This window comes from Palaemon carinicauda, chromosome 32, assembly GCF_036898095.1.
Source record: "Palaemon carinicauda isolate YSFRI2023 chromosome 32, ASM3689809v2, whole genome shotgun sequence".
Classification (NCBI taxonomy): domain Eukaryota; kingdom Metazoa; phylum Arthropoda; class Malacostraca; order Decapoda; family Palaemonidae; genus Palaemon; species Palaemon carinicauda.
The window spans coordinates 79,735,677-79,871,466 of record NC_090756.1 but is presented as its reverse complement, the minus strand read 5'-3'; the positions used below and the strand labels follow the sequence as shown (position 1 = coordinate 79,871,466).

Below are 135,790 nucleotides of genomic sequence, written 5' to 3'. Positions count from 1 at the left end.
ATAGATATTAATGAAGCAGATATTGTCACGGCTATAAACGAAATTAAAAATGGATCGGCAGCCGGACCAGATGGAGTTCCAGCGATTTTGTTAAAAAAAACTGCAAACACTATTGCGAAGCCGCTTGCAATACTGCTAAGACAGAGTGTAGATATGAGCGAGATATATGTTAAACATAAACTAGCTTATATAACCCCTATCTTCAAAAGTGGATCAAGACTAGAGGCAAGCAATTATAGACCTGTTAGTCTAACATCACATATTATGAAAGTGTATGAGAGGGTAATAAAAAGAAAATAATGAACCATTTGGTCAAAAATAATTTGTTTAATATGGGTCAACACGGTTTCGTACCTGGAAAAAGTACACAGACCCAACTGATAGCACACTATGAAACATATACAATAATATGATAAATGAAAAAGACACAGATGTGATCTATCTAGATTTTGCAAAAGCCTTTGACAAGGTAGACCATAACATATTGGAGAAAAAAATGAGAAAGCATAATATTGTGGGAAAGATAGGAAAATGGGTAAAAGAATTCCTGCAAAACAGAAAACAGATAGTGGTTGCAAATGACGAGAAATCAGATGAAGCCCAGGTAATATCTGGTGTGCCCCAAGGTACGGTATTAGCTGCACTGCTATTTGTTATTATGATCTCAGACATAGACTGTGATGTTGAAAACTCCGTAGTGAGAAGTTTCGCCGATGACACAAGAATAAGTAGAGAAATTACTTGTGATGAAGATAGGAACGCTCTACAAAGAGATCTAAACAAAATATATGAATGGGCGGAGATAAATAGGATGGTATTTAACTCCGATAAATTCGAATCAATAAATTATGGAAACAGAGAAGGAATGGTGCATGCATACAAGGGACCTAATAATGAGACAATCACAAACAAGGAAGCAATTAAAGACCTTGGTGTAATTTTAAATAGGAATATGTTATGCAACGACCAAATAGCAACACTGTTGGCTAAATGTAAAGCAAAAATGGGAATGTTATTCAGACACTTTAAAACAAGAAAAGCTGAACACATGATTATGCTTTACAAAACTTATGTGCGTAGTACACTCGAGTACTGCAATGTGATATGGTACCCACACTACCAAAAGGATATTGCGCAAATAGAGAGTGTACAAAGGTACTATACTGCTAGAATAGAAGAAGTTAAGGACCTTGACTACTGGGAAAGACTGCAATTTTTAAAACTATACAGTCTAGAAAGGAGAAGAGAACGCTACATGATAATACAAGCATGGAAGCAAATAGAAGGAATTGCTGAAAACATCATGGAGCTTAAAATATCAGAAAGAGCAAGCCGAGGTTGATTAATAGTGCCAAAAAGCATTCCAGGTAAACTGAGAAAGGCGCACAGGACATTAATCCACTACGCACCAGCATCGATAATGCAGCGACTATTTAATGTGCTGCCAGCTCATCTAAGAAACATATCAGGAGTGAGCGTAGATGTGTTTAAAAATAAGCTCGATAAATACCTAAGATGCATCCCAGACCATCCAAGACTGGAAGATGCAAAATACACCGGAAGATGCATTAGCAACTCTCTGGTGGATATACGAGGTGCCTCACACTGAGGGACCTGGGGGAACCCAAACAAAAAATAAGGCAATAAGGTAAGGTAAGGCCGTCAACGGATCTCCCATACGGTGCTATGGGATTAGGACCCTCAAGATATCTATCATGGGCCGTTCGTGTTCTTGGCCCTTCGCCATCGCCGACGTCAATCGCCCCCTCCTCGGTGCGGATTTCCTCGCCCACCACGGACTCCTCGTCGATGTCGCTAACAAGCGTCTCATCGACACGGGAACCTGACAGTCACGCGCCCTAGAACACGGCCCTGCAACAATGTCCGTATCCGCCGTAACGACGCACCCCTACGCCGACCTCCTACAACTATTTCCCGAGGTTTTCAAGCCCGAGCTCCGACACTCGCCAGATTCCTCCGTCCAAGCACGGGATCTACCACCATATCACAACGACAGGACCTCCTACTCACGCCAAATTCCGCCGCCTACCGCCCCAGAAACTGAAGGATGCCAAACGTGCCTTTGAGGACATGGAACGCATGGGTATCTGTAAGAAAGCATCGAGCCCCTGGGCATCGCCCCTACACATGGTAAAAAAGCCGGACGGGTCCTGGAGACCTTGCGGCGACTACAGGCGCCTCAACCTCATCACAACGCCCGATCACTACCCGCTGCCCAACATGCAGGACCTAACGAACACGTTGCACGGCGTGAAGTATTTTACCAAGATGGACCTCCTCAAGTCTTACTTCCAGGTCCCCGTATTTCCGGAAGACATCCCGAAAACTGCCATTGTAACGCCGTTTGGATCCTACACCTTCGCATACTCAACCTTCGGTCTACGCAACGCCGGGGCGACCTTCCAACGACTAATGGATAGCATTCTGGGTGACCTACCTTTCTGCGTCTGCTACGTCGACGACATCCTGATATTCTCGAAAACCAAGGAGGAACACCGGAGGCACGTCCGCACCGTCCTCAAACGCCTACAGGAGAACGGCCTGGTCGTACGTTTCGACAAATGCACGTTCGGCGCGAAAGGAGTGGATTTCCTTGGTCACCGTGTATCCTCGTGTGGGGTAAAACCCATGACAACGAAGGTCGACGCCATCAGAAAGTTCCCGATACCTACGACCATCCGCCAACTTCAGGAGTTCCTGGGGATGGTCAATTACTACAGGAGCTTCATCCCCAACATCGCACAAACCCTGTCACCCCTCGACAACGTCCTGAAAGGAAAAGCGAAAAAACTCAAGTGGGGTTTGCCCCAGCAACAGGCATTCGCCCAGACGAAGGATGCCCTTGCGAATGCCACCACCCTGGCTCATTTCGACGACAACGCGCCCCTGCGACTAACGACCGACGCCAGCAATGTCGCCTGTGGGGCTGTGCTGGAGCAACTCGTCGATGGGTCTCCTCGACCGCTGGCATTCTTCAGCAAGAAATTGAAACCCGCCGAAACAAGATACAGCACCTTAGATAGGGAACTCCTCGCCGTCTACCTCGCCGTCCGCCACTTCAGGCACATCTTGGAGGGCACTCCCTTCACAATCGTGACGGACCATCAACACCTCGTACACACTTTTACGAAATCGACTGACGCATGGTCCTCCCGACAACAACGTCATCTCGCAACAATCGCCGAATTTGGGTGCACCATACGTTACGTCCCAGGAAAGAAAAATCCAGTCGCGGACGCCCTTTCAAGGATTGAAATTGACGCAATCCACCTGGGAATCGACTACGCCAATCTCGCAACCGAACAACGCACCGACCTAGAAGCACAGGATCACCTGACGGGGCCATCCGCGCTTAAGATAACTGCGATTCCCCTCGGACCAGCAGGAGTAACTATTCTTTGCGACACCAGCACCGGCCGCCCACGTCCCTGGATACCAGCCTCCTGCAGAAGGAAAATATTCGATATCATCCATGGACTTTCACACCCCTCAGGACGCACCACCGTTCGCCTTCTGTCTGAAAAGTTCGTCTGGCCAGGGATAAAAAAGGACGCCCAGGAATGGGCGAAGTCATGCATCAACTGCCAGTCAAGCAAAGTCAGCCGTCACACCGAATCGGGGGTAGGCGATTCCCCCCAGCTAAAAAGACGTTTCGGTCACATACACATCGACGTCGTGGGACCATTGCCCCCTTCTGGATCTGCACGCTGCCTGCTTACGATCATCGATCTCTCCACAAGGTGGTTGGAGGCATCGCCGATGACCGAAGCTACGACTCAAGTATGCGCCGAAGCCCTCCTGTCAAGCTGGGTGAGCAGGTTTGGCGTTCCTGACGACATCACGACAGACAGAGGCCCCGTTTTCCTCTCAGAAATATGGCTCGCTTTGGCGAACCTGATGGGGACGACGCTCCACAGCACCACGGCATAAAACCCCGCGGCAAACGGCAAGGTCGAAAGAACTTACCGCGCCCTCAAGGCGTCCCTGATGGCGAGCTGCACCGACGGGGACTGGAAATCACGACTTCCTTGGGTACTCCTTGGCCTTCGCACCGCCCCTCGCGCAGACGGCGAACCTTCGCCCGCCGAAAAGGTTTACGGGGAGGCGCTCGCAGTTCCTGGCGAATTCTTTCCCTCATCGACCGACGACACGCAGCTGGATCACCTAAGGGACATCGCCAGGAAGTTCAGGCCATGTCTCAAAACTTACCAGGACAGAACCAAGCACTTCAAGCCAAAAAACCTGGATGACTGCGGGTACGTTTTCGTCCGTGTCGACGCTCATCGAAAACCACTAACTAGACCTTATCGAGGCCCCTACCGGGTAATTAAGAGGACAAAAAAAGCCTTCCTTCTTGACGTCCATGGCCAAGAGGACTGGGTCTCAATAGACCGCTGAAACCAGCATTTCTCGAAGGAAGCGACACCGCCTCCGCCGGACCTGGAAGATCCAGAGTTCCACCTCAAAACAAGGCGCCCAACGAAAGAAAAATCATCAAACGATGACAAGAGGAAGAGATCCTTACGCCGACCGCCGGCGCGCCCCTCCAAGAGGAACCCTCCGACGCCCGAAAAGATACGAAGATTGATCATCAGCCCTCTACGCCGCCCGATGTCTTGGGGGGGGGGAGTACTTGTAAGGACACCGCTCCCTTCGTCGTCCAGAAAATCAACAAACTGCTCATTTATTTGAATTCTCCTTTCGCCACACCGTGGTTTCCCATGTATACGTATTCCGCTCTATCAGAGCTACATTTTGACATATGTATCATTTCATTACATGTTTCTGTTAACTCATAATTCGTATATTTGTAAGTGTAAGAAAACACATATATTTTGGCGGGCAATTCATTCTGACTTGGCGCCAGCGCCATCCTACCTTTCCGTCCGCACCTTGTAATATACTCCCATGCACATTTGAATAAAGTATCAGTTGATCTTGGTGACGCTTGTCTCACTGTCCTTACAATACATCTTCTTAAATACCAGTTGATTAAGGTAATTAATTAATCAATTAATTAATTAATTAATTAATGTTTTTTTTCTTAAAGGGATTTTAAAGTCTGAGACAAGAGAGCGTGTCAGAGTCACAGAGACAATCGAAGGATTTCGAAAACTCATTAAGAGGAAAATATTTTGATACCGAATTTTATGATAAACAACAATAACTAGAAGGGCACTCAGTAGAGCGCAGACCTCCGCCGCTGCAGCTTATATCTCGACCATTTGCTCAACCTTGACCTTTGACCTTAACATATATTAATTAGCGTGGATTCTCATAGACTCAAATATGAACCCAGTTTGAAGTCTGTGTGACAACAATGTCCAAACTTATGGCTGATGACGTGAATTGGAGATTTTGCTTGACCTTTGACCTTTGACCTTGACCTTCCAAAATCTAACCCTTTCCAGCTTTTACATATAAGTTAGTCCCTGCGAGTTTCCTTACTCTATGATTAAAATTGTGGCCAGGAAGATATTCACAAACAAAGTCTCACACACAAAAACAGAGGGTAAAACATAACCTCCTTCCAACTTCGTTGGCGGATGTAAAACTTAATTACGATATAGTGACATTGCAAAAAAAAGTTCAAACATATTAATAAAACAAACTGAAAAATGATTCTATCCCAAGCACAGGGAATTGCAATATAGTTATTTCTTTCACTATGCAACAATAACAATTAGCAATGAAATAAAGGTTTTATCTCACGAAGAGAGGATCAATTAATACCAGGGAGTCAGTGACGTCATCCAATTCTTTTTTCACAATGAAATTTCCAACTGAGCAATTACTGTCATTCAGAGGGAAGGTTTAATTACTCTATTCATTGTATCATGTCAATTACCACATGTCAGTTATCTTCATCTATAAATATCTGCAAAAAATAAAATAAAAATTACTGCAAAAAAAACTCTCAAATAAAAGAAGTCTCAAACAAAAGACGTCTTAAACAAAAATCGTCTCAAATTAAAGACGTCTCAAACAAAAGACAACTCGAACAAAAGACATCTTAAACAAAAAACAAGACGCATCAAATAAAAGATGTCTCATACAAAAGACATCTCAATTAAAAAATGTCTAAAGCAAAAGACGTCTTAAATAGAAAAAGTCTAGAACAAAAGACGTTCTCAAACAAAAGACGTTCTCAAACAAAAGACGTTCTCAAATAATAAATGTTTCAAACAAAAGACGACTCAAACAAAAGACGTTTCGAATGGAAGATGTCTTTAATAAAATACATCTCAAATAGAAGACGTCTCAAATAACTCATGTCTCAAACACAAGACGTCTCAAAAAAAAACGTTTCAAATAAAAGACGTCTCAAACAAAAGACGTCTCTAATAAAACACGTCTCAAATGACGTCACAAATCAAAAGACGTCTCAAATGACGTCACAAAACAAAAGACATCTCAAATAAAAGTCGTCTTAAACAAAAGACGTTTCAAAACAAAAGACGTCTCTAATAAGACGTCTCAAACAAAAGTCGTTTCTAATAAAAGACTTCTCAAATAAGACTTCTCAAACAAGATGTCGCAAATGAAAGACGTCTCAAATAAAAGAATTCTCCAACAAAAGACGTCTCAAGTAAAAGACGTTGCGAAAAAAATACATCTCTAACAAAAAACATCTCAAATAAAAGATGTCTCAAATAAAAAATCTCTCAAACAAAGGATATCCCAAACGAAAGACGTCTCAAGCAAAAGATGTTAGAAATAAAAGATGTCGTAAATAAAAGACATCTCAAATATATCCCGTCTCAAAGAAAAGTTTCATATAAAATGCGTCTCAAATAAAAGATGTCTCAAACAAATGACATCTCAAATAAAAGACGTCTCAAACAAAAGACCTCTACAATAAATGACGTCTCAAATAAAAGATGTCTCAAACAAATGACATCTCAAATAAAAGACGTCTCAAACAAAAGACCTTTACAATAAATGACGTCTCAAATAAAAGATGTCTCAAACAAGTGACATCTCAAATAAAAGACGTGTCAAACAAAAGACCTTTACAATAAATGACGTCTCAAATAAAAGATGTCTCAAACAAGTGACATCTCAAATAAATGACGTCTCAAACAAAAGACCTCTACAATAAATTATGTCTCAAATAAAAGATGTCTCAAACAAAAGACGTCACAAATGAAAAAGTCTCAAAAAAAAGACATCTCAAACAAAAGACGACACAAATGAAAAACGTCTCAAACAAAAGACTTCTCAAACAAAAGACGTCTCAAATAAAAGGTGAACTAAATGAAAGATTAAATCTCAATATAGACGAAGTCATGATATATTTGGGAATGTTCCTTTGAAGTTTAAAAGACGCTCATGAATGGCAGAGGCAAGGACAATGCCATTGCCCTACCAAGCAGGACAATGCCCTAGAGACTGGCCATATATCAGTATGATCAGCGCCCAAGCCCCTCTCCACCCAAGCTAGGAGAAAGGAGGCCCAGGCAATGGCTGCTGATGACCCAGAAATAGACCTTTAGGCTCCCACAAACTCCCCATCCTTAGCTCACAAGGATGGTGAGGTTACAACGACCAAAGGAACTAACTCGAACTCCATTCTGGCAATCATAAGTCAGGGACGTAACAGATGCCACAACCACAAGGATATAATTTATTGTTTAGAGAAATATAAACTTTTTCATACACACTCGTAAACTGTAACGATTTTTTATCCTTTATCTTATCACTCGCTGTTTCCTGCACTGTTCATAGGTCAACCGGTGTAAGCCTGCTAGCTCATGTTTAACTAAAGGGGCACTCAGTGGAGGGCAGACCTCTGCCGCGGGAGCTTATTTTTCATCCTTGACCTTGATCTTTGACCTTAACGTGTAGTAATTGGCGTGGATTTTCATACAATCAAATATGAACCCAGTTTGAAGTCTCTGTGACAACGATGTCAAAACCTATGGCTCATTACGTGAATTGCACATTTTGCTTGACAGAGACCGTGACCTTTGACCTTGACCTTAAAAATTTATATCCTATCCAGCTTTTTACATAACAGTTAAACCCTACAAGTTTCATTACTCTATGATTAAAATTGTGTCCAGGAAGCTATTCACAAACAAACACACAAACACTGGTTAAAACATAACCTCCTTCCACATTCTCCTACGCTAAATTCTTAATCTTATTTTGTTAAAACAAAGGAGAAATTTCCTCAGTGATTAAAGTTTTAAGAATATTATCCTGATGCCTTTAAATTTCCATTAAGAGCTGCGGAAGAAAATGGATTCATCTGGAGTGACTTAGAGAGATGCGTAAAATGGAAAAAAAAAAAAAGATTTTTGAAGGATAAATATTCATGAAAGGAAATATTCAATATAGATGAAATGAATAAAAGAAAATACTTAGGTAATGATGATTGGGTAATGAGACTAGATTTGATAAAAACAAATATATTATTATTATTATTATTATTATTATTATTATTATTATTATTATCACCAGCTAACCTACAACCCTACTTAGAAAAGCAAGATGCTATAAAGCCAATGGCTCCAACAAGGAAAAAGATCCCAGTGAGGAAAGGAAATAAGGAAATAAACTATATTTGAAAAGTTATGAATAATGTAAATAAAAAAAAAAAATAATCTTAAGATCTATAAAAACTTTAAAATAGATCTGTCATATATTTGTAATCTATGGCCAATGTCATAACGTCCCTGACTAGTTTCTTTGGTCGCTGCAACCTCACCATCCTTGAGAGCTAAGGATGGGGGGGGGGGGGGTTTGAGGGAGCCTATAGGTCTATTTGCTGAGTCATCAACATCTATAGCCTGGCCCTCCTTGGTTCTAGCTTGGATGGAGAGAGGGGCTTGGGCGCTGTTCATATGAGTATATGGTCAATCTCTATTTCTTGAACTTGCAGTTGATGCTTGACACGATAATTCCAACCAATCAGCTGGTAGGAAACTTTTCCGAGGTAAAAGGGCACCCCTGTGAGTCCGTGTGCCATTTTAGCTCGGAAAAGTTTCCTGCTAGCTGATTGGTTGGACAGGATAACTCCAACCAATCAGCTGGTAGGAAACTTTTCCGAGCTACAAGGGCACTCCTGTGAGTCAGTACAAATGCGGCTCATAAAAATGAGTTGTACCAACCGTGTGTCACACGATCGTACATAAATTATTTTGTATATATTATGCTTGTATTTGCGCTCTTCCCTCGCACTAAAGAGAACCAGAATAAGCATGTCTGCGTTTTTCCTCTGTAACATTGTCTATTTCTCAAACATGAAAATTCCTGTTGCCTTAAGGTTTTGTATATAAAGGAGAGTGTTCTTTAATAAAGTTACTCAGTTGATTGCTTCCTGCCTTTGAGTCATAACCTTCTCTCGGCCCGTCACAGAGTATAGTGGGACTTTATAAAATCATATTACACCACTGAAAAATCATAATATTTTATCTGAAATCTAAGGTACTGTTCTCTTCTGAAGACTGATTACACAATTATAATATTAAGATAATTATTTAGTTATTAGTGTACGCAACCCGACAAAAGGGACGGCTATATGTTTAGATGAACATGCACACACACACACACACACACACACACACTACATATTTATATATGATAAATTTTTGCACATTTAAACGTGTTTTTCATATTTCAAATAAGCCATATATATCAATACATTAAATTCTGGATTCTCTTAACGACCTCGGGATCAGAGCCCCAGGCGGAATCCCCCAAAGACTATAGTATCAGACCGGCCGGGATTTGAACCCTGGTCCAGGATACCTGTATACCAGTGACCATACCACTCAGCCATGAAGAATTCAGTCGCCTTTGGCAAGGATGATGAAATTGAGAAGAGAGGTGACACAAAATCCAAAAAATCAAGGTCTGTGGAACAGAGGCGAGGAACCAGGCAGATGAATTCTTTCAGAGAAGGAAACCTAAAAAGAGAAGGCAAAGGTAAGTGTGACCTTACGAGGCAGTTGGAAACTAGAGAAAAGGTCGCAGATGAGCCGAATAGTACAAGAGAGAAGCTTAGACAAGATCTTCATCGGAAGGACCAGAAGCTGGTGTCAATGAAGAGTGGAAGAGGTGATATGATTGTGCCGGCACCTGAGCATGGACCTCTGCGACCAGGGGAGGCTGGAAGCAATGACGAAGAGAGTTTTAAGGATGAAATAAGAAGAGATGGTCCCGATTCCATTTTGGTACTCTTCAGTCCATCCAAATGGAAAGAACCAGCAGATCCTGAGAAGATAAGGAAATGGCTTGAAAGTTGCAAAAAAAAAGAATTTTCTTACAGAGCGAGAATTGAAAATAGAAGGAAAGAAATTGAAGGAGGCACAGAAGATTTACAAAAAATGGAGAAAAGAAATGAAGAAAAAACCAGGATGGATCCTCAATGAGAGAATTCAGGAAGGGTGGGAAGGCATTGAATGGGAACATTTAACAGAGTCACAAAGGAAGTTAAGAAGAAAGTTTCTAAAAAACTTAAAATTGGAGAAAAAGAAGGCTGTGAAAGAGAGAAAGAAGAGAGAAAGGAGAAAAAAGAGGAGACAAGCCATACGTTAAAGGTTCAATATAGAGAGTCTCATAATGTATCTGTACTGGAATGATGTGAAAACATGGAAAATATATTTATTGGTACTGTGGAAGATGTTTTCCCCAATTCCTCTTCCTCTTCGCTTCTTTGACAAATCATTAAGAAGGTGGTTTAGAGCAGGCAAACGTGGATTTCCATCCAAGAAAAATAGTAAGATAAGTAATAGCAGTAAATTCTATGAAAATTAATTATGTGAACTTAGAAATCCTCCAAAATATAATAGCTAGAAAATAAAAAAGAAATAGAAAATAATGTAAAAAAATATAGCAAAAATATATCCAAAAGAAGAAGACAGCAAAGAAAAAGATAGTGACTGTACGCAATCTTTTCTGGATACATGGATATTCTTCAAATGGAGTCAGCAGAGAGAAGAAGTCTGACTTGCTCTAGTATGCTTTGTTCCTTGATGAAGATTCACCTGTACTGTTTCTTTATCAGGTAGATAATGCAGAGGGAACAAGTCTGACTTCTAGAAAGCACCAGCAGCTTCATTAATCTATTTTGGATACCTGGGGGATTTCTACAAATGGAGTCAGCAGAGGGAAGAAGTCTGAAGAGGGAAGCGATGATCAGCATATTGGGAGGATAGAGATGGATAGGAGGTACAGGGAACGAGAAGGAGAAGGAGACCAAAGTGAAGATGGGTGGACTGTATCAAAGATGATCTTCGATCAAAGGGATTAACCGGTGATGAAGTGTAGGACAGAGGTATATGGAGAAAGCTGACCAGAAACATCGACACCACATAGAAGTGGGAAAAGATGCAGACAAAGAAGAAGAAGTAGAGGAGTCAGCAGAGGGAAGAAGTTTAACTTGCTCTAGTATGCTTAGTTCCTTGATAAAGATTCACTCGTACTGTTTCTTTATCAGGTGGACAATGCATGAGTAGTAGGTCTGACTTCTAGTAAAAAGCAGTAGATGCATTAATATACTTTGGATACTTAGAGATATTCTTCAAATGGAGTCAGCAGAGGGAAGAAGTCTTACTTGCTCTAGTATGCTTTGTTCCTTCATAAAGATTCACTTGTACTGATTCCTTATAAGGTGGACAGTGCACAAAGAGCAGGTCTGATTTCATCTAGCAAGCAGTAACAGATGCATTAATCTACTTTAGACACTTAGAGATATTCAAGATTATATATATATATATATATATATATATATATATATATATATATATATATATATATATATATATATATATATATATATATATATATATATATAGATATATGTGTGTGTATGGTCAGTTTCTAGGACAGTGTCTTGCTAGCTAAGGCAATGTCCCTGTCCCTTGACTCTGCTATTCATGAGTGGCTTTTAAAACCTCCAAAGTTCAAGAAAAAGTCTATTCGAATCTTATGTAATAACATTTCTTTTTTTTGCCGATCTCCAGTGATGTTTTTCCTGCGATAATTTTGGAATTTATAACAATATATTTGATCTCTGAAATGCATAATTATGTAATGTATACATTAATAAACCCATGACCCAAGGGATCATTGGTGAATTAGGAGTGTGACAACAGCCATAACAGGATGTGAAACTAGACCATGCTAAAGCAATGCTTGGAAAGCATTGCATGAGTAAAGATTTATTTATGTCTTGTAAACATGTCAAAACGCCTCCCGTGGGAAGCAGATGACCTATTGAGCCCTACCGGAATCACATGACTTCCGGCCATAAGGCTACGTGATCATTTCACTTGTATTTATGTGAAAAGCTGAGATAGCTAGTGTTACGTTATCGATGCGAGCTTATTGTAAATCAGTTCTATTCATCTTTTCATACGGAATGGTCATCCGACCAAACCATCCATACTCCAGTGATGGAGCTATCAATAAATTGTTTAAAGTTAACCTAAAACTTTGACTTATTCTAAGAAGAAACCTACAAGTCTAATATTTCTATATCACATTGAAGAGACATGAGGATGGAACCACGGTGTGTGCGAATAATATTCTCACACTAACATTTACATATAAAACGTTATATCATGATAAGAGGTAGTGTTACGTCCATGAAACAAAGCCTCGCCTTTACATAAACACAGGGAGGATCAATTAATATGCATGATTGGCAAGCAAGATTTTTTTTCTTTAGTAATAGTAGTAGTAGTAGTAGTAGTAGTACCAGTAGTAGTAGTAGTACTACTACTACTACTAGTAGTAGTAGTACTTCTTGTGAATCCAGTCGATATTCATTTAATACCTGGAATGAAAATTCTCTGACTGTCCTCAAATTTTTCACTAGCTACAGTATATGGGCACTGCCTGGGAAACCTCTTAAATAGAAAACTACAAATATTAATATCCTTCACGTTCCATAACGCAATTCTATTCAGCAAATCCTTAAGTCCTTAAAATCCTTAGGGCTGGTGTTTCCAAAAAGACGATTGCGTAAATGCATGCAAAGTTTTAGAAAAAAAAAAAAGGTGCTACTATTGCGTGAGGTCTACCGCCATATGTCGCCTACCCAGGTGGAGGATGAGGTCTACCACGCGACCAGCTTGGACCTTCCAGGGCAGCCAGACACGTGTTAAGGATTAAGATTTTAAGAGAATGCGAGGTGTTGGTCGTCAGCTGTTCCAGTCTCATCTTGATTATTTTAGCTGGAAGGTGATGAGAAAAAATTCCAATGATCTATTTGTGTCAATCTTAGATGATGTACGAAGTGTGTACCGCTAGGATAAATGTATGGAAATATATGATAACATGTTTATTTTTACCATTATTCCTTTTTTTTTAATGAAATTAGAAATCCAATTATCTATTTAAGTCATTTCTAAGATATGTTTAAATGTGTTTATTGCTTAAACAAATGTATGAAATGTGTTTTATCTATGAGGGACGAATAATTTAGCAGTTGATCGATAACATGTTTATTTTTACCTTTATTCCTAATTTTTTTAATGTAATTAGAAATCCAATTATCTAAGTCATTTCTAAGATATGTTTGAATCAAGTGTTTATTGTTTTTATCGCTAGAATACATGTATGGAAATATATGATAACATGTTTATTTTTACCTTTATTCATTTTTTTTCAATATAATTAAAAATCCAATTATCAATTTAAGTCATTTCTAAAATATGTTTAAATTAAGTGTTTATTGCTTAAACAAATGTATGAAATGTGTTTTATCTATGAGGAACGAATAATTCAGCGGTAGACCTCACGCTATAGAGCTAACGGAAGGTAGACCTCACGCTATAGTGTGGTAGACCTCACGCTATAGTAGCACCAAAAAAAATATATAGAAAAATACAATGTTCTATTATGACTATCACTGATGCTGTGAATTCCATATCTATATTTTCTTTATTTTATTTTTATTTTTACTTTTTATCACGATTAAATTGTAAGTGTTTTCTACCATTTGCGAACTCATTTGAGCACAAAGGGAGAAGTTTCTTATAGAACGTGTCAATTTTAGTAGTCTGTATCTACTCATTAACAAAATAAATTGATTTTAAATGATATAAAGATTATAAAAGTAAAATATAAAATTATTTTAGAACTGTTGGTTTTCAAACATACAAATAATTCAAGTAAATGATAAAAGCAAATAGGTATATGATAAAAACGAACGCATCCAGATGTTTGTTTACGAAATGTCGTAGTTGAGCCGATCGAGGTTAACGATATAATCCTTTGGCCAACGCTGCTACGTAAACTCTTTTTACAAAGCTCATAGTTAATGTAAGTATCCATCCAGTGTTTTATCTGTTAAAAATGCTGATAGGGATTTTGTTGAGAGTTTGTAGAGGTGATAAATTCAAGTAAATTCTTTCCTAAGTGACATCCAGCCCACAACGCTTCCCTTATCTAAGATACTCTCTCCAATTAACGAACACTTATATTACTTAAACTTATAAGTGGGCACCTCTTATGGAGATGTAAAGTATCTCAGAAACCTTGGATTGCTATATAGGCTCCACTTATACCGATATATATATATATATATATATATATATATATATATATATATATATATATATATATACATATAAATATCCAAACCCTTAACCTAAATTGCTGTGGCCTAACTTACCTTGGCCTGCAACTCCCCTCCCCCCTTAACTTTGCACGCTAATATTAGGTTCCATTATTTTCGGGAATATTTAGTAAAATATTTTTTTTTCTTTACAGAACAACAAAGCCTTTCTTGGAAGAGTTGCCCGGATGACATTCGATTGGTAAGTATAAGATTACGAAAATACCTGAGCTCTTTATTGCGCCATCCAATGACACGCTGATGTAGGTACATTTTGCACGCAGTTGGTCATCTTATTTTAATAGATATATCTTCAATATAGGAAATTGGTGTCTGAAATAGCCTCTGTCCACCGATCTACAAACGTCCCACATTCTCTACTTGTTAGTAGCGTCATCAGATGACACGCTGATGTAGGTATAATTTGCACGCAGGTGGCCATCTTATTTTAACAGATATATCTTTGATAGAGGAAATTGGTGCCCAAGATAGCCTTTGTCCACCGATCTACAAACCATCCACATCCTCTAATCATTATTATTATTATCACAACTAGGCTAAAACCTTAGTTGGAAAAGCAAGATGCTATAAGGCCAAGGGCTCCAACAGGGAAAAATAGCGGTATCTATTAGAATATTTAGAAGCATTAATGAGATAGTAACATCCTTCATTTGAATGGCGAGTCACAATGGTAACGTTAAAATTTGATGACTGTGGGTGTATGTATGATAGTGGTAACCTGTAAGTATGATTACAGCTAACTTAGAATACGTTAGTGTAAGGGGGTCACAGGGGGCCGTTACCCCCCCCCCTCCCCGTTAGGTAAGTGGGTAAGGACACGGTCTGTAGGTTAGGTTAGTGGGGAAAGTTTAGGTTAGTTGATGCCCATTTTTAATCCACACGGAAGGAATTGGCCGCTGATATACAAAGGCTCTGATGACTGGAAGCATCAACTAGTAAATGTTTACAACGGATGTGTGGGCAGAATGAGTTTAACTTCTCACCTTTGCAAAAACTGTTGTGCGGCAAATATTATTCATCAAAAAAATAAATATATGCTTAGGTATTTTCGTGTATATATACCCATGCACCGCTCAAAGTTACCATGATGTTTTCTGATTAAGAAGAAGGTATCCTAGGTTAGGTTAAGTAAGGTTAGGGCTTCAGTTGGATTATGGTGGTTTCGTAACGTCACCATATCATAACCGTTTATGTTTGGTCGTTTTGTGACAGCTCAGAACTAGCAAAAGAGTTCGACAGTAGTCACTTCGTATCTGAGAATTTGGTAATTTTGTTACGGTTTTTTGGTTGCTTCGTAACCTCTAAGATATGTGATTTTTTTATTGTTTTGTCCTATTGTTCTTTATTATCTGTAAACTGCATTGAGGTAATCAATTACTATATGTAATTTTCATCAAAGTATGTGTTTCTCTGTTTCATCTGTGGGATGCAAATATTTCCTTTATATGATATATAAGGGTAGAAGCAATTCTTTAACTATGGTAAACAGCTCTTCTAGGAGAAGGCTACTCCAAAATCAAACCATTGTTCTCTAGTCTTGGGTAGTGCCATATCCTCTGTACCATGGTCTTCCACTGTCTTGGGTTAGAGTTCTCTTGCCTGAGGGTACACTCGGGCACACTTATTCTATTCTATTTCTCTTCCTCTTGTTTTGTTAAAGTTTTTATAGTTTCTATATGATATATTTATATTAAAGTTACTGTTTTAAAGTATTTTATATTTCCTTGTTTCCTCTCCTTATTGAACTATTTTCCCTGTTGGAGCACCTGGCCTTATAGCGTTCTGCTTTTCCAACTAGGGTTGTAGCTTAGCAATTGATAATAATAATAATAATTGTGTAGTGTACACAGGCTTATGTCACTTATAAGAACACAAGAATTTAAGTAGTTAATTTAGTACAGTATATGTATGTTACAGCACATATTTCCTAATCGTTTTCCCGTCAAAATTGTCAGTTCAAGACTAAATGTATACACTGTATGGTTTACGTAAGAAGAGAAAACATCACAGCCGCAACCTATCGTATCTTTATTACATACATAAAGGTAAAAATAAGAAATTAATATAGTGTATGGAGAGTGCATAAGGTTAAAACATGATAAAAAAAGTAAATTGAAAAAAATCACAACTGTATTACATGTCTTGTGAGTCCATCTTTCACATAAATCCCACAAGATGGCCTGCTGTTTGGGGCATACAATGTTGTTACACATAACACAAACATCTCTGATTTTTATTCTAACAATGTGACAATTCTGTTAGAATGAGGTTTACTTAAGTTAATAAGTATTTCTATGCAAACTGTTGTTGATTATTGCCTCAACCAAAGTACAATATTAGAAAAAAAATTGTTGATAATTGCTTTGGAGGTCTCTAATTACTATTAGTCAGCCCTTTATTGATAATAAACTTGATTTATTGTTTGTAATAACTTGCAAACACAAACTTTTTTTAATAATTAACTAATTAAAATCCTTATTATTGACAAAATTGGCCAGCTTCCGTAATTTAATGTGTCGATGATTTATGTTACGAAATAAGTTATCGTAACCTTGCCATATTGTAACCGCATGTTTGGTTGTTTTGTAACAGATCAAAACTAGCAATTAAGTTTTCATAACAGTTTGCCTTACTACCACAAACATTGACACCGACAAGAAAGAACAATAGAACAAACCAATAAAAAGAATTGCAGATCTCTTTAGGTTAAAAAACAACCAAAACTTGGTTATGAAATGACCAAATTCTTGGCTATGAAAAGGCACGGGTATGAAATGACTAGATCCCCTTCAGTCCCCCACAAGTAAGGACTGTATTCTAGGATAGATTAGGTGGTGGAAGTTTAAAAGTTTAAACAGTTCCTACACGAGTACAAAGGATTGTTCTTTAATAGTAGTATGACTTCAGTGAAGCTGGAACAGTCATTAAAGATTTGACAAAGTAGTCACTGCATAACTAAAGGCGTGTGGCGTGTAAGCCCCACTCACCTGTACATCATTAAGACTACCACTTTTTACTTTGGCTGCAAGCAGTACACTCATATCTAACCGTCTCTCAAATTTGGCATTGCTCCTACACGAAATACAAACAAGGGACCTTTAGGAGGAGCATGACGTCAGCGAAGTCGACACGGCCTTTAGACTTTCAACAAAGTAAACATAATTGGTTGATAGGTGGCAGTATAGCCTCGCTCACCTGAGAGGTATAGCAACCTTCACTTAGACCTCAGTTTTTGGAGAGTAGAAATATACTGGGCTCCCTTATCTGGCTCTGTTTTAATCTTTGCTTTTCTTTTAGTTTGTACATTTGGTCTTGCAGTCGTGTCTGAGGGATATAACAATTGGTTTGTTTCGACACTATTCGCTATTTATAAGGATTATACTTTCGGCGAAGCTGGAAGACTAGCCATAAGGCTTTTAGCTAGGCATAACTATCCCACCGCTACTTAACTGGGGTCAGGGGGTAGTTGGCTACTCCGCTCACACATACCTGTGTTGTCTTGTCACTTTTTACATTTGGGTCGGTGAAAGTAGACGTTTGTCTCTACCTCTGCCCAACTCTTTCAACTGCCCTTTGAGTTTTTTCTTGTGTTTTTATACGTATTTCAACATTACTGGGAAGTTGCTTCTCCTACCCAGTCACCGCCTTCTTCGCCTGCACCTGCGGCAGTTCCTGATTATTTCGCTGACGATGGCGTTTCCCGTACGCCATGAGGCAAGCTCCTCCTTCAGCAATATGTTGAAAGGCTTCCTGTAATGGCCAAGATACTGTGTGAGAAAGGTTGGGTACTATCCCTGTCAAACCTTTCAAGAGAGGAGGGCACAGGCAAGTTATTCCTCCCCAGGTGATACCCATCACCCAAGGATCAGCAGGGGCTCGAGGAGACTTCGTTCACAGATGATTATCTGCGGTCCCCAGTACAGTTTATGATGACTGAACCGGCTGCTCCTCTCCCGGATCCTCCGTAAATCCCGAAGGTTCCTTCTCAGGCTTCATTGCCCATGGTAGTTCCTCAGAAGCAGGGCCCATCTCTCCTTGCCATCTTCTTGACTAACCCCGGAAGGGGAAGCACTTAAAGACCCTTGTGGAGAACTGTACCTTGAGAAATCTTGAGGTTTCAGGTTAACAGAAGGGTTTTATCAGGTCATTCTCGGCCTCGGTATTATCGGAAGTGGGGAACCTTCCCTCTAGGTCTCAGGCCCCTGCAAGGGACTCAGTTGGCCAGCCTGACCCAGCCTGGGCTCCCATGGGTGTGAGTTCAGCTCTGGATGAGTCGCAAGATGATGTATTAGATCATGCAGACGGAGTGCTTCCAATGGCTGCTAGGCCTAAGACTACAGCCTCAGAGCAGAAGGAATCCAACTATTCCTTAAAGCAGGTATTAGGCTGAATTATAAAAATTAGTACTCTTTGCGATCCTTTCTATTCCCCCCTTGACCTTTTCTGCCAAGCCCCCAGAACTTGAATGACCAGGATCGAGTTACCCTGACCCAGGATGGTGAAGGGTGCCAGAAAGAAGGTCTTTTCCCAAGTAGCCAGTGCACAGAACTCCTAACAAGTGGGACAGTTATTTTATTTACATTCTCCACCCTTCGTTCGGCAGAGGAAGTATTACGAGATTCTGGGTGATGATCCCTCTCCTTTGCCTTTAGATCTAGCAATTATGTCTCTGACGAGTCACATCACTCACGGCAAGTTGGCAGCACAACCTGGGACTTTCTCGGTGGCGAAGTTCGTGAACATGGAGTGAGTTGCAAGGCCTCTTTGCAAGCCACTTCATAAATCGACTTCTGGTCTGGGTCGGTTGGTTGTCTAATTGCCAATGAACACCTTCTTGCTTTCCGTAGCGAAAGTTGTTGAGTTTCTCGCTCATAACGTAGCTAACTAATGGACGAACTGGAATTTGAGCGTGGCTCTATTTCTTCAAAACTCAGTTGGAAGGTACTGAGGAGAGAAGTATTCAAGTTACGAAAGTCATTGATGGAGGGTCCTCCTCTGTTTGGCTCAGAAGACATCGACGCAGTGGCGGACCTCTGGAGGAAGGAGAGTCATGAATTCCTCCTCCTTACGGCAATGACATCTTATTCTTGCTGCTCGGCACCGAGATTGTTTCCCGTTAACCAACAAGGACATAAGAAAGGATCAACAGCTTCGAAGCAGTCCACCGTTAAGAAGCTAGCTCGAAAGCAGCCCTTTGATGGCAAGGGGCAGAGGAAGTAGAGGTGGAAGGTGTGGTCATTTCTTTACTCAATCAACCTCTACATTGTTTACAACACATCTAGAAGTTTGATTTCACTAGCTATAACACCACATACACTCAATGCTAAGCCTTGAGTCACTCGCACTGTTAGGGGCATTCCTCCCGTTTGTCCACTGGTGGGAGGATGCCTGAAGCACAGGTGGCAAAGATAGGAATTCCCTGGAGCCGAACCTTGGATGGTGTCCCTCGTCCTGTTCATTCTCTCTTCCTAAGTTGACTCATCATATAGTGATGTGTTCCTTCACGAAGGGATCAGCGGAAGACTTCATCTTTCAGGTCGAAGTCCAAACCATGATGGATAAGGGTGCTCTCCAAGAGGCCTTAGATGGGTCCCCATGCTTGTAAGTTGACTCTTTCTTTCTTGTAAAGGTATCTGGAAGTTGGAGACCAGTCATCGACTCTCCGCTTTGAACAATTTGTTCAACATACATCGTTCAAATTGGAGACGACAGACATAGTAAGACAGGCTGTCAGACCAAAGGACTTCATGAGGAGACTGGCTCTAAAAGATATATACTACCAGATCCAAATCCACCCATCGTCAGGATAGTACCTAAGAATCATCCTTTACGACAAGATATACCTATTCGAGGAACAGTGATACCTCACAACACAAAATTAATTGGTTCCTTAGTGGCTCTCGTACCATGATTTTTTTGTGTTGTGAGTCGCCTTTTACATGTAAATAGCCTAATTTGTTCCAGGCCTTACAAAAACATCACATTAGTTGCTTATAAGAAGGCTTCACTCCACAAAACTCTATGAAATACAGCACTGCACAATCATTTGGATTATTCAATAATGAATTAACCTTTGGTAACTTGTAAAAGAAATGTATAATTACAGTAAAGATACAGTAAGAAAACTGTGGAACCTTACCTTTGGTGTGAGGCGATGTCCGAGAGCGAAGTGGCGAGGCGGAATGGAGTATGACAAATGGCAGAAAACATTAACACTTAATTTTAGGAAACTCATTAACAAATGGCAGGAAATATTAACAGTTTAACTTTACGATAAACTTAAAATTATATATCTTTTTAAATTTTTTGTAATTTTGCCTTTTTCTAATTTTGTTTTTTTTATGTTTCGTATTTTCTAAGTTTAATTACACTACATACTTTCTTCATCACTGCCACTTTTCTTTCGGTTTTTATCACTTTTCTCTTCCTCTTGGTGTGCTAGTACCAAAGGCCTCTTTTTAAAATAACTATCCAAGGAAACTTGTTTCTGCCTGCCTCTTAAAATGTTCCTGAATGACCAGGCAAACGTCATTTGCATATTCAAGCACGCGACCTGTGACAATTTTTTCTAGATGTCTCTTTTTTTTTGACAAATGCCGCAATTTTATGGTAGCAAGATGGAACCTCCTCAATTTCTGTCGTGGTCATAGGGTCATCCTCCGCCCCATCGCTGCTAGAGAACTGTTTCTAAACTTTGTTCAGTTGCATGGCCTCCAACTCCTTCAGGTCTTCCGTCGTAAGATCCTCTTGCTGCTCCTCAAGAAGCTCATCGATGTCGGCCTCATCAGCTTCCAGACCCTTGGAAGTCCCGAGTGTACTTATCACGGCAACCTCAGATTGAGCGACAGGTTCAGGATCGTCAACGTCTTTGGAATCGGCTTTGATTTCAGCTTGGTCTACGTGGAAGCCCTCAAAATCTCATGCGGCAGCAGACAACAGCTTAATCCACGCAGAGTTTAAGATGCACCTCAAAGCCTCTTGCTAAGATGTATAGATGATTTTGAGGTACAGTGAGCCCTCGTTTATCACGGTAGATAGATTCCAGACCCGACCGCGACAGGTGAAAATCCGCGAAGTAGTGACACCATATTTACGTATTTATTTAACATGTATATTCAGACTTTTAAAACCTTCCCTTGTACGTAGTACTGTTAACAAACTACCCTTTAATGTACAGAACACTTAATGCATGTATTACAGTACCCTAAACTAAAACAGGCACAAATATTAAAGGCGATTTTATATCATGCGTTTCCTAAACACGCTAAAAAGCACGATAAAAAATGGCAATCAATGTTTTGTTTACGTTTATCTCTGATCATAATGAAGAAACAAACGCATTTACACATCTGTGTATAGGTTAGTTTTTGCATCGATTATATTGATTATTCAGTACAGTATGTTGATTTTGTTATTTACCAATGTTTTACTTAATTTTTCTTAGGACTTCCAAATGAAATTTGTTCCGTAACCGAAATGCAAACCACGCTATTTACATTGGGTTTACCTTTTGGCGCAGCTGAAATGGCGAGCCATTAGAATTTAACGAGGGTGTATTACCCCCGCACTAGTTAGCGGGGGAGTAGGGGAGTGGTAGCTAGCTACCCCCCCCCCCCCCCCTCACACACAGGTGAATGCTCACTTTCACTTTTGGCTCGGACTGGGACAGACGTCTCTGTCTTTGTCCTCGCTTGGCAGCCGTTGTTTGTTTTGTCTTTACTTAATCACTTACTTTTCTTTTCCTCAATATACTGTATATGTAAACAGTTTTTCATGTTTGTATATATATTTGAGTATAGAAATTTGTAAGTTTCCTTTGCAGTGTTGTGTGTGTAGTGTACGATATCTCCGTGGAGCCCTCGGCAGTTTAGACGGTGTAATTTTATGGGTTGCGGTCGAGTTTGACTTCGGTCTTTCTCTCTCTCTCTCTTGAGGTCGTTCACCCTTTTACTACGTTTACTACGCCCCTTGTAGCTTCCTTCCCGTGTGGGGGGGTTGCTACGCCGTACGTTTTGTCTCAATTAGTTTATGAATCTAATTGTATTTGTTAATTTTTCAGCTTTGTAGAACGATTCCTTTCGGGGTTTTCGTTCTTTCTTTAGTGTTCATTCATTTTTAAATTACATAATTACATAGTTTCATAATTATAATTGTTATAATTCTGTTTTGGTTACAGCTCTCCTTCTGTGAGTGTAAGTGGTTGTGAGGGCACGTGCCTGTTGTGTAATTCTTGTTCCTTTCCATCGGTATTCCTCTTCGGAGCCCTCCCGGGGGAATGAATGTGTACTAATGATTTTTGTTTTATTTTTTTACAGTTACCGATCTAGTTCGTTTCTGTAATATGGCAACGGAGTGAGCTGTCTTGTTGAGGCCTGGGGATTCGGCTGTTGCTGCCTCCCCTATAGATCTTCGTCAGGGGCGTGTCTCCTTCTCCTGGAAGTACTCCCGTGACGATTGACAGCTCTCCAGTTCATTTTAGAACACTCAGGAGGCTCGCCTCCTTGGGTGGGGAACTTTCCTTCCGAGGGAAGTTTTTCCTGTCCAGGCTTGAGTTTTTCCCCTTTTGGTGCTGAGCGGTCGCACCTGGAGTTACGCTCAAGGGGCTGGGCAACTGCAGGAGCCCCTCTTCGGAGGATTGCTCCTTTTAGGACACTGGCTAACCAGTCTTTTCTACGAAGTGTTTCTCTTTCGTTCGCGAGAGAGTACACTCCTAGAGACTCCTCTTCGGAGGATTCTTCTGCTGCTGTTGCTGTTGGCCTCCTTCACCGTAAGGCTCACCGTCCGCCTCGTCGTAAGGGGCTCTCTTCTCCCTATAAGGGTGCTAAGAGGCGCCTTTTTGAATCTCCGTATGCAATCTACAACTCCTTCTTCTTGATCTTCCGCCCCTGGTGCAGATGGACAGCAGTCTGACCTCGTCTTCCGACGGGCAACGGTCTTCCCGACGGACAACGGTCTTCCGACGGACAGCAGTCTTCCGGCGGACAGACAACGGTCTTCCGACGGACATCAGTCTCCCGACGGACAACGATCCCTTCGGGGCAAAGGGTTGCCTCCCACGGGGGTTCTTCCCTTGCGTGTCAGGGTTCCCCTGCGCGCCCTTCTGCTCTCCTGCTCCTGCTCAGTGTTAGCGCACAGGCGCTCTCCTGCTCATCAGCGCTTTCCTGATCGCTAGCGCTCTCCTGTTCGCCAGCGCTCTCCTGTTCGTCAGCGCTCTCCTGTTCGCCAGCGCTCTCCTGTTCGTCAGAGCTCTCATGATGATCATCTCTGCTGTTCCTGTTGGTTCCTGTTACGCGCCCTGTGTGCCCACGTAGCCCTCGCGATCTATAACTTCGGTTCAGGTCTGGGTCAAGGACTCTTCTTCTACGCGCAGGCTTCCATGCGTTGCCTTCTGCTCGTCAGTGATCACCAGCTCGCCAGCGACCTTAGACGCGTCAACGTTCACCTGCTCGTCAGCGATCTCCTACGCATCAACGATCGCCATCGATCTGCCACGCGTGTCAGTTCCCCTGACCACCATCAGTAGCGATCTAGCGCTCGCCTGCCGTGGACCACGATCTCCGGTAGCTGAGTCTTGCCGTAGATCTTCCTCCTGCTCGCCAGCGCTCACCTTTACTTCTGTCCTTCTGTGCGCCAGCTTTCTTCATTTGCCAGCGCACATCTGCGCGCCCTTCTTTGCCACGCACCAATGGGCGCCAACGGTTTTCTGACCGTCTTGGATCGCCTGATTAACAGCTTGCTTCAGCGCTCACCTTCCTGATGCACCTGCGCGCCTTCTGTTAGCGCGATGCGCGCTAACCATCACTAGTCTCACTCGCGTTGACAATCGCCTACGCGCCCGCGCGATTCTTCACCTGCGCGCTAGCATTTTGTTAATGCACCACCGCTCGCCAACGCGCTAGCGTTTTGTTAACGCACCACCGCTCGCCAACGCGCCGTTGCTTGCCGACGCGCCATCGCTTGCCAACGCGCCTTCACTCTCCTACGGGCTATCGCTCGCCAGAACGCGCCATCGCCCGCCTACGCGTCATCGGTCTCCCGATCGCCTGTGCTCACCCGACGTGCCCGCGCGAACCAACGGTATTCCATCGCGCGGACGGACGGTGTTCCGTCGCGCGAACCTACGGTGTTCCGTCGCGCGAACCGGCGGTGTTCCGTCGCGCGAACCTACGGTGTTCCGTCGCGCGAACCTACGGTGTTCCGTCGCGCGAACCTACGGTGTTCCGTCGCGCGAACCGACGGTGTTCCGTCGCGCGAACCTACGGTGTTCCGTCGCGCGAACCGACGGTGTTCCGTCGCGCGAACCGACGGTGTTCCTTCGCGCGAGCCTACGGTGTTTCTTCGCACGAACGTCGGCTTAATTCTTGCAGTATCCATTGATCGCCTATGGGTTATCGCTTGCCGACCACCACTCTCGCCCTTCCTACCACGCTCGCCCTCCTTCTGCTCTCCTTCGCTCACCTTCGTTTGCGTTCCTGCGTGACCGCGCATGGGCGCTTCCATGTTTGCCCACGTGCAAATCATTGATTTACCATCGCGCGAGCTCCAGGGCGATTGCGACCGCGATTCCCTTTGGGGTTTTCGCAGCATGGCCAGCCTGGCGAGTCTTCTGGAGCGTATTTCCAGAACACGGCCTCACCCCGTAAACGCAGAGCATGGCACATGCAAGAATAAGAAGAATCTTCAGGGAGGTCTGAGCAACATTCTTCTTTCCAGAACCTGGGTTAGTCCTTCCCCGTCATTCCCTGGAAGGATTTTTGGCGGGGGGGCTTTCCGTTCGAGATTTCTCCATCGACCAAGGGGTGACTATTTACCCCTTCCTCTTCTCCATCTCGTGAAAGGGGCTTACCAGGTCCTTTCCCTCCTCGGTTACGACCCGAGGTTTGGTTCAAGGAAGCTACAGGAAGGTCATGGGTACTTTCCTCCTCTCGGGCTCAAGCACCTTGGCGTTTCGTCATCAAGTATCGAACTTGCGGGCAAGCTCGATGTTGGACCATCTGGACGCAATGACCGGGGGCTTCCTTTTGGGTGTCTCATCCGTAGATGTCGACAACCTCAGACACCCTTCCATCCTTGAGGAGAGTTTGTTTGTGCCCAAGGACAGAGACATAGACAGCGGCTGTGCGGAGGAAGTCGACTTCCGTTTTCACTCCTCCAAGGCGCTTTCTTCCAGACCCTGGAGCGGTAGAGTTCACGAACTCTAGGATTGGCACCTTCCCCTTGCAGGTTTCACGCTGGGAGGATGCCTAAGGTTACTCATCCGGATGACAGCTTCCCGATGCCCATTCCTGCATGATCTCTGTGATCAGCCAAGGGTATCGCGCCTGCCGTCTCTGTCAGCGAATTCAGTGTCTCTGAACGTCTATGCCATAGGGTCGGCAAGAGTTTGCCCGTTTGGGCAGAATGATCCATACCTTAGGAGAAGGTCCTCCATAGGATCATCGACGGCTTCACCCCCAGCTTCTTCAGTCGATCCTTTCTTGTAAGAAAGTATCTGAGACGGGATTTCCGTAGTCGACCTCTCAGCCCTGATCAAGTTTGTCGAACAAACTTCGTCCAGCGTGGAACAGCAGAATCGATCAGACTGGTAACGAGGCGACAGGACTCCTTAGGCCCTGGATGGGAAGGACGGGTACTTTCAGTTTCCATTCCATCCATCTCCAGGAAGCTCGTGGAATTCAGCCTAGACTGCAGGTATTCCTGCTTAAGATGCAGTGTGGCGATCCCGCCGTGGCATCGTAGGTTTTTTTCCCCAGAGAACTCTCCCTGCTTTCCTCATGGCCGCTCAGGTGCAGGCTTCCGCCTCCTTCGCCTTTTGGAGGTCTGGTCAACTCCGGTAGGTCGGGTTCGACCTTCTTCAGCGCCGGGACAAGCTTCCGGATGCTTAGCATGAGTGGGGGTTCATGGTATTTTGCTAGGAGCCTTCTCTTCTTCTGCCTCAACATCAGGAGTATCTAGCCATGATATTGAGTCAATGGCCTTACCACGTTGGAAACCCCGCTTCTCGTCCGTCCAGCGAGGTTAAGCAATGTCGGTTCTGGTCGGTACTTGGATGGATGACCACCTGGGGACGCCAGATTCTGTTGCCACCTCCTCCGAGCCTTCCCTTCAGTTGACTGTGGCAAGGCTGAGGAGAGTCGCAGTACCTGTTCTCAGTCAAGCAGAGCTTTCAGCCCTACCTTGGAACGTTTCCTAGTTCTCTTTTCCTCATTGACCCGTCTATAGTTCCGAACGGTCACCTCAGGATAAGTTCCATGTGGGGCGGTCCAAGTTCCGGTGGTTTCAAAGCAACGATTAACCGGACTTTCTGGCCCCTATGGGACCAGCGGAACGTTTAGACCTGCAATGTGTGTTGACCTATGGAACCTCTTGATGGGAGTGGATATTCTCGTCCTTTCCCCACATTTTTGATGATGTTCTCGGATTCGTCAAAGAAAAGGGGGGGGGGGGGGGGCATGTTCCGGTCCAGGCCTATGGTCAGGACCTGAAGGATACCTCTCCATCATTCAGGCAGGCTTAGGGGCCGTAGTCTGGCCCCTCTACAGATCCTACAGCTCCTGCCGAGTCGCTCCGTGCGCGTCGACTTCATGGTTCTGGCGTGTTCTATCCGGCAGGGGACGCATTTCCACACCTTCGCATCTTGCAGTAGAGATACCGAGATGATTTGAGATACTCTCAATACCGCCATCGGCTCTCTCATTCCAGGCAGAGGAATGTTCTCTCCGTCTATCCGAGCAGAGCCTCGTAGAGAGAGTGTACCTGGGGGTCTTTGGCCTTGAGTATCCAGCAAGTCCTGGTCTGGGGGACCTGATCGCGACAGCTTGGAACCTCAAGCTTCCGCTGTTCTTCCCCCCAGTCTCAGACCCCGAGACTCTGGCAAGATGCATTCCGGTGATGGTGGGACAACTTCGACGCCTGCATCTTCCCTCCTTTGTTGTCTGTTGAGAATGGGTCTCAACAAGATCAGGTTGTCTGTCAACCTTTCAATGACCCTGAGAGCTCCACTGGGACTATGCGCAGAACGGTTTCCGGACCCTCTGCTTCCCCTGACGGAATTCCCGGGAGAGCTTCTCCCACGGCACAGGCTGCTCAAACAACCACACTGCAACATCTTTCACGAGCCGGGGCGTCGCTTCGGCTTCATGCCTGGAGACACTACGCCTCCTCCTCAAGAAGAGATAACCCGCTACAGTCGCGGGACGGAGGTCGTGTCATCTGCGATAGTCATCAGCAGGGGTCTTCAAGGCGAAGTGAAGAGTCTTCGGTGGTTGGTGTCGTGGGAGATATACCTCTTCCCTCTAGGCCTCTTCTCCAGCAATAACGATCTTATTGCGTTTCGGCGGGAGGAAACTCCTTTCCGCTCTCGGCAATGAAGCCTGTCGCTCAGCCTTTCCCTGACCTTCAGGCTTAAAAGGAATAACTTTTTCCTGCCCGCTGGACCTTTCCTCGCTCATGCGAAGCTGCGAACGTCCCTGCCCTAGTCGGAGTGAGACCTCCAACTTGGAGCATGGCTCGGACTTTCTAGTCCCTTAAGAGATCTTCTCAAGACCCTTTACGTCAGGCCTCTGATCGTATTCCGTCTTGGGTCTCCTGCTCAGTCTGGCCGCGGCCAGTGTGTAAACAATCTTCTTGGTCTCGTACGACTCTGCCCTTTCTAAGGAAGAGGGGAAGGCAACATTCCGGTTTGCTCCTGAGTTGTTGGCTAGACTCAGAATCTTGGGGTCCCGGCCCTTCGGTCCAATTCCTTCAAGATTTTGAGTCACCATTCTGTATCTGATGTCCCAAAACCTTCTCCTCCTTGCCAGTAAAGGATTCGAGAGGTTAGCTTTGGGAACAGCTGCAGTTTGTCCTCAGTTGCAGCCGGTTTGGTAGCACAAGAAAGACACGGGGGAGAGTCACCAGTATACCTCTTCATCTCGGACTCAAGGACATTCATCTCGACCTGTCTCCAGACCCTCCCCCGTCACGTTGCCCTACAGCACGATGTCGGATACATCGCAATGTCCCTCGCCTTCGAGTAATACTACTCTGTGACGCAGGTGCTACAAGCTGGAGTCTGGAAGCGTCTAATGACCTTCGCAGCCCGCTTCCTGCTGGGCGTGACCCACAGGAGTTTCGATACGTTTTCTATCGCTCTGTGGTGGCTACACAACAGCTGGTCTAACCTCAGGCTCCTTTTTGGACAGGTAGCAGAAGGTTGAGGGCATTGTTATCAGGTTTTAGTCTGCATGAACGAAAGAAGTATGTCTGGCCCTTACTTCTTTCTTCATCATCCCCTCTACAGGGAAGCAGCATCCTGGTCTCTGCATAGCTGACCTCGAACCTCTGCAGGTAAACCATGCTTCCTTGTGTTCCGAGTATTGAGTCAATACTGTCGCGTCCCCCATACCCTGACGAGGTGGTATTGGGAACGTCCTAACCCAGAGTTTCTACTGGAACTCCAGGTCAACTGCCTAGGACGGGTCACACTTCTTCCTTCACACACAAGCTTATGTAGGCCACACGGTTCCTTGTGGAGCAAGGAACTTGTGAGGTGCAGGGACTCCTTTTCTCGAGTGCGACTCACTCGGATTCTGAGTACCCGGGTAAAGCCAAAGCCAGTATGGCTGGGGACTTTCCACCCTACCTAAGGGGTAAGTCACCCAATGTAAATAGCGTGGTTTGTATTTCGGTTACGGAACAAATGACAAATTCGAAGATAATTTGTATTTTTCCTAACCATACAAACCTTAGCTATTTACACATATTTGCCCGCCAGCCCTGTCCCCCAAGACAAGTCCTACCTCTAAGTGAAAGTGAGCATTCACCTGTGTGTGAGGGGGGGGAAGGGTAGCTAGCTACCACTCCCCTACCCCCCCCCCCCCCCCCCCCCCCCCGCTAACTAGCGCGGGGGTAATACACCCTCGTTAAATTCTAATGGCTCGCCATTTCAGCTGCGCTAAAAGGTAAACCCAATGTAAATAGCTAAGGTTTGTATTGTTAGGAAAAATACAAATTATCTTCGAATTTGTCATGTTTTTCTTTATGACGCCGCCTGAAACGACGGCATAATAAAGTACGCTCAGTAAACAACCACGCTCAGTAAACAAACGAAGGCATTTAACGCGCATGATGAAAGTGATAAATAACGGATTTTGAGCGAAGCGAAAAAGGGATTTTGACGTAGGAAAAATCTATTTCTGGGCGAGGGACCTGTGCCGCCCAGTGAATAAGCTCCTATTAGCACTTATTCTTAGGTAATTTACTGCTAAATATACCAGAGAAAAATGTAAAGGAGTGCTAGGTTGACTAGCTCGCTCACCTATTGGTGTCGGTATGGAATTGGGCGTATAATCCAGAGGTCCCGCACCATTTAGATTCATCCACGACAAAGACCCCCAATAGAGGAGAGCCGTTCAACCTCACTCGGCACCACCAACCCTGCATCCGCTCAGAACCCAACTCCTTAGCACCCAAAGTTTGGGGACTCCAAGGGAGAGGAGCTGGGAGGGTTCACTGGGCGGCACAGGTCCCTCGCCCAGAAATAGATTTTTCCTACGTCAAAATCCCTTTTCTGGGCTTGAACCTGTGCCGGCCAGTGAATACATACAAGAGAAATGTCACCAAACTTGAAAAATAAAGGAAAAAACATAAACACAAGGGAAACACAAGTTACTTTAATCAGAGTTGAGTGCCAAAAACAACTATAAAGGTACCTTAAAAAGAACATAAATCCACTTGGTAGAACAATTGACAAAAAAGGTAAGGTATAATAATGCCGTGAGTGATGATATATACAGATACTCAGGAGTCATAAAATTAACAAATATAGGAATAGTAACCAGGTGCGAAACCAACAAATACAAATAGGGTATAAATGAGGCAGGTAAGGGGGAGAGATAAAATGACAAGGAATTAACATGTGAGTTACCTGGGGGTAACTACGCTCCCTGCAGCTACTGTAGGAAATTTAAGGGCTTCCAAATGTTTAAGATAGTGTTTCTTGAACACTGACGGTGACTTCCACCCTGTGTACCTAGAAAGATCCGTAAAATTCATGTGGTGAAAAAAGTTCACCGAAGTAGCAACTGCTCTAATATCATGTGCAAGAGGAAAAGAGTCAGGGTTAGCTTGTTTAATAAAATACAAAATTTGTTGCCTGATCCCTTTAATGGTAATGGTACCGCCTTGTTCTCTAACGAATAGAGGCCCGGAGGAGTTAGAGGAGGTCCGGGATAAATAAGACTTAAGAGCAGTAACAGGGCACAGAGACGGATCTTGCGTGAGGGGAACAATTTTCCAGGAGGACCATCTGTTCTGAGGGTCTTCGTTCTTAGCTAAAAAGAATTTGTTAGGTGAAAGAAGGACCTCTCCCGAAGGAAGGAACTCAATATGACCCGGGTCTCTTGACAAAGCTGCCAGTTTAGAAATTCTTGCCCCGGAAGCCAAACTCACAAGGAAAAGTGTTTTCCTGAGAAGGGGAATATAATCACAAGAACTGTTAATGGTATCAGAAGCCAATTTGAGCACATCATTAAGGAACCAGGTAACCGGGGTAGGACGAATAACCGGTTTCAGTCTGGCACAGGCTTTCGGAATTGAAGCTAACAAAGAGTCGGTTAAGTCTATGTTAAAACCCACTAGGAAGATCTTTTTCAAAGCAGATTTAATAGTGGTGATAGTATTGGCTGCCAGACCTGATTCTAATAAAGTTCTAAAGAAAGTGACTGTAAGGTTCAAGTTCATACAGTGTACGTCTGAGTCTATCAGAAATTTAGCCAACTTTTTAACTGCAGAATCATATTGGCGGATGGTGGAATCCCGTTTATCTGATTCTAGGAACAGGGTGTTTTGAGGATCGATATTGGCACCATGCATGGCCGCAAACTTCATGAAGTCCATAAAGTTAGGGCGCTCTGAATGTTTGAGAAAGCGTACACAACGCGTGTTTGTACTATCTGAGACAGAACCGGATTGGGTATCGGGTGAGGATGTAGTCTCAACTCTCGCAGGAGAGGGTACCAATTGCTCTTGGGCCAGTTGGGTGCGACCAAGGCTACTCGTCCCTTGAAGGATCTCAGTTTGTCTAGGACTTTCAGTAAAAGATTCACCGGGGGAAAGAGATAAATCCTTTCCCAGTTGTCCCAATTCTGTGACATGGCGTCTGTGGCGTAGGCCTGAGGGTCTAGATTGGGAGCCACATATACTCTCAATTTGTGGTTGGACTCCGTGGCGAAGAGGTCTACTTGGAGACCCGGAACCCGAGAGAGAATCCACCGGAATGACTTTTGATCGAGTGACCATTCCGACTCTAGAGGGGAGGTCCGGGACAGGGCGTCTGCAACTACGTTCCGGACTCCCGCCAGGTGGACAGCTGAAAGATGCCAACGGTTCGAGGCTGCTAGGGAGAATATGGCTACTAGAACATGGTTCAGAGGCCCTGATTTTGATCCGCCTCTGTTGAGGCAGCGGACCACCACTTCGCTGTCGAGAACCAGACGAAGGTGTTGTCTCTTGGATGGAGAGAGACGTTTCAGGGTTAGTAGAACTGCCATGGCCTCCAGCACATTGATGTGAAATTGGCGGAATAAGGGAGACCAAAGACCTTGAACTTTCCTGTGCTGAGAATAGCCTCCCCAACCTGATAGGGATGCGTCCGTGTGAATGATTAACTTCGGAGGCGGAAATCGAAGGGGAACTGACTTTGACAGATTGCTGGCCTTTGTCCAAGGTAGAAGTCTTTCCCGGAGAATGGGAGGAAGGCGGACTTTCCTGTCCCGGAGCTTCCGATTCGCCCTCGAACGCCAGACACGATTGATATCTTTCAACTTCGCTTTCAGAAGTAGATCCGTCACTGAAGCAAATTGAAGGGACCCTAGGATCCTCTCTTGGAGCCGTCTGGAACTCACTTTGTCTTTGAGAAAGCGTTTGGTGTTCATTGCAATCTCTAACCTCTTGGGTTTGGGAAGACACAGAGTGTGAGATATAAGATCCCATTGCAGGCCGAGCCATTGGAACTTTGATTTCGGAAGAAGACGGGACTTCTTGAAGTTGATCTGAAAGCCTAGAGATTGAAGGTATTGGATGACTTTGTGAGTGGCTTTTAGGCAATTTTGGGAGGTGTCTGACCAAATGAGCCAGTCGTCCAGATAGGCTACTACTTGAATCCCTTGATTTCTGAGTTCCTGAACAGCAACTTCTGCTAACTTTGTGAAGATCCTTGGGGCGATGTTGAGCCCGAAAGGCATCACCTTGAAGGAGTAATTTTTGTTTCCTAGGCGGAAGCCTAGATACGGACGGAAGTGTCTCGCTATCGGAACGTGATAATAGGCGTCTGTAAGATCGATAGAGGTGGTGACGGCCCCACGGGGAAGTAAGGTCCTCACCTGCGAGACGGTAAGCATTCGAAACTTGTCGCATTGAATGGACAAGTTGAGAAGGGATAGGGGTAGAATCACTCTTCTCTTGTCCGAATCCTTCTTCGGGACACTGAACAGCCGACCCTGAAACTTCAGGTGTTTCGTTTCTTGTATGGCGTTCTTTTGTAACAGGTCCTGGACAAACTCGACTAGGTCCGGAGTGGAATGCTGATGAAATCTGTTCGGTGGAGGAGGTCCTTGAATCCAACTCCACCCCAGTCCCTTGGAGATGATACTGAAAGCCCAGGGACTGAACCTCCATTTGTTGCGGAAGGCATAAAGCCTCCCCCCTACCCGCTGCACCTCAGTATTGGCTTGAGGAGTTGCCTCCACGTCCGCCTCGGAAGTTCTTTCCTTTGCGAAAGAATCTACCCCTACCTCTGTTCTGGTATGAACCACGGTGGTAGCCTCTACCTCTGTTATAACCCTGGGAAGAGCCTTGAGCTTCATAAGATTGGTTAAAGGCTGGAGAGGTGGTGGAGGCACCGGGAAGCTGGCTCTTAGGGAACAGAACGGTGACATAGTCGTCCGAGGAAGGAGCCTGAGAGGTGGAAGGCTGTGCAGGAACAGCAGGAGATGGTGGGAGAGGCTGCCGGAAAACGGACGAGCTACTTTGCTGTTGCCGGAACTGAGTGGAGGTATACGGGCGGAGCTTCTTCCTACCACGGGCTTGGTAACTTGCGGGATCATATTTCCGCTTAGGAGTCAAACCCCAACGGGCTTTAAGGCTCTGATTAACTCTTGTAGCTTCTGTCAAGACTTCCTCCACAAGATCCTCAGGGAAAAGATTTGGACCCCAACAAGAGGACCGGATAAGTTTATTCGGTTCGTGCCTAATAGTCGCCTCAGCCAGGACGTGTTTGCGGCACCTACGTTTAGCAAGAGCAAAGTCATATAAGTCAAAGTACAAAGACTGCAAAGTAGCCTTATTGAGAGACTTAAAGATACTTTCAGTATCATAAGTTAAGGCTATCGACTCCGTAGAAGTGGCCAAGTTCAAGGTTCGACCAACACGTAGGCGGGAATCATACTCTTGTTTAATAAGGGATTCCGGGAGACGGGGAAGCCGTTCACTAAAAATTACTGACGCACAGTCCGCTGTCAGCTTGCCGGAAGTAAAGGTGGTATGGACATTGTCCCAACACTCATTATCTGAAGGAAGAATGAGGGAGATCGGATCTACCTCTCGGATGGGAGGCAAGGGCTTCTCCTCCAGAGCGTATTGAAAGGCAAGCTCTGCAATCTTAGTGACGCATGGAGTCACGGTATTCTTGTCCATTAGGAACATTGTAAATGAACTCTTATGAGGCATCAACATGGTATTGGTGCAACCTATGTCATTTAGAAACCTAGCCCAAACAGATTGGGCTTGTTCCTTTGGGAAAATGACGGTCTCTTTAGGGACCTTATCCAGCCGAACCAGAGCTTCCTCGGTAAGCCTGGCATAACCATGAAACGGAAATGCGAGACCAGGAGGAAAGAATTCAAAGTCCTCTAGTGGACGAGTACCAAGACCTTCCAACGTTAACATCCCGTCTGAGAACGGGGAATGAAGAGCCATGCGCCAAGGGTTATTCTTGGTAAACGGAGGAAGCTTAGAGGCATCCGGGATGAGAGAGCTTTGAACTCGCTCCGGAGCACCTTGTTCTAATGCCCCAAGTCTCTGACCAATGTTAGAAAACATCGTGTCCATCTTGGCCTGCATTTCTGACACAATCTTAGATTGCATCTCTGACACAATGCGAAGCATGGCTGATTCGGAAAGGCCCGGGTTAGGAGCAGAAGTGGCGGATTGTACTCCCGGGTCATGAGACCTAGAGGAGGAGCCGGAAGCCTTAGATGATGGGTTTGCTTTCGTTTTAGAACCATGGGAAGCCTTGTGGGGCTTACGAGCTTTTGGCAAAGTTCTAGATTTAGATTTATCTTTGGGGGGAACCGGGTGTGATCGGTGAGACGAATCGCGGTCCCCAGAAAAACCATGAAAAGAAGAGAGATCAGATGAAGAAGAAAGAGCGGGGCTGGGGATAGGAATCTCAGCGCCGGTAACACCTGCCTCACTTACCACCCTACCTGCATCCGGATCATCTAACAACATGGGTTCCACATCCAAGTTCAAGGAGGCAACATTGTCTTCCAGATCTCTGGGGGCATCAGACGTATCTTGATCTTGATCCTGATCGATGAATCCAGAAATAGTGGCATCAATGTCGGCAATGATGGGTGCCGCAACAGCTCTAGCCACAGCGGCTGAAGACTTAGCATTAGGATAAATCATTGCACAGTAGTCTTCAGAGAGGACGTAAGGCTGCTTTGATTTCACATTTCGGGCAAATCCCCCAACCCACACTTTCAGGGTGGCCCGAGCCGCAGTCTTCTGCTCCGGGGATGCCTGAAATAATAGTGGGAATTAAAGAAAGGAAGAGTCCAGGAGGTCCTTTAAAGACCATAGAAATCTTACTAAATAGTGTATGTATACCAAATAAAAGTAAGAATAATTAGAAAAGTCAACATAGCCAACGGGACTCACCGAATCAGATCCAAGGGTGGTAATGAGGTCAAAACAGACCATACAATTATCAGGATGCCAGACTACGATATCTTCCAGTTGTACTCCGCAGAGGGCGTGAGACCTACACACCGTATGGCCACAAGGCTGGTGAAGAACTGCCGCACAGGCCGTCGTCTGGCAATGAACCATCTGTAATAAGAATAGTATATGAGAAACTGTAATTCTCTTAAGTAGGGGCGGGTCCGGAGGACCCGGGCCTAAACATAAGTCTAACTTAAGACTAGAGTATAACTATTCATTCCGGACGAGCCGGGATCATAAAGAAGGATGCAACAAAGAATTAACACACATGGTGTCTGACTTCCCGGAGCGAGGTTAAGCCCCGGACCGGGATATATAAAATTACATCCATAAACTAATACATATAGGAACTCCGGGGTAGTGATCTGTCATATATAATCATAGTAAATGTTATAAAATAAGGGGGGCGGAACCGTAGATAAGAACCACCAACAGAACCCGGAGGTTTTCGTATAACATAAATAAAAGTGTGATAGGTGAACATTTATAAAATAGGGTGCACCGGGATTCCTACTCTGTTGACCGGTGGCCAACCAGACTAGACAGAGACAAAACCACCGGGACACCCGGAGAGAGGACATAGTCCATAAACACTGAACTACCCCCTCTGTAGGAAGGGAAGGCAACGGTCCCCTAGGGGAGGGGGGAGAGAAGCCTAGCCACCAACCTTGCGAGAGGGGGAGCTTGGGGGAGGATCACGTGACACGGAGCAGCAGGGCTACCAACTGACGATCCCCAAACACTACCAAAACAGATCATACGGAGTAATAAGCACAAATATTCATTATAAAAGTAATAGCGTTGAAAAATATATAAATATACACATAAAAAATTAGGGCAAGGCATGCGAAATAATGAATAAATCCCGAAGGACAACAACCTGATGGCCGAAGGCCGGCAAGCCACCTACGATACGTAATCTGATATCGGCCCTAAATATGAGCCACAAGGGCTCTAAACGCTAAATAATGAATATCCACTATAAAACATATAAAAATTAAACTAATAATAAAAATAATACACTTAGTAACACCGCGAGTGAAACTAAAAGCTCTCGAAACAGGAGTACCAACCGTAAGCGGAATCGAGCAAGACCGAGATGATCGAAGAGAATAAACTCTTATAACTTAAATATTAAACGATCTTGATTGCTCAAAACACAGCAAAACATAGCTTGGTACTTAACTTAGACGGTGTCTCCTGGGAAACCGATGTAGAAGCCATAATCACAAGGAAAATAAGGCAAAAACACGAGAGCACAAACTAGCGCGGTACCACACAGGCGTGCTAAAAAGGAGTTGGGTTCTGAGCGGATGCAGGGTTGGTGGTGCCGAGTGAGGTTGAACGGCTCTCCTCTATTGGGGGTCTTTGTCGTGGATGAATCTAAATGGTGCGGGACCTCTGGATTATACGCCCAATTCCATACCGACACCAATAGGTGAGCGAGCTATTCAACCTAGCACTCCTTTACATTTTTTCTCTGGTATATTTAGCAGTAAATTACCTAAGAATAAGTGCTAATAGGAGCTTATTCACTGGCCGGCACAGGTTCAAGCCCAGAAAATCTATTTTTGGGTGAGATGGCCATGTCGTCCTGATGGAAGTTCCTAAAGGGTATCTTCCTTGGGTATATATAACTACGGCGATATTCCCAGAGAATTTACCTTAAGGTACCCAGAATTCTAACTCCTAGAGCGAATATCCCTAATAAAAGAACCAGGGATATCGTGAAATATCAGAGGACGTATTCTTGACATGCCACATAGCAATCTGCACCCCGAACAGAGTTAACACTTCGAAGGGGTCAATTGGCAAGAAAACAAAAAATGAGAAAGAAAGGAGAGTCGCTCGCAAGGTATCTCCTCTCCCGTTTCGTAAGCGTGCATTGCGCCGCTCACGGCGCCATCTGTATTCCTTGTAGCGATACACGAGGTGCTACAGATACTGTATGAAGGGAGGGGACCTACAGCCCTTTTTAGAAGAAAAGGGAAGGGTGGGTCCATCAGGACGACATGGCCATCTCACCCAAAAATAGATTTTTCGCTTCGCTCAAAATCCGTTTTTTGGGCTTAAGCCATGTCGTCCTGATGGAAGTATACCAGAGCATTACTGTATCTGTGGATTCTCAAAACGTGCTGTACTCCCCGAAGGTATTTCCCGGCCAACTAGACCTAGAGACCTAAGATGTTACCGTCATACATATTTTCATCTAACCATAGACCATGTTAGTGCTTCCTGCCCCCTACAGGGAAGAGTCATACTAGACTCTGGAAAAGTCTCGAAGAGTACATATACCTATGTATGAATAACAGACAAGCCAATATAATGGTCACACCCTATATCATGTAAAGCATAGTTTTCAATATTTAACTTAGCCGGTGATTATAATAGCTGCAACTCTGTTGCTCGACAGAAAACTCTAAGGTAAAATTCGCCAGCGATCGCTACACAGGTTGCGGGTGTGCCCAACAGCGCCATCTGTCGTCCAGATACCCAGTACTCAATGTATACAAAGAACTCAATTTTCTCTCTGTCGTGCTCCCGACAAGACGTGCTTATTCGCTGTTGCTAAACTGGATTTGTTTTCACAACTAATTGGTGAAGTACACTATTCTAGTTTTGAGCTTTCGCTATGCAGGTGTTTTATCTTCATCTCAAAACTTGAACTCGTTTTGGATAGATTTAATTAGGGTGACAAAGAGAGTATGGACTTTCTTTCACTTTTAAATGGCCGACCCTTCCCTTAGACGGAAGTGTGTTTAGGCTTTTAGTATTTATCTTATCACGTTATAGATTTTCCTCTATATATTTTATATCTCTCCGCCTTTATTAGGCCTCTTCGATTAACTTTCCATTTATTATAAACATATAAAAATAATTTTAATGTTTTGTTTATATAGACCTTTCCTGAGAGTAGGCGGTCCTAACTTGGAAACCGAAGTTAATCAACGTTGAGCTCTTTATATCGTAATTAGCTTTTAAAGAGCTAAGGATTTAAAACTTTTTAAATGTAATATTTTATGAAAGAATTTCTTTGATAGTCTTCGTACTGTTTTCAAAGATGAACTAACGTTTAGTTTTTTTATGCTACGCAGTTGTTGACGTTCAGGACGTTCAACATGCGCTCTATCGTTACGATAGAGAGAGAGTGTATCACGGTTTCACTTTGCAGTAAGAGTAAATCGATTCTGACGTTTTGTTCATTCTTTCTTAGCTTAAATGTTTTAAATTCTATTTTAAAGGAACTTTTTATTTGAAAAACCTTTGTTTTTTCCTTTAGTCAAATAACATGTTTTTTTGACGAAATATAATTGGGCTCTTCTCTTAGGTGCGAAATCAAGAGAGAAAGAGAGAGAGAGATAGAGACGGAGGGAGAGAGAGGAGAGAAAACGTTCCGTTCAAGCGGGTAACGTTGTTCTCGAGTTACTCTCGTCCCTAGTCGCTGTACGGGGAGGAAGGATAAAACGTTTTTAGTTTTTTATTCTCGTCCCCAGGCTATGTGCGGTGAGAGATTGAAAACGTAGTTATATGAACTAGTGTTTAGTCTCTTTCCCAGCCACTGATTTTTTTTATCTTAAAATATGTTTTCTGTTTTTTGCTGGTATTAATGAGCTTGCATTATACGATTGATTTCGCAATTACTACCTTTTGATGAAGGGTAGAATTGCGTGTTTCAGGTAGAAATAAGTGCAAAACAGAAAATCGAAGTGATAAAGTGATATGCGCAAAGTGTTACAGTGTTGCGTCCGAGGCGCAAAGTGTTACAGTGTTGCGTCCGAGGGTTCGTCTGTTCGTGCCTGTCGTTCACCTAGTCCGGGACCTCTTACATGCTCCCAAGCCCAGGGGAGAAGTAATGTCAAACGACTTATGGGTTCGAGAGGCCTTGACCAACGAACAGACGTTTTCCCTCTATGGTATCGGGTGTATCTTACCAAGATCTCCCCTACCATAAGACGAGAGAGACGTTGCTTCTCCTCGTCATCCGAAGGCTTTTCGCATAAGAAACCTGTCTCAAGGTTTCGAAGCCCTTAAGCGAAAGTCAGTCCTTTCAGGACAGGTCCAGCGTCCTGGTTACAACCATTAGGACAGCTCTGACCCTATGCAGTCATCGGATAACTGCTCGCCGCCTAACAAAAGCGTAACACAGACTCCGAGAGTCTTTTTTTGTAGGCAAAGTGTTGCGGTCACAGACGTTACCCTCATCTCTTACCACAACCATTTCCGTTGATCCTTAATGGGTTGTATGGCAAGACATGCAGTATATGCTTGCCTCCCTTATGGAAGACTATTCTGCCGATTAGTCCGTTGAGTCTAGCCGTTTATCTCATCGATATCCTGGCTTTCAGCCAACCTAACGTTCCTTTATGCTTACTGTTGACGTTGGCGTAGCTTAGTCACGTCAGTCAGGTTGTTTAGAACCACACTCGATGCGGTCTCGTGTGGTTTTTCAGCCGCATTTGGACGTTAGGCCACTTGCTGATGCTCCTGTTAACGTTCAAGACGTTCACTAACAATCGGAGTTGACTTGTTTTGACGCTGTGCGTCAACCTCCGCATTCTAGAGTTGTTTTGACTGCTCAGTCTAGGCAGTCAAAGCTGTCTCGAGTGGACGCTGTGCGTCCTCACGCACCTGTTGTGGTTGACAGTTCAGTTGTTGACAGTTCACAGACTGTCAAGCAGTTACATGACGTTGCGTTCTGGTCCGCTACTAATGCACCAGTGAGTGTGGACTCTGCTTGTAAAGCATTGCCACCACGGTAGGTCTCTCCCTTGCTTGAGACTCAGCTTTTATCGGACAAGGTTCCTGTAGATGAGGAAGTTGATGTTCTCCCTCCTACTGATATTCCCTTGAGGACTCTGTCAGATGGAGAGGAGCCTAAAGCTGCTTAGCCTCCTATGGACTTTAATTAAATCATGATGATTTTTTTAAGGATCTTTGTCCGGATCTTTTTGTAACTGCTGCTCCTCGTTCGCCTAAACGTCAGAGCTTACACTAGGCCTAGCTACTTCGAAGCCGTTGTTTTTAAGCTAGTGCTCTCTCGCTCTCCTAGAGAGCGTTACGTTGGCTAGGCGACTGGTTTTTCACCAGGAGGAGTTTGGGGGATACAGCCTTTGCTTTCCCTTCTTTTAAATTGGTTTATAGAGCGAGAGTCTGATATGACACGAGAGAAGTTCTCGGCTTGGGAGTTCATGCCTCTGCCCAGATAGACTTCTCAATTCTCGTAGACTCTCCCTGGCGCCTGGCCAGGAGACGCTCCAAGTTGTTTACAGGTCAACTTCACAGCTGTTTTCGAGCCTTTGAAGTTTTGCTGTACAATTAGGTCACGCATAACAAGGCTTTCAGGGATGGTAAACGGTACCGCCTCAGTCGCTAACCCCGTCTGTTGCCACACCTGCTCCCGTAGACCCTAAATGGGCTTTGCTGCAAGACATGCAGTCCAAGCTTGCGTCCTTGATAGAGGACTTTAATGCGGAGAAGGTTGCTACCGAACCTTCTGGCCAACAACCTTCCAACCGGTCGGTTGTGCGCCCTGTTGACGCTGAGGTAATCTACTCGCGTCTGCCAGTTGAGGTGGTTCCTCCACCGATGCGACCCAGTGTGGGTTGCCAGCCGCACGTTGACGTTAAGCGACGCTCGGAGGTGGTTGTTGACGTTCAGGACGTTCAACAACCAGCAGAGGTGACTTGTTTTGACGCAGTGCGTCAACCTCAGCAACCCGGTAGGGTGTTGACTGTACAACCCAGACGGTCTAGACAGTCTCGGGTTGACGCTGTGCTTCCTCGCGCACCCATGGTTGTTGACAGTTCACAGACTGTGCAGCAGTTCCATGATATTGCGTCCGGCTCCGTCACGCATCCACCAGTGCGACCGGACTCAGCGAGCCAGACGTTGCCCACTCCGTTGCCGTTTCCTCATCAGTTTTCGGATGAGGAATCCTCTGATGAGGACGTTGCTGAACAACAAGACGATCAGCCCCCAGAATAGATCAAGCCCTGCTATCCATCCAGAAGATGCTGAAGAAGGAACGATGTTCAGTCAGGAAGTGGATGAGTCTGATAGGGACGCTATCATCCCTGGAACAGTTCGTGTCAGTAGGAAGACTACACCTCCGTCCTCTTCAATATCACCTAGCATTTCACTGGAAAAAGGACAAGACGCTAGAAGCGGTCTCGATCCCCGTTTCCGAGAAAATGAAGTCTTGCCTGACATGGTGGAAGGACAGTATCAGCCTCAGAGAGGGTCTGCCCCTGGCTGTTCAGACTCCCAACCACGTTCTCTTCTCGGACGCATCGGACGTAGGCTGGGGCGCGACATTAGACGGTCGGGAATGCTCGGGAATATGGAACTCGAGTCAAAGGACAATGCATATCAACTGCAAGGAGCTACTGGCAGTTCATCTGGCCTTGAAAAAGCTTTAAGTCTCTCCTTCAAGGCAAAGTGGTGGAGGTGAACTCGGACAACACCACGGCTTTGGCGTACATCTCCAAGCAAGGAGGGACCCACTCACTGACGTTGTACGAGATCGCAAGGGACCTCCTCACCTGGTCAAAAGGTCTAAACATTTCGCTAGTAACGAGGTTCATCCAAGGCAACTTGAATGTCATGGCAGATTGTCTCAGTCGGAAGGGACAAATCATTCCAACAGAATGGACCCTCCACAAGGATGTATGCAAGAGACTTTGGGCCACCTGGGGCCAGCCAACCATAGATCTCTTCGCAACCTCGATGACCAAGAGGCTCCCAATATATTGCTCACCAATCCCGGACCCAGCAGCAGTTCATATAGATGCCTTTCTCCTAGATTGGTCACATCTAGACCTATATGCATTCCCTCCGTTCAAGATTGTCAACAAGGTACTGCAGAAGTTCGCCTCTCACGAAGGGACAAGGTTGATGCTAGTTGCTCCCCTCTGGCCCGCGAGAGAATGGTTCACCGAGGTACTTCGATGGCTAGTAGACGTTCCCAGAACTCTTCCTCTAAGGGTGGACCTTCTACGTCAGCCACACGTAAAGAAGGTACACCAAGGCCTCCACGCTCTTCGTCTGACTGCCTTCAGACTATCGAAAGACTCTCGAGAGCTAGAGGCTTTTCGAAGGAGGCAGCCAGAGCGATTGCTAGAGCAAGGAGAACATCCACCCTTAGAGTCTACCAATCGAAGTGGGAAGTCTTCCGAAACTGGTGCAAGTCAGTATCTGTATCCTCGACCAGTACCTCTGTAACCCAAATAGCTGACTTCCTCTTATACCTGAGGAAAGAACGATCTCTTTCAGCTCCCACTATCAAGGGTTACAGAAGCATGTTGGCATCAGTCTTCCGTCACAGAGGCTTAGCTCTGTCCAACAATAAAGATCTACAGGACCTCCTTAAGTCTTTTGAGACCACGAAGGAGCGTCGTTTGGTTACACCTGGTTGGAATTTAGACGTGGTACTAAGATTCCTCATGTCAAACAGGTTCGAGCCGCTACAGTCAGCCTCCCTAAAAGATCTCACCTTAAAGACTCTTTTCCTGGTATGCTTAGCCACAGCTAAAAGAGTCAGTGAGATTCATGCCTTCAGCAAGAACATTGGATTTTCATCTGAAACGGCTACATGTTCTCTACAACTTGGTTTTCTAGCCAAAAACGAGCTGCCTTCTCGACCTTGGCCGAAATCGTTCGATATTCCAAGCTTATCGAATATGGTTGGAAATGAACTAGAAAGAGTCTTATGCCCTGTGAGAGCTCTTAAGTTCTATTTAAAACGAACTAAACCTTTATGAGGCCTGTCTGAAGCTTTATGGTGTTCAGTTAAGAAACCATCTTTGCCTATGTCAAAGAATGCTTTATCCTATTTTATCAGACTGTTAATACGAGAAGCTCATTCCCATCTGAGTGAGGAAGACCAAGCTTTGCTGAAGGTAAGGACACACGAAGTTAGAGATGTCGCAACTTCCGTGGCCTTTAAACAAAATAGATCTCTGCGAAGTATAATGGACGCAACCTATTGGAGAAGCAAGTCAGTGTTCGCGTCTTTTTATCTTAAAGATGTCCAGTCTCTTTACGAGGACTGCTACACTCTGGGACCATTCGTAGCAGCGAGTGCAGTAGTGGGTGAGGGCTCAACCACTACAATTCCCTAATTCCATAACCTTTTTAATCTTTCTCTTGAAATGTTTTTATTGTTGTTTTTGGGTTGTCCGGAAGGCTAAGAAGCCTTTCGCATCCCGGTTGATTTGGCGGGTGGTCAAAGTCATTTCTTGAGAAGCGCCTAGATTAGGGGTTTTGATGAGGTCCTGTTGTATGGGTTGCAACCCTTGATACTTCAGATCCTAGGGGTCGATCAGCATCCTAAGAGGATCGCGAGGCTCCGTAAGGAAGACGTACTTAAAAAGGCAGAGTAATTGTTCAAGTCGACTTCCTTACCAGGTACCTATTTATTTTGTTTTTGTTATTTTGATAACTTCTAAAATGAAATAAAAATTCTTAGCTCATATAATGTAAACATATTTTGCTGGTCTCTACCCACCCCCCTGGGTGTGAATCAGCTATTATAATCACCGGCTAAGTTAAATATTGAAAAATGTTATTTTGATAATAAAAAAATTTTTGAATATACTTACCCGGTGATTATAAATTAAAGGACCCTCCCTTCCTCCCCAATAGAGACGCAGTGGGACGAGGAGAAAATTGAGTTCTTTGTTTACATTGAGTACTGGGTATCTGGACGACAGATGGCGCTGTTGGGCACACCCGCAACCTGTGTAGCGATCGCTGGCGAATTTTACCTTAGAGTTTTCTGTCGAGCAACAGAGTTGCAGCTATTATAATCACCGGGTAAGTATATTCAAAAATTTATTTTATTATAAAAATAACATTTTGTAAAGAACCACTGAGTCAATATGAAATATTGACCAGTTCCCCGTTCATTACTGGATTGGACAAAGGTTTATATCCGGGTAGGAGGAAAACTTGCATATCCGCCACCGTCCCCTTAGGGCATGGAGTCCTCCCGCTAGGGGAAAGCATAAACCAATGCAAAAATGCTTGCATAAAGGAACAATCTATTAGAATTATCCCAGATAAATATACATAGTAAATGTAATGCTAAATCATTTCAAGTAAAATGACACAGGCAAAGGAGACGCAAGGTTCACAAGAACTAGTTTATTGACACACAATAAAATAAAACAGGTTAAACAACAATTATACATACATAAGAGGAGGATAACCAATAAATAAGCATAAGTATGATAGTAAACAGAAAACCTGTTTACCTGAAAGAAAAACATTAGTGCCACTTTTAACATACCGAGGTATCAAAATCATAAAAGTCTGTATTACTAATCAGTTACATTAGCGTTGGAAACGCTTGGCACACATGTCTGCACTTATGCTAGGTTCACCTTTGAATATGGAACAGTCAATGTGGGCACCCCAGTGCCCTAACACTTAGTTTGTAGAACAGTTCGTAACTACACACTCACCCCAGAATTAATCGTCCCAATTAAATCCACTGTTCCTCGCAGAGTTAAACAGCAGGGTTAACGACACTACCCACTGCTACCACAGACCTCTTCAGTTGCTCCACTTGCTTCGCATAGTGACGAAAGAAAACTCTGGAAGACTTCCAGCCAGTGTATGAGCGAAGATGTTCGAAATCCATACTATTGAAGAAATTTAAGGATGAGGCAACTTTCCTCGGATCGTGAACTGCGGGTATACTGTCTGGATCCAGTCTGAGAATAAAATAGGTGATTTTCGCCATAAGTTGTTTCAGTTATAAATTTGAGCCTGATGTTTCTCCCCTGAATAGTTGACCACCCCTGAAGTCTGAAGTTCTACGAAGATAGACCTTTAGGCATTCCATTGGACATAGAGATGCATCTTCTTTCAGAGGGCAGATTCTCCAGGGACCCCACCTGTTGGTGGGTAACTCGTTCTTGGCGAGAAACGTAGGATCCGGAAACAGGTTCAGTTCTCCCCCATCCAAGAACTGAACACGACCTTCCTCTCTCGAGAGGGCTACAATTTCACTAACCCTGGCCCCCGATGCGAGTGCAAACAGGAAAATAACTTTTTGAGTCAAATCCTATAAAGCACACTCCTCATTGTTCAACAGCGAAGCGAAATGAAGAACTTTATCTAGAGACCATGAAATGGGCTTTGGAGATGCTGATGGTCTGAGCCTAGCACAGGCTTTCGGAATTTTATTAAAAATATCGTTAGAGAGGTCGACCTGGAAGGCATATAAAATGGGTCTTGTCAAAGTAGATTTACACGTTGATATTGTGTTGGCTGCTAACCCTTGACCATGGAGGTGGATGGAGAAAGATAAGCAGAAGTCCGTCGAGATCTTTTGCGGATTCTTCGCCTTGACAAAGGCCACCCATTTTCTCCATGATGACTCATATTGCCTTCTAGTGGATTTGCACTTATATTCCTCTAGGAAGTCTATACTGTCTTTCGAAATCCCGAAACGTTTTCTCACCGCTAGGGAGAGAAAATCATGAGCTGCAGGTTCCGGGTTTTCTGTGATGAAGCGCAGACAGTCGACTTCTGAACTCGCTGGGTCAGAACTGGATCTGGTAACGGTAGACACTTCAGCCGTAGTTCCAATGCCAGAGGGAACCACACGCTGTTCGGCCACTTGTGAGCCACTATTGCCGCTACTCCCTTGAAAGATCTCAGTTTGTTGAGGACCCTCAATAGAAGGTTGTGAGGAGGGAACAGGTAAATCCTGGACCATCTGTTCCAGTCGAGGGACATCGCGTCCACTGCTTCCGCCAAGGGGTCCTCGTACGGGGACACGTAAAGGGGTAACTTCTTGTTGTCTTTCGTCGCAAAGAGGTCTATCTGCAGTTCTGGGACTTGACTCAAGATGAAGGAGAATGATCCTGCGTTTAGGGACCATTCCGACTCTATCGGTGTGAACCTGTATAGAGCGTCCGCTGTCACATTGCGGACTCCTTGAAGGTGAACTGCCGACAGGTACCACTTCTTCTTTTCCGCCAGTCGAAAGATGGCCAACATCACCTGGTTGAGAGGTGGTGACCTCGATCCTTGTCAATTCAAACATCTCACAATCACCTCGCTGTCCAGTACCAACCTTATGTGGATCGAGCGACGAGGGGAGACTTTCTTCAAGGTAAGGAGTACTGCCATAGCTTCCAGAAAGTTTATGTGAAATGTCTTGAATAGATTGGACCAAGTTCCTTGGGCCTTCTTCCGATGAGAATGAGCTCCCCACCCCTCCTACGAGGCGTCTGTGTGAATAGTCAACGAGGGGGGAGGCGGCTGAAGAAGCACCGACTTCTTTAGTTGCCTGACTTGGGACCAAGGCCTGAGAAGCGTACGTAGACGAAGCGGTACTGGTCTTATCAGATCTCTTCGCGCGTTTGATGCATAACTTCTCCAAACTCCGGTTGCATCCTTTAGCTGTGCTCTTAGCACCGGGTCTGTTAATGAGGCAAACTGGAGAGAACCCAGCACTCTCTCCTGTTCGCGTCTTGATATCCTTTCGGAATCCAGAAGTCTCTTGACAGAACCAGCTATCTCCTTCCTCTTCTTCGCCGGGATGGAGAGATGGTGTGACACTAGGTCCCAGTGGATTCCCAACCACTGGAACTTTTGAGATGGAGAAAGTCGAGACTTTTTTCTGTTGATCTTGAAGCCTAGATGCTCTAGGAACTGGATCACCTGTAGGGAAGCTTGCAAACATTCTGTCTTGGATGCTGCCCACACCAGCCAGTCGTCTAGGTAGGCTACCACCTGGATTCCCTTTAGGCGTAATTGTTTGAGAGCTACGCTCGCAAGCTTCGTGAAGATCCTTGGGGCTATGTTTAGCCCGAATGGCATGGCTCGGAAGGCGTAGAGTCTTCAATGTAGCTTGAACCCTAGGTAGGGGGAGAGTTGACGATTGATTGGAACGTGCCAATAGGCGTCTGACAAATCTATGGAGACGGTATAAGCCCTCTTGGGCAGTAAGTTCCTTATGTGTTGCAGTGTTAGCATCTTGAACTTGCAGTTCACTATGAACTTGTCGAGCGGCGACAAGTCCAGAATGACTCTGAGTTTTTCTGAGTCCTTGGGAACACAAAACAGCCTCCCTTGGAATTTGATGGACTTTACCCTTCGGATTACTCTTTTCTCCAAGAGTTCTTGAATGTACTCCTCCAGAACGGGGGTGGAGTGTTGGAAAAATCAAGGGCACGGGGGTGGAGTGCTGTACCAGCTCCAACCCAGTCCATTCTTGAGTAGGCTGTGGGCCCAGGGATCGAAGGTCCACCGATCCCGAAAATTCTGAAGTCTCCCTCCTACCGGTATCATCTCACTTTGGCTGCTGTTGCCCTGAGGTCTTGCCTCCTTGACCGCGACCACCCCTGAATCCCCTCCCCCTTGAGGGGCGTCTAGACGAACCTCTGGCTGCTCCTCTAGGCTTCGCTCGAAAGGTAGTTGACTGCCCTTCGAACGCTGGGTTAAATGCCGGAGACTGCGTCGACACGGCTTGGGGTACCCACTGGTACGTGATCGGGGTTTGTGCCACCATCTGGGGCACTGTAGGCATAGGAAGTTGTTGCTGCTGCTGCTGTCTGAATGGCTTGGTTGGCCGAGAGGGTAGCCTAGTCTTCTTAGTCTTCCTCTTTGGTTGGGGACCCTCATCCGGGGAAGACTTTCTCTTGAGAGATAGGCCCCACTTCTGGAGAAGGTTTCTATTCTCCGTGGCGGCCTTATCTACCACCTCCTTGACCGCTTCACTAGGGAAGAGGTCTTTGCCCCAAATGCTGGAGGAGATTAGCTTTCTTGGCTCGTGTCTCACCGCAGCCGAGGCGAACACGAACTCCCTACAAGCCCTCCTAGCTTTGACGAACCTGTAAAGGTCCTTCGTCACTGTGGCTAGGTGTGTCTTAGCCACTACCATAAACATTTCATGGACCTTGGGGTCACTTGCCATTGTCTCCAGAGTCGTTTGATGAGACATTGAGGCAGCAAGTCTTTCTTTTGTCTCAAGCTCCCTGCGCAAAAGTAAGTCAGACAGCTTGGGAAGGTTCTCACCGAACTGACGTCTGGCAATATCGGCCTCCAACTTCCCGACTGAGAAGGTAAGATGGATGTCCTTCCAGTCCTTGTGGTCCATGGGTAGGGCCAAAGACAGAGGTTTACACTCCTCCAAGGAGGGGCATGGCTTACCTGCCTCGATTGCTTTCAGCACAGCCGTAAACCCTTTCTGCATAAAGGGGAAGCCTCTAGAAGGAGAGGACACAAAGGAAGGGTGCTTCTTACTCAAAGCAGGTACCTTTGAGTTTGTGAAGCCCCTCTCTTTCATCGAGCTTGACAGTAAAGCTTGAGCCTTAGCGTGGTCCAAAACTATGACCCCCTTCGGCTCCGTTTCTTCCTTTGAGGCTGGTTCCTTCCTTAGACGGACATAACAGTCCGGATACGACTCCTTGCTGGGCCAGAATTCCACCTCCTCAAGGGGGACTGAGCCCAACTTCTCCGAAATGACGATTTGTCCCGTCGTCATAGGCATGTGCTCGGCATACCTCCAAGGGTTGGCATCTGAGCACAAGGGAAGGTCTTTCACGCTGAGTTTCTTCTGGGGCCCACGTGATGCTGCAAGTCTCCGCATTTCCAGCTTCATCGCAGCAGCCTTCTCATTATTTTCCCTCTGCATCTGTTGGATCATTCCAACGATGGAGGAAAGGGTCTTTCCCAGCTCATCTGGGAGAGAGGACGATGTTGAGGGAATAGGTTCAGGGGCCTGAACCGGAGTAGCCGACACCTCGTCGAACTCTTCTCCTTCATTGTCTGGAGCCTGCTCTTCTTCCTGGTCTTCTGCCAGGTCTTCTTCCAAACGCTCGGACACCTCCGACATCCTATCGTCCAATTGGATGTCCTGCAGGGCATCCGCGACTTCAGCATCCACCGGGATCTGAACCAACGGTATCTCCGCTTGAGGCTGGGGAATCACTGCCTCAGCTGACGCCTTTGGGAAAAGGTAAGCCCTCATCTTCTCACTTGGAAGATAGGGCCCAGAAGTGTTCTTCTGAAAGCCCCTTACCCAGGTACGAAGCTTCTCCCTTGCTGCGTCCCTTGACTCCACCGTCTTAGGGGAATCAAAAGCCTCAGTAATCAGGTTTGTGCACACGGTACATACCTGCGGGTCCCAATACCGGAGATCACCTTTGGAGACTGCGCATGCTGCGTGCCTCCTACACAAGTCATGTCCGCAGAAGTTCTTGCTGCGGACGTTGCAGAAAACGCTTCCACACTTCGGATGGTCCTCCTGTAAAGAGAAGAAAATTCCATGAGTATCAAGTGAACTACGTATCACTGGATATACATAGCTTAGCATAACTAAACCAGAAAGGAAAGACACACACTTGTATTTCCCGCACAGTCAATTGCTGCAACCTTCCAGATAATAAAATCGTATGGTTAATCTATTCTAGAGCGACCAATAAATAATTTCCAGAGGAAACAGGTGTAGCTCACACCCAAATAAGTGAATTTAAAATGCTGGATAGTAGATAAGAAAGAACTCACTTTCTTTATCTGTATGGTTACACCAAAGGGCTGTGCAAGACAACACAAAAGTGTTAGAAAAACTTAGTGTTGTAACAAATACTATACTATAGTTTTCTCCCTACAGTATATACTATACTGAAAAATACTGGCTACAGTATAGAAGGTAATGTGCCGGCCGGCACACACCTTAACTAGTTCCAAAGTATACTACTTATAGACTATAAGGTGGAAGAGCGCTGGTTCAAATGCGTGTGCCGGCCGGCAACTACACAAGATAGCACCCGGCTGCCGGCCGCCAAACGTAGCGGCCGTCAGAGCCTCGGCATGTTTCTATTGCCGGCCGGCAGCTAAACAACAACAGCACCCGGCTGCCGGCCACTAATCCTAGCGGCCGGCAGAACAATGGTGTGATATATAGCCGGCAAGCAAAGGTATACAACCAATGCCGGCCGGCAGCAAAAGAACCAGAGAACTCCGACTGCCCGGCTGCCGGCCACTTAGGCCGGCAGCCGGGCTAGGGTACAAACACTAGAAGAAAAACAGAATGGATGCCGGGATAAGAGACTGTACTGCCTCATAGCCCGGCAATCCGAAAGACTGCACATAAGGAAGGGGAAAATATAACTTCAGGCTTCCTGACCAATGCCATCTGGCTCTACATACAAACATGGATGAGAGACCAAGGGAGGTCCGGGCAGCACTCAAAGCAGAAGACCCTTGCCGGCCGGCACGCACTGCCGGCCGGCAAGGGACTAAGTCAATCCCACATCCTAACCTATGCTAGGTACAGATGTAGAATGACGGACAGGGATGCAATGGCTAGGCCATCACTAAGGAAAGAGGGGGAAAGGGGGAAGAGGGTCCTGCCAACCTTGCTCTAATAATGCATCACCCGCAGCCAAGAAAACTCATCTTAGCCTAGGGGAGATCCGAGGAGGGAGGCCAGCAATACTTGCCAACTCCCTCGGAATCAAAGCAAAGAAGGCGTTGTTATTCACAGAAAAGAGGATCTCATCCTCCACACCGAGAACAACAACACTGGACTAGTCTGCTAGATCACAAAAAGAAGGAATCATCTCGTACAGAAACCTTCGAAAGTGAACTAAGGAGGCTAAGCCTCCTATGTCTGCTGTCAGCCTAGCAAGGGAATCTCAACCACAAACTAGACAGAAACAGACTCAGACTAAGAACTCTGATGTCCTGCCCCCTTCCTGAAGCCAGACTTACTGGAAACAGGAAAGAACAGGAACACCTTAATATAGTTGTATCTAAAGTCAATTCAGATAAACCATTAGGGTTAAGCCCAAGGCTTAAGCAGCGGGGAAGGGATTGCACACATTCTCCGAGGAGAAGAGAGCAACCGGGGAGTGTGAGAAAATATACTATGGCCCCATAGACAACTAGCCTAGGCGCGAAGAGAATCGATTACCTAAATCACCGAAACTCACTCGTATACTATCTTGGAAGAAAATCAACATAATCTTAAATGTATAAAACTGCCTAAAGCTTCAATAAAATTTTAAAACACTCGGAAATCTGAATATCATGCAGGAAAGTACTAGGGCCAAACGACTAGGCTACAAGGTCTAGCGTAGGCCCGAATCGGCAAATCCTTCGCCAAAACGGAAATACTAAAAGCATCGTATAAAGAAAACCTATGTAACGCTCAATAGCTAAAATTATTAAAGCGAAACAGCCGGGAACGGTGCTCTGGCTAACTAAATAACTCATACATAAGTGAGCGACAGCGTCCAGGACGCCTCTGGTAGGCAACAGCTCTTGTAACAACGATAGCACTATCAAATCATTTTAAAATTACCAAGAGCTTACATTTATACATAAAAGAAATAATACTCAACTTATCAGAAGCAGAAGAAGTTGGAGAAAGCATTATAAAGTTGAAATAATCCAAGAATTGCGAGATAACAGAGTTGTTGAGCTACGCAAAAAGGAATACAGATGGCGCCGTGAGCGGCGCAATGCACGCTTACGAAACGGGAGAGGAGAGATACCTTGCGAGCGGCTCTCCTTTCTTTCTCGTTTTTCGTTTTCTTGCCAATTGACCCCTTCGAAATGTTAACTCTGTTCGGGGTGCAGATTGCTATGTGGCGTGTCAAAATACGTCCTCTGATATTTCGCAATATCCCTGGTTCTTTTATTAGGGATATTCGCTCCAGGAGTTAGAATTCTGGGTACCTTAAGGTAAATTCTCTGGGAATATCGCCGTAGTTATATATACCCAAGGAAGCTACCCTTTAGGAACTTCCATCAGGACGACATGGCTTGAGCCCAAAAAATTATATTACAGTAAAAGCTTTTAGAAAATTTGTTATTACAAATATTATTTACCGTATCTATATAAAATCATACAGTACATACGTAGCAAAGCAGGAAAACAATTTACGAGAGAGAGAGAGAGAGAGAGAGAGAGAGAGAGAGAGAGAGAGAGAGAGAGAGAGAGAGAGAGAGAGAGAGAGAGTGTGTGTGTGTGTTGTTTTACGTACGCACAGTAAATGTAAATTTTAAACAAAAAAATATGATAGGTTATAACATGTATATTCAGACTTTTAAAACCTTCCCTTTAACTTAATCCATACGAAACTAAAACAGGGACAAATATTAAAATGTTAGAATATTAAAGTAAAAGATAAAGATTGTTTCTGTACTCACCACGAAAGAAGTTGAAGAAAACTTGAATGATGATGGCGATGAATTTGCTGCACAGTAGAAATGATGATGATGAAGCTGATGATGTCTTCTACTGTGCAGCCAATGATAGTATTTTACGTCTCTTCAGACGGAGGTGTCTTTTCCTGGGACACCTCTTCAACTTCTTCCTGGGACACTTCTTCAATTTCTTCCGAAGGCGTAGTAGCAGGAGGAACTGGCTCTTTTTTGCGAGGCTGGAAGAACATTGTGATCGGAAGTTGCTGCCGCTGCTTCTTTTTTCGCTCGAAAAGCATCCTGTAGGGAGTCATGATGTCATCGATCTTGTTGCAGAATTGCATAGACCGAACCATATCCTCGTCCCACTCTTGCGACATTTCTTTCACCTCCTTCACATGGTTGCAGAGCTTGGCAAGCCGTTCTAATGTTAAGCCCGTTTCTTCGACATTTTCTTGGGTCTCTTCCTGCGTTTCACTGTCTTCTTCACTGGCCGATTTCGTCAGGTCTTCTAGGTCTGCGTCAGTTAGCGGCTGGGCATGGCAGTCCAACAACTCGTCGACGTCTTCAGTCGTCATGTCGCCAAACCCGTCGCCTCCAAGTATCGCAGCCAACTGCACAGATTTGCGTATTGCAGAGTGTTGAATTTCAGACGGTGTAAATCCCTCGTCGTAGTAAACAATCTGGGGCCACAACTTCTTCCAGCTCGCATTAATGGTTGCAGGTTTCATTTCTTGCAGTGCCTTCTGAATGTTCTGCAGGCACGTGGCTATTGTGTACTTCCGCCAGTACGCCTTCAAATTGAAATTTTCATCTTCATCTTCTTGGGCAGCATCCACACTCGCAACGAGGTCCGCCAAGGTATTCTTCATGTAGAGGGCCTTGAACGCCCTGATAACCCCCTGGTCCATCGGTTGAATTAATGACGTGGTGTTGGGTGGCAGGAACTCAACCTGAATGCCCTCATGGAACAGGTCAGTTGCGTGTCCACCAGCGTTATCCATAAGGAGAAGGATCTTGAATGGCAAGCCCTTCTCTACGAGATACTCATTGACTTGCGGGATAAAACACTGGTGGAACCAGTTGGAGGTCAGCATCTTCGTAATCCATGCTTTTTGATTATGCATCTAGTACACGGGAAGGAGATTCTTATTTTTATTTTTCAAAGCACGAGGATTTTTCGACTTGTAAATAAGCCCCGGCTTTAGCAAAAATCCAGCAGCATTGCCACACATCACGAGGGTTACGCGATCTTTGAACGCTTTAAAGCCAGAGGCTTTGGCTTCTTCTTTGAACAGGAAAGTTCGCGATGGCATTCTCTTCCAAAACAAGCCGGTCTCATCCATATTAAACACTTGTTCCGGCTTGTATCCACCTTCAGCGATAATGTTCTTGAAAGTCTCGTTTGCGCAAGTTTCAGCAGCGGCAGTGTCAGCCGAAGCAGCCTCGCCATGCAGGGAAACGCTTTTCAGGCCGAAGCGTTTCTGAAACTTCGCGAACCATCCTTTGCTGGCGGAAAAATGTTGTTTCTGAGGCTGGGAATCAGTGGATGTCCCTGGTTGAGGTTCATCTACATCATCTTCTTCTTCAGCATGGTCGCCATCGTCGTCTTGAGGTTCCTTTGCCGCAAAATTCTCATACAAGCTCAAAGCCTTGGTTCGGATGGTGTTCGTATCCAAGGCTATGTTCTTCTTCCGGCAGTCGGCAATCCACACTGCTGAAGCACCTTCCATGCGTACGATCGTTTTATTACGCGTGGTAACGACTCGCTTCGCTGATCTGCTAAAGGTGATGGTAGCCGTCTTTCTAATGTTCGCCTCGTCCTTCTTGATGTAGCGAACGGTGGATTCGTTCACTCCAAAATGGCGGGCTGCGGCCGCGTAACTTCTGCCTTCTTTTAACATATCGAGAAGCGTCACCTTCTCAGCAATCGTCATCATCTTTCGGTGGCGTTTAGGCTCACTACCAGCCTTAGCAGAAGCAGAACGCTTGGGAGCCATTGTACAGTAGGGGTTAAACAGAAAGTTCAACAAAAAGTTCAACTTAAAACAGTCACGCACAGCACAGATTTAAGTTCACAATAACGTAGCAGCATTTACACGGCGAGAGAGCGGCAAACGAAGTGGCCGCGAAAAGATGCTGCAGGTTGGAGAAGCGGTCAAAACACCAGTCACAGGCTAGATTACAAAACTTGGGTTTTGATTCGTCATCTATCAGCGCTTGAACCAATCACAATCCGTCTTATATGCTACGTAGTAGTTACCAATTCAAAGTACAAGGTACCCTACGTATACAGTACAGCTTTACGTACGCTATTTTACGCTTGTTTTGTTGTAAGATATCTCTCTCTCTCTCTCTCTCTCTCTCTCTCTCTCTCTCTCTCTCTCTCTCTCTCTCTCTCTCTCTCTCTCTCTCTCTGTCTCTCTCTCTCTCTCATCACTGTTTTTGTTTCTTGTCCTATTGTGTGTTTTATTGGATATCTCTCTCTCTCTCTCTCTCTCTCTCTCTCTCTCTCTCTCTCTCTCTCTCTCTCTCTCTCTCTCGTACGCTTATTCGAGATGTGATTTTTGCAACAAAGAATATTATTGGATGCAGTACTACGTACGTATACATACAAAAGATTCATGGAATAGATGCACATCCATTACATTTGTAGCACAGTAGTAGCCATCAGCAGCCTTACACCATTCTAATACGGTATGACTGCATCTGATATGTATTTCATGTTCGATTTAATTTTACTACGTACTGTATACTGAATTATCGTATGATCACATTCTCTTTTCGTGTTTTATTTCTTTCTGTACTGAATTATATGTCATATGTAATGCAATGAACCATCAGTAAGAGCAGATATTACTAATTACAGTATTATTACAGGTAATGAAATATCGTATTTGGGGTCTTCATATATCGCGGTATTTTCGAAATTTCCGGAAAATCCACGATATGTTTATATATATGGGTTATGAAAAAAATCTGCGAAGTGGTGAATACGCGATGGTCGAACCGCGAAATAGCGAGGGCTCACTGTATATCACAATATCAAAATGCTCCTTTCAAATTCCCTAAGGGTGAGGTTTGTGCTGTCAGTGTCAGTGATTTCAAAACATCTCGTTAAGAGATATTTCATATAGAGTTTCTTGAAGTTGGAATTCCCTTGCTGGTCCATGGGCTGGAGGAGAGGGGTGGTGTTTGGTGGAAGATAGAGAACCTTGATGAATGAGTACTCTACTAGGATATCTTCCTCAAGGCCAGGAGGGTGAGCAGGGTCATTGTCCAACACCAGCAGGCATTTCAAGGGGAGACTCTTCTCTTCTAAATATTTTTTCACAGTCAAGCTGAAGCAAAGATTTACCTACTCGGTGAACAAGGTTCTTGTTACCCAGCCGTTTGCATCAGCCCTCCACAACACCTGAAGCTTTTCCTTCATCACTTTATGGGCCTTGAAGGCTCGAGGAGTGTCGGAGTGATACACCGGCAGGGGTTTCACCTTACAATCCCCACTGACTTTTTCACGGAGTCCAAGGGCAAGCCTATCTTTCATAGGCTTATGCCCGGAAAGCTTCTTTTCTTTTTCCGTGATGAATGTCCGATGAGGCATTTTCTTTCAGAAAAGCCCAGTTTTGTCGCAGTTGAAGACTTGCTGGGGACTGTAGCCTTCCTGGACAGTCAACTCGTCGAACGTCCTAACAAAGGCTTCGGCCGCTTTTGTATCCGAGCATGCAGCCTCCCCATGATGCACCACTGAATGAACCCCAGACCATCTCTTGTATTTTTCAAACCACCCCCTAGAAGCCTTGAACTCTAGGGGTGCCTGCTTCGATGTCCCTTCCTCTGCGTCGGCCTCTGCCTGATCATGCACGAGATCACCAAATATGGCGCTGGCCTTCTGGCAGATTATTGTTTCGGGGATTATTTCTCCAGCAATTTCCTTGTTCTTAATCCAAACGCGAAGTAGTCTCCATCTCATCGTGGATGTGGCTCCTCTTGCTGAAGAAAAGTCACGCCCTTAGAAGGTGTTTCTGCTTTGATAGCTTCCTTCTGCTTCAGGATCTTTCCTATCGTAGACGGATTTTGCTCATATTCCTTCGCGATCACACTTAATCGCATGCCAGCCTCGTATTTCTTGATTATTTCCATCTTCGTCTCCATAGAAAGCATCATCTTCTTTTTTCCCTTCACATCAGGCAGCTTTCTTGGGACCCATGGCTGATACAGTAACCTAATATCGCAACACGATACAGTACAAGATTCACGAAAGCAAAATCACTACGTATGACACTGACGAAACGAAATGGCTGAGGAACACCAATGCATAGATGCCTGATGGGATACAGTACAGTAGATGCTGACTAATAAGAGAGCAGGTTTCTATGGCGGTAACTAGCATCTGAGTAGAGAGATATCTACAGTAATGGGAGCGCAAGAAGATAGTAGTGAGTTTACGGGCTGGCGGTGCACGAATTTTAAAATCAGTCTCGGTCATGGTCGGGTTTTCGAACCGTACCTCCTCTCATTGCGCGAAACATTTTTCAGGATGAGAATCTTAAAATTATTTGTATCTCTTTTCGCAGAGTGAAAATTTCGTAAGCACATTCTTTCGTGTCGAGAGGTATCACTGTATCGTGCTTTGGCCTGTCCACAGCACCATGAGTGTTCACAAGAGTGCTCATTCTGGTCTCAACCTGAGCCCACACCAGCGGCATTCATGTGTTACACTACCTAGATGACTACAGTAATACCTCTTGATATGTAAGTTTCTGTATACTTACGAAAAATTCACCATACGAAATGAGATACGAAGATTTTTTCGTCTCGTATTACAAAAAAATTTTCATGAAACGAAATTAGTTACAGTACGAGATTTGCCCGGCTGGCGAGAATAATCTTAAAATTCGCTAGCTGCCAAACTGTAAACTCACCACCATCGTCCTGCTATCCCATTGGTTATCTCCCTACTCTGATGCTAGTTACTGCCATAAGATCCTGTCCTCCTCTTGGTTAGCATATATCCCATCATGCATCTATGTATCGCAGTTCCGCAACCATTTTGTTAAGGCAGTGGTCACTGTACTGTATCGTGTTGTGTTATTCAACTCGCACATTATTAGCCATGGGTCCCAAGAATGTTGCTGATGTTCAGGGAATGAAGAGGATTCTTTCTATGGAGATGAAGGTGGAGATCATCAAGAATTATGAGGGTGGCATGTGGTTAGTGGGATCGCTAAGGAATATGGCCGAAATCCATCAAGGATAGGTACCATCCTTAAGCAGATGGAAGCCATCAAAGCATCAACACCTTCAAAGGGCGTGAATGTTTTTACAAGCAATAGGAGCCACATGCATGATGAGATTGAGAGACTACTTCTCTTTTGGATTAACGACAAGGAAATTGCTGGAGGCACAATCACCAAGACAATAATCTGTCAGAAGGCCAGTGCCATTTTCGGTGATCTCGTGCGTGCTCAGGCTGAAGTCAATGCAGGAGAAGGGTCATCGAAGCAGGTACCACAAAATTCAAGGCTTCATGGGGGTGGTTTGAAAAATTAAAAGACAGTCTGGCATTCATTCGGTGGTGCGGCACGGTGAGGCTGTCATCTCGGACACGAAAGCGGCCAAAGCCTTTATTAAGTCGTTCGATGAGTGGACTTTCCAGGAAGGCTACAGTCCCTAGCAGGTCTTCCTGGTTTTTTTTTTTAAGAAATGCCTTGTTGTACGTACGTCACGGCGGAAGAGAAGAAGCTACCCGGGCATAATCCCATGAAGGACAGGCTTACCCTTGCACTCTGTGCAAAGGCCAGTGGAGATTATAAGTTCAAACTCCTACTGGTGTATCATTCAGAGATTCCTCAAGCCTTCAAGGCCCTCAAAGTGCTAAAGGAGAAGCTTCTGAGCATGTGGAGGGCTTATGCAAAAGCCTTGGTAACGAGTCTTTTTGGGCTCAAGCCATGTCGTCCTGATGGAAGTTCCTATAGGGTAGCTTCCTAGGGTATATTACAACTACGGTGATATTCCCAGAGAATTTACCTTAAGGTACCCAGAATTCTAACTCCTGGAGCGAATATCCCTAATGAAAGTACCAGGAATATCGCGAAATATCAGAGGACGTATTCTTGACACGCCACATGGCAATCTGCACCCCGAACAGAGATAACACTTCGAAGGGGTCAATTGGCAAGGAAACGAAAACGAGAAAGAAAAAGGAGAGCCGTTCGCAAGGCTCTCTCTTCTCCCGTTTCGTAAGCGTGCATTGCGCCGCTCACGGCGCCATCTGTATTCCTTTTTGCGTAGCTTAACAACTCGGTGTTTTTTCCTGTGTTTCTCGCAAAATCTTGGATTTAATCGCTTATTATGCTTTCTCCAACTTCGTCTTCCTCTGATAAGTTGAGTATTATTTCTTTTATGTATAAATGTAGGCTCTTGGTAATTTTTAAAGTGATTAATAGTAATAATCTTTGTTACAAGAGCCGTTGCCTACCGGAGGCGTCCTGGACGCTGTCGCTCGCTAGGTATGAGTTTTAGTTAGCCAGAGCAACGTTCCCGGCTGTTTTGCTTTAATAATTTTAGCTATTTAGCGTTACATAGGATTTCCTTATTCGTGCTTTTAGTATTGTTTGTTTTGGCGAAGTATTCGCCAATTCTGGCCTACGCTAGCCCATGTAGCCTAGTCGTTTGGCCCTAGTACTTTCCTGCATGATTTTTGGATTTCCGAGTGTTTTAAAATTTTATTGAAGCTTTAGGCAGTTTTATACATTTAAGATTATATTGATTATTTGCAAGATAGTATACGAGTGAGTTTCGGTGATTTAGGTAATCGATTCTCTTGGTGCCTAGGCTAAGTTGCCTATGGAGCCTTAGTATACTTTCTCATACTCCCCGGTTGCTTTCTTTTCTTCGGAGAAGGTATGCAATCCTTTTCCCTCTGTTTAAGCCTTGGGCTTAACCCTAGTGGTTTATCTGAATTAACTTTCGATACAACTATATTGGGGTGTTAGTGTACCTTCCTGTTCCAGTAAGTCTGGCTTCAGAGAGGGGCAGAACATCAGAGTTTTTAGTCTGAGTTTGTGTTTGTCTGGCTTGGGGTTGAGCTCCCTCGCTAGTCTGACGCAGACATAGGAGGCTTAACCTCCTTAGGTCACTCCCGAAGGTTTCTGTATGAGATGATTCCTTCTTTTGTGATCTAGCAGACTAGTCCTTGTTGCTGTTCTCGGTGGGAGGATAAGATCCTTTCCCCGGGAGTAGCAACACCTTCCTTGCTTTGGTTCAGTGGGGGTTGGCAAGTATTGCTGGCCTCCCTCCTTGGATCTCCCTTAGGCTAAGATGAGTTTTCTTGGCTGCGGGTGATTCTTTACTAAAGCAAGGTTGGTAGGACCCTCTTTGTCCCTTCCCCCTCTATCTCTGTAATGGCCTAGCCGTTACAGTACTGTACGTCATTCTACATCTGGACCTAGCATAGGTTAGGATGTGTAATTGACTCAGTCCCTTGCCGGCCGGCAAAGGTCTTCTGCTTTGAGTGCTGCCCGGACCTCCCTTGGTCCCTCATCCATGTCTGTCTATAGAGCCAGACGGCATTGGTGAGGAAGCCTGAATTAGATTCTCCCCTTCCTTATTTGCACTCTTTCGGATTGCCGGGCTTTGAGGTAGTACACTCTCTTATCCTGGCATCCATTCTGTTTTCTTCTAGTGCTGTACCCGACCCGGCTGGTAGCCGGGCAGTCGGAGTTCTCTGGTTCTTTTGCTGCTGGCCGGCATCGGTTGTTTACCTTTGCCGGCCGGCTATTGTCACGCCCTTGTCTGCCGGTCGCTACGAGCGGTGGCCGGCAGCCGGGTGCTACCTTGTGTAGTTGCCGGCCGGCACATGCATTTGAACCAGCGTTCTGCTGCCTTATAGCTGTTAAGTAGTATACTTTAAAGCTAGTTATGGTGTGTGCCAGCCGGCGCATTACCTTCTATAATATACCAGTATTCTTCAGTATAGCATATACTGTAGGGAGAAAACTATAGTATAGTTTTGGTACAACACTGTGTGTTCTAACACTTTTGTGTTGTCTTGCACAGCCCTTTGGTGTTGCCTTACAGATAAGAAAGTGAGTTCTTTCTTGTCTATTATCCGGTATTTTAAAATCATATCTTAGGTGTGAGCTCCACCTGTTTCCTCTGGAAATTTGTCATTGGTTACTCTAGGACAGATTAACCATATGATTTTATTATCTGGAAGGCTGCAACAATTGGTTGTGCGGGAAACACAAGTGTGTGTCTTTCCTTTCTGATTTGTTATGCTAAACTGTGCATATCCAGTGATACATAGTTCACTTGATAATCATGGAAATTTCTTCTCTTTACAGGAGGACCGTCCGAAGTGCGGAAGTGCTTTCTGCAACGTCCGCAGTAAGAACTTCTGCGGACATGAGTTATGTAGGAGGCACGCAGCATGCGCTGTCTCCAAGGGTGATCTCCGGTATTGGGACCCTCAGGTATGTACCGTGTGCTCTAACCTGATTACTGAGGCTTTTGATTCCCCTAGGACGGCGGAATCAAGGGATGTAGCAAGGGAGAAGCTTCGTACCTGGGTAAGGGGCTTCCAGAAGAACACCTCTGGACCTTATCTTCCAAGTGAGAAGATGAGGGCTTACCTTTTCCCTAGGGCATCAGCTGATTCAGTGATTCCCCAGCCTCAAGAGGAGATCCCCCTAGTTCAGATCCCGGTGGATGCTGAAGTCGCGGTCGCCTTGCAAGACATCCAGTTGGACGACAGGATGTCAGACGTGTCCGAGCGTCTGGAGGAAGACCTCCTGGCAGAAGGCCAGGATGAAGATCAAGCCCCAGACATTGTAGAGGAAGAGGCCGACGAGGTGTCGGGTGCTCCGGTTCAGATCCCTGAACCTATTCCCTCAACATCGTCCGCTCTCCCAGTAGAGCTGGGACAGGCCCTCTCCTCCATTGTTGGAATGATCCAACAAATGCAGAAGGAGAATAATGAGAAGGCGGCTGCAATGGAACTGCAGATGCAGAAACTTGCAGCATCACGTGGGCCCCAGAAAAGGCTCAATGTGAAAGACCTTCCCTTGTGCTCAGATGCTAACCCATGGAGATATGCTGAGCACATGCCGATGACGATTGGGAAGATCGTCATGTCGGATAAGTTGGGTTCAGTTCCCCTAGAGGAGGTGGAATTCTGGCCCAGCAAAGGGTCATATCCGGACTGTTATGTCCGGTTGAGGAAGGAACCAGCTTCAAAGGAGGAGACAGAGCCGAAGGAGGTCATAGTGATGGACCATGCTAAGGCTCAAGCTTTGCTTTCATCTTCGATGAAAGAGAGGGGCTTCACGAACTCAAAGGTGGCTGCATTGAGTAAGAAGCTCCCTTCCTTTGTGTCCTCTCCTGCTAGAGCCTTCCCCTTTTTGCAGAAAGGGTTTGCGGCTGTGTTAAAAGCAGTCGAGGCTGGCAAGCCTTGCCCCTCCTTGGAGGAGTGTAAACCCTTGTCGCTGGCCCTACCTATGGACCACAAGGACTGGAAGGACGTTCATCTTACCTTCTCAGTCGGGAAGTTGGAGGCTGATATTGCCGGACGTCAGTTCGGTGAGAACCTCCCTAAGCTGTCTGACTTTCTTTTGCGGAGAGAGCTCGAGACAAAAGAAAGATTGGCTGCCTCAATGTCTCTTCAGACCACTCTTGAGACGATGGCAAGTGACCCCAAGGTCCATGAAATGTTCTTGGTAGTGGCCAAGACTCATCTGGCCACAGTGACGAAGGATCTTTACAGCTTCGTCAGGGCGAGGAGAGCTTGTAGGGAGTTCGTGTTCACCTCGGCTACGGTGAGGCACGAGCCAAGGAAACTAATCTCCTCCAACATTTGGGGCAAAGACCTTTTCCCTAGCGAATTGGTCAAAGAAGTTGTTGATAAGGCCGCCACGGAGAATAGAAACCTTCTCCAGAAGTGGGGCATGTCTATCAAGAGAAAGTCTTCCCCGGATGAAGGTCCCCAACCAAAGAGGAAGACTAAGAGGACTAGGCTACCGTCTCGGCCAGCCAAGCCATTTAGACAGCAACAGCAATTGCCGATGCCTTCAGTGCCCCAGATGGTGGCACAAACCCCGACCACATTCCAGTGGGTACCCCAGGCCGTGTCGACACAGTCCCCGGCATTCAACCCAACGTTCGAAGGGCAGTCAACTTCCTTTCGAGCCTAGAGGAGCAGCCAGAGGCTCGTCTAGGCGCCCCTCAAGGGGAAGGGGATTCAGGGGTGGTCGCGGTCAAGGAGGCAAGACCTCAGGGCAACAGCAGCCAAAGTGAGATGATACCGGTAGGAGGGAGACTTCAGAATTTTCGGGATCGATGGACCTTCGATCCCTGGGCCCACAGCCTACTCAAGAATGGACTGGGTTGGAGCTGGTACAGCACTCCACCCCCGTGCCATCGGTTTTTCCAACACTCCACCCCCGTTCTGGAGGAGTACATCCAAGATCTGTTGGAGAAAAAAGTGATCCGAAGGGTAAAGTCCATCAAATTCCAAGGGAGGCTGTTTTGTGTTCCCAAGAAGGACTCGGAAAAACTCAGAGTCATTCTGGAATTGTCGCCACTCAACAAGTTCATAGTGAACTGCAAGTTCAAGATGCTAACACTGCAACACATAAGGACCTTACTGTCCAAGAGGGCATTTACCGTCTCCATAGATTTGTCAGACGCCTATTGGCACGTTCCAATCAATCGTCGACTCTCCCCCTACCTAGGGTTCTAGCTACAACGAAGACTATACGCCTTCAGAGCCATGCCATTCGGGCTAAATAAAGCCCCAAGCATCTTCACAAAGCTTGCGAGCGTAGCTCTCAAACAATTACGCCTAAAGGGAATTCAGGTAGTAACCTACCTAGACGACTGGCTGGTGTGGGCAGCATCCAAGACAGAATGCTTGCAAGCTTCCCTGCAGGTGATCCAGTTCCTAGAGTATCTAGGCTTCAAGATCAACAGAAAAAAGTCTCGACTTTCTCCATCTCAAAAGTTCCAGTGGTTGGGAGTCCACTGGGACCTAATGTCACACCAATTTTCCATCCCGGCGAAGAAAAGGAAGGAGATAACTGGTTCTGTCAAGAGACTTCTAGATTCCGAAAGGATATTAAGACGCGAACAGGAGAGAGTACTGGGTTCTCTCCAGTTTGCCTCAGTAACAGACCCGGTGCTAAGAGCACAGCTAAAGGATGCAACCGGAGTTTGGAGAAGTTATGCATCAAACGCGCGAAGAGATCTGAGAAGACCAGTTCCGCTTCGTTTACGTACTCTTCTCAGGCCTTGGTCCCAAGCCAGACATCTAAAGAAGTCGGTACTTCTTCAGTCACCTCCCCCGTCGGTGACGATTCACACAGACGCCTCGAAGGAGGGGTGGGGAGGTCACTCTCATCGGAAAAAGGCCCAAGGGACTTGGTCCAATCTATTCAAGACCTTTCACATAAACTTTCTGGAAGCTATGGCAGTGCTCCTTACCTTAAAGAAAGTCTCCCCGCGTCACTCGATCCACATAAGGTTGGTGCTGGACAGCGAGGTAGTTGTGAGATGCTTGAATCGACAAGGATCAAGGTTGCCACCTCTCAACCAGGTGATGTTGGCCATCTTCCGATTGGCGGAAAAGAAGAAGTGGTACCTGTCGGCAGTTCACCTTCAAGGAGTCCGCAATGTGACAGCGGACGCTCTATCCAGGTTCACACCGATAGAGTCGGAATGGTCCCTAGACGCAGGATCATTCTCCTTCATCTTGAGTCAAGTCCCAGAACTGCAGATAGACCTCTTTGCGACGAAAGACAACAAGAAGTTGCCCCTGTACGTGTCCCCGTACGAGGACCCCTTGGCGGAAGCAGTGGACGCGATGTCCCTCGACTGGAACAGATGGTCCAGGATTTATCTGTTCCCTCCTCACAACCTTCTGTTGAGGGTCCTCAACAAACTGAGATCCTTCAAGGGAGTAGCGGCAATAGTGGCCCACAAGTGGCCGAACAGCGTGTGGTTCCTCCTGGCATTGGAACTACGGTTGAAGTTTCTACCGCTACCAGATCCAGTTCTGACCCAGCGAGTCCAGAAGTCGACTGTCTGCGCTTCATTACAGAAAACCCGGACCCTGCAGCTCATGATTTTCTCTCCCTAGCGGTGAGAAAGCGTTTCGGGATTTCGAAAGCCAGCATAGACTTCCTAGAGGAATATAAGTGCAAATCTACTAGAAGGCAATATGAGTCATCTTGGAGAAAATGGGTGGCCTTTGTCAAGGCGAAGAATCCGCAGGAGATCTCGACGGACTTCTGCTTATCTTTCTTCATCCACCTCCATGGTCAAGGGTTGGCAGCTAACACGATTTCAACGTGTAAGTCTGCTTTGACAAGACCCATTCTATATGCCTTCCAGGTCGACCTCGCTAACGAGATCTTTAATAAAGTTCCGAAAGCCTACGCTAGGCTCAGACCTTCAGCACCTCCAAAGCCCATTTCATGGTCTTTAGATAAAGTTCTTCATTTTGCTTCACTGTTGAACAATGAGGAGTGTGCTTTATAGGATTTGACCCAAAAAGTTATTTTCCTATTTGCACTCGCGTCCGGGGCCAGGGTTAGTGAGATTGTAGCCCTCTCTCGAGAGAAAGGTCGTGTTCAGTTCCTGGATGGGGGAGAACTGAACCTGTTTCCGGATCCTACGTTTCTCGCCAAGAACGAGTTACCCACCAACAGGTGGGGTCCCTGGAGAATCTGCCCTCTGAAAGAAGATGCATCTCTGTCCAGTAGAATGCCTAAAGGTCTATCTTCGTAGAACTTCAGACTTCAAGGGTGGTCAACTATTCAGGGGAGAAACGTCAGGCTCAAATTTATCACTGAAACAACTCGGGGAAAATTACATATTTTATTCGCAGAGCTGATCCTGACAGTAGACCCGCAGGTCACGATCCGAGGAAAGTTGCCTCATCCTTAAATTTCTTCAATAGTATGGATTTTGAACATCTTCGTTCATACACTGGCTGGAAGTCTTCCAGAGTGTTCTTTCGTCACTATGCGAAGCAAGTGGAGCAACTAAAGAGATCTGTGGTAGCAGTGGGTTGCGTCGTTAACCCTGCTGTTTAACTCTGCGAGGAACAGTGGTTTTAATTGGGATGATTATTCCAGGGTGAGTGTGTAGTTACATACTGTTCTACAAACTAAGTGAGGGCACCGGTTGCCCACGTTGACTGTTCCACTTCCAAAGGTGAACCTAGCATAAGTGCAGACATGTGTGCCGAGCGTTTCTAACGCTAATGTGACTGATTAGTAATACAGACTTTTATGACTTTGATACCTCGGTATGTTAAAAATGGCACTAATGTTTTTCTTTCAGATAAACAAGTTTCTGTTTACTATCATACTTATGCTTAAAGTTTTGGTTATCCTCCTCTTATATATATATATATATATATATATATATATATATATATATATATATATAATTGTTGTTAACCTGTCTATTTATTGTCTGTCAATAAACTTGTTCTTGAGAACCTTGCGTCTCCTTCACCTGTGTCAATTTATTGGTATAATTGAGCATTCATTCTATGTATATTTATCTGGGATAATTCTAATAGATTGTTCCTTTATGCAAGCTAATGTTGCATTGGTTTATGCTTTCCCTTAGCGGGAGGACTCCATCCCATAAGGGGACGGTGGCGGATTTACAAGTTTCCTCCTATGCGGATATAAACCTTTGTCCAATACAAGTAATGAGCGGAGAACTGGTCGATATTTCATATTGACGCAGTGGTTCTTTACAAACTATGCTTTACTTAATATAGGGTGAGACCACTATATTGGCTTGCCTGGTATTCATACATAGGTATATGTACTCTTCGAGACTTTTCCAGAGTCTAGTAGGACTCTTTCCTGTAGGGGGCAGGAAGCTCTAACATGGTTTATGGTTAGTTGAAAAGATGTATAACGGTAACATCTTAGGTCTCTAGGTCTAGTCGACCGGGGAAATACCTCCGGGGAGTACGGCACGTTCTGAGAATCCACAGATACAGTAATGCTCTGGTATACTTCCATCAGGACGACATGGCTTGAGCCCAAAAAACGGATTTTGAGCGAAGCGAAAAATCTATTTTTGGGTGAGATGGGCATGTCGTCCTGATGGACCCGCCCTTCCCTTTCTATGAAAGGGCTGTAGGACCCCTCCCTACATACAGTATCTGTAGCACCTCGTGTATCGCTACAAGGAATACAGATGGCGCCAGAATCGGCGCAATGCACGCTTACGAAACGGGAGAAGAGAGAGCCTTGCGAACGGCTCTCCTTTTTCTTTCTCGTTTTCGTTTTCTTGCCAATTGACCCCTTCGAAGTGTTATCTCTGTTCGGGGTGCAGATTGCCATGTGGCGTGTCAAGAATACGTCCTCTGATATTTTGCGATATCCATGGTACTTTCATTAGGGATATTCGCTCCAGGAGTTAGAATTCTGGGTACCTTAAGGTAAATTCTCTGGGAATATCGCTGTAGTTGTAATACAGTGAACCCTCGTTTATCGCGGTAGATAGGTTCCAGTCGCGGCCGCGATAGGTGAAAATCCGCGAAGTAGTGACACCATATTTACCTATTTATTCAACATGTATATTCAGACTTTTAAAACCTTCCCTTGTACGTAGTACTGTTAACAAACTACCCTTTAATGTACAGAACACTTAATGCATGTACTACAGTACCCTAAACTAAAACAGGCACAAATATTAAAGGTGATTTTATATCATGCATTTCCTAAACATGCTAAAAAGTACGATAAAAAATGGCAACCAATGTTTTGTTTACATTTATCTCTGATCATAATGTAGAAACAAACTGGAGGTAGAGCTTTGCTTATTACCCAGACATATTTCCTATACTTTTCCCTTAGAACTACATCACATCTTCCTACTTTAGATATATAGATATATATATATATATATATATATATATATATATATATATATATATATATATATATATATATATATATATATATATATATGTATGTATATATATATATATATATATATATATATATATATATGTGTGTGTGTGTGTGTGTATATATATATATTTATATGTATACACATATACATACCTACATATATACATAAATACATGCATACATATATATATATATATATTACTGTATATATATGGGTTATGGAAAAAATCCGCGAAGTGGTGAATCCGCGATGGTCGAACCGCGAAGTAGCGAGGGTTCACTGTATACCCTAGGAAGCTACCCTATAGGAACTTCCATCAGGACGACATGGCCATCTCACCCAAAAATAGATTTTTTGCTTCGCTCAAAATCCGTTTATTTGTCAAGTGGGTAAATCTCTGTTTCGGTCCGACTGTCAGAAAATATCTGGAAGAGAAGTACCTTCCTCTGAAATGTCTACTGGTGTTGGATAACACACCTGCTCACCTTCCTGGCCTCAAGGAAGATATCCTTCCAAAGTATTCCTTCATCAAGGTTCTCTATCTTTCACCTAACACCACCCCTCTCCTCCAGCCCATGGACCAGCCAGTGATTTGAAACTTCAAGAAACACTATACAAAACATTTCTTCAGATGTTTCGAAATCAATGATAGCACATACCTCAGCCAATGGGAATTTTGAAAGCAGCATTTCTACATGGATATATGCATCCGACTAATCGATCAAGCTTGGCAGGCGGTTCCGAGGCACACCTTGAACTCTTTGTGGAAGAAGCTGTGGCCTGATGCTGTCTCCACACGAAACTTTGAGGAATTCGACGTAGTACTAGCTGAAGCCGAAGCTGTAAAAGTTGACGATCCTGAACCTGTTTGCAACATGAGGTTGAGGAGCTTGTTACACTCGGGAGGTCCATGTGGCTAGTTGTCGATTAGGACGACATTAATGAGCTTCTCGAGGAGCACCAAGAGTAGCTTACAAACTGAAGGAGTTTGCCATGCAAGTGAACGACGTTCAAGAACAGTTCTCTAGCGGTGATGAGGAGGATGACCCTATGGCAAAGGAAGAAATTAAGGAGGCTCTAGCTTGCTATCATTAAATGGCAGCTATTGTAGAAAACAGACACCCAGAAAAGGTTTACATAGGTCGTATTCTTGAGCAGTGTAATGTCGTGTGCCTGAGTCATTTCAGGGACATTTTAAGAAGTAGGCAGAAACAAGCTTCCTCGGATAGTTATTTTTTAAAGAGGCATTTGATACTAGTAGGCCAAGAGGAAGCTCAAAGTGATCCGAAAAAAAAACGGAAAGTGGAAGTAATGAAGAAAATGATGACAGCTAGACAGTAAAAAACATAAGGTAAAAAAGATTAAAGGATAGAAGGAAAAATATAAAGAAATTTAATTTAAATTTTTTTGTAAAGTTAAGTGTTATAGTTTTCTGCCATTTGTCGTCCTCCTCTGCCGCCACTTTCACTTTCAGACATCCCCTCTCTTAAAAGTTTAGGTTCCTTATTCTCTATATATGGGTAGTGGACTCTCTCTCAGGCAAGTTTTGTTGAAAATTATGGCTGCCTCAGTTGCATTGATTTTATACTCCGTCTTCTCAATGGCTCTAATTATCTTCTATTCAGGATTATTGCATACAGCCATTAACTGGGCAAAAGTCATCCTTCATGGTGGGTAGTCAAATTCAGGAATAATTGGCAAATCAAGGTTTTGATGTAAAGTTTACAAATCAGGTAAAATTTACAATACGGGTGAAAGAATATAGTGAACAAGCTATGCCTTTCAGGAGTGCTGTCTCCCTTCCTCAGGATTGAGTGTTGGAAACGATGAGACCTACGTCCTTATATACGGCAAATCTGGCTTAGGCAGAGAGGCAGCAAATTTGCATTGGCTGCCTCGGGCGTCGTGGGCGGAGTGATTAGAATGGCTGATCCTCATTGGCTAAGCCACTCACCGAGAGCGGCTGTAGATCAGTCAGACTGCCATCCCACTCACTCCTAGGTGTTGAGTCACCATCTTGTCCTCTGGGAACTGGGCTCTGATTGGTGGGAGCGCTTGCCGAGAGGGTATGCAGACTAAGACTAGGCAGACTATCCTGTCGCTGATCAAAGCTGTCGTAGTTGGTTATGGTGTTCACGTGCCCACAACAACAACATCAAACGTGAGTAAATGATTAAGAACACTAAGATCATTGGCGGTGCTCCAAAGGGCAGGAAACTTCGCATACTTGAAGCTCTACTTATACAGAGAGTAAAACCGACACTCAACACTACCCAGGAAATGTTCCTCCTCCCCTCCCCTCCTGTCGAAGGAACAACACACGGAGAAGTAACCCAACCAACCATGAAATCTTCAACCAAGACATAACCAACCCCGACAGCTTTGATCAGCGACAGGATAGTCTGCCTAGTCTTAGCCTGCATACCCTCTCGGCGAGCGCTCCCACCAATCAGAGCCCAGCTCCCAGAGGACAAGATAGCGACTCATCACCTATGAGTGAGTGGGAAGGCAGTCTGACTGATCTACAGCCTCTCACGACGCCCAAGGCAGCCAATGTATCTTTATTTTACAGGTGGTCCGCTGTAAGATGACAGCCTGTGCGGCGGTACTTCACCAAGCTTGCGGCCACGATGCATGTAGGTCGCACGCCCACTGTGCTGTCCTTGTTGACGAACTGACCGTCTGGCACCCCGACAACTGTCTGGTCTGTTATAAGCTGGTTTCTACGCTCACCTCGGACTCGGTTAGTGGAACTGCAGTTACTTTTAGATTTACATAATTTTAATCTTTGACATTTCTGTTATTTCCACTATGTCCTCTAGTCGATGACCCCGTTTTCACAAGGAGATATCTAAACCTTCTTATATCACTTCCTACGTTGAAGTCACTTGCCACTAGTAATGATCTATTCTCTTTCAGAGCTCCCAGCCTGCTAAGACCTCAGCCCTGGCGACCCTTAAGGTCTGGGTTGGCGGGTTCGCCCGCAACGTTAAGGCTAAGAAGTCTTACGTCCTATCTGAAGAATGGTGTTCCTTTATCTACCCCATCGCCAAGACATCGGCTGCGGTTCCTAAAGATGTGGCGGACCCCATCATCGCTAAGATCGAGACCTTGCTCTTAGCCCAAGAACAGGAGGAGATGGGCGAGGCCATAGCAGAAGACGTCGCGGCTATTAGCCTCGACATAGAGCCGATGGCCCTTGACGAGCCTGATCCAGGTAGGTGAGGCAGGTGGGTCCCGGGCTAAGATTCCTCTCCTTAGCCCGACTTTCTCTTCTACTACTTCTACCCATTCTTCTTTTCAGGGCTTCCTGGGGGAACACGGGGCTGATATCAGGCCTCGCCCAGTTACCCCGAAGATTAAGGCTCAACGCAGGCCTTTACTTAAGACCCGTAAGTCTTCCAAGCCTCCGAAATCTGTCAAGACTTCTTCTTCTAGAGTCCCCAAAGACTCAGCTGTCGCATCTTCGTCCTCTCATAGTTCGAGAACGACGCCAGCCTCCGTACCCACCCCGGTGGCTCCCTTTGACCCGGACGCTTTCTCCAACAAGCTTTTGACTCAGCTCGGGTCCATGACGTCATCCCTCACTGAGAGGATGCAGAATAATGAGAGTTTAGTGGAAAGCCTCATGCGTTCGGGACTGCCGCAACAGCAGCAATACGCCATCCCCGACGCCTCCAAGCTCCCGGAGTTTACGAAGAATAACCCATGGAGAATGGCTCTGCATTCTCCTTTCAAAGATGGCATGCTGACCATCGAGGGTTGTGGTACCCGGCCTATCAAGGACTTTGAGTTCTACCCGCCGGGCCTCCAATTCCCCTTCCCCAGCTTTGCTCGTTTGACCTAGGAAGCTCTTATTAGGTTGGATAAAGTTCCTAAGGAGACTGTAATCTATCCTAAGGTACAAGCCCAGTCTACCTGGGTTCGCACACTGAATGAGTGGGATTGTGTGAACACTATGCTCACACCCCACAAGAGCTCATACACGATGTTTGTGGTGGATGAGCAAACCCCCACTCCATGCGTCAGCAAGATGATGGACCTAGCCTATCAGGCCATCAAGGAGGACAAACCGTTACCGCAACTTCGGGAAACGGACCTGACTTCCCTCCTCTTCCCGGGTGACCACGAGTCCTGGCATAACGCCCCGGCCACTTTCACGACAGGCAAACTGAGCGCTGACTGTGCCTCCACACAGTTCAGCGAGCGTCTCCCCAGGCTTCCGGACTCGCTGATCCGCCTTGAGTTTGAAGCTCGGTGCAGGCTCAGTAGGTCTATCAATTCAGCCACTATGGCTGAGATGACCGCCATTACATACGAGGAGGAACCCCTCTTTAATTTTCTCACTAAATCCCTCCTGCAGACTCTGTTGGTCGATGGCTACGAGTTCCTCGCAGCCAGGTTTCGTTGCCGAAGACATGTTTTGTCTGAGGCTACCATCAGACATGAGCCTAACAGGCTCATTAAAGCCCCAGTCTGGGGTCCTGATTTATTCCCAGAGGACTTGGTGAACACCGTCCTCAGCAAAGCTGCCAGGGTAAACCAAAGCCTCAAGGTTAGGTGGGGCCTAGTCGCCAAGCGAAAGTTTGAGCCAGCTGGCACCTCTGCTCGAGGCAGGAAGAGGCTGAGGCCCTTCCACTTCTCTCAGAACCGACAGCCCCTTCAGTTCGTGCAAACCGTTCTAGTGGCGCAAGGTAACCAGCCTTCTACTTCGAAGGGGCACCCTCAACAACAATATGTGTTGGTCCCTCAGGCTCAGGTAGCATCGACCTCGTATGCTACCTCCCCTGCCTTTAACCCCGCCTACGAATCCCAAGGTGCCTTCCAAGGCTACCAACGCGCCAGAGGCTCCGGCACCAGAGGTGCCTTTCGTAACAGGGGTAGCAGAAGGGGTTTCACCCGAGGCAAGGCATTCCGCGGAGGCCGAGGAGGCAAATCGTCATCAACCCATTGAAAATCCTCAGGTAGGGGGAAGACTTTATGTCTTTTGAAATCATTGGAAGTTAAGCAATTGGGCTTTCAGCATAATTTCCAAAGGTCCGGGGTGGAGTTGGATAGAAGGGCCCCCTCCACCGACCAGTTTCCATCAACTTCCAATGAAGGAGCTAGTCTCATTTGCAGACGATCTATTGCAGAAGAACGCAATCAAAAGGGTTCATCACTTAAACTTTCAAGGTCGCTTGTTCAGCGTGCCAAAGACTCAGACAAGCAAAGAGTAATCCTGGACCTGTCCCGTCTGAACTCTTATATTCGATGCGACAAGTTCCACATGTTAACCGTCTCTCAGGTGCGGACCTTACTTCCCCGTGGGGCCGTCACCACCTCTATAGATCTTACAGATGCCTACTATCACGTTCCGATAGCAAAGCATTTTCGTCCTTTCCTAGGCTTCACACTAGGCAGCCAAGCCTACGCATTCAAAGTAATACCATTCGGGCTCAACATAGCGCCCAGGATCTTCACCAAACTGGCAGAGACAGTAATTCAAGAACTATGAACCCAGGGGATTCAAATAGTAGCTTACCTAGACGACTGGCTCGTCTGGGCAGACAACGTCGAGAACTGCCTCACGGCAACAAACAAAGTGTTAACCTTCCTTCGACAGTTGGGGTTTCAGGTCAACCTCGACAAATCCCGCCTGGTCCCGGAGACCAAGTTTCAATGGCTGGGGTTACAATGGGACCTACGTTCCCATACGCTGTGTCTCCCGAAAGCCAAGAGGACAGAAATAGTGAAGAATACGAAACGTTTTCTCAGGGACAAGTTGACGTCCAGGAGGAACAAAGAAAGAATCCTGGGCTCCTTGCAGTTCGCCTCCGTGACAGATATTGTTCTGAAGGCCAAATTAAAGGACATAAACAGAGTATGGCGCTCCAGGGCAAACGGGAAGTATCGAGGCAAAAGAGCTCGACTTCCCCCAATTCTCAAAAAGAGACTTCGGCCATGGACAAAAGTCAAAAGTCTGTCGAAGTCAGTCCCCTTACGACATCCAGCCCCAGGACTCGTCATTCACACAGACGCCTCCTTAACAGGTTGGGGAGGATACTCCCAACACAGGAAAGTCCAGGGACTATGGTCGACTGTATTTCGACAACTTCACATCAATGTTCTAGAGGCCATGGCGGTATTCCTTACTCTAAAGCGACTGGCCCCAGCCAAGAACCTTCATATCAGACTAGTTCTAGACAGCGCAGTCATAGTCCACTGCATAAACAGAGGAGGCTCCAAGTCAGACCACATAAATCACGTCCTGTTAGCAATATTTTCCATGGCAGCATCGAACAAGTGGCATTTGTCAGCAGTCCATCTGGCGGGAGTGCGGAATGTAGTGGCGGACGCACTTTCGAGGACAACTCCGCTGGAGTCAGAATGGTCCCTGGATCAACACTCATTCAAATGGATCTTATCTCAGGTCCCGGGTCTCCAGGTAGACCTGTTTGCGACGGAGTCCAACCACAAACTAGTATGTTACGTAGCCACCAACCTGGACCCTCGGGCTTATGCCACAAACGCAATGTCGTTGGATTGGTACACTTGGGAGAGGATTTACTTGTTCCCTCCGATAAATCTTCTGATGAAAGTGTTGGACAAACTCAGGTCTTTCAGCGGCCAAGTAGCTCTGGTAGCCCCCAACTGGCCCAAGAGCAGTTGGTTTCCTCTGTTGGTGGAACTGGGTCTCCACCCTCGACAGATACCCAATCCCATTCTAACACAAGTAGTACAAACTCGCAATGTGTTAGCTTCCTCAAGAATTCAGAATGCCCTAACTTTAAGGACTTCATGAAATTTGCAGCCCAAAGAGGTGCTGCTATTGATCCCCAAAATACCCTGTTTTTGGAATCAGACAAAAGGGAATCTACCCTCTGACAATATGACTCGGCTGTTAAAAAACTTGCAAAGTTTTTAAGGGACTCAAAGGTTGAAAAGATGACTATGAATCTGACAGTAACCTTCTTCAGAACTCTCTTTGAATCAGGCCTTGCAGCCAACACCATCACTACGATTAAATCAGCCTTGAAAAAGATTTTCCATATTGGTTTTAATATTGACCTTACGGATTCATACTTCTCGTCAATCCCGAAAGCCTGCGCCAGATTGAAACCATCAACTCGCCCTAGCCCAGTTTCTTGGTTTTTGAATGATGTCCTTAAGCTGGCCTCTGACACTCTTAATGAATCTTGCCATTACATAGCGTTATTAAGAAAGACCTTGTTCCTATTGAGCCTAGCTTCTGGCGCCAGAATTTCAGAACTGTCAGCTTTGGCTAGAGACCCAGGTCATATTGAGTTCCTCTCTTCAGGACAAGTCCTTCTCTCCCCTAACAAAGTTTTCTTGGCTAAAAATGAGGACCCTCAGAACAGATGGTCCTCCTGGAAGATTGTTCCATTTCCTCAGGATCCATCCTTGTGTCCAGTTACCACCCTGAAATCCTACTTAAATAAAACTTCCATGAAGTCCACAGGGCCCTTATTCATTAGAGAAAATGGAGGAACCATTACCCTGAAAGGAATCAGACAACAGATTCTTTATTTTATTAAACAGGCTAACTCTGAATCATTCCCCCATGTCCATGATACAGGTATACGAGCTGTAGCTACTTCAGTTAATTACTTTCACCGCATGAAATTTGATGAGCTTACGAAATATACAGGCTGGAAGTCCCCTAAAGTTTTTAAACGCCACTACCTAAAACCTTTGGAAGCTCTTAGATTTGCTACAGTAGCAGCCGGGAGTGTGGTTCCTCCTGAAAGGTAATGAGTCTTAATCACAACGTCTTGCTCTATCCTCCTTCCTCCTACCTGCCTTACTTATTGTTCCTACTTAGTTTTGGTTTTGTTTTACTCGAGCTACACCCTTATGGTGTAGTATTTTATACTCCTGTTAATGATCTTACCTTACTACGAATTGTTTTTTATTATACCTGTTATTAGTCTTACTCTCCCACGAGTTGGTTATTGTTATTTTACCAATAAGGATGTTATTTATTTTGCTCTGCATCATTATTTGCCTTGCCTTACCAGCCATCCCTAATGTGGGATTTTGCCATTATTGTATTTATTTTCCCTTAATGTTTGAGAGTAGGTAGGTCTAGAGGAGCACGGGGGCTCCGGGAGCTTAAAGTAAACCAGCAACCGCTGGGTAGTATTGTATTCTAAGCCATAAGGGCGAACAATATAAAACCTCTAATAAGGTAAAATAATAATAAATCAAATCCGTTGGCTATGATCATTCAGAGGGGGAACAGTCGAGTAGAAAAAAATATAAAATTAATAATAATATGGTTAATAATAAACCGTTGGCTCCGGGGAGACAACTGAGAGACCCAGGGGTCATGCTAGCCTACCGGGGTAGGCGGGACAAACGGGGGGAGAAGGTCGAGAGTCAGAGACTCACCGACGGTCGCAAGGACCTAACCAAAAAACTCGACAAAGTTCAACAAAGCTCAAAAGCTACACAAGGGATTCCTACAAATAAAAAGAGGGTAACATCGTGTGGGGTCCGTGGTATGCGGAACGTCACACAGGAAGGGTGGGGGGAATCCTATTAACTGGGTCCCGTGGGGTGCGGAACGACACGGGGGAAACGTCGTAAAACCCAAAGCATAGCAGAAATCACTCCAGCCGATCGATGGCCAATCGGAGCGGCGGAGAGAGAATGGCTACGAAAGGGCGGGAGTAAGCGTAAAAATACATATATATATAGCCTCGCTAATGTTCACGGTTCCGTAGGGGGAAGAGTCAGTCGACACCCCGGGGGAGGGGGAGGGGGGAAGGGGACTGGGGAACGAGAGGACTCGACCCGTAAGACAAAACAGCTGACTCCAAGCCTCATAGAGACGAGAGGCATCCCTGGAGTGGGGATGGGGTAGGCGGGTGGGGGGGGGTTGCCAGACGCCTACAACGAGAACAAGCCAATGGGGAGGCAGGAGGCGATCACGTGGGACAGAGAGACCAGGCGTATCAACCTGGTCGATGAGCCACGGCAGATAATAACGAATGATCATAAACGGATAATGACTAGATAATATAACGTAGATAATATGATAATATAGTATAATATAATGAATAGGGAAGCATACGATAAAAACCGTTGGCTATCATAGTAAGAAGGGGACGCAGGAGAGAGGCAGGGAAATAATGAGCCGAGCCCTCCAGTGCGGGTAGGTACCGACTGGACAGGGGGGCCAACATAATACAAAATCGGGTAGATGCCGATCGAAATAAATACACAAAACTGAAAGAACTGCCTCGCGAGAGTCCCACTCAAACTAAAGTAAATAACTAGGTGGTAATAAGATACTGTATCGTAATCTGCTATTAGATATCACCTCGGTTAAAATGTAATAAAGTGAAGTAACCAACTAGGAGCGCCCGAAGGTGAGCAGGCATGCCAACCTAACATCGACTATGATACGTAGAGTAATATCATAACTGACTGATCTTAGTGAAAAATACCATAATCATAATGTAATAAAAACAGTGGGTGTGTACGGTAATATACCCAGCAAGGTTCGAAACGAAAAACAATTAGTATAGAGGACTAATTGTAAGACGTTAAGAACGAGTGAGAGGAGGTAGCCGGCCATCATGGCGGCCTCAAGAGGGCCGCGAACAGTAACAATAAAAACTGAGATATAATAAAAAACTAAGGGCAAGGCTACCTCCAAAGACTCAAAACTCATAGATCTGGTACTTAACTTAGATGGAGAGACAGTAGAGTCCGACATCATAGATAAATCCTGGGTAAAACCGAGAAAAACAAAGCAGAGTAAACTGGATGTGCTATGAAAAAGGAGTGACGTCACAGGCGTGGGTTGGACTGTTGGTAGTAGAGATCGGAGTTGGGTGTTGAACGGCACCTCGCTGTAACAGGGACATTGAGAGGAGATATCTAAATGGTGCGAGACCTCTGGTTGTGATTTATCACGCCCCAGTATATTATACCGACACCTTATTAGGTGAGTGAGCTGAGTCCAACCTAGCATTCCTATACAATTTTTTCTCTGGTAAATGTAAATTCATAGCAGTTTCTACCTTAGAAATGATGTAAAAGGAGCATTTTCACTGGGCGGCACAGGTCTCTCGCCCAGAAATAGATTTTTCCTTCGTCAAAATCCCTTTTTTCTTAGCTCCAAAGTTTTCTGTTATTTTAAGCAATTCCGCAATAAAAGGAGCTTTTAGCACTTGTGGGAGAGTTGGTAATGTTTCTCAAAAGTAAATATCAATGCTGAGATCCAGATGTTGAGGAGCCATTGTCCTTGACCTACTTACTATCATACTTTGAGTTTTGTTAGGATTCAACTTAATACCCATTAATTTGCACCAAGTACTAATTTTAAATATTTAACTTAGCCGATGAATATATAATAGCTGCTACTCAGCGGCTCGACAGAAAACACACTCAAAAACTCGCGAGCGATCGCTATGAAGGTTGCGGGTGTGACCACCAGCGCCAACTATCGGCCAGATACCACTCTTGCATGTAAACAAACCCTTCAATTCTTCTCTGTCGACCTTGACGACAAGACGTATCATTACTCGCTGTAGAACCTGGAGTTTTCTCAACATATTGGGTGAAGTACTTCATTTTGGTTTGAGCTTTCGCAGTGCAGGTGTTTTATCTTCAACTTAAATCTTGAACTCGTTTTTGGATAGATTTAATTTTTGATGACTTTGGATTGTTTTTTTTTGGACTTTCCTTGACTTTTAAATGGCCGACCCTTCCCTTAGTACGGAAGTGTGTTTAGGCTTTTAGCAATTATCTTATCACGTTATAAATTAATTATAGATTTTCCTCTATATATTTTATATCTCACCCGCCTTTATTAGGCCTCTTCGATTAGCTTTCCATTTATAACAAACATCAAGATAAATTTTAATGATTTGTTTATATGCGACCTTTCCTGAGAGTAGGCGGTCCTAACTTGGAAACCGAAGTTAAACAACGTTGAGCCCTTTCAATCGTAAATAACTTTTACAGCGCTAATGATTTAAAACTTATTAAATGAATATTTTTTAGTAGATATTTTATGAAAGATTTTCTTTGAATAGTCTTCGTACTGTTTCAAAGATGAACTAACGTTTAGTTTATTTATGCTACGCAGTTTGCGCTCTATCGTTACGATAGAGAGAGAGAGTATCACGGTTTCACTTTGCAGAAAGAGTAAATCGATTCTGAAGTTTTGTTCATTCTTCTTTCAAAGCTTAAATGTTTTAAATTCTATTTTAAAGGAACTTTTTAATTGAAAAACCTTTCAGTTTTTTCCTTTGGTCAAATAACCTGTTTTTTGACGAAACGTAAGTGGGCTCTTCTCTTCGGTGCGAAATCAAGAGAGAGAGAGAGAGAGCGATAGAGACGGAGAGAGAGAGAGGAGAGAGAACGTTCCGATCTTTATCTCGTCCCAAGCGAGTAACGTTGTTCTCGAGTTACTCTCGTCCCTAGTCTCTGTACGGGGAGAAAGGATAAAACGTTTTTAGTTTTTATTCTCGTCCCAAGGCACTGTACGGTGAGAGATTGAAAACGTAGTTTTGAATGAACTAGTGTTTAGTCTCTTCCCCAGCCACTGATCTTTTTATCTTAAAATATGTTTACTGTTTTTTGCTGGTATTAATGTGCTTACATTATACGACTGATTTCGCAATTATAACCTTTTGATGAGGGTAGAATTGCGTGCTTCAGGTAGAAATCAGTTTTATTCATACCTAATGTGAATTGTTAAAAAATTCGATTTCAGTGAAATAAGTGTAAAACAGAAAATCGTAGTGATAAAGTGATATTGCGCAAAGTGTTATCAGTGTTGCGACCGAGGGTTCGTCTGTTCGTGCCTGTCGTTCGCCTAGTCCGGGACCTCTTGCAAGCTCCCAAGCCCAGGGGAGAAGTAATGTCGTACGACTTATGGGTTCGAGAGGCCTTGATCAGCGAACAGACGTTCCCTCTATGGTATCAGGCGTATCTCATCAAGACCACCCCTACCATAAGGCGAGAGAGACGATTTTCTCCTCGTCATCCGAAGGCTTTTCGCATAAGAAACCGTGGAACAAGGTTTCGAGGCCCTTTAAGCGAAAGTCAGTCCTTTCAGGACAGGTCCAGCGTCCTGGTTTTAACTATTAGGACAGCTCTGACCCTATGCAGTCATCGGAAGACTGCTCGCCGCCTAAACAAAAGCGTAACACAGACTCCGAGAGTCTTTTTGTAGGCAAGGTTTTGCAGTCACAGACGTTACCCTCGTCTCTTACCGCAACCATTCCCGTTGATCCTAAATGGGTTGTACGGCAAGACATGCAGAATAAGCTTGCCTCTCTTATGGAAGACTATTCTGCCGATAAGGTTCACGTTGATCCTAGCCGTTTATCTCATCGAGATCCTGGCCTTCAGCCGCCCAAACGAACCTTTGTGCGTCCTGTTGACGTTGGCGTAGCTAAGTCACGTCAGTCACGATATGTAGAGCCTCACTCGATGCGGTCACGTGTTGATTTTCAGCCGCATTTAGACATTAGGCCGCTTCCTAATGCTCCTGTTGACGTTCAGGACGTTTGCCAGCCAGCGGAGTTGACTTGTTTTGACGCTGAGCGTCAACTACCGCAGTCTAGAGTTGTTTTGACTGCTCAGACTAGGCAGTCAAAACAGTCTCGAGTGGACGCCGAGCGTCCTCCCGCACCTGTTGTTGTTGACAGTTCACAGACTGTTAAGCAGTTACATGACGATGCGTCCTGGTCCGCTACTAATGCACCAGTGCGTGTGGACTCTGCTTGTAAAGCATTGCCACCACGGTAGGTCTCTCCCTTGCTTGAGACTCGGCTATTGTCGGACAAGTTTCCTTCAGATAAGGAAGTTGCTGTTCCCCCTCCTGATATTCCCTTGAGGACTCTGTCAGGCGGAGAGGAGCCTAAAGCTGCTTAGCCCTCTATGGACTTTAAATAAATCATGCTGATTTTTAAGGATCTTTGTCCGGATCTTTTTGTAACTGCTGCTCCTCGTTCGCCTAAACGTCAGAGTTTACACTAGGCCTAGCTACTTCGAAGCCGTTGTTTTATAAGCTAGTGCTCTCTCGCTCTTCTAAGAGAGCTTTACGTTTGCTAGGCGACTGGTTTATCACCAGGAGGAGTTTGGGGGAGACAGCCTTTGCTTTCCCTACTTTTAAGCTGGCTTATAGAGCGAGAGTCTGATATGACACGAGAGAAGTTCTCGGGTTGGGAGTTCCTGCCTCTGCCCAGATAGACTTCTCAAACCTCATAGACTCTCCCTGGCGCCTGGCCATGAGACGCTCCAAGATTTTACAGGTCGACTTCAGAGCTATTTTCGAGCGTTTGAAGTTTTGCTGTACAATTATGTCATGCATAAACAAGGCTTTCAGGGATAGCTCCAATGATCTGACAGCCACGTTCTCTGCAGGAACAAGTCCCTCAGGGATGGCTCCAATGATCTGGCAGCCATGTTCACTGCAGGAGTACGTAAGAGGCAAGTGCGCTCAATGTGTTCATTGTCAAGACAAACTTCACGATGAAGTCTACCAGGCTGTCTTGACAGCATTTATGGAAGGCGACTGGATGGTCTCTCTCGACCTTCAGGAGGCATACTTCCACATTCCTATACACCCGGATTCCCAACCGTTTCTGAGGTTTGTTTACAGGAATGTGGGGTACCAGTTTCGAGCCCTGTGCTTTGGCCTCAGTCCTGCGCCTCTCGTGTTTACGAGGCTCATGAGGAATGTGGCAAAATCCCTCCATCTATCGGGGATCCGAGCCTCCCTGTACTTGGACGACTGGCTTCTCAGAGCATCGTCCAGTCTTCGCTGTCTGCAGGATCTACATTGGACGTTGAGTCTGGCCAGGGAGTTGAGACTTTTGGTCAACCTAAAAGTCCCAACTGATCCCATCCCAGATTATTCTATATTTGGGGATGGAGATTCGCAGTCCAGTTTTTTTCGGGCTTTTCCGTCTGCCACCGAATAGAACAAGCCCTGCTCGAAGTCCAACTAATGCTGAAAAGAAAACGTTTGTTCAGTCAGGAGTTGGAACAGTCTCGTAGGGACTCTCTCATCCCTGGAGCAGTTTGTCTCACTAGGGAGACTACACCTTCTGCCTCTCCGGTTCCATCTAGCCTCTCACTGGAACTAGGACAAGACGTTAGACGGTATCATTCCCAGTCTCCGAACCAGTAAAGGCATGCCTGAAATGGTGGGACAGCAATATCAGTCTAAGAGAGGGACTATCCCTAGCAGTCAAGAACCCAAACCACGTGTTGTTCTCAGACGCGTCGGATTTGGGTTGGGGTGCGACCCTGGACGGTCGGGAATGCTCGGGTCTGTGGACCTCAAGTCAGAAGAGCATGCACATCAACGGCAAGGAGCTATTAGCAGTCCACTTGGCCTTGATGATATTCGAAAGCTTCTTCGAAACTAAGTGGTAGAGGTCAACTCAGACAACACCACAACTTTGGCGTACATCTCCAAGCAAGGAGGCACACACTCCTTCACGCTGCTCGAGATCGCAAGGGACCTTCTCTTATGGTCAAGAAATCGAGGCATCTCCCTGTTGACGAGATTCATCCAGGGGGACTTGAACGTCTTGGTAGACTGTCTCAGTCGGAGGGGTCAGGTGATACCCACGGAATGGACCCTCCACAAGGACGTGGGCAAGAGTCTTTGGGCTACTTGGGGTCAACCCACCATAGACCTCTTTGCCTCCTCGTTGACCAAAAGGTTACCAATCTATTGCTCTCCAGTCCTAGATACAGAAGCAATCCACATAGATGCATTTCTACTGGTTTGGTCTCTTCTGGACTTATATGCATTCCCACCATTCAAGATAGTCAACAAGGTACTGCAGAAGTTCGCCTCTCACGAAGGGACAAGGTTGACGTTGGTTGCTACCCTCTGGCCCGCGAGAGAGTGGTTCACCGAGGTACTTCAATGGCTGGTAGACTTTCCAAGAAGTCTTCCTCTAAGGGTAGATCTGTTACGTCAGCCCCACGTAAAGAATGTCCATCAAAGCCTCCCCGCTCTTCGTCTGACTTCCTTCAGACTATCGAAAGACTCTCAAGAGCTCGAGGCTTTTCGAAGGAGGCAGCCAGTGCGATTGCAAGAGCGAGGAGAGCTTCTACCATTAGAGTATACCAGTCGAAGTGGGAAGTCTTTTGAGACTGGTGCAAGTCAGCATCTGTGTCCTCGTCCAGTACCTCTGTAGCCCAAATCGCAGATTTTCTTTTACATCTGAGAAAGGTTCGCTCCCTTTTCAGCTCCCACGATTAAGGGCTACAGGAGCATGTTGGCTTCGGTCTTTCGACATAGAGGCTTAGATCTTTCCAACAATAAAGATCTCCAAGATCTCCTTAAGTCTTTCGAGACCTCTAAGGAACGTCGTTTGGCAACTCCTGGATGGAACTTAGACGTGGTCATAAGGTTCCTCATGTCAGACAGGTTTGAGCCATTACATTCAGCCTCCCTGAAGGATCTCACCCTCAAGACACTTTTCCTAGTGTGCTTGGCTTCGGCTAAAAGGGTCAGTGAACTTCATGCCTTCAGTAAGAACATTGGTTTTTTCTACAGAAAAAGCCACTTGTTCACTTCAACTTGGTTTCCTGGCCAAAAATGAACTGCCTTCTCGTCCTTGGCCTAAATCTTTTGATATTCCTTGCTTATCAGAGATCGTAGGCAACGAACTGGAAAGAGTATTATGTCCTGTTAGAGCTCTTAAGTTCTATTTAGCTCGTACTAAGTCATTACGAGGTAAATCTGAGGCATTATGGTGCTCAGTTAAGAAACCATCATTGCCTATGTCAAAGAATGCTTTGTCATATTTTATCAGATTTTTTAATACGAGAAGCTCATTCTCACTTGAATGAGAAAGACCGATGGTTGCTTAAGGTTAAGACGCATGAAGTTAGAACTATAGCAACCTCCGTGGCCTTCAAGCAAAATAAATCTCTGCAAAGTATTATGGACGCGACTTTTTGGAGAAGCAAGTCAGTGTTCGCGTCATTTTACTAAAAAGATGTCCAGACTCTTTACGAGGACTGCTACACACTGGGTCCATTCGTTGCAGCGAGTGCAGTAGTGGGTGAGGGTTCTACCACTACATTACCCTAATTCCAATATCCTTTTTAATCTGTCTCTTGAAATGTTTTTTAATATTGTTTTTTGGGATGTACGGAAGGCTAAGAAGCCTTTCGCATCCTTGTTGATTTGGCGGGTGGTCAAAGTCCTTTCTTGAGAGCGCCCAGATTAGGGGTTTGATGAGGTCCTGTTAGTATGGGTTGCAACCCTTTATACTTCAGCTCCTGGGAGTCTTTCAGCATCCTAAGAGGATCGCTGGGCTTCGTGAGGAAGACAGACTTACAAGGCAGAGTAATCGTCTAAGTCAACTTCCTTACCAGGTACCTATATATTTTGGTTTTGTTATATTGATAACTGTCAAAAACTCTTAGCTTATACGCTGTAAACTTAATTAACTCTGGTCTCTACCCACCGCCTTGGGTGTGAATCAGCTATTATATATTCACCGGCTAAGTTAAATATTTAAAAATGATATTTTAATTATAAAATAAATTTTTGAATATACTTACCCGGTGAATATATAAATTAAAGGCCCTCCCTTCCTCCCCAATAGAGACGCAGCGGGACGAGAAGAATTGAAGGGTTTGTTTACATGCAAGAGTGGTATCTGGCCGATAGTTGGCGCTGGTGGTCACACCCGCAACCTTCATAGCGATCGCTCGCGAGTTTTTGAGTGTGTTTTCTGTCGAGCCGCTGAGTAGCAGCTATTATATATTCACCGGGTAAGTATATTCAAAAATTTATTTTATAATTAAAATATAATTTTTAGCTAGATCTCTATTAGGGGTTTGTGCAATCCCAGATCTACATTCAGGAGATAGAATTGATGCAAAGGCCTGCAGTTAATTCTAATAGTCAAGCCTTCTCCACTATGAGGCTCAATATTACACATTCTAGTTTTATTCCAGATGTGACCAAGTTGTGGAATGATCTTCCTAATCGGGTAGTTGAATCTGTGGAACTTCAAAAGTTCAAACTTGCAGCAAATGTTTATATGTTGAACAGGCTGACATGTCTTTTATGGTTTATATAGGAAATTTGTTTTAATGTTAATTTTTCAATATTAAACTTAGCCGGTGATCATATAGCTGTCAGCTCTGCTGCCCGACAGAAAAACCTAAGGACAAAATACGCCAGCGATCGCTATACAGGTGGGGGTGTACATCAACTGCGCCATCTGTCGAGCAGGTACTCAAGTACTCCATGTCAACACAGAACCAATTTTCTCACTGTCGTGCCACTGGCAAGACCTACTAAATACGCTGTTACTAACTGGATTTGTTTTCACAACTATTTGGTGAAGTACACTATTCTAGTTTTGAGCTTTCGCTATGCAGGGGTTTTATCTTCATCTCAAAACTTGAACTCGTTTTGGATAGATTTAATTATGGTGACAAAGAGAGTATGGTCTCTCTTTCACTTTTAAATGGCCGACCCTTCCCTTAGCGGAAGTGTGTTTAGGTTTTTAGTAATTTTGCTTAACACGTTATAGATCTACTGTATACAGTATATTTTATATCTCTCCGCCTTTATTAGGCCTCTTCGATTAACTTTCCATTTATTATAAACATATAAAAATAAATTTTTATGTTTTGTTTATATGCGACCTTTCCTGATAGTAGGCGGTCCTAACTTGGAACCGAAGTTAATCAACGTTGAGCCCGTTATATCGTATTTAGCCTTTAAAGAATTTAAAACTTTTTAAATTTAATGTTTTATGAAAGAATTTCTTTGACAGTCTCGTACTGTTTTCAAAGATGAACTAACGTTTAGTTTTTTAGACTACGCAGTTGTTGACGTTCAGGACGTTCAACATGCGCTCTATCGTTACGATAGAGAGAGAGTGTATCACGGTTTCACTTTGCAGTAAGAGTAAATCGATTCTGACGTTTCGTTCATTCTTTCTTAGCTTAAATGGTTTAAATTCTAAATTAAAGGAACTTTTTATTTGGAAAACCTTTCAGTTTTTTCCTTTAGCCAAATAACATGTTTTGACGATATATAATTGGGCTCTTCTCTCAGGTGCGAAATCAAGAGAGAAAGAGAGAGAGAGATAGAGACGGAGGGAGAGAGAGGAGAAAAAACGTTCCGTTCAAGCGGGTAACGTTGTTCTCGTGTTACTCTCCTCCCTAGTCGCTGTACGGGGAAGAAGGTAAAACGTTTCTAGGGTTTTATTCTCGTCCCCAGGCTATGTGCGGTGAGAGATTGTAAACGTAGTTTATTTGAACTAGTGTTTAGTCTCTTTCCCAGCCACTGAATTCTTTATCTTTATATATGTTTTCTGTTTTTGCTAGTATTAATGAGCTGCATTATACGACTGTTTTCGCAATTACTACCTTTTAATGAAGGGTAGAATTGCGTGTTTCAGGTAGAAATCAGTAAAAGTTTCGATTTCAGTGAAATAAGTGCAAAACAGAAAATCGAAGTGATAAAGTGATATGCACAAAGTGTTACAGTGTTGCGTCCGAGGGTTCGTCTGTTCGTGCCTGTCGTTCACCTAGTCTGGGACCTCTTGCAAGCTCCCAAGCCCAGGGGAGAAGTAATGTCGAACGACTTATGGGTTCGTCAGGCCTTGATCAACGAACAGACGTTTCCCTCCGTGGTTTCGGGCGTATCTACCCAAGATCGCCCCACCCACACAAAGACGAGAGAGCCCATTTACTTCTCGTCTGCGGAAGAGGTTTCTCGTAAGAAACCATGGACCAAGGTCTCGCAGCTTATTAAGCGCAAGTCGGTCCCTTCCGCGCAAGTCCAACGGCCCAGTTGTAGCCACTGGGTCAGTTCGGATTCGCTGCAGTCTTCCGACGACTGCTCACCTCCTAAGAGAGGCAAAGCGGTACCGCAACAGGCAGTAACACCGTCTGTTGCCGCACCTGCTGCTGTAGACCCTAAGTGGTCTTTGCTACAGTCTATGCAGACACAGTTAGCATCTTTTATGCAGGAGTATCGTGCGGAGAAGGTTGACGCTGCACCCGTTAGCCTACAACCAACCACGGTTGTGCGTACAGTAGACGCTGACGCTACCTGCTCCCGCACTCCGGCTGTGAGAGTTCCACCACCCATGCGCAGTGTACCCTGCCAGCCGCACGTTGACGTTCACAGACGCACGGAACCCTCCGTTGACGTTCGCGAGTTACAACAACAACCTAAGTTGTTTTGTTTTGACGCGGTGCGTCAACCTCCGCATTCTAGAGTTGTTTTGACTGCTCAGTATAGACAGTCAAAGCAGTCTCGAGTGAACACTGTATGTCCTCACGCACCTGTTGTGGTTGACAGTTCAGTTGTTGACAGTTCACAGACTGTCAAGCAGTTACATGACGTTGCCTTCTGGTCTGCTACTAATGCACCAGTGCTGTATGTCCTCACGCACCTGTTGTGGTTGACAGTGCAGTTTTTGACAGTTCACAGACTGTCAAGCAGTTACATCTCGTTGCCTTCTGGTCTGCTGCTAATGCACCAGTGAGACCCTCACTGAGATAACCTGCTTTTCTCGGACAAGGTTCCTGTAGATGAGAAAGTGCTGTTCTCCCTCCTACTGATATTCCTTTGAGGACTCTGTCATTTGGAGAGGAGCCTTAAGCTGCTTAGCCTCCTATGGACTTTAATTAAATCATGATGATTTTTTAAGGATCTTCGTCCGGATCTTGTAACTGCTGCTCCTCGTTCGCCTTACGTCAGAACTTACACTAGGCCTAGCTACTTCGAAGCCGTTGTTGTTAAGCTAGTGCTCTCTCGCTCTCCTAGAGAGCGTTACGTTGGCTAAGCGACTGGTTTTTGCACCAGGAGGAGTTTTAGGGATACAGCCTTTGATTTCCCTTCTTTTAAACTGGCTTATAGAGCGAGAGTCTGATAGGACACGAGAGAAGTTCTCGGCTTGGGAGTTCATGCCTCTGCCCAGATAGACTTCTCAATTCTGGTAGACTCGCCCTGGCGCCTAGCCAGGAGACGCTCCAAGTTGTTTACAGGTCAACTTCTCAACTTTTGTCGAGCCTTTGAAGTTTTGCTGTACTATTATGTCACACATAACAAGGCTTCCAGGGATGGTAAATGGTTCCGCCTCAGTCGCTAACCCCGTCTGTTGCCACACCTGCTCCCGTAGACCCTAAATGGGCTTTGCTGCAAGACATGCAGTCCAAGCTTGTGTCCTTGATAGAGGACTTAAATACGGAGAAGAACCTTCTGGCCAACAACCTTCCAACCGGTTGGTTGTGCACCCTGTTGACGCTGAGGTATCCTACTCGCGTCTGCCAGTTGAGGTGGTTCCTCCACCGATGCGACCCAGTGTGGGTTGCCAGTCGCACGTTGACGTTAAGCGACGCTCGGAGGTGGTTGTTGACGTTCAGTGTGTCACTAGGAAGACGTTCAACAACCAGCAGAGGTGACTTGTTGTGACGCAGTGCATCAACCTCAGCAACCCGGTAGGGTGTAGACTGCACAACCCAGACAGTCTAGACAGTTTCGGGTTGACGCTGTACTTCCTCGCGCACCCATGGTTGTTGACAGTTCACAGACTGTGCAGCAGTGCCATGATATTGCGTCCGGCTCCGTCACGCATCCACCAGTGCGACCGGATTCAGCGAGCCAGACGTTGCCCACTCCGTTGCCGTTTCCTCATCAGTTTCGGATGAGGAACCCTCTGATGAGGACGTTGCTGAACAAGACGATCAACCCCCAGCCCTGCTATCCATCCAGAAGATGCTGAAGAAGGAACGCTGCCCAGTCAGGCTGTGGATGAGTCTGGTAGGGACACTGTCATCCGTGGATCAATTTGTGTCACTAGGAAGACTACACCTCCGTCCTCTTCTATACCATCTAGCTTTTCACTGGAAAAAGGACAAGACGCTAGAAGCGGTCTCGATCCCGGTTTCCGGAAAGATAAAGTCTGGTCTGACTTGGTGAAAGGACTATATCAACCTTAGAGAGGGTCTTCCCCTGACTGTTCAGACTCCCAACCACGTTCTCTTCTCGGACGCATCGGACGTAGGCTGGGGTGCGACATTAGACGGTAGGGAATGCTCGGGATTATGGAACTCGAGTCAAAGGACAATGCATTTCAACTGCAAGAAGCTACTGGCAGTACATCTGACCTGGAAAAGCTTCAGGTCTCTCCTTCAAGGCAAAGTGGTGGAGGTGAACTCGGACAACACCACGGCTTTGGCGTACATCTCCAAGCAAGGAGGGACCTACTCTCTGACATGGTACGAGATCGCAAGGGACCTCCTCACCTGGTCAAAAGGTCTAGACATTTCACTAGTAACGAGGTTCATCCAAGGCAACTTGAATGTCATGGCAGATTGTCTCAGTCGGAAGGGACAAATAATTCCAACAGAATGGACCCTCCACAAGGATGTATGCAAGAGACTTTGGGCCACCTGGGGCCAGCCAACCATAGATCTCTTCGCAACCTCGATGACCAAGAGGCTCCCAATATTTTGCTCACCAATCCCGGACCCAGCAGCAGTTCATATAGATGCCTTTCTACTAGATTGGTCACATCTAGATCTATATGCATTCCCTCCGTTCAAGATTGTCAACAAGGTACTGCAGAAGTTCGCCTCTCACGAAGGGACAAGGTTGACGCTAGTTGCTTCCCTCTGGCCCGCGAGAGAATGGCTCACCGAGGTACTTCGATGGCTAGTAGACGTTCCCAGAACACTTCCCCTAAGGGTGGACCTTCTACGTCAGCCACGCGTAAAGAAGGTACACCAAGGCCTCCACGCTCTTCGTCTGACTGCCTTCAGACTATCGACAGACTCTTGAGAGCTAGAGGCTTTTCGAAGGAGGCAACCAGAGCGATTGCTAGAGCAAGGAGAACATCCACCCTTAGAGTCTACCAATCGAAGTGGGAAATCTTCCGAAACTGGTGCAAGTCAGTATCCGTATCCTCGACCAGTACCTCTGTAACTCAAATAGCTGACTTTCTCTTATATCTGAGGAAAGAACGATCTCTTTCAGCTCCCACTATCAAGGGTTACAGAAGCATGTTGGCATCAGTCTTCCGTCACAGAGGCTTAGATCTTTCCAACAATAAAGATCTACAGGACCTCCTTAAGTCTTTTGAGACCACGAAGGAGCGTCGTTTGGTTACACCTGGTTGGAATTTAGACGTGGTACTAAGATTCCTTATGTCAGACAGGTTCGAACCGCTACAATCAGCCTCCCTGAAAGATCTCACCTTTAAGACTCTTTTCCTGATATGCTTAGCCACAGCTAAAAGAGTCAGTGAGATTCATACCTTCAGCAAGAACATCGGATTCTCATCCGAAACGGCTACATGTTCTACAACTTGGTTTTCTAGCCAAACACGAGCTGCCTTCTCGGCCTTGACCAATATTGTTCGATATTCCAAACTTATCGTATGGTTGGAAATGAACTAGAAAGAGTCTTATGTCCTGTAAGAGCTCTTAAGTTCTATTTAAAAACCTTTACGAGGCCCGTCTGAAGCTTTATGGTGTTCAGTTAAGAATCCATCTTTGCCTATGTCAAAGAATGCTTTATCCTATTTTATCAGACTGTTAATACGAGAAGCTCATTCCCATCTGAATGAGGAAGACCAAGCTTTGCTGAAGGTAAGGACACACGAAGTTAGAGCTGTCGCAACTTCCGTGGCCTTTAATCAAATTAGATCTCTGCAAAGTATATTCGACGCAACCTATTGGAAAAGCAAATCAGTGTTCGCGTCTTTTTATCTTAAGAATGTCCAGTCTCTTTACGAGAACTGCTACACTCTGGGACCATTCGTAGCAACGAGTGCAGTAGTGGGTGAGGGCTCAACCACTACAATTCCCTAATTCCATAACCTTTTTTAATCTTTCTCTTGAAATGTTTTATTATTGTTTTTGGGTTGTCCGGAAGGCTAAGAAGCCTTTCGCATCCTACTTGATTTGGCGGGTGGTCAAAGTCATTTCTTGAGAAGCGCCTAGATTAGAGGTTTTGATGAGGTCCTTTAGTATGGGTTGCAACCCTTCATACTTCAGCTCCTAGGAGTCGCTCAGCATCCTATGAGGATCGCGAGGCTCAGTAAGGAAGACGTACTTAAAAAGGCAGAGTAATTGTTCAAGTCGACTTCCTTACCAGGTACTTATTTAATTTATGTTTGTTATTTTGAATAACTGCTAAAATGAAATACAAAATACTTAGCTCATAATAATGTCAACATGTAATGCTGGTCTCTACCCACCCCCCTGGGTGTGAATCAGCTATATGATCACCGGCTAAGTTTAATATTGAAAAATGTTATTTTCAATATTAATCTTACCCGATGATCATGTAGCTGTCAACTCTGTTGCCCGACAGAAAAATCTAAGGTCGGGATACGCCAGCGATCGCTATACAGGTGGGGGTGTACACAACAGCGCCATCTGTCGAGTAGGTACTCAGGTACTTCTTGTCAACAAGAACTCAATTTTTCCTCTGTCGTGCCACCGGCAAGACCTACTTGGATACGCTGTTGTTTCTGGAGTTGTTTTTCACGATTTTGGTGATGTATTCGCTCTAGATTTTAGCCTTCGCTATTCAGGAACCTTTATCATTAGCTTATCAAGCTTTTTGATTAGATTTGGATTAATTGTTAATGAACTTTGCTAGATTTTGGAATTCCCCCTTGACTATTTCTACAATTCAAGATGTCTGACCATTCTCAAGTCCCTAAGTACAGGCAGTGTAGCGTTAGGGCTTGTTCTAGGCGTCTTCCGAAGGCCTCCATAGATCCTCACACCGTTTGTTCCAATTGTAGGGGTAAATCCTGTCAATTGGAAGATCGATGTGAGGAATGCGCTGGGCTTTCGGAATTCGATTTTAACGAATTCCTAAAGAATGCACGTAGGCTAGAGAAGGATAGGATCAGGAGGAGTTCTTCTCGCTCTTTTGATTTTTCCTCTCCCCATGCCCCTCAACCTACTCCTTCCCCTGTAGTGGTGACTCCCGACCCTGCTACTAGTGCTCAACCCTCCATGGCGGACATGATGCGTGCCATTCAGGCTCTTGGTGACAGAGTGGAGTCATTAGCTAATGACCGGAATCAACTTTTGGCAGATGTCAAAGAGTTGAAAGCGCAAAGTGCAGTGGGAAGTGTAGTGAGTGCAAGTGAAGTGAAAAGTGTCAGTGTCAGTGTTGCGCATGAGGGTACATATGTTCGTGCCAGTCGTCCTCCCAGTCCGGGACCTCTTGCAAGCTCCCAAGCCCAGGGGAGAAGCAATGTCGAAGGACCAAAGGGTTCGGCAGGCCTTGATCAGCGTACGGATGTACCCTCAGTGGTTGCGGACGTATCTGTCAGAGATCGTCCCATCCACCAACAGACGAATGAGCCCTATCATTCCTCGTCTGTGGAAGAAGTTTCGAGGAAGAAACGTTGGACCAAGGTCTCACGACCTCTCAAGCGTAAGGTCCCTTCCGAGCGAGTCCAACGGCCCAGGTGTAGCGACTGGGTCAGTTCGGACTCGCCGCAGTCTTCCGAAGACTGCACACCTCCCAAGAGAGGTAGAGTGGTTCCGCAGCAGGCAACTACTCCGTCTGTTGCCGCACCAACCACGGTAGATCCTAAGTGGTCCATGGTGCAGACTATGCAGTCTCAGCTTGCTTCCTTTATGCAGGAGTATCGTGCTGAGAAGGTTGACACTGCACCAGTTAACCTACAACCTGCCACGGTTGTGCGCTCAGCAGATACTGCGGCTGCCTGCTCCCACACTCCACCTGTGAGAGCTCCACCACCGATGCGCAGTCCACCCTGCCAGACGCATGTTCATGCTGCACCCTCCGTTGTCATGCGTGAGCTACCGCATCAGCAGTGGGAAGGTGCTGTCGAGTTGCCGTGTTTTGACACAATGCGGCATGCTCCGCAACCCATGCGGCATGCTCCGCAACCCATGCGGCATGCTCCGCAACCCACGGCAGTCCCTCCCACGCACCAGCACTCTGCTTTTGTTGTTGCCAGCTCGCAGACTGACCAGCAGCGGCATGATGTTGGATCCGCAGCAGCTACGCATGCACCCGTGCTGCCGGATTCAGCCGTTCAGCTTTCTGCTCCACCTTTGCCACTTCCTCCTCAGCTTTCGGATGATGGAGTATCTGATGACGAAGCTGCGCATTTGGACGATCCGCACTCCGACTTAGAAGAACCCAAGTCTACGCCTCCCTCCTTAGACTTTCGGAAAGTCCTTGCCTTGTTCAGGGACTTGTATCCGGAACAGTTTGTGTCTGCAACCCCTCGCTCTCCTCCCTCCGAGTTTGCTCTGGGCATGCAGTCAGCAGCTCCTGCCTTCACCAAACTTGTACTCGCACGCTCATCCAAGAGAGCTTTGAGGGTTATGGGAGAGTGGTTGCAGTCCAAGAAGCAGCTGGGAAAGTCTGTTTTCATCTTTCCGCCTACCAAGCTTGCTTCCAAATCTAGTGTCTGGTATGCCACGGGAGAGGAACCCGGCTTGGGAGTTCCTGCCTCTGCCCAGGGCGACTTCTCAAGTCTGGTTGACTCTCCCCGCAGGCTGGCTATGAGACGATCTAAGATTTGCTGGTCCTTTTCTGACATGGATCATCTGTTGAAGGGAGTCTTTCGTGCTTTTGAGATCTTCAACTTCCTCGATTGGTGTTTGGGAGCGTTAAGCAGAAAGACTTCCCCTTCGGATAAGGACTCTGCCATGCTTATCATGTCTAGCATGGACAAAGCCATTCGGGATGGGTCCGGTGAACTTGCGGCTTCGTACGTGTCGGGAGTGCTTAAGAAGAGAGAACATCTTTGCTCCTTCTTGTCGGCTGGGATCACTCCTTGTCAGAAGTCGGAGTTGTTGTTTGCTCCGCTTTCCAAGTGTCTCTTTTCGGAAGAGCTGATCAAGGGGATGGCTGCCTCGTTGATCCAGAAGGATACCCATGACCTGGTGGCGTCCTCCGCACGTAAGGCCAAAGCTTTACCTTCCGTGCCAAGACCTAGGATGGACACACCAGCGTCTAGGTTCATCCCGCCCTTTCGTGGCAGAACCTCCAGCAGAGGAGTACCCGTGCCGACAGTCATCGTGGCAAATCGAAGAAGGGTTCCAAGTCCTCAAAAGGCAGAATCTGACTGCCTACCTCTCCAGACAGCAGTGGGAGCCAGGCTCAAGAACTTCTGGCAAGCTTGGGAGATCAGAGGTGCAGACGCTCAGTCTGTGAAGTTGCTAAGGGAGGGGTACAGGATTCCGTTCTGCCGCAGTCCCCCTCTAGCAACTTCTCCCATCAACCTCTCTCCCAACTACAAGGAGAAGGACAAGAGGCTAGCTTTGCATCAAGAGGTGTCGCTCTTGCTACAAAAGGGAGCGGTAGTCATAGTCCGGGACCATCAATCCCCTGGCTTCTACAACCGTCTCTTCCTGGTAGCGAAGAAGACAGGAGGTTGGAGACCGGTGCTGGACGTCAGTGCTCTCAATGCTTTTGTCACCAAGCAGACGTTCACAATGGAGACGACGAAGTCGGTCCTAGCAGCGGTCAGGAAGGAAGACTGGATGGTCTCGTTAGACCTGAAAGACGCATACTTTCATGTCCCCGTCCATCCAGACTCTTTGGAAAGGTCGTGTACCAGTTCCAAGCCCTGTGCTTTGGCCTAAGCACGGCACCTCTTGTGTTTACCAAACTGATGAGGAATGTGGCCAAATTCCTTCACTTGGCAGACATCAGAGCCTCCCTCTATTTGGACGACTGGCTTTTAAGAGCTTCGTCAAGTCGTCGCTGTCTGGAGAATCTCAGATGGACTATGGATATGACCAAGGAATTGGGTCTCCTGGTCAATATAGAGAAGTCCCAAGTCGTCCCTTCCCAAACCATTGTCTATCTAGGTATGGAGATTCAGAGTCGAGCTTTTCGGGCTTTTCCGTCGGCCCCCAGGATCAGTCAAGCCCTAGAATGCATCCAGAGCATGCTGAGAAGGAACCGATGTTCAGTCAGGCAGTGGATGAGTCTAACAGGGACACTTTCATCGCTGGCCCAGTTCATCGAGGTAGGGAGACTCCACCTCCGCCCCCTTCAGTATCATCTAGCTGCTCACTGGAGAAAGGACATGACGCTAGAGGCAGTCTCTGTGCCTATTTCCGAAGAGATGAGGTCTACACTGACGTGGTGGAAGAACAGCATTCTTCTCAAGGAAGGTCTACCATTGGCTGTTCAGACCCCCGACCACCGTCTCTTCTCGGACGCATCGGACACGGGCTGGGGTGCGACACTGGACGGACAGGAATGCTCGGGCACGTGGAATCAGGAGCAAAGAACACTTCACATCAACTGCAAGGAGCTATTGGCAGTTCATCTGGCCTTGATAAACTTCAAGTCCCTCCATCTAAGCAAGGTGGTGGAGGTGAACTCCGACAACACCACAGCCTTGGCGTACATCTCCAAGCAAGGAGGGACTCATTCGAGGAAGTTGTTCGAGATCGCAAGGGACCTCCTCACTTGGTCAAAAGATCGAAAGATTTCGCTGGTAACGAGGTTCATTCAGGGCGACATGAATGTCATGGCAGATCGCCTCAGCCGGAAGGGTCAGGTCATCCCCACAGAGTGGACCCTTCACAAGAATGTTTGCAGCAGACTATGGGCCCTGTGGGGTCAGCCCACCATAGATCTTTTCGCTACCTCGATGACCAAGAGGCTCCCGATGTATTGTTCTCCGATTCCAGACCCAGCAGCAGTTCACGTGGATGCCTTTCTTCTGGATTGGTCCCATCTAGACCTGTATGCGTTCCCTCCGTTCAAGATTGTCAACAGGGTACTACAGAAGTTCGCCTCTCACGAAGGGACACGGTTGACGTTGGTTGCTCCCCTCTGGCCCGCGAGAGAATGGTTCACCGAGGTACTGCAATGGCTAGTGGACGTTCCCAGGACTCTTCCTCTAAGAGTGGACCTTCTGCGTCAGCCGCACGTAAAGAAGGTACACCCAAGCCTCCACGCTCTTCGTCTGACTGCCTTCAGACTATCGAAAGACTCTCAAGAGCTAGAGGCTTTTCGAAGGAGGCAGCCAGAGCGATTGCCAGAGCAAGGAGGACATCCACTCTCAGGGTCTATCAGTCAAAATGGGAAGTCTTCCGAAGCTGGTGCAAGGCGAATGCAGTTTCCTCAACCAGTACCTCTGTAACGCAGATAGCTGACTTCCTTTTACATCTAAGGAATGTAAGATCCCTATCAGCTCCTACGATCAAAGGTTACAGAAGCATGTTGGCAGCGGTCTTCCGCCACAGAGGCTTAGATCTTTCCACCAACAAAGATCTACAGGACCTCCTTAAGTCTTTTGAGACCTCAAAGGAGCGTCGGTTGACCACACCAGGCTGGAACCTAGACGTGGTTTTAAGGTTCCTGATGTCAGCAAGGTTCGAACCGCTTCAATCAGCCTCTTTTAAGGATCTCACATTAAAGACTCTTTTCCTCGTTTGCTTAGCAACAGCTAAAAGAGTCAGTGAGATTCACGCCTTCAGCAGGAACATAGGTTTTACATCTGAAACGGCTACATGTTCCTTGCAGCTTGGTTTTTTGGCTAAAAACGAGCTTCCTTCTCGTCCTTGGCCCAAGTCGTTCGAGATCCCAAGCCTGTCCAACTTGGTGGGGAACGAACTAGAGAGAGTACTTTGCCCAATAAGAGCTCTTAAGTACTATTTAAGACGTACAAAGCCATTGCGAGGACAATCAGAAGCTTTATGGTGTTCTATCAAGAAACCTGCTTTACCGATGTCTAAGAACGCAGTTTCTTATTACATCAGGCTTTTGATTAGAGAGTCCCATTCTCATCTGAAGGAAGAAGACCTTGCTTTGCTGAAGGTAAGGACACATGAAGTTAGGGCTGTTGCAACTTCAGTGGCCTTCAAACAGAACCGTTCTCTGCAGAGTGTTATGGATGCAACCTATTGGAGAAGCAAGTCAGTGTTCGCATCATTTTACCTCAAAGATGTCCAGTCTCTTTACGAGAACTGCTACACCCTGGGACCATTCGTAGCAGCGAGTGCAGTAGTAGGTGAGGGCTCAACCACTACATTCCCATAATCCCATAACCTTTTTTAATCTTTCTCTTGAAATGCTTTTATTGTTGTTTTTTGGGTTGTACGGAAGGCTAAGAAGCCTTCCGCATCCTGGTTGATTTGGCGGGTGGTCAAATTCTTTCTTGAGAAGCGCCTAGATTAGAGGTTGTGATGAGGTCCTTTAGTATGGGTTGCAGCCCTTCATACTTCAGCACCTAGGAGTCGCTCAGCATCCTAAGAGGATCGCTAGGCTCAGTAAGGAAGACGTACTTAAAAAGGCAGAGTAATGGTTCAAGTCGACTTCCTTACCAGGTACTTATTTATTTTATGTTTGTTATTTTGAATAACTGCTAAAATGAAATACGGGATACTTAGCTTCTAATGTTAACATGTATGCTGGTCTCCACCCACCCCCCTGGGTGTGAATCAGCTACATGATCATCGGGTAAGATTAATATTGAAAAATGTTATTTTCCTTAGTAAAATAAATTTTTGAATATACTTACCCGATGATCATGAATTTAAGGACCCTCCCTTCCTCCCCATAGAGAACCAGTGGACCGAGGAGAAAATTGAGTTCTTGTTGACAAGAAGTACCTGAGTACCTACTCGACAGATGGCGCTGTTGTGTACACCCCCACCTGTATAGCGATCGCTGGCGTATTTCGTCCTTAGGTTTTTCTGTCGGGCAACAGAGTTGACAGCTACATGATCATCGGGTAAGTATATTCAAAAATTTATTTTACTAAGGAAAATAACATTTTTCATTAGTAAAATAAAATTTTGAATATACTTACCCGGTGATCATATATTAAAGGACCCTCCCTTCCTCCCCAATAGAGACCCAGTGGGCCGAGGAGAAAATTGGTTCTGTGTTGACATGGAGTACTTGAGTACCTGCTCGACAGATGGCGCAGTTGATGTACACCCCCACCTGTATAGCGATCGCTGGCGTATTTTGTCCTTAGGTTTTTCTGTCGGGCAGCAGAGCTGACAGCTATATGATCACCGGGTAAGTATATTCAAAAATTTATTTTACTAATGAAAATAACATGTTTTTAAAATATTTTATTTTAGATGTTCATTACTTCATATATCTTAAATCTATTTCCTTATTTCCTTTCCTCACTGGGCTATTTTTTCCTTGTTGGTGTGCTTGGGCTTATAACAACTTGCTTTTCCAACAAGGGTTGTAGCTTGGCAAGTAATAACAATAATAATTGTAAATCGAGTGGGGTTACCCATCCACACATAGCACCTGTTGTTTGCTATTTGTTAATGAATTACCAACTGTTCCAGCTTGGCTGTATGTTCTTTTAATAAAGGACTCTGGTTTGTAGTGCTAGGAAAAATTAATATCAAATAACTCTGGACTGTGTACCAAGTGTAACTGCATTAAGGTGTGGGAAGAGATTTTAATAGCCTTTAAATATATAACAAAAACAAATGAAGTTTTGTTTGAAAAGTCCTTTTTTTTTTTTAAGAAAACTGCAACATATTCACCTTTCCCTTTTCCAATAATAGTTGTTCTCTGTCATTTCAGTTTTCATCCAAGAAGAAATAATCATCCAACTCTTGTGGCAAGATTGTGAAAACTCCTGGAGATATCTGCAAGGGATACAGGACTGGGAAAAGGGAAGGGTCCCTTTTGGCTCATGTTGTAAGACAGTATTAAGTATGCTTTCTCATAATAGGTAGATTAGCTTTAACTTTCACTTTGTTGGTTGTGGAAGATAATATTAAAGAGGATGTCATCTTGTGACAGGGATAAGATGAGGAATTCTGAATCCTCAGAATCCTCAATGAACAGCGAAAGTGAGGATTCGTCTTCGCTTCCTGCAGTCAAGCTGGAAAAGGATGATTCGGTTGAAAATGATTCGTTTTATGAGGATGGCATTCTTTTCATAAAGCCAGAAATAGAATTGAAAACTGAGCCAGGAATATTCGAGTCGAGCGACAGGGACGCGAAATATTCTCACGATGATGTATCGGCGAGTGAGGAGGATTTACAAAGTTCCAGAGAGGAGCCCAACGAAGAGGATGAAAGAGTAGATACCTATGTATGGACGGAAGTAGGTTTGAAAGAGGACTGTGATGAAGGGGAAGACGACAAGGAGGGGATTACGATTAAAGAAGAGAGGATCGAAAACAGTGACTGTGACACATATCTATGTGAAGACAATGATCCCAAAACTGACACCGATGTTGGTGTGGGAGAGAAACAATATAATGCAGTAGTTAACCTCAACACTCACATGCAGATGGACGCTGAAGGCCGGTATGTATGCAGAGAATGCGGAGAAATATTTACTTTACAAAGTGATTTCATAGTACATCATAAAGTTCATACTATGGAGACATATAGGTGTGATATCTGTGACAAAGCATTTGTGCTGAAAATCAACCTCCTCAAACATCATAAAATTCATACGACAAAGAAGGATAAGCAATTCAAGTGCAAGTTCTGTGAGAGAATTTTTTTCCAGAGAGCTCATCTCAAAACCCACATTCAAATTCACACTGGGGAGAAGCGATTCAAGTGCGGTATATGTGAGAAAACATTTGCTAAGAAAGGTAATCTTAATATGCATAATAGCATTCACACTGGAGAGAAGCCATTTCAGTGCAATATCTGCGAGAGAGCGTTTTCTCAGAAAAGCGATCTGAAAAAACATTATAGAAATCACACTGGCGAGAAGCCTTTCAAGTGCGACGTCTGTGGCCAAGCATTTTTTCGGACAAATCATCTAAAAAATCATTATAGAATTCACACTGGGGAGAAGCCTTTCAAGTGCAATATCTGTGGCAAAGCATTTTCTCAAAGAGGTAATCTAATATGTCATTCTAGCGTTCACCGCGCTGAGAGGCCTTTCAAGTGCAATATCTGTGAAAGAGTATTTTCTCAGAAGAGTCATTTCACCAAACATTATAGAACTCACACTGGTGAGAAGCCTTTCAAGTGTAATTTATGTGGCAAAGCATTTGCTCAGAAAAGTGATCTCAACAGACATTTTAGAATTCACACTTCACAGATGAACCTTCTCCTTGGGCCATCCTGTGCGTCCCCCAGCTTGCAAATGGACACAGCCCCTCACATTGAAGAATCGGGGTAACGGCTTCGAATGAAATAAGAAGCGGTGGACGATGAGGAACTCAGAAAAAAGATGTTAAACAATAAGCAAAGATGCTGGAAAGGTTCTGACCAACATAAAGCAGTCCCCTCAATTCGGTGGAGCAACCGGTGCAATGAGCAACCAGCAGGGATCTCCACCAGGTCAGCAAAGTCCTGGTCCAAGGCCCTAGTAGCATCCATCAAGGCAAGGAACCAAAAGAATAACTAGAGTTTCAAAGTATTAAATTACTCCTCCTGTGCTTCACCTACTCAAGATATGAGGGGTGGGGCAACGGACAGACGTAGAAGCAGAGTATTTGAGGACAAATCAGAGAGTCAGATTTACCACCTGGGAAAATAAGAGGAGCACGAGACCAAGGTTCTCCTAACAAATCGCTTCAAGAAAATAGTAGGAACATCAGATTAGGGCACATCGGGAAATAACCAGTGTAGGTTTTGTCATGCAGCAATTGAGTATGTTAGTCATCTGGTTTCAGCCTGCCAGACTCTACTTGCAGATGGTCACTACACAGCTTGCCGCAATACAATCTGTTAATATATACGTTGGAAAATATGTAAATAATACAAAACTGAAGTAAAAGATAAGGTATGGGAGCATGAACCACATCCAGTTACCTCCAATAGGATCATTACCATCTTTTATGATTAGGTAATTCAAACAGGAAGATATATGGAAGGAGATGCTATAAAACCTGATATTGTGATCTGGAATAAAGAAAAAGAAACAGCGAAGAATATAGATGTGACAGTACCCAGTACAGTACTCAATAAAGCCTAGAGGCACAAAATACCATGAACTAAAAACTGACCTGAAAAAATACATGTGAACTGAAAGAAATAGGAATAATGCCCCTCTTGGTGGGGGCAACAGGACTTATGAAGAAAAACCTGAGGCAATACCTTCAGGCAATACGAAGTTGGCCAAGCATAAGTGGGTTGCAGATTGCTGCCATCAAGGGAACGTTGACCATCTTGAAAAGAACCCTCGGATACAAGGCTAGTGGAGCATAGAGGTGCAACCGTAGACCCTAGGCTCGGGCCCATTGCGCCCTTGGTATAGATTGAAACTAAATAAGGTGTTAAGACAAAGGTAGAAACCTTCTCAAGTGAAATGTCTGCGACAAAGTATTTTCTCTAAGTTATTCCACAAGACATAATAGAATTGATGCGGGGGGGGGGGGGGGGGGGTATAGCCATTGTAGTGCAATGTATGGGAAAACTTATATCATAATTTGAAATTTAGATTGTCAAAGCATGAAGATTTGTGTAGGAGGAAAGGTGCAAGAAAATAGGGAAATTGTAAAGTCCTTATAAGAAGAGGAAACAGTTTTAACAAAGGGATTAAATGTCCATACTAGCTAGACTAAGTGAAACTACACTAAATTAATGTTTTGTATTTATCTTTAATATTGGTACTGTATTAGTGTCATTATTTCCACAAGCACTATCACAAACAACCACATCTCTTTAACAGAAGTGTAAGATTTGTTGTTATTTAGTCTACCTTGAGGGAATTTTCTGTACCTTTTTTCTTTTGTATAATAAATTTTGTATAACTATATAATAAACTTGCTTATAGATTTAAAAACAATATCATGTTAATTAGAGGAATTTTATTGATACCTCAATGTACAAAGTTTATTACATCTCATGAGGTTATTTTGGGCACTTTTTTATGAAGCCTGCACTACAATATTGTAATATATTGACTGTGATCATTTTATTTTTTATTAGTGTGCCTTGATGCATTCATTTTATTTTTTTAATATTCAACATTATTTTCCAAAGTATCCTATTTGAATATAACTGACTTTTAAGAATGCAAACATTGAAAGAAGCGTTGCAGTAATTTATTTGCTTTAGTTTGCTTTAAATTTGTGTGTTCCCACAATTCTGTGTTCTCTTTCCAGGAATTTTGAGCTGATCCGAAAGTTAGGTAACTTCCTTTCTTTTTCCATGTTCTTGTGATCCCAGTGGTGATTGGTGTTGAGCAAGTGGTGTATGAGCAAGAATACAAAGTGGACCCTTTTGGATATTATTAAAACACAACAGGAAGCTTCACATGTTTGCGTCACTCGGGATAAGAGAGTCGTGCAATGTGTACAGAATAGTACCCAGTTCATCTGGGTGTTACAGCAAGATGATAAACGGCGACAGTAGATACATCACTCAGATACCCTGACACCAAGATTACCCCAGTGTGATGCACAGCGCAATAGATTAGCCAGAGATGCGTGTCTGTATTGTGATGAGACAGTTAATAGTAATCCCTGTCCGATAGCTATGTTTCCTGGCGACTGTATCATTGCGTTTTTTGGAAATTCAAACAAACAAACCGGAGGAAAAGAAGGTCAAACAAATGCACAAACTGGGCCAAGAAAAGTCTGCGCTGTGTCCGCTGGTGTAGGTCAGTCTAACGACTGCATGATTACTGTAATCGCCGCAATTGTTTTGATTGCCGAGTAGATGAAATAAAGATGAAACCAAAGAGGATTTGATGTTCGCATGAAACTTCACTAGTGAGTCGACTATCTTTTGGTGATCGAATTACATTTTGAGTACCGGATCCTGTTGGCATGGAATGGGACTAGTCGAACCTTGACATTTATGTATTTCCCCCATTCTCAGAGATTTTGAAGGTGATTAACAATCAAGTGTCATTGGTCTGCAGGATGACTGGTTGCTCCTTATTGGCCTCAGAGGAAATAATTTGTGGATCTGTGGTTTCTGCTGTTAAGTTACCCAAGAAGGTTGTTTCTCGGGACCAATTTACCCAGACAACTTATGTGTTGAGGCAGGCACCTAAACAAAATTTTTAGGGCCTCTAGATTGTCTATTTTAGTTTCCCAGAGACCTTCTACCAATAGTCCTTATCAAAGACAGTGGTATGTATATTTTGATTGGTGCAAATCCAGAGAATTATCGGTGACTAGAACGCGTTCGAATAATATTAAGTTTCTATGTTTTCTTTTCTATGAGAAGAAACTATTTTATATGCTGAGATATATAAGTTCCTGCTTAAGGCCCTTTTCAAACGTCTTAGATTGGATTTATCTACTTCGTGTGTCTTTGTGAATGTTCTCCGTTCTTTTAGTTTTGAGAAGCATCCAGTTTTCAGTTTTGTTCAATGGAATTTGCACGAGATCTTACAATTTTTCAATATTTAACTTAGCCGGTGATTATATAGCTGCAACTCTGTTGCCCGACAGACAACTCTACGGTAAAAACTCGCCAGCGATCGCTACACAGGTTGCGGGTGTGCCCAACAGCGCCATCTGTCGTCCAGATACCCAGTACTCAATGTAAACAAAGACTCAATTTTCTCTCTGTCGAGCTATCGACAAGACGTACTTACTCGCTGTTGCTAAACTGGAGTTTTTTCACAACTAATTGGTGAAGTACTTTATTCTAGTTTTGAGCTTTCGCTATGCAGGTGTTTTATCTTCATCTTAAATCTTGAACTCGTTTTGGATAGATTTAATTATGGTGACAAAGAGAGTATGGACTTTCTTTCACTTTTAAATGGCCAACCCTTCCCTTAGACGGAAGTGTGTTTAGGCTTTTAGTAATTATATCACGTTATAGATTTTCCTCTATATATTTTATATCTCTCCGCCTTTATTAGGCCTCTTCGATTAACTTTCCATTTATTATAAACATATAAAAATAATTTTAATGTTTTGTTTATATAGACCTTTCCTGAGAGTAGGCGGTCCTAACTTGGAAACCGAAGTTAATCAACGTTCAGCCCTTTATATCGTAATTAGCTTTTAAAGAGCTAAGGATTTAAAACTTTTTAAATGTAATATTTTATGAAAGAATTTCTTTGATAGTCTTCGTACTGTTTTCAAAGATGAACTAACGTTTAGTTTATTTATGCTACGCAGTTGTTGACGTTCAGGACGTTCAACATGCGCTCTATCGTTACGATAGAGAGAGAGTGTATCACGGTTTCACTTTGCAGTAAGAGTAAATCGATTCTGACGTTTTGTTCATTCTTTCTTAGCTTAAATGTTTTAAATTCTATTTTAAAGGAACTTTTTATTTGAAAAACCTTTCAGTTTTTTTCCTTTAGTCAAATAACATTTTTTTTTGACGAAATATAATTGGGCTCTTCTCTTAGGTGCGAAATCAAGAGAGAAAGAGAGAGAGATATAGAGACGGAGGGAGAGAGAGGAGAGAAAACGTTCCGTTCAAGCGGGTAACGTTGTTCTCTAGTTACTCTCGTCCCTAGTCGCTGTACGGGGAGGAAGGATAAAACGTTTTAGTTTTTTTATTCTCGTCCCCAGGCTATGTGCGGTGAGAGATTGAAAACGTAGTTATATGAACTAGTGTTTAGTCTCTTTCTCAGCCACTGATTTTTTTATCTTAAAATATGTTTTCTGTTTTTTGCTGGTATTAATGAGCTTGCATTATACGACTGATTTCGCAATTACTACCTTTTAATGAAGGGTAGAATTGCGTGTTTCAGGTAGAAATCAGTAAAAGTTTCGATTTCAGTGAAATAAGTGCAAAACAGAAAATCGAAGTGATAAAGTGATATGCGCAAAGTGTTACAGTGTTGCGTCCGAGGGTTCGTCTGTTCGTGCCTGTCGTTCACCTAGTCCGGGACCTCTTACATGCTCCCAAGCCCAGGGGAGAAGTAATGTCAAACGACTTATGGGTTCGAGAGGCCTTGACCAACGAACAGACGTTTTCCCTCTATGGTATCGGGTGTATCTTACCAAGATCTCCCCTACCATAAGACGAGAGAGACGTTGTTTCTCCTCGTCATCCGAAGGCTTTTCGCATAAGAAACCTGTCACAAGGTTTCGAAGCCCTTAAGCGAAAGTCAGTCCTTTCAGGACAGGTCCAGCGTCCTGGTTACAACCATTAGGACAGCTCTGACCCTATGCAGTCATCGGATAACTGCTCGCCGCCTAACAAAAGCGTAACACAGACTCCGAGAGTCTTTTTTTGTAGGCAAAGTGTTGCGGTCACAGACGTTACCCTCATCTCTTACCACAACCATTTCCGTTGATCCTTAATGGGTTGTATGGCAAGACATGCAGTATATGCTTGCCTCCCTTATGGAAGACTATTCTGCCGATTAGTCCGTTGAGTCTAGCCGTTTATCTCATCGATATCCTGGCTTTCAGCCAACCTAACGTTCCTTTGTGCTTACTGTTGACGTTGGCGTAGCTTAGTCACGTCAGTCAGGTTGTTTAGAACCACACTCGATGCGGTCTCGTGTGGTTTTTCAGCCGCATTTGGACGTTAGGCCACTTGCTGATGCTCCTGTTGACGTTCAAGACGTTCACTAACAATCGGAGTTGACTTGTTTTGACGCTGTGCGTCAACCTCCGCATTCTAGAGTTGTTTTGACTGCTCAGTCTAGGCAGTCAAAGCAGTCTCGAGTGGACGCTGTGCGTCCTCACGCACCTGTTGTGGTTGACAGTTCAGTTGTTGACAGTTTACAGACTGTCAAGCAGTTACATGACGTTGCGTTCTGGTCCGCTACTAATGCACCAGTGAGTGTGGACTCTGCTTGTAAAGCATTGCCACCACGGTAGGTCTCTCCCTTGCTTGAGACTCAGCTTTTATCGGACAAGGTTCCTGTAGATGAGGAAGTTGCTGTTCCCCCTCCTACTGATATTCCTTTGAGGACTCTGTCAGATGGAGAGGAGCCTAAAGCTGCTTAGCCTCCTATGGACTTTAATTAAATCATGATGATTTTTTTTTAAGGATCTTTGTCCGGATCTTTTTGTAACTGCTGCTCCTCGTTCGCCTAAACGTCAGAGCTTACACTAGGCCTAGCTACTTCGAAGCCGTTGTTTTTAAGCTAGTGCTCTCTCGCTCTCCTAGAGAGCTTTACGTTGGCTAGGCGACTGGTTTTTCACCAGGAGGAGTTTGGGGGATACAGCCTTTGCTTTCCCTTCTTTTAAACTGGTTTATAGAGCGAGAATCTGATATGACACGAGAGAAGTTCTCGGCTTGGGAGTTCATGCCTCTGCCCAGATAGACTTCTCAATTCTCGTAGACTCTCCCTGGCGCCTGGCCAGGAGACGCTCCAAGTTGTTTACAGGTCAACTTCACAGCTGTTTTCGAGCCTTTGAAGTTTTGCTGTACAATTATGTCACGCATAACAAGGCTTTCAGGGATGGTAAACGGTACCGCCTCAGTCGCTAACCCCGTCTGTTGCCACACCTGCTCCCGTAGACCCTAAATGGGTTTTGCTGCAAGACATGCAGTCCAAGCTTGCGTCCTTGATAGAGGACTTTAATGCGGAGAAGGTTGCTACCGAACCTTCTGGCCAACAACCTTCCAACCGGTCGGTTGTGCGCCCTGTTGACGCTGAGGTAACCTACTCGCGTCTGCCAGTTGAGGTGGTTCCTCCACTGATGCGACCCAGTGTGGGTTGCCAGCCGCACGTTGACGTTAAGCGACGCTCGGAGGTGGTTGTTGACGTTCAGGACGTTCAACAACCAGCAGAGGTGACTTGTTTTGACGCAGTAAGAGTAAATCGATTCTGACGTTTTGTTCATTCTTTCTTAGCTTAATTGTTTTAAATTCTATTTTAAAGGAACTTTTTATTTGAAAAACCTTTCAGTTTTTTTCCTTTAGTCAAATAACATTTTTTTTTGACGAAATATAATTGGGCTCTTCTCTTAGATGCGAAATCAAGAGAGAAAGAGAGAGAGATATAGAGACGGAGGGAGAGAGAGGAGAGAAAACGTTCCGTTCAAGCGGGTAACGTTGTTCTCTAGTTACTCTCGTCCCTAGTCGCTGTACGGGGAGGAAGGATAAAACGTTTTAGTTTTTTTATTCTCGTCCCCAGGCTATGTGCGGTGAGAGATTGAAAACGTAGTTATATGAACTAGTGTTTAGTCTCTTTCTCAGCCACTGATTTTTTTATCTTAAAATATGTTTTCTGTTTTTTGCTGGTATTAATGAGCTTGCATTATACGACTGATTTCGCAATTACTACCTTTTAATGAAGGGTAGAATTGCGTGTTTCAGGTAGAAATCAGTAAAAGTTTCGATTTCAGTGAAATAAGTGCAAAACAGAAAATCGAAGTGATAAAGTGATATGCGCAAAGTGTTACAGTGTTGCGTCCGAGGGTTCGTCTGTTCGTGCCTGTCGTTCACCTAGTCCGGGACCTCTTACATGCTCCCAAGCCCAGGGGAGAAGTAATGTCAAACGACTTATGGGTTCGAGAGGCCTTGACCAACGAACAGACGTTTTCCCTCTATGGTATCGGGTGTATCTTACCAAGATCTCCCCTACCATAAGACGAGAGAGACGTTGTTTCTCCTCGTCATCCGAAGGCTTTTCGCATAAGAAACCTGTCACAAGGTTTCGAAGCCCTTAAGCGAAAGTCAGTCCTTTCAGGACAGGTCCAGCGTCCTGGTTACAACCATTAGGACAGCTCTGACCCTATGCAGTCATCGGATAACTGCTCGCCGCCTAACAAAAGCGTAACACAGACTCCGAGAGTCTTTTTTTGTAGGCAAAGTGTTGCGGTCACAGACGTTACCCTCATCTCTTACCACAACCATTTCCGTTGATCCTTAATGGGTTGTATGGCAAGACATGCAGTATATGCTTGCCTCCCTTATGGAAGACTATTCTGCCGATTAGTCCGTTGAGTCTAGCCGTTTATCTCATCGATATCCTGGCTTTCAGCCAACCTAACGTTCCTTTGTGCTTACTGTTGACGTTGGCGTAGCTTAGTCACGTCAGTCAGGTTGTTTAGAACCACACTCGATGCGGTCTCGTGTGGTTTTTCAGCCGCATTTGGACGTTAGGCCACTTGCTGATGCTCCTGTTGACGTTCAAGACGTTCACTAACAATCGGAGTTGACTTGTTTTGACGCTGTGCGTCAACCTCCGCATTCTAGAGTTGTTTTGACTGCTCAGTCTAGGCAGTCAAAGCAGTCTCGAGGGGACGCTGTGCGTCCTCACGCACCTGTTGTGGTTGACAGTTCAGTTGTTGACAGTTTACAGACTGTCAAGCAGTTACATGACGTTGCGTTCTGGTCCGCTACTAATGCACCAGTGAGTGTGGACTCTGCTTGTAAAGCATTGCCACCACGGTAGGTCTCTCCCTTGCTTGAGACTCGGCTTTTATCGGACAAGGTTCCTGTAGATGAGGAAGTTGCTGTTCCCCCTCCTACTGATATTCCTTTGAGGACTCTGTCAGATGGAGAGGAGCCTAAAGCTGCTTAGCCTCCTATGGACTTTAATTAAATCATGATGATTTTTTTTTAAGGATCTTTGTCCGGATCTTTTTGTAACTGCTGCTCCTCGTTCGCCTAAACGTCAGAGCTTACACTAGGCCTAGCTACTTTGAAGCCGTTGTTTTTAAGCTAGTGCTCTCTCGCTCTCCTAGAGAGCTTTACGTTGGCTAGGCGACTGGTTTTTCACCAGGAGGAGTTTGGGGGATACAGCCTTTGCTTTCCCTTCTTTTAAACTGGTTTATAGAGCGAGAATCTGATATGACACGAGAGAAGTTCTCGGCTTGGGAGTTCATGCCTCTGCCCAGATAGACTTCTCAATTCTCGTAGACTCTCCCTGGCGCCTGGCCAGGAGACGCTCCAAGTTGTTTACAGGTCAACTTCACAGCTGTTTTCGAGCCTTTGAAGTTTTGCTGTACAATTATGTCACGCATAACAAGGCTTTCAGGGATGGTAAACGGTACCGCCTCAGTCCCTAACCCCGTCTGTTGCCACACCTGCTCCCGTAGACCCTAAATGGGTTTTGCTGCAAGACATGCAGTCCAAGCTTGCGTCCTTGATAGAGGACTTTAATGCGGAGAAGGTTGCTACCGAACCTTCTGGCCAACAACCTTCCAACCGGTCGGTTGTGCGCCCTGTTGACGCTGAGGTAACCTACTCGCGTCTGCCAGTTGAGGTGGTTCCTCCACCGATGCGACCCAGTGTGGGTTGCCAGCCGCACGTTGACGTTAAGCGACGCTCGGAGGTGGTTGTTGACGTTCAGGACGTTCAACAACCAGCAGAGGTGACTTGTTTTGACGCAGTGCGTCAACCTCAGCAACCCGGTAGGGTGTTGACTGTACAACCCAGACGGTCTAGACAGTCTCGGGTTGACGCTGTGCTTCCTCGCGCACCCATGGTTGTTGACAGTTCACAGACTGTGCAGCAGTTCCATGATATTGCGTCCGGCTCCGTCACGCATCCACCAGTGCGACCGGACTCAGCGAGCCAGACGTTGCCCACTCCGTTGCCGTTTCCTCATCAGTTTTCGGATGAGGAACCCTCTGATGAGGACGTTGCTGAACAACAAGACGATCAGCCCCCAGAATAGATCAAGCCCTGCTATCCATCCAGAAGATGCTGAAGAAGGAACGCTGCTCAGTCAGGCTGTGGATGAGTCTGGTAGGGACGCTGTCATCCGTGGAACAATTTGTGTCACTAGGAAGACTACACCTCCGTCCTCTTCAATACCATCTAGCTTTTCACTGGAAAAAGGACAAGACGCTAGAAGCGGTCTCGATCCCGGTTTCCGAAAAGATAAAGTCTTGTCTGACTTGGTGGAAGGACAATATCAACCTAAGAGAGGGTCTTCCCCTGGCTGTTCAGACTCCCTACCATGTTCTCTTCTCGGACGCATCGGACGTGGGCTGGGGCGCGACACTAGACGGTCGGGAATGCTCAGGACTGTGGAACTCAAGTCAGAGGAGCATGCATATCAACTGCAAGGAGCTGTTGGCAGTACATCTGGCCTTGAAAAGCTTCAAGTCTCTCCTTCGAGGCAAAGTGGTGGAAGTTAACTCGGACATCACCACGGCCTTGGCGTACATCTCCAAACAAGGAGGTACCCACTCACTGACGTTGTACATCACAAGGGACCTGCTCATCTGGTCAAAAGGTCAAGACATCTCCCTAGTAACGAGGTTCATCCAAGGCGACTTGAACGTCATAGCAGATTGTCTCAGTCGGAAAGGGCAAGTAATTCCAACCGAATGGACCCTCCACAAGGATGTGTGCAAGAGACTTTGGGCCACTTGGGGTAAAACCATCCATAGATCTCTTTGCAACCTCGCTGACCAAGAGGCTTCCAATCTATTGCTCTCCAGTCCCGGACACAGCAGCAATACATATAGATGCTTTCCTCCTAGATTGGTCACATCTGGATCTCTACGCATTCCCACCGTTCAAGATTGTCAACAAGGTACTGCAGAAGTTCGCCTCTCACGAAGGGACAAGGTTGACGTTAGTTGCTTCCCTCTGGCCCGCGAGAGAATGGTTCACCGAGATACTTCGATGGTTAGTAGACGTTCCCAGTAGTCTTCCTCTAAGGGTAGACCTTCTACGTCAGCCACACGTAAAGAAGGTACTCCAAAGCCTCCACGCTCTTCGTCTGACTTCCTTCAGACTATCGAAAGACTCTCGAGAGCTAGAGGCTTTTCGAAGGAAGCAGCCAGTGCGATTGCTAGAGCAAGGAGAGCTTCTTCCATTAGAGTCTACCAATCGAAGTGGGAAGTCTTCCGAGACTGGTGCAAGTCAGTTTCTGTATCCTCGACCAGTACCTCTGTAGCTCAAATAGCTGTTTTTCTCTTATACCTGAGAAAAGGACGATCCCTTTCAGCTCCCACTATCAAGGGCTACAGAAGCATGTTGGCATCGGTCTTCCGGCATAGAGGCTTAGATCTTTCCAAACATAAAGATCTGCAAGACCTCCTTAAGTCTTTTGAGACCACCAAGGAGCGTCGTTTGGCTACCCTTGGATGGAATTTAGACGTGGTACTAAGATTCTTCATGTCAGACAGGTTGGAGCCGTTACAATCAGCCTCCCTGAAAGATCTCACTCTTAAGACTCTTTTCCTGGTATGCTTAGCCTCGGCTAAAGAGTCGGTGAGATTCATGCCTTCAGCAAGAACATAGGATTTTCGTCAGAAAAAGCCACTTGTTCGCTACAACTTGGTTTTCTAGCCAAAAATGAGCTGCCTTCTCGGCCTTGGCCTAAATCTTTCGATATCCCCAGCTTATCGGAGATCGTAGGCAATGAACTAGAAAGAGTCTTATGCCCTGTTAGAGCTCTTAAGTTCTATTTAAAGCGTACTAAACCTTTACAAGGCCAATCTGAAGCTTTATGGTGTTCAGTTAAGAAACCATCCTTGCCTTTGTCAAAGAATGCTTGGTCAGACTTTATCAGATTGTTAATACAAGAAGCTCATTCACATCTGAGTGAGGAAGACCGAACTTTGCTTAAGGTGAAGACGCACGAAGTTAGAGCTGTAACAACTTCCGTGGCCTTTAAGCAAAATATATCTCTGCAAAGTATAATGGACGCAACCTATTGGAGAAGCAAGTCAGTGTTCGCGTCATTTTACTTGAAAGATGTCCAGTCTCTTTACAAGAACTGCTACACACTGGGACCATTCGTAGCAGCGAGTGCAGTAGTGGGTGAGGGCTCAACCACTACAATTCCCTAATTCCATACCCTTTTAATCTTTCTCTTGAAATGTTTTTATTGTTGTTTTTTGGGTTGTCCGGAAGGCTAAGAAGCCTTTTGCATCCTGGTTGATTTGGCGGGTGGTAAAAGTCATTTCTTGAGAGCGCCTAGATTAGGGGTTTTGATGAGGTCCTGTTGTATGGGTTGCAACCCTTGATACTTCAGATCCTAGGGGTCGATCAGCATCCTAAGAGGATCGCGAGGCTCCGTAAGGAAGACGTACTTAAAAGGCAGAGAAATTGTTCAAGTCGACTTCCTTACCAGGTACCTATTTATTTTGTTTTTGTTATTTTGATAACTTCTAAAATGAAATAAAAACTCTTAGCTCATAAAAGTGTAAACATATATTGCTGGTCTCTACCCACCCCCCTGGGTGTGAATCAGCTATATAATCACCGGCTAAGTTAAATATTGAAAAATGTTATTTTGATAATAAAATAAATTTTTGAATATACTTACCCGGTGATTATAAATTAAAGGACCCTCCCTTCCTCCCCAATAGAGACGCAGTGGGACGAGGAGAAAATTGAGTCTTTGTTTACATTGAGTACTGGGTATCTGGACGACAGATGGCGCTGTTGGGCACACCCGCAACCTGTGTAGCGATCGCTGGCGAGTTTTTACCGTAGAGTTGTCTGTCGGGCAACAGAGTTGCAGCTATATAATCACCGGGTAAGTATATTCAAAAATTTATTTTATTATCAAAATAACATATTTGTAAGTTCCATGTTTCGAGCCTTTGGAAGGCCTTTCTTTCAAGGGTCTTATCTCCAAAACTCTCTTTCTTTTGGCTTTGTCCAAATTAGTGAACCTTAGGCTCTCTCCAAGGAGGCTGACTTTTTTGAAGGATAAAATGATTTTGTCTGTCTTGGTTAGCGAAGTCTCCCTCGGTTATCCACATTCCATTTTTAGAAAGGAAGGCGGTTAGTGCCTCTAAGAATAGGCTTCTTTGCCCTGTTATGGATGTGAATGTTTATCTAGGCAAAACAGAAAGTATTAGAAAGAAGGTTCCTAGTTTGTTTTGTGGGATTTGGGTACCAAGAGTACTATATTCATCCTTAGTAAGACTTAAGTAAGAGAGGTCAAGAAGCTGTCGAATTCACTTCTACTGGCCCACGCTTCTTGCCTGACAACACCATCTGTACAGAAGTAGTGTACTGGGGATGGAGGACGTTGGCAATGGGAAGTGAGGGAAAAGAGAAATATTCTTAAAAGATATATATCGATGTAATGGTAGGTTTTTAGATAAAGCCATATGAATCTCAAGTGAGCGTATAAACGCTAAATTTTATCATTAAAATTCAATTTTTTTATGGTACAGTATTGTTGCTAGACTATATAAGGTTAGGTTTGATAAATATTTATTTCAATTTAAAATCATGAGTGCTGGAATTGAATTTATAAGATTATTGAACTACACTCATACAAAAAGAGTAGAAAATACGTAGAATGTTTAATTCTTGCTTTTAGTACCCTGAGCCCCACTACACTGTACCATTAGCTTTGAACCTCTATTCAACCCTCAATGGTTTGGAACGAGCGTGCCTTTGCAGAATGAACACAACATCAACAGTTGACTTGCTTAAGAGAGATAGAGAGACATGGATGCAGATTTGCACACCAAACACACCTTGCTTTTATAGTGTGTGGCCTTTGTGGTACATTACTATGGCCAGGAGCAAATATACTTCTTGTACCTGTAATCTAATTTATTCATTTATCTGCATATACATACTATTGTATATATTTTATTACATTTTCTTCAGTTTCATCTTCAGTAACAGATATTAAACCTAACCTTAACTAGACTGGGTTAAGTCTGTTAGTGGTGCAGATATCTGTAGTTATCTACAGATACGTCCCCGATTATACACGATATCTTGGGATAGTCGTTCCGGGGATTAGAACCCCGTGATACCTGACGCTAATTTTCTTGTAATATCACTCGCAGATATATTATATAGTAGGAAGCTGCCTGAAAGAACCTCCATCAGGAACACATGGCTCGAGCCCAAAAATACATTTTTCCTACGACAAAATCCGTTTTTATACAGCAGATACTTTGCTACTACAATACTCAATCCGACCTTATCACTAAATTTCAAACACTGAATCAAAACATATTCATCAGAATCCCACAATATTGTTTTTCACTCAATGTAGGAATCGTTATTACACTGCCAAATGAGTCATTAGTGTCTATACACTAATAAACAGACTGTGCAAATAGTAGATGAATGTCTTGATTATCGTTCTCTGCATGCATCAACGCCCAGCAGAATTTCTGCATGATACATTTATATAGCTACTATTTGAAAGGAAACCATAAAGGTCTACAGTATATGGATTTAATTGATTTTTATTTTATTTTTTGGAAATAGCAAAAGGTCCACCTTCCTTTTTCTTCCCCAGTCAGTTCTGGTGTCACAAAAAACAACAGGAAAATATCACTTAGGCCATCATCATCACTTCAGCTTAACATTCCTGAAAAAGAACATAAAATTGGGGGAACAAACAAATGTGGCAAATACATATAAAGATTAAATTTAAGAGAGCATACAGTAATGTGGTAAAACGGTACTCTGTATTATTAGTTAATTTATTTGACTCCCAAATTGATAATGATATGCTGTGACTCTTGAGAAAAACTAGTGTTCACTCTCACAGGTTTAGGGAAACCTTCATCCAAGCTCTCATTCTATATCAACGAGTAGTCGGTGCTCTTCGGGTGAACTAAAGATCAATTTAAGAAAAGCTTTTTTTTTATATTTTTATCTTTCAAATTAAAGTTTGTTCTTATAAGTATACAAACCATTGTTCTTTAATAGGAGGATGACTTCCGCGCAACCTGAAACTGCCATTGAATTGTTAACGAGGTAGTTATAACTACATACGGGGATGGGGGAAGCTCATTCACCTGTCATTCAGAGAGTCTGCCACTTTTGACTTCGACTGTAGTATGTACTGTTGGTGCCTCTCACCGATCTCTGGAATTTGATTTTCTTTTTTTCTCTTTACAGAGTGTGACCGTTGATAAATAGAACCTAATAGGGAGATGTGGTCGAGTCCAGTAAAATCCTGCAAGAAATGTGGCAGGTTTGTCGATACCAGTCGTTGATCCTTATCGCCTGTGTACTATTTGAAGCTACCATGACTGATGAGTTTTCCAAGAAACGCAAGAACGCTACGAGCAAACCTTAGGAATGAACTTTGGCTATGCATGAAACTGATGTCGATGCGACCTTACAGTTCATGATGTTCTTCTAAATTTCTACCTGCTATGTCCCATCAGTCTTTGGGACTAATGTTTGGGGGTAGGAGACCTCATTTCACCATTGGGGTGCTTTTTAAGGAGAAGTATTAACTTATCTTAGTAATTGTAACACTCTTCCTTTCCTACCGAGTTATCAGGTTGACCATGGTATCAGCCACCCATTGAGATACTACTGCTAGAGAGTTATTGGGTCCTTTGACTGGGTAGACAGTACTACATTGGACCCCACTCTCTAGTTACAGCTTAGTTATCCTTTGCCTACACATACACAGAATAGTTTGGCCTATTGTATTCACACATTCTGCTGTGTCCTCATACACTTGAATACACTGAGGTTACCAAGCCATTCTTCTTCACAGTGGAGATTAACTACTGCACTATAATTGTTCAGTGGACACTTTCCTCTTGGTAAGGGTAGAAGAGACTCTTTAGCTATGGTAAGCAGATCTTCTAGGAGAAGGACATAACAAAATCAAACCATTGTTCTCTAGGCTTGGGTAGTGCCATAGCCTCTGTACCATGGTCTTCCACTGTCTAGGGTTAAAGTTCTCTTGCTTGAGGGTACAATCGGGCACACTATGCTATCTTTTTTTTCTTCCTCTTTTTTTGAAATTGTGTGGTGGGCAGGCGTAATAGAAGGGTCATGGATGCCTGGTGGTTTATCAAGTGCTTGCCTTTTCCTAATCTGTTTCTTTTTCTTTTCAAAACCATCCTTATTGTCCTTCCTTCAGTTGTGTCTATCTTGGAAGATATTTTAGCTTTGAATGGTGTATTGGCTCCTCCATGTTGACCAGTTTTTCTGACTTTTTTTTCTATATTCTCTTGATTTGATCAATCACTTTATATGTATTTCTGTACATATTGTTTTTATCATTCTTGTGAATTTAGTTTTTAAGTAAGATCTATCATTTTTATCACCATTAATTCTCATGCTGGCTGGAGACATTGAGTGAAATCCGAGACCAGTACGTCCTAGACTTCGTCAGTGTCGTCTGCTGTACTGTATTGCAATATTCGTGGTCTTCATGCAAATATCCAAAACCTTACAGTTGCATCCAGACAGTATGATATTCTTTTGTGCTCAGAAACTTTGGTTTCTAATATGAGGCACTCATCTGAGCTCCTTATAACTGGTTTTTAGAAGCCAATAATGTTGAAACATGATGCCATCCCTAGGGCCAGGGGAATGGTGGTGTATATTAGGACCGAGTACCCTGCTTCTCATAAGTCCTGCTATCAATGTGGATGTCATGAGATTCAGGTAATAAAAGTTTGTGGTAGATATAACAACTTCTATTTGTGTTTGAGCTACTGCAATCCAGACATGGATGACTCTCTTCGATTGTCTTCTCACCATTATGGCTAAGTTACAAGAAGATGATAGAAAGGCTTCTTTTGTCTTTGTTGGTGATTTCAATGCTCACCATAAGGAGTGGTTAAGTTCTGTTTCTCCTACCAATCGCCATGGCTTAAGAGCTTTAGACTTTGCCTCTGAATCAGGCTGTGACCAAACCATAAGTGAAGCTACTCACAGGTTTGGTACCTGCTTGGACCTTGTATACACCAACTCCCCTGGTGTTATAACAAGGAAGTTGGTTCTCCACTTGGGACATATAATCATGCCTTGATTTCATTAGTAGTGAAGACTGAGCAGCCTGTCCCTGATATATCATACTCATGTAAGATTTATATGAAATCTCAAGCAGACTGGAATGGGATTTTAAGGGATCTTTTGGGCTTGAATTGGTCACAATTGTATAGAAGTATTGATCCTGTTGTTCTTTTGAATGAAAATCTAGTCAATATAATATATAGGCATATCCCTTCTCTTGTAGTAAGGTACCGAGTGAAGGACAAATCGTGGTTCAATGATGATTGTAGATGTGCTTATTTGGAGAAGCAGGAGGCCTATCATCTTTGGAAGGGTAACGGATTAGATTTGACGTGGAATAACTATACTCAGCTTAGAGCTTTTGCTCAGAGTTTATGCCTCAACTGAAAAGGAGTACAATTTAACCATAAAAGAAACCCTTTCTGGTACAACCCAGTATCATAAGTGGTGGACTACCCTTAAATTTGCACTCTTTGGTGTGGATGCAACAGTTCCTCCTCTACTTAAACCAGATGGCTCTGTCACTCACTGTCCAAAGGAAAAGGCAACCCTTTTGGCTAATGTGTTTGACAGTAAACAGAGTAATGAGAAACTTGATCTTCCTCATTCCTGTTTCCTGAGGCTAACCTAAGTGGGTTAGCTCTTCATTTTCATGAAATTAAAGGTCTCTTGATGAACCTTGATGCTTATGGCAGTGTAGACCCAAATGTTATTTTTCCTTTGTTTTTATAAAGCCTATTTTTCTTAGCTCCAAAGTTATCTGTTATTTTATGCAATTTTGCAATAAAAGGAGCTTTTAGCACTTGTTGGAGAGTTGGTAATGTTTCTCAAAAGTAAATATCAATGCTGAGATCCAGATGTTGAGGAGCCATTGTCCTTGACCTACTTACTATCATACATTGAGTTTGTTCCAACACGAATACTTACCTCGAACTACTTTCTTAGGAGTTACCTGTAATCTCCTCTCTACCGACCAGAGTTTTGTGTAGTATACCCTAAAACCCGTTTTCTATGGAGGGCTATCTCGGGCGTAAGAGAACGTGCCCCGAGGGTAGCTTTTACGCTAGGTCGAGGTCCGCCTGGGTCGTGAGCGTCAGTAAGTTCTCTGGTCGCGACGTGTCACCACGTCGCTCTCGTCTCTCTCGACCCTTTGTGTGCGCCACGTGTGTCCCACGTGTTTACCGCGTGGTAACTTGTGCTCATTTTTTGTGTTCCTGTGTGTTCACTACCCTTCCTTGTGCTTCCCAAGTGTATTCCTTTGATTCCCTGCGTTCCTGTGTCTTGTGTTTGTGCGTTATGGAGCAGATCCGCCGTTGTCCTGGGCCTAGAGCCGGAAAATCGTGTGGAGCGTTCCTCTCCAAACCTGAAGTGGACCCTCACTCCCTTTGCTCTTCCTGTAGGGGCAAAGTTTGTTCGTCTTCGGATACGTGCCTCGTGTGTGTTGGTTGGAGTGATATTCAGTGGGTGCGTTACGGCACGAAGAAAAAGAAATCGTCGAAGCGTTCACCCAGGAAAGCTAGTGTTTCTTCGCCGCTACCGTCGCCCAGTGAACGGTCTGACGGGGCTTCTGTCTCTCCTTCCCCTAACCAGAGTAGGGGACGAGGTAAGTCCATCGTGGGGAAAGAACCGAGCGTTCTTCCCCAGGAGTCTGGTGAATGTGAAGTGGGGGTTGCAGGGCCTTCTTGGGCTAGTGAGGAGCCCGGTAGTGCTGTGTCAGGGAGCTCTGGAGACTCGTCCCTTGTGCTTGGGGGGCACGTTTCCTCCGGTGACCCCTTGTGGTGTAGCAATGTTGTTTCTGTGTCTTCGCCCCCTTCGTGGGCCTGTATTTCAGGTTCTTCGGCAGGCGGCGACAACCAGGGTAAGTTAGGTTCCGCAGGGAGTGATGCCTTCGGATGGAAGCTTCCTAAGACACCAGGTAGGTCCCCTATGCGGATGGAAGAGGGCCTGGATTCCTGGTTCCCTAGTGTTGGGCGCCAACCCTCCTTTCCAACCCCTCTCACGGAAGTTCCTGAAGCCTTCCTGCAACCCTCTACCTCGGGTACACAACGAGTCGCGAAGTCCCCCGCGGGCCCCGCTCCCGCCCGCCGTACGGTAGGTACAGTTACGTCGGGCTCTTCGGAGGAGTCTTTCTCGTCGGGAGAAGAAGCCAGAAGGAGACATCGGCGTCGGAGGGAGCGGTCCAGGAGCAGGCGTTCCCGCTCAAGATCACGTTCCAGGTACAGCAGGAGGCGCTCCCGTTCTCCACGAAGGAAACACAGGAGTAGGTCACCCGATGGCGATTGGGTTTTCGTACCCCGTGAGTCGGAGATACAGTGTTCCCCGGACCGGCGGTCCAGGGAGTTCTCGCCAAGGAGACCATCCTCCAAGCATAGTTATGACCCTCGCAGGGAGAAACGCGAGAAGGACTCTGCAGGCAGGCGTAAGACCGCGAAGCCTCCGGTTCACCCCGCCCAGCGGGGGGAACCACGCTTCCTTTCGGGCAGCCTGGCCGAACCAGCCCAGCTGGTGCGGCCCTCGGACTTTAAGGAACAGTTCCCGCTGTCAGGTCAGCCCACGGGAGCCGCGTCCTCGTCCTCCAGGGAACAGGATCGGACACTAGTCCTCGCCTGTTCGGCGATGCCTGTCCTAACCCCCGCCCCTGGTGCGGAGACCTCCGCTGGGGAGGACCAGTACCTCTGCAGGGGAGTGCCTGTGGTGCCAGGACCAAGGCGCCCGGTGGGAGTGCCCGGTGACCTGGCTCCCCGGGCTCAAGCCGAGGCTTCGGCCGACGGTAGAGAGGGTTCCCCGACGGAGGACTCGGCCTATAGAAGAGTAATTGGCCTAATCAGGAGACATCACAAGATCGAGGAACCGGTGGCTACCGACGAGGACTATTGGAGGTCCGGCCTTATCCGGTTGATGCAGGCTCCTGCCCAGCCCAAAACCTCCCTGGCTCTTCCTGTAGCCTGGGATCTCGTCTTGGGACAGGAGCACGTGGATAGAGTGGTGGCAGGTAATGCCGAAGCCCCCAAGACTCAGAGCTCTTCTAAGTTGCTCCAGGGGCTCAAAACGCAGAGCAAGGTCTATGTACCAGAAGGATGACGGCCGGGAGCCTGCAAAGTAGAACCTTCTCTCGACATTCTGGGGCAGGGCGTCTCGGAGGACAGAGCCTCTTCAGCCCCAGTCTGTTTTTCTCCATCGGAGGCTGCGATGATGGAGGAAATGTCTAGGGACCTAGTACACGTCTCCTCTTGGCTAGACTGGTGGGCTTCCACATTAGTAGGGGTGCAAGCTACTTTTGACCCTACAGACCCGGAACAGCAAAGCCTCCTGAGGGAGCTTATCACCTCCGGGGGCAAGAATCTTAAGTTCCTGACTTACCAGTCCCTCGCCCTGACAGCGAATTGGGTGCTTCGCAAGAGAGACACCATCCTGGCGAAGGTGTCCCGGAAGGTCCCAGACAGAGAGGCAAGGGCCATGAGGAGCCTTCCCTTGTGGGGTGACTCCTTGTTTCCCTTAAAGGACTTGGAGGCGATCATGGAGAAGGTGTCTAAAAGGAAAGAATTAAACACGCCCAGGCCTACGCCGGTAAGGAGACCGCCCTACAAGAGGTCAGTCTCAGATAGTGCCGCGACGTCTCAGGCCTCTCCTAGCATGACGAAGAGAGAAGCTCCTTCTTCCTCCTGGGCCTCAGCGCCTCAGCCCCCGAGGTAGGTCCCCTATGCGAATGGAAGAGGCAGCTTCAGCCTCCTTTAGAACAGGTTATTCTTCCTCGAGGAGAGGCCGTTCAGGCCGCTCCTCCAGGAGGAGATAGAGTGGGAGGCCCCCTATCCCTGCCCAAGCCTCAGGTTGGGGGATGCCTCAGACTATATTGGCAAGCATGGAAAGCTCACGGAGCAGAGCCCTGGACAGTGTCCGTACTGAAGGGGGGGCTACAGGCTACCGTTCTTAGCAGAACCCCCCCCCCCCCTCTAATTCCGGCCATCCGGTCGGAGTGGCTGGTTCCCAAGGGTCCGTTGAAGAGAGCCGCCCTTCAAGAGGAGGTGTCCTCCATGTTGGAGAAGGGTGCCATGGAGGAGATCCTACACCCAGGTCCAGGTTTCTACAGTCGTCTGTTCCTGGTGGAAAAAGCGACAGGGGGGTGGAGGCCGGTTATAGATCTGTCGGCCCTCAACAAATTCATAAGGAAGACAGACTTCAAAATGGACACACCGAAGTCAGTCCTGCTGTCCTTGAGGGAGAAAGATTACATGATGACCATAGACCTCAAGGACGCTTACTTCCAAATTCCGGTCCACCCCTCGAGTCGGAAGTTTCTCCGGGTGAAATGGGGTACCCAGATCCTGCAATTCAAGACCCTTTGCTTCGGATTGTCAACAGCGCCCCAGGTATTCACGAGAGTCTTCACGACAGTCTCAGTGTGGGCTCACGAACGAGGCATTCGCCTCATCCGGTACCTGGACGACTGGTTGCTTCTTTCCTCCTCGAAGGACGTCTTGAAGGAGCAAGGGATGAAACTTCTCCAGTTTTGCAAGGATCTGGGTATCGTGATCAACCCGGAAAAATCGAACCTATCCCCCTCCACCAGAATGACCTATTTGGGGATGACACTAGATACCCTTCTGGGAAAAGCATTTCCTTCGGAAGACAGAATAAGCAATCTGAGGGAGATCCTTCGTCCGTTCCTGTCGGGGCAACCCAGGAGAGCGAAGGACTGGCAAAGACTAATAGGGCATCTGGTGTCGTTGGAAAAACTGGTTCCCCAGGGGAGAATCAGGGTCAGAGCCGTCCAATGGAACCTGAAGAACCTCTGGTGCCAACTGGACTCGCAACAAGAACTAATCCCAGTACTGCCAAACACAATGCCCTCCCTGGAATGGTGGCATTGCCGATCGAACTCGCTCAAGGGGATGCCCTTCGCGAACGACCCTCCCGAGTTACTTCTGTTCACAGACGCCTCCAACCAGGGATGGGGAGCCCATCTTCTCGACGAGACAGCGAGAGGAACCTGGATGGACGGGGAAAAGAACCTACACATCAATGTCCTAGAGTTGAATGCAGTCCAGAAAGCTTGCCTACACTTCGTCGATCTTCTAAGGGGAAACACTGTGGCGTTGATGTGCGACAACGCCACAGTAGTAGCGTACATAAAGAAACAAGGAGGTTTGAAATCAAGGGAATTGTGCGATCTCGCCCTAGAGATACTAGATTGGGCAGATACGAACCAGGTTGTGTTATTAGCAAGGTTCATCCCCGGGAAAAAGAACGTGCTGGCCGACGGTCTCAGCAGGATGGGTCAAATAGTAGGGACAGAATGGTCCCTCCTTCCAGAAGTAGCCAGGCTCATCATCCAACGTTGGGGTTCCCCGGTGATGGACCTCTTTGCAACCAAACTGAACGCGCAACTTCCCGTGTATTGTTCTCCTGTCCCAGACCCGAAGGCAGCCTTGGAGGATGCCTTTCAGCACAAGTGGGACAACCTAGACGTGTACGCTTTTCCCCCCTTCACGTTGATAAGGCAAGTACTCAACAGAGTAAGGACTGCCCGGAACTTAAGGATGACTTTGGTAGCGCCCTGGTGGCCGGAGAGAGAGTGGTTCGCAGACCTAAAAGACCTGACAAGTCAACCTCCGTGGCCACTCCCCGACAGGTCAGACCTTCTACAACAACCGCATTTTCTCAGATTTCACGACAATCCACAGTCTCTACGTCTTCACGCCTGGAGACTATCGAGCGACTCCTGAAGAAGGAGGGGTATTCATCAGCTACTGCTAAGAGGATGTCGCTATACCTGAGAAGGTCGTCAGCAGCGGTCTACCAAGCTAAGTGGGCCTCCTTCACGAAGTGGTGCGCTTCGAGGCACATTAAACCCCTCAAAGCCTCGGTCCCAGACATAGCGGACTTTCTAGTATATCTCAGGGACAAAATTGGAATGTCAATCCCAGCTATAAAAGGAGTGCGGGCCGCCTTGGGTAAAGTCTTCCTCCTGAAGGGCATCGACCTGGGTTCCTCTAGGCACATCTCGATGCTTGTCAGGAGCTTCGAGCAGTCCTGCCCCCCACAAGCAGTTAGGGTGCCTCAGTGGGACTTAGCTAGGGTCCTGAAGATGTTAAGTGGCCCCCCCTTCGAACCAATGAAAGATATTGTAGACAGGGATCTCACTCTCAAGACAGTCTTTTTGCTAGCCTTGGCTTCCGCTAAAAGAGTAGGGGAGATCCATGGGCTGTCTTATGACGTCTCTCATTCGAGGGGGTGGAAGGAAATATCTTTCAAGTTCGTTCCTTCTTTTGTGGCGAAGACCCAGAACCCAGCTGTCTGGGATCCAAAATTCGAAGGTTTCTCTCTACCAGCTATCCCTAGGACGGGGAATCCTGAGGATTTGAAGTTATGCCCGGTCCGTGCCATTAGAAAATACCTTGAAAGGACGGCTCATCTCCGGCCAGGCATCAAGAGCCTCTTCGTCTCCACAGGTGTTACTAAGAAACAGGTATCCAAGAATACCATTTCCTTCTGGTTGAGACAGGTTATTGCCAGGGCCTACAGGGAAGAAGCCCTGGCCTTACCAGGCGTCCCCAAACCCCATGACATCAGGAGTCTGAGTACGTCCTTAGCCTTTGAGAAAAACATGGCAGTGGGTCAGATCCTTCGGGCAGGTACCTGGTCTAACCAGTCAACCTTTACTGCCCATTACCTCAAGGACTACTCGAGGAAGTCCTTAGACGGGTTCTCCATTGGAACAGTCATCTCAGCGCTCCAAGTGATTTAACGGTAAAAGCCCCAGGCTCAATCGTGGATAGCAAACCGGGAGACACAGGTTCGTTCCCTTTCACCCTATTCCCCGTTTTTCCCTATCTTTATCGGAGATAACCCTCCTGTAACCATTGGATAACACGTTCTCCGCAACTGCGTTACTGGATTCAACATCAGAAGAAGTTTTTCAAAGGGTGAGTACTTAGACACTAACGTGAGCTCTTTGTGTAGTTGCCCTATCGTCCGTTTTCCTAGTATGTTTTGTTTCTACCTAGGCCTCTAGGCTTCCGCTTCTGGGTCTGAAGGTCAGAAAGGCACTCCCACCTCCTAAGGTGTAAGTCTCCTAAGAAAGTAGTTTGAGGTAAGTATTCGTGTTGGAACAAATCAAAAATTTTAAGTAATTTTTATTTTTCCTAACATACTTACCGAGAACTACTTTCGGGTAATGGCCCTCCCTACCTTCCCCGAGTGCCTCCCTGCCCTTGCGAGAATTGTGCAACATCCGAAGAACTTACTGACGCTCACGACCCAGGCGGACCTCGACCTAGCGCAAAAGCTACCCTCGGGGCACGTTCTCTTACGCCCGCGATAGCCCTCCATAGAAAATGGGTTTTAGGGTATACTACACAAAACTCTGGTCAGTAGAGAGGAGATTACAGGTAACTCCTAAGAAAGTAGTTCTCGGTAAGTATGTTAGGAAAAATAAAAATTACTTAAAATTTTTGATTTTGTTAGGATTCAACTTAATACCCATTAATTTGCACCAAGTACTAATTTTAGCTAGATCTCTATTAAGGGATTCTGCAATCCCAGATCTACATTCAGGAGATAGAATTGATGCAAAGGCCTGCATTTAATTCTAATAGTCAAGCCTTCTCCACTATGAGGCTCAATATTACACATTCTAGTTTTATTCCAGATGTGACCAAGTTGTGGAATGATCTTCCTAATCGGGTAGTTGAATCTGTGGAACTTCAAAAGTTCAAACTTGCAGCAAATGTTTATATGTTGAACAGGCTGACATGTCTTTTATGGTTTATATAGGAAATTTGTTTTAATGTTAATGTTTTTAAAATATTTTATTTTAGATGTTCAATACTTCATATATCTTAAATCTATTTCCTTATTTCCTTTCCTCACTGGGCTATTTTTTCCTTGTTGGTGTGCTTGGGCTTATAACAACTTGCTTTTCCAACTAGGGTTGTAGCTTGGCAAGTAATAACAATAATAATTGTAAATCGAGTGGGGTTACCCATCCACACATAGCACCTGTTGTTTGCTATTTGTTAATGAATTACCAACTGTTCCAGCTTGGCTGTATGTTCTTTTAATAAAGGACTCTGGTTTGTAGTGCTAGGAAAAATTAATATCAAATAACTCTGGACTGTGTACCAAGTGTAACTGCATTAAGATGTGGGAAGAGATTTTAATAGCCTTTAAATATATAACAAAAACAAATGAAGTTTTGTTTGAAAAGTCCTTTTTCAATATTAAACTTACCCGGTGATCATATAGCTGTCAGCTCTGCTGCCCGACAGAAAAACCTAAGGACAAAATACGCCAGCGATCGCTATACAGGTGGGGGTGTACATCAACAGCGCCATCTGTCGAGCAGGTACTCAAGTACTCGATGTCAACACAGAACCAATTTTCTCTCTGTCGTGCCACCGGCAAGACCTACTGAATACGCTGTTGTTTTCTGGATTGATTTTCACGTTATTTGGTGAAGTATTCATTTCTGGTTATTAGCTATCGCTGTGCAGAAGTTATCTTCAATACTTCCTTGCATTCTTTTTTGGATTTTGGATTATTTGTTGACGACTTGGATAGATTTTGAATTCCCCCCTTTGACTAATTCAAGATGTCTGACCCTTCTCAAGTCCCCAAGTACAGGAAGTGTAGCGCTAGGGACTGTTCAAGGCGTCTTCCGAAGGCCTCTATCGATCCGCACACCGTTTGTTCCAATTGTAGGGGTAAAGCCTGTCAATTGGAAGATCGATGTGAGGAATGCGTTGGGCTTTCGGAATTCGGGTTTCAAGAATTCCTGAAATATGCACGTAGGCTAGAGAAGGATAGGATCAGGAGGAGTTCGTCTCGCTCAATTGATTTTTCCTCTCCCCATGCCCCTCAACCTATTCCTTCCCCTGTAGTGGTTGCACCCGACCCCCCTGCTAGCTCTCATCAACCTTCAATGGCAGATATGATGCGTGCCATCCAGGCTCTAGGTGAGAGAGTCGAGTCATTGGCGAATGACCGCAATCAACTCATGGCTGACGTCAGGGAGTTGAAAGGTAAAAGTGCAGTGGGAAGTGAAGTGAGTGTCAGTGCAGTGAAAAGTGTCAGTGTTACGCAAGAGGGTGCGTCTGTTCGTGCCTGTCGTCCTCCCAGTCCGGGACCTCTTGCAAGCTCCCAAGCCCAGGGGAGAAGCAATGTCGTACGACCAAAGGGTTCGACAGGCTTTAATCAGCGGACAGACGTTCCCTCCGTGGTTTCGGACGTATCTTTCCTAGATCGTCCCACCCACAAGAAGACGAGTGAGCCCGTTCATTCCTCGTCTGCGGAAGAGGTTTCTCGACAGAAACGATGGACCAAGGTCTCACGGCCTCTTAAACGTAAGGTCCCTTCCGAGCAAGCCCAACGGCCCAGGTGTAGCCACTGGGTCAGTTCGGACTCGCTGCAGTCTTCCGACGACTGCACACCTCCTAAGAGAGGCAAAGTGGTACCGCAACAGACAGTAACTCCGTCTGTTGCCGCACCCGCTGTTATAGACCCTCAGTCACAACAGACAGTAACTCCGTCTGTTGCCGCACCCGCTTTTGTAGACCCTAAGTGGTCTTTGCTGCAGTCTATGCAGACTCAGTTAGCTGCTGTTATGCAGGAGTTTCGTGCGGAGAAGGTTGACGCTGCACCCGTTAGCCTACAACCTGCCACGGTTGTGCGCCCAGCAGACGCTGAGGCTGCCTGCTCCCACACTCCAGCTGTGAGAGCTCCTCCACCCATGCGCAGTCGACCCTGCCAGACGCATGCTGACGTTCACAGACGCACGGAACCCTCCGTTGCCGTTCGTGAGCTACCACAACAACAGGAGGGTGGAGTTAAGCTGCCGTGTTTTGACGCGGTGCGTCAGCCTCCGCAACCCACGGTGGTCTCCGCTATCCTTCCACAGTCGGGAGTAGACGCTTTGCGCACCCCCTCAGCTTTGGTTGTTGCCAGTTCTCAGACTGACCAACAGTGGCATGACGTTGGGTCCAGTGCAGCCACGCATGCACCTGTGCTGCCGGACTCAGCCGTCCAGCTGTTACCTACTCCGTTGCCTCTTCCTCCTCAACATTCAGACGATGGACTCTCTGATGATGACGAAGCTGCACATCTTGACGACCAACACTCGGACATCGACGAGCCCAAGACCGCGCCTCCCTCCTTAGACTTTAGGAAAGTGCTTGCGCTGTTCAAGGATTTATATCCGGATCAGTTTGTGTCTGCAGCACCACGCTCGCCTCCCTCTGAGTTCGCTTTAGGCATGCAGTCAGCAGCACCTGCCTTTACGAAGCTCGTACTCGCTCGCTCGTCCAAGAGAGCTTTAAGGGTACTGGGAGAGTGGTTGCAGTCCAAGAAGCAACTTGGGAAGACATCCTTCATGTTTCCCCCGGCCAAGCTTGCTTCCAGATCTAGCGTCTGGTATGCCACGGGAGAAGTTCTCGGCTTGGGAGTTCCTGCCTCTGCCCAGGGCGACTTCTCAAGTCTGGTTGACTCTCCCCGCAGGCTGGCTATGAGACGCTCCAAGATTTGCTGGACTCCTTCGGATATGGACCATCTTATGAAGGGAGTTTTCCGTGCATTCGAAGTCTTTAACTTCTTGGACTGGTGTTTGGGAGCGTTGAGCAGGAAGACCTCCCCTTCTGATAAGGAAACTTCCATGCTCATTATGTCCTGCATGGACAAAGCCATACGGGATGGTTCTAGTGAGCTTGCGGCTTCTTTCGTGTCCGGGGTCCTCAAGAAGCGGGATCACCTTTGCTCCTTCTTGTCAGCTGGAGTCGCCCCATGTCAAAAGTCGGAGCTTATGTTTGCTCCGCTCTCGAAGTGTCTCTTCCCTGAAGAGTTGATCAAGGAGATTGCTGCCTCCTTGATCCAGAAAGACACCCATGACCTGGTGGCGTCATCCGCACGCAAAGCCACCCCTTTGCCCTCCGTGCCTAGACCCAGGATGGACACTCCAGCGTCAAGGTTCATTCCACCCTTTCGTGGCAGAGCCTCCAGCAGAGGAGGTGCTCGTGCCGGAAGTCAACGTGGGAGCAAGAAGAAGGGTTCCAAGTCCTCTAGAGGCAGAGTCTGACTGCCACCTTCTTCAGACAGCAGTGGGAGCCAGGCTCAAGAACTACTGGCAGGCCTGGGAGAACAGGGGCGCAGACGCACAGTCTGTGAAGTTACTCAGGGAGGGGTACAAGATTCCATTCTTGCGCAAGCCCCCTCTAGCAACATCTCCCATCGACCTCTCTCCCAGGTACAGAGAGGAGGACAAGAGACTAGCTTTACAGCAAGAGGTGTCTCTCTTACTACAAAAGGGAGCGGTAGTCATAGTCCGGGACCATCAATCCCCGGCCTTCTACAACCGCCTCTTCTTAGTGCCGAAGAAGACAGGAGGGTGGAGACCGGTGCTAGACGTCAGTGCTCTGAATGTCTTTGTCACAAAGCAGACGTTCACCATGGAGACGACAAAGTCGGTTCTAGCATCGGTCAGGAAGGAAGACTGGATGGTCTCGTTAGACCTAAAGGACGCTTACTTTCACGTCCCCATCCACCCAGATTCCCAACCTTTTCTAAGGTTCGTTTTCGGGAAGGTTGTATACCAGTTCCAAGCCCTGTGCTTTGGCCTAAGCACGGCACCTCTAGTTTTTACCAAACTGATGAGGAATATTGCCAAATTCCTGCATTTAGCAAACATCAGAGCCTCCCTCTATTTGGACGACTGGCTTTTAAGAGCTGCGTCAAGTCGTCGCTGTCTGGAGAATCTACAGTGGACTCTGGATCTGACCAAGGAATTGGGTCTCCTGGTCAATATAGAAAAGTCCCAACTCGTCCCATCCCAAACTATAGTATACCTAGGAATGGAGATTCAGAGTCAAGCTTTTCGGGCTTTTCCGTCGGCCCCCAGAATCAGTCAAGCCCAAGAATGCATCCAGTCCATGCTGAAGAAGGACCGATGTTCAGTCAGACAGTGGATGAGTCTGATAGGGACACTTTCATCACTGGACCAGTTCATCGCGTTAGGGAGACTCCACCTCCGCCCCCTTCAATTTCACTTAGCTGCTCACTGGAGAAAGGACAAGACGCTAGAAGCGGTCTCGGTTCCTATTTCCGAGAAGATGAAGTCGTCACTGACTTGGTGGAAGAACAACATTCTCCTCAGGGAGGGTCTGCCACTGGCTGTTCAGACCCCCGACCACCTTCTCTTCTCGGACGCATCGGACACGGGCTGGGGTGCGACATTGGACGGTCGGGAATGCTCGGGCACGTGGAATGCGGTTCAAAGCGAGTTGCACATCAACTGCAAGGAGCTACTGGCAGTTCATCTGGCCTTGAGAAGCTTCAAGTCCCTCCTTCTAGGCAAGGTGGTGGAGGTGAACTCCGACAACACCACAGCCTTGGCGTACATCTCCAAGCAAGGAGGGACTCATTCGATGACGTTGTACGAGATCGCAAGGGACCTCCTCACCTGGTCAAGAGATCGAAACATATCCCTAGTAACGAGGTTCATTCAAGGCGACATGAATGTCATGGCAGACCGCCTCAGCCGGAAGGGTCAAATCATCCCAACAGAGTGGACCCTTCACAAGAATGTATGCAACAGACTATGGGCCTTGTGGGGCCAGCCCACCATAGATCTGTTCGCAACCTCGATGACCAAGAGGCTCCCAATTTATTGTTCACCGATTCCGGACCCAGCAGCAGTTCACATAGATGCCTTTCTTCTGGATTGGTCCCATCTAGACCTTTATGCGTTCCCCCCGTTCAAGATTGTCAACAGAGTACTGCAGAAGTTCGCCTCTCACGAAGGGACAAGGTTGACGTTGGTTGCTCCCCTCTGGCCCGCGAGAGAATGGTTCACCGAGGTACTGCAATGGCTAGTAGACGTTCCCAGAACACTTCCTCTAAGAGTGGACCTTCTGCGTCAGCCGCATGTAAAGAAGGTACACCCAAGCCTCCACGCTCTTCGTCTGACTGCCTTCAGACTATCGAAAGACTCTCGAGAGCTAGAGGCTTTTCGAAGGAGGCAGCCAGAGCGATTGCTAGAGCTAGGAGGACATCCACTCTCAAAGTCTACCAGTCGAAGTGGGAAGTCTTCCGAAGCTGGTGCAAGTCTAAATCAGTATCCTCAACCAGTACCTCTGTAACTCAGATAGCTGACTTCCTTTTATACCTAAGGAAGGAAAGATCCCTTTCAGCTCCCACGATCAAGGGTTACAGAAGCATGTTGGCAGCAGTCTTCCGTCACAGAGGCTTAGATCTTTCCAACAACAAAGATCTACAGGACCTCCTTAAGTCTTTTGAGACCTCGAAGGAGCGTCGGTTGGCCACACCAGGTTGGAACTTAGACGTGGTACTAAGATTCCTTATGTCAGCAAGGTTCGAACCACTTCAATCAGCCTCTTTTAAAGATCTCACTTTGAAAACTCTTTTCCTCGTCTGCTTAGCAACAGCTAAAAGAGTCAGTGAGATACACGCCTTCAGCAGGAACATTGGATTTACATCTGAAACGGCTACATGTTCCTTACAGCAGTTTTTTAGCCAAAAACGAACTTCCTTCTCGTCCTTGGCCCAAATCGTTCGATATTCCAAGCCTTGCTAATTTGGTTGGAAATGAACAAGAAAGAGTACTATGCCCGGTAAGAGCTCTTAAGTACTATTTGAGACGTACTAAGCCATTACGTGGACAATCAGAAGCTTTATGGTGCGCCATTAAGAAACCTTCTTTACCAATGTCGAAGAATGCAGTTTCTTATTATATCAGACTTTTGATTCGAGAAGCTCATTCCCATCTGAATGAGGAGGACCATGCTTTGCTGAAGGTAAGGACACATGAAGTTAGAGCTGTCGCAACTTCAGTGGCCTTCAAACAAAACAGATCTTTGCAGAGTGTAATGGATGCAACCTATTGGAGAAGCAAGTCAGTGTTCGCATCATTTTACCTTAAAGATGTCCAGTCTCTTTACGAGAACTGCTACACCCTGGGACCATTCGTAGCAGCGAGTGCAGTAGTGGGTGAGGGCTCAACCACTACATTCCCATAATCCCATAACCTTTTTAATCTTTCTCTTGAAATGCTTTTTATTGTTGTTTTTGGGTTGTCCGGAAGGCTAAGAAGCCTTTCGCATCCTGGTTGATTTGGCGGGTGGTCAAATTCTTTCTTGAGAAGCGCCTAGATTAGAGGTTTTGATGAGGTCCTTTAGTATGGGTTGCAACCCTTCATACTTCAGCTCCTAGGAGTCGCTCAGCATCCTATGAGGATCGCGAGGCTCAGTAAGGAAGACGTACTTAAAAAAGGCAGAGTAATTGTTCAAGTCGACTTCCTTACCAGGTACTTATTAATTTTATGTTTGTTATTTTGAATAACTGCTAAAATGAAATACGAAATACTTAGCTCTTAATGTTAACATATATGCTGGTCTCTACCCACCCCCCTGGGTGTGAATCAGCTATATGATCACCGGGTAAGTTCAATATTGAAAAATGTTATTTTCATTAGTAAAATAAATTTTTGAATATACTTACCCGGTGATCATAAATTAAAGGACCCACCCTTCCTCCCCAATAGAGACCCAGTGGGCCGAGGAGAAAATTGGTTCTGTGTTGACATCGAGTACTTGAGTACCTGCTCGACAGATGGCGCTGTTGATGTACACCCCCACCTGTATAGCGATCGCTGGCGTATTTCGTCCTTAGGTTTTTCTGTCGGGCAGCAGAGCTGACAGCTATATGATCACCGGGTAAGTATATTCAAAAATTTATTTTACTAATGAAAATAACATTTTTTTTTAAAGAAAACTGCAACATATTCACCTTTCCCTTTTCCAATGATAGTTGTTCTCTGTCATTTCAGATTTTTCATCCAAGAAGAAATAATCATCCAACTCTTGTGGCAAGATTGTGAAAACTCCTGGAGATATCTGCAAGGGATACAGGACTGGGAAAAGGGAAGGGTCCCTTTTGGCTCATGTTGTAAGACAGTATTAAGTATGCTTTCTCATAATAGGTAGATTAGCTTTAACTTTCACTTTGTTGGTTGTGGAAGATAATATTAAAGAGGATGTCATCTTGTGACAGGGATAAGATGAGGAATTCTGAATCCTCAGAATCCTCAATGAACAGCGAAAGTGAGGATTCGTCTTCGCTTCCTGCAGTCAAGCTGGAAAAGGATGATTCGGTTGAAAATGATTCGTTTTATGAGGATGGCATTCTTTTCATAGAGCCAGAAATAGAATTGAAAACTGAGCCAGGAATATTCGAGTCGAGCGACAGGGACGCGAAATATTCTCACGATGATGTATCGGCGAGTGAGGAGGATTTACAAAGTTCCAGAGAGGAGCCCAACGAAGAGGATGAAAGAGTAGATACCTATGTATGGACGGAAGTAGGTTTGAAAGAGGACTGTGATGAAGGGGAAGTCGACAAGGAGGGGATTACGATTAAAGAAGAGAGGATCGAAAACAGTGACTGTGACACATATCTATGTGAAGACAATGATCCCAAAACTGACACCGATGTTGGTGTGGGAGAGAAACAATATAATGCAGTAGTTAACCTCAACACTCACATGCAGATGGACGCTGAAGGCCGGTATGTATGCAGAGAATGCGGAGAAATATTTACTTTACAAAGTGATTTCATAGTACATCATAAAGTTCATACTATGGAGACATATAGATGTGATATCTGTGACAAAGCATTTGTGCTGAAAATCAACCTCCTCAAACATCATAAAATTCATACGACAAAGAAGGATAAGCAATTCAAGTGCAAGTTCTGTGAGAGAATTTTTTTTCAGAGAGCTCATCTCAAAACCCACATTCAAATTCACACTGGGGAGAGGCGATTCAAGTGCGGTATATGTGAGAAAACATTTGCTAGGAAAGGTAATCTTACAACGCATAATAGCATTCACACTGGAGAGAAGCCATTTCAGTGCAATATCTGCGAGAGAGCGTTTTCTCAGAAAAGCGATCTGAAAAAACATTATAGAAATCACACTGGCGAGAAGCCTTTCAAGTGCGACGTCTGTGGCCAAGCATTTTTTCGGACAAATCATCTAAAAAATCATTATAGAATTCACACTGGGGAGAAGCCTTTCAAGTGCAATATCTGTGGCAAAGCATTTTCTCAAAAAGGTAATCTAACATGTCATTTTAGCATTCACAGCGCTGAGAGGCCTTTCAAGTGCAATATCTGTGAAAGAGTATTTTCTCAGAAGAGTCATCTCACCAAACATTATAGAACTCACACTGGTGAGAAGCCTTTCAAGTGTAATTTATGTGGCAAAGCATTTGCTCAGAAAAGTGATCTCAACAGACATTTTAGAATTCACACTTCACCGATGAACCTTCTCCTTGGGCCATCCTGTGCGTCCCCCAGCTTGCAAATGGACACAGCCCCTCACATTGAAGAATCGGGGTAACGGCTTCGAATGAAATAAGAAGCGGTGGACGATGAGGAACTCAGAAAAAAAGATGTTAAACAATAAGCAAAGATGCTGGAAAGGTTCTGACCAACATAAAGCAGTCCCCTCAATTCGGTGGAGCAACCGGTGCATTGAGCAACCAGCAGGGATCTCCACCAGGTCAGCAAAGTCCTGGTCCAAGGCCCTAGTAGCATCCATCAAGGCAAGGAACCAAAAGGATAACTAGAGTTTCAAAGTATTAAATTACTCCTCCTGTGCTTCACCTACTCAAGATATGAGGGGTGGGGCAACGGACAGACGTAGAAGCAGAGTATTTGAGGACAAATCGGAGAGTCAGATTTACCACCTGGGAAAATAAGAGGAGCACGAGACCAAGGTTCTCCTAACAAATCGCTTCAAGAAAATAGTAGGAACATCAGATTAGGGCACATCGGGAAATAACCAGTGTAGGTTTTGTCATGCAGCAATTGAGTATGTTAGTCATCTGGTTTCAGCCTGCCAGACTCTACTTGCAGATGGTCACTACACAGCTTGCCGCAATACAATCTGTTAATATATACGTTGGAAAATATGTAAATAATACAAAACTGAAGTAAAAGATAAGGTATGGGAGCATGAACCACATCCAGTTACCTCCAATAGGATCATTACCATCTTTTATGATTAGGTAATTCAAACAGGAAGATATATGGAAGGAGATGCTATAAAACCTGATATTGTGATCTGGAATAAAGAAAAAGAAACAGCGAAGAATATAGATGTGACAGTACCCAGTACAGTACTCAATAAAGCCTAGAGGCACGAAATACCATGAACTAAAAACTGACCTGAAAAAATACATGTGAACTGAAAGAAATAGGAATAATGCCCCTCTTGGTGGGGGCAACAGGACTTATGAAGAAAAACCTGAGACAATACCTTCAGGCAATACGAAGTTGGCCAAGCATAAGTGGGTTGCAGATTGCTGCCATCAAGGGAACGTTGACCATCTTGAAAAGAACCCTCGGATATAAGGCTAGTGGAGCATAGAGGTGCAACCGTAGACCCTAGGCTCGGGCCCATTGCGCCCTTGGTATAGATTGAAACTAAATAAGGTGTTAAGACAAAGGTAGAAACCTTCTCAAGTGAAATGTCTGCGACAAAGTATTTTCTCTAAGTTATTCCACAAGACATAATAGAATTGATGCGGGGGGGGGGGGGGGGGGATAGCCATTGTAGTGCAATGTATGGGAAAACTTATATCATAATTTGAAATTTAGATTGTCAAAGCATGAAGATTTGTGTAGGAGGAAAGGTGCAAGAAAATAGGGAAATTGTAAAGTCCTTATAAGAAGAGGAAACAGTTTTAACAAAGGGATTAAATGTCCATACTAGCTAGACTAAGTGAAACTACACTAAATTAATGTTTTGTATTTATCTTTAATATTGGTACTGTATTAGTGTCATTATTTCCACAAGCACTATCACAAACAACCACATCTCTTTAACAGAAGTGTAAGATTTGTTGTTATTTAGTCTACCTTGAGGGAATTTTCTGTACCTTTTTTCTTTTGTATAATAAATTTTGTATAACTATATAATAAACTTGCTTATAGATTTAAAAACAATATCATGTTAATTAGAGGAATTTTATTGATACCTCAATGTACAAAGTTTATTACATCTCATGAGGTTATTTTGGGCACTTTTTTATGAAGCCTGCACTACAATATTGTAATATATTGACTGTGATCATTTTATTTTTTATTAGTGTGCCTTGATGCATTCAATTTATTTTTTTAATATTCAACATCATTTTCCAAAATATCCTATTTGAATATAACTGACTTTTAAAAATGCAAACATTGAAAGAAGCGTTGCAGTAATTTATTTGCTTTAGTTTGCTTTAAATATGTTATTTTCATTAGTAAAATAAATTTTTGAATATACTTACCCGGTGATCATATAGCTGTCAGCTCTGCTGCCCGACAGAAAAACCTAAGGACAAAATACGCCAGCGATCGCTATACAGGTACTCAAGTACTCCATGTCAACACAGAACCAATTTTCTCCTCTGCCCACTGGGTCTCTATTGGGGAGGAAGGGAGGGTCCTTTAATTTATGATCACCGGGTAAGTATATTCAAAAATTTATTTTACTAAGGAAAATAACATTTTTCAATATTAAACTTAGCCGGTGTTCATATAGCTGATTCACACCCAGGGGGGTGGGTAGAGACCAGCATAATATGTTAACATTAAGAGCTAAGTATTTTGTATTTCATTTTAGCAGTTATTCAAAATAACAAACATAAAATTAATAAGTACCTGGTAAGGAAGTCGACTTGAACAATTACTCTGCCTTTTTAAGTACGTCTTCCTTACTGAGCCTCGCGATCCTCATAGGATGCTGAGCGACTCCTAGGAGCTGAAGTATGAAGGGTTGCAACCCATACTAAAGGACCTCATCAAAACCTCTAATCTAGGCGCTTCTCAAGAAATGACTTTGACCACCCGCCAAATCAAGTAGGATGCGAAAGGCTTCTTAGCCTTCCGGACAACCCAAAAACAATAATAAAACATTTCAAGAGAAAGATTAAAAAAGGTTATGGAATTAGGGAATTGTAGTGGTTGAGCCCTCACCCACTACTGCACTCGTTGCTACGAATGGTCCCAGAGTGTAGCAGTTCTCGTAAAGAGACTGGACATTCTTAAGATAAAAAGACGCGAACACTGATTTGCTTTTCCAATAGGTTGCGTCGAATATACTTTGCAGAGATCTATTTGTTTAAAGGCCACGGAAGTTGCGACAGGTCTAACTTCGTGTGTCCTTACCTTCAGCAAAGCTTGGTCTTCCTCATTCAGATGGGAATGAGCTTCTCGTATTAACAGTCTGATAAAATAGGATAAAGCATTCTTTGACATAGGCAAAGATGGATTCTTAACTGAACACCATAAAGCTTCAGACGGGCCTCGTAAAGGTTTTTAAATAGAACTTAAGAGCTCTTACAGGACATAAGACTCTTTCTAGTTCATTTCCAACCATACGATAAGTTTGGAATATCGAACGATATTGGTCAAGGCCGAGAAGGCAGCTCGTGTTTGGCTAGAAAACCAAGTTGTAGAACATGTAGCCGTTTCGGATGAGAATCCGATGTTCTTGCAGAAGGCATAAATCTCCCTGACTCTTTTAGCTGTGGCTA

At 45.2% G+C, this 135,790-nt stretch overlaps 1 protein-coding gene across 3 annotated transcripts; it reads left to right on the top strand.

The window, feature by feature from the left end:
• Nucleotides 1-14,197: 14,197 nt before the first annotated feature.
• On the top strand, nucleotides 14,198-133,327 carry LOC137625405 (zinc finger protein OZF-like). Of its 3 annotated transcripts, XM_068356294.1 has the most exons (4): nucleotides 14,198-14,298; nucleotides 14,749-14,795; nucleotides 98,271-98,387; nucleotides 131,035-133,327. In XM_068356294.1, the coding sequence occupies exon 4, from the start codon at nucleotides 131,242-131,244 to the stop codon at nucleotides 132,604-132,606; it is 1,365 nt and encodes a 454-aa protein (XP_068212395.1). In that variant the 5' UTR covers nucleotides 14,198-14,298; nucleotides 14,749-14,795; nucleotides 98,271-98,387; nucleotides 131,035-131,241; the 3' UTR covers nucleotides 132,607-133,327. The 3 variants fall into 3 exon arrangements, with proteins under 3 accessions (XP_068212395.1, XP_068212394.1, XP_068212397.1); XM_068356293.1 differs by lacking the exon at nucleotides 131,035-133,327 and having other exon boundaries at nucleotides 98,271-100,936; XM_068356296.1 differs by lacking the exon at nucleotides 98,271-98,387 and having other exon boundaries at nucleotides 14,212-14,298.
• The last annotated feature ends 2,463 nt before the right edge of the window (nucleotides 133,328-135,790 follow it).

Excerpts from the sequence above, each read along its gene's own strand:
- LOC137625405 (XM_068356294.1), top strand. The coding sequence starts at position 131,242 with ATGTCATCTTGTGACAGGGATAAGATGAGGAATTCTGAATCCTCAGAA.